Source organism: Micromys minutus, assembly GCF_963924665.1.
Source record: "Micromys minutus genome assembly, chromosome: 4".
In the NCBI taxonomy this organism is placed as follows: domain Eukaryota; kingdom Metazoa; phylum Chordata; class Mammalia; order Rodentia; family Muridae; genus Micromys; species Micromys minutus.
Window position 1 is genome coordinate 37191454 of NC_137973.1, and position 143402 is coordinate 37334855.

The 143402-nt window shown below is 41.4% G+C and overlaps 4 protein-coding genes and 1 pseudogene across 12 annotated transcripts; all 5 read left to right on the forward strand.

The window, feature by feature from the left end:
• The first annotated feature begins 14715 nt into the window (after positions 1 to 14715).
• On the forward strand, positions 14716 to 22744 carry SIKE1 (suppressor of IKBKE 1). Of its 2 annotated transcripts, none has more exons than XM_080915480.1 (5): positions 14716 to 14931; positions 15113 to 15218; positions 16266 to 16408; positions 17487 to 17600; positions 19975 to 22744. In XM_080915480.1, the coding sequence occupies exons 1-5, from the start codon at positions 14773 to 14775 to the stop codon at positions 20074 to 20076; spliced, it is 624 nt and encodes a 207-aa protein (XP_080771606.1). In that variant the 5' UTR covers positions 14716 to 14772; the 3' UTR covers positions 20077 to 22744. The 2 variants fall into 2 exon arrangements, with proteins under 2 accessions (XP_080771606.1, XP_080771607.1); XM_080915481.1 differs by having other exon boundaries at positions 20957 to 22744.
• LOC308419706 (L-lactate dehydrogenase A chain-like) lies at positions 21747 to 22709 on the forward strand (annotated as a pseudogene). The gene has a single exon. The product of its transcript is annotated as an L-lactate dehydrogenase A chain-like (transcript).
• Positions 22745 to 42484: 19740 nt separating the features above from the next.
• On the forward strand, positions 42485 to 77990 carry CSDE1 (cold shock domain containing E1). Of its 3 annotated transcripts, XM_080915915.1 has the most exons (21): positions 42485 to 42560; positions 50164 to 50602; positions 56833 to 56976; positions 59300 to 59498; positions 60590 to 60699; positions 61096 to 61188; positions 61805 to 61902; positions 63958 to 64039; positions 64342 to 64470; positions 64587 to 64712; positions 65394 to 65606; positions 67482 to 67622; positions 67711 to 67875; positions 69560 to 69667; positions 70434 to 70609; positions 71218 to 71330; positions 72957 to 73076; positions 74573 to 74751; positions 75211 to 75374; positions 76192 to 76324; positions 76710 to 77990. In XM_080915915.1, the coding sequence occupies exons 3-21, from the start codon at positions 56842 to 56844 to the stop codon at positions 76755 to 76757; spliced, it is 2532 nt and encodes an 843-aa protein (XP_080772041.1). In that variant the 5' UTR covers positions 42485 to 42560; positions 50164 to 50602; positions 56833 to 56841; the 3' UTR covers positions 76758 to 77990. The 3 variants fall into 3 exon arrangements, with proteins under 3 accessions (XP_080772041.1, XP_080772042.1, XP_080772043.1); XM_080915916.1 differs by lacking the exon at positions 61096 to 61188; XM_080915917.1 differs by lacking the exon at positions 56833 to 56976.
• Positions 77991 to 78157: 167 nt separating this feature from the next.
• Positions 78158 to 88314, forward strand: NRAS (NRAS proto-oncogene, GTPase). 2 transcript variants are annotated; one of them, XM_080915268.1, is made up of 7 exons: positions 78158 to 78253; positions 78722 to 78849; positions 79956 to 80134; positions 83273 to 83432; positions 83847 to 83967; positions 84680 to 84721; positions 84802 to 88314. In XM_080915268.1, exons 2-5 carry the CDS (start codon positions 78739 to 78741, stop codon positions 83964 to 83966), a joined length of 570 nt encoding a protein of 189 aa, XP_080771394.1. In that variant the 5' UTR covers positions 78158 to 78253; positions 78722 to 78738; the 3' UTR covers position 83967; positions 84680 to 84721; positions 84802 to 88314. The 2 variants fall into 2 exon arrangements, with proteins under 2 accessions (XP_080771394.1, XP_080771395.1); XM_080915269.1 differs by lacking the exon at positions 84680 to 84721.
• Positions 88315 to 93288: 4974 nt separating this feature from the next.
• On the forward strand, positions 93289 to 119050 carry AMPD1 (adenosine monophosphate deaminase 1). Of its 4 annotated transcripts, XM_080915824.1 has the most exons (16): positions 93310 to 93387; positions 94688 to 94699; positions 98505 to 98685; positions 100254 to 100419; positions 104097 to 104262; positions 107801 to 108020; positions 109747 to 109876; positions 110920 to 111114; positions 111393 to 111524; positions 112268 to 112431; positions 114480 to 114606; positions 114790 to 114953; positions 116047 to 116167; positions 118057 to 118230; positions 118389 to 118499; positions 118878 to 119050. In XM_080915824.1, the coding sequence occupies exons 1-16, from the start codon at positions 93366 to 93368 to the stop codon at positions 119034 to 119036; spliced, it is 2244 nt and encodes a 747-aa protein (XP_080771950.1). In that variant the 5' UTR covers positions 93310 to 93365; the 3' UTR covers positions 119037 to 119050. The 4 variants fall into 4 exon arrangements, with proteins under 4 accessions (XP_080771951.1, XP_080771950.1, XP_080771952.1 ...); XM_080915825.1 differs by lacking the exon at positions 94688 to 94699 and having other exon boundaries at positions 93289 to 93387; XM_080915826.1 differs by lacking the exon at positions 118057 to 118230.
• The last annotated feature ends 24352 nt before the right edge of the window (positions 119051 to 143402 follow it).

Here is a 143402-nt window from a genome sequence, read left to right on the forward strand (position 1 = left end):
TGACACAGGTCTGAGGAGTTAATATATCCTTGAGGTAAAACTGCTGGCCTTGCCAACTGGAAGAAAATTGCTTCTGGTGGTCCTTATTGACAGGTACTGAGAAAAAGACATCTGGTAGATCAATGGCTGCATGCTGTGGACCAGAAGATGTGTTAATTTGCTCAAGTAAGGACACCACATCCAGTAAGGCAGTTGCAGTTGGAATAACTACCTGATTAAGTTGTCGATGGTCCACTATCATTCTTCACAGTCCACCTGTCTTCTGCACTGCACAGACATGAGAGAGTTAAAGGAGGTGTGCTGGGACCACTGCCCCTGCATCTTTCAAGTCCTTGATGATGGCACTAATTTCTGCAATTCCTCCAGGGATGTGATATCATTTTGATTCACTATTGTCTTTGACAGATGCAACTCTAGAGGCTTCCATTAATCTTTCCAACCAAAATAGCCCTCATGCCACAGGTCAGGAAAGCAATGTGAAAATCCTGCCAACTTCTAAGAATATCTATCCCAATTATACATTCTGGGATGTGGATAACCAATCATGGTATTTCCAAGCGTGAAATAGATAAGAAGCCTATTGCATTTCTACCTGATCACTATAAGCAGAAATTTTCTCAAACAAAAGAAGGAAAAGCCACATTGTATCATGAGTTCAGGAATGAGTTCAGGGGCCCAGTGGACCTACTGTGAGTCAGACATCAGCCAGAAATCCATTAATCACCTGACTTCCCTAAAGTGCTACTTTAACTAGAGGGTCACAAAGTTTCTCAGGATCTCCCGGAATAAGCAGCAATTCATAACCAGTATCCTGGAAACAGACCCTGGAAAGTCTGTCCTTGTTCCAGTGAACAGTTACCCTTGTAAAAGGCCATCGGTCCCTCTGAGGAAGAACTGGAGAAAAGCTGGCTAACAGCACAAATCTAAGGTTTCTTCTTCAGGGAAACATGGCCGCCCTTTCATTCAAGGGCAGGTTCTAAGACTGACTCAAGTCTGGAAAATGATTCATTGGCTGAGACTGCCTTTTGCCATGATGCAATGTAGCTCTTCCTTCTTTTGTTTGGAAAAAAAATAATAAATTTCCACTTATAGTGGAAATGAAATAGGCTTCTTACCTATTTCCCATTTGGAAATGCCATGATTGGTTAGCCAGCACCAAAAGTCCACACAAGTCATGCCATTACAAAATTCACCCGCCTATGTTGACCATTATGTTAGGTCATCATGAACATTGTTTTGTCTGCGCTGCCCGTTATGATAAACATGATCACCTTGCCTCTGGCGAATCAATGCCACCACCTGGCCCCTGCTACCTCTGGTTCCAATTTAACCCCATTCCATTTAATTGATCCAACTGATCAGCAACATCTCCAACCCTAAAGTTCAGTGCAAAGAAAAAGGCAACAACAAAACTCTTCCAGTGTGCTGGTTTCCCTCTCACCATTTTGCTTCCTGTAGAATTCGTGACGGGCATGTCTTTTGGGCCTTCCCATTGTGGAGGATTAGGTTTTACACAGGGTACCCACTCTACCATTGCAATTTCCCTGAGCCTTTTCAGTAGACCATCTTTTGACAAATGCTTCAGCCAATATTCAACTTCTGACACCTTTTTTAACTCTGTGAGCTACCATATTAAACCTAGAATCTCCACTCGGAGGGCCCATGTCAATAAACTCAGCCTGACCTAGTTTTATGTCCCTTCCACCTTTATCCCACACCCTTAAAATCCATTCCCACGCATATTCCCCAGACTTCTACTTGAATAAGCTAGAAAACTCAATAAGTTCCTTAGTGGTGTGGCACACTTCCTGATGGACTTACGCTTTCTGCCTCCCCTGGAGGGGCCTGCTTTGACTTCAGTAGGTTAACAGGTCTAGAGGCAACTAACTATTGGCGAGCCTTGAGAAACACCAGGTATTGTCTTGCCTGGTATTTTCTTCAGAGAAAGTCATCACTGGTTTAGCAGATAGTGAAGGGTTAATTTCCTCAGTGAAAAATGAAAAAAAGACATTGTTTCCCAGGACAGGAAATGACTGGAGAGATTCCAGTGGCTAAAGGCGCCAGTGAATTAGAAGGTGTTGGGGAATTACAAAGTCTATTCTAGGGAAATGTCAACCAAAACTATAATGAAGTACTACTTTATACCCAGTAGGATGTGCATAAAAGAAGAAAGAAGTGTGAAGGACATGTAGAGAAATTGAAAGGCTCAGTATTGCTGATACAAGTGTAAGGTGACTGCAGTTTGGTGGCATCTCAAACAACTAAACAATTGACCAAGCAGTTCCACTCCTTATGTTTCTAATACAACCAAAAATTCTTAAAACAGATACTACATGTCCTTGACAACACTATTCAAAAGATGGAAACCATACAAATGCCCATCAAGAAACAAATGAGTAGGGGCTGGGAGATGGCTCAGTGGTTAAGAACCCTGACTGCTCTTCCAAAGATACTGAGTTCAAATCCCAGTAACCACATGGTGGTCTCAACCATCTGTAATGATATCTGATGTCCTCTTCTGGTGTGTCTGAAGACAGCTACAGTGTACTTATATATAGTAAATAAATGAGTCTTTAAAAAAAGAAATGAGTAAATGATTTATAATATGTATATTTGATGGAATATTACTCAGTCATAAAGATAAAAGAAGTATTTTCACTTGATACAGCAAGGAAAGCCCTCAAAAATACTATGTTGAGTGAAAGAACCTAGCCACAAAAGGTCCTAAGTCATGTCTTATGGTTTCGTTTCTATGAAATATCTAGAATCAGGAAATCTACCTTAAGATTACCAAGAGATGGGGTTGGAGAGACTGGGAGAAAACATCTCAGTGGGTATGGGCTTTCCTTTGTGGGTAATAAATGTGTTTTAGAACCTGATAGAGGTGGTATTTATACAATATTATAAGTGTGGTGGTTTCCAGTGTATTCTCTAAAAATCATTAATTTTGAGGTTGAAGAGATTACTCAACAGCTAAGAGTGCCAGCTGCTCCTCTAGACAATCCAGGTTCAATTCCCAGCACTTACACAGCAGCTCATGACCATTTGTCATTTGTGACTCTAGTTCCAGTGACTTTCTGATCCCCCACAGGCTCCAGGCACACAAATGCATGAACAAAAAAAAAAAAACAGGGAACTCTCTCAGACAAGAGGCAAATGCTCATTTACATAATAAAAATAAGAACATTTTAAAAATAGTTAATTCTATATTTTATGAATCTTAGTGGAATTTATTTTTATGAGCCAGGCTCATATTAACAGTTCATATTAAGCCACCAGAAAGGACATCTCTAACAGTACTGGTCTATCTTTTGTTCAGCTCAAATGAGTTCCATTTTGTTTTGAAGCTGTTTCATTGAATTTAAAAACAAAACTAAATACATCTTCCAATCCTAAGCAGTGTTAAAGATAAGTGATTGGGTTGGTTTTTTTTCTAAGCATTTTAAGACATATTTGAGGTTTTTAATAGCAAAAGGAAACTATATTAAATGCAGCTGGATCATTTCTACATAATTGGCTTTTCAGTCTTAATCTGGCTCTGAACTGTTTACTCTACTTTGGTAATTAACCGCTATCAACCACATTAATGAAACAGAAACCACCAATCATTAATAAAAAGCTTGTCACACAGAATTTAAACAAAGAACAAGATTTGGACAAGCAAGAGCCTGCTCCTTCTTCTAATTACATGAGTATTTTAGTTATTTTGTTGTTGTTTTCTGGAGACCTGCAATGTGTCCTTTGGCACAGCAGTCCATCATGTATCTGAATTCTTTTATACAAGAATAGTAACTTAACAGACGCTGTTCTAATCCAGTATGTGAAATGCTGAGTTTCCAGCTACTTATCTACATGTATAAATAACAAAAATGGGCTTTCCTACTTAATCAAGCCACGCTGAAGATCTTGTTTTCCAGCTAGCTGTTTTCCAACCCAAGTGAAAGGAAGTGGAAAGACATATTTCTTAGTCTAAGATGTATTTCTAGAATTAAAGAACAAAACAAAACAGAAAGACACATTTCTCATGAGACAGCATGGCAAAATTATAGCTTTTATACTGGAAAACAAAACTAGATTTCCAATTACACATTTCGTTTGCTCAGATTCAGTGAGAATGCCACCAAGTTTTAAGTAATTAGTAAGAAGATAAGCTTCGTTGCTGTGATAATTCCTTCCTAAAGTTTAATATTTATAAGGTTAAGGACATTGTTTTAAAAAAATAAAGGAAAATATTGTAATGAAGCTCAAAACATGTGGGATAATAAGGAGCTACAAGCACACAGGGCAGAGTCAGGACCAAGACCAGGCCAGCATGACCACTGAACCACGTTTTTAGTACAGTCTTGCATTTGACTGGCTAATGGGGCCAATCTGTAACTACAGAGTAAGAAAAAGTCATGAGATGGCTCAACAGGGAAAGACATTTGCTGCCAAGCCTGACGCCCCGAGTTTGAGCCCCAGAATCCACACGGTGGAAGAGAGAACCAACTCTAGCAAGTTATTCTCTGTCCTCCACAACTCACACCATGGTGTGCGGATGTGTGCACACATGCGTGTGTGCACTCAAATGATAAATGTTCCTTTTTAAAAAGAAGAACGAGGTAAGCTCCAAGACATGGTAGGAGAGCAAATCCATGCTTTTTCGTTCATTATTACTCCATCAGTCTCTGGTCTCTATCTTCTTCATGACTGAGCTTCCACTGACGACTCAAGGTGAGCTCAGTGTCGCGAATGAGGAATGATCCGCTACTGTGGCAGCTGTACTGCCTCCGGCACCCAGGAAGCAACATCCAGTTAAGGAGTTCCTGACCAGACCTTCCGCTTGGAACGCAAGGTCTATTTACTCTAGTTTTATAGGAGCACAGCTGAACGCTATCAGTTGATCCGTTCATGCCTCTGTGGATGTTTTATCTCACTTGCATGTGATTGCCTCAATTTACATTTGCCTAAACTAATCAATTATGTATACATTAAAAAAGAGACACAGTCTTTATTTTCCTGGCACTTGCTACAGCAATTTATGGATAAACAAGATTCAATAAATACTTAATGAAACCAAATCACGTCTTCTGAAATATTTTTCTCTTCTTTAATTTTTCATTTATTTATCATTCTCGTTTGAGTGTGAGTGTGTGCATGCCATAGCGCAAGCCTCTAGGTCAGGTGATCACTTTGGGGAATCCATTTTCTCCCTTCATTATGAAGTGCAGGAATCAAACCAGGCCATCTCACCAGCCTCTTCCTCTTGACTTCCTGCTGTTTCCACTGCATTAATATAATAGACTTTTCAAAATAATCTATAGCAAATGTCAAGGCCATTTCTACCTGTTCTACCTGTTGATGACTAAGTAGTCCAAATGTGCTTGACCAAATGCAACTGGGGGAAGGGAAGGGCTTATGTATCCCAGTCCACACTGAGAAAAGCCAAGGCAGGGACTGAAATAGGACAGGAACCAGGAGGCAGGAACTGAAGCAGAGACCATGGAAGAGTGCTGTTCACTGGATTGATTTTTTTTTTACAATCCAGGACCACCTGCCCAGGGCTGACACTGTTCTGTGTGGCCTGGACCTTCCCATATAAACCACCAGTCAAAAATCTGCCCCCACTTACCTGCCTATACCTGCCTACAGTCCAATTTGATGAAGGTGATTTCTCAGTTTAGCTTCCCTCTTCCCAGATGACTCTAGCTTGTGTCAAGTTGACAAAAAAAAAAGAAGAAGAAAGAAAGAAAGAAAGAAAGAAAGAAAGAAAGAAAGAAAGAAAGAAAAAGAACTGGGCTGGAGAAATGGCTCAGCAGTTAAGAGCACTGACTGGTCTTCCAAAGGTAATGAGTCCCAGCAACCACATGGTAGTTCACAACCATCTGTAATGGGATCTGATGCCCTCTTCTGGTGTGTCTGAAGATAGCTACAGTGTACTCACACACATAAAATAAATAAATCTTAAAAAAAAAAAAAACTAACCCGCACATAATGGTTAGTAATGGTTTACTTTGCTCAATTTATGTTAAGGGGTATATTGCTGTTGTTATGGGGGAGGGGTGGCTTTTGGGTTTTTTGTTGCGTGTATAACCCTTTTGCCTGTTTGTATTTTGTATACCACATATCTGCCTATTGATTGTTGAAGTTAGAAGAGGGCATCAGATCCCAGGAGCTAATAGTTGTGAGCTGCCATGTTAGTCCTGAGAAATTGAACCAAGGCCCTCTGTATGAGCAACCCCTGCTCTTGATCTTGGAACCATTATTACACCCCTTTTATAATAATAATAATAATAATAATAATAATAAGGAAAAATTAAATTTCATGATCTCAATTTCAAGGACAGTAAAACTTCTAATGTAACAGTATAATTTTTCCATCTAAAGAATTAAGAAAATAAATTTTGCCTTGATACCTATTCTTATCAGGGCTGAAGTAATGGTTCAGCATTAAGAATGCCAGCTGCTCTTACAGAGTTCACTTCCCAATATCCACAAGGCAACTAACAACCATCTGAGACTCCAGTTCCAGGGGATCCAACACTCCCTTCTGACTCCCACGGGTGCTAGGCATGCACATAGTGCACACACATACATGAAGGCAAAACATACATTTTAAAAGTAAAAATATAAGAGCACGTTGTAAGAGACCTCACCTTTCCAAAAAAAAAAAAAAAAAAAAAAAACGTACCAAAGAGAATTGGGGACCCTGACATTTTACTTAGAAATCCCACCTTTGCTTTCAGACTGCCAGATACTTAGTATCCTTTGTGGACCGCCATTAGACGCTGCCATTTCATTGACTCCCTAGTCAAGCCTGTGTTTGGCATAATGCTGCAGACAGCATGTGGTTCGGGCAGCTCTCTCTTTCCTTTGTGTCTCTGCAGAGCTGGGAGCTGCCCTTGGGAGCGCTGACAGTTGGCTTTGTGTGATGGGCAGGGATGGATCAGATTAGGCTCTAAATGCAAGAGCGAAAGTAATCACATTTTGGATGCAGTGTTTATAACTACCAAGCGCTTTTATTTATGCTAATGCCAGAGTCTGAATGGGCATTTCCAAATTATCTAGGGAGGAGAATGATTGCCTTCACTGTTCCTTTTTTTAACTAGAGCAACGGATCCTCTCTTAGGAGCTCTTCTGGTTCCTCACAATGAGTGTGCATCGCTCTGACAAGATGCAGCCACGCTGCTGATAGTTATTAAAAGCGTTAACGCATTAACCTTTAGCAACCTCATTTTTCACTTGGTACATACATTTAAGTGTTTTTATCAGGCTGAAGCTAAACACTAAAAATTCAAGTTAAAAAATGATCCATTTTCTTCAATCTAATAGGAAAGCATATGATAAAAAGCAAAGGCAGCGGGAGAATGAGGCGGCATAAATAATTGTTTTAGGGTCAATTAACATAAATTTATTCCCTTGTGACTGTGGAAACAAAAAATGCAGAGGGGAGCTGACTCAGAAAAGCCATGACAATTATTTAATCTTCGGAATTCAAGATAAAAGAATTGTGGATATCAGGAAGTTCTTTCTTATATAGTGAATATGAACACTAAATTAAAGACTTTTCAGACCATAATATTTAAAATAAAAAGCTCCTATAAAAATGTAACTGAGTAGACCTTGCAGCTATTCATAGAATTTCTGGACAGTAGGTTCTCAATAACTCAAATTAATGCCTGTCGTAAAGCCCTTTCCACTTTATAATAAAGGAAGAAGTTTATGGGTTACTAAAGGAATGCAAAGATAAATAAAACATAATTCCTTTTGGGGTGAAAAAAGACATATACATATAATACTACACAGGACAGAGTGTGATAATCAATGGATAAACAAAGACTCGAGGACAGAGCAAAAGAAGAAATAACTTGTCTTTCCCACAACAAACATTTACAGTTGACATTATTCTTTGTTGCTTTTTAGTATCTGAACCCTTGGCTATTTTCATAAAATTTCCCCACACACTATTCTTATGCAGTATGCCCCTACGTTCACTATAGAATTTTAAGGATCCTTCCTTGTAGCTAAAATGCAGGCCTATGGCTTAAGTTCAGCTGATCAGACATCAGCACCACCCCCAGCCCTGTCCAGAGATGACTGCCCAGATTGTAGTACTGGCTGCAACTGCAGATCCAACATGGAGTGAGTCCTGAGTGTGTGCTTGAACACTGTCTGAGCATGTAAGCAATACATACCCTTTAAGTGAATGATTCTCCATTCAAACCAACCATAGGCAACCAACAGCAATTAACAACAGCAGCTGGGTTTTTTTTTTTTCTCCCTTAGTAGTTCTACCTGTTGACCCAGCCCAAGATGTTACCCAGCCTCTACCACACATAATGGAGTCATAAGAATTGCCTCCAAGTAGACTCACCTCCAGAATCTCATTAAAGAGCATTCAAATTCAAGCTAAAGATATTTGCTTAGAAGGTCCAGAGAATACAACCCACACTTCTCTCTCTCTCTCTCTCTTTTTTTTTTTTTTTTTTTTAATTTGGGGGTACTGGGTTAAGGAAAATTTTCTTTATGCACCTCTGACTGTCCTGAAACTCACTCTATAGACCAGGCTGGCCTCGAACTCAGGGATCTGTCTGCCTCTGCCTCTTGAGTACTGGGATTAAAGGTGTGTGCCTCCACCTATTTGGCTACAACCCATTCTTTAACAATACTGAGTATAGACTGCTTTCCAGGCACTCTGCGGGTGTCAGGAAACGACAACGACTGTTTCTACTTTTGTTGGGACTACTGTCTTACATGGGAAATTAATCTCATAACCAACCCAGGAAAAATATAATTATAAATGAAATAAGAACTCTGAAAAACACGGTTTATGACAGCGTGGAATGAAGGAACCAACCAAACTTAAGTTTTAGTTTTGTTCCCTGTTACTATGACAGAGAGAGGGTTTGTCTTAGCCACAGAAAGAACTGGGCAGAGCAAAGAATAATAATGATAAAATGGCATAACAATCAATTTTTTATTATACAGTCTTTGCAGATATCTAAATAGCTACCATGGTGGAGTGCACCTTTAATCTCAGCTCTCAGAAGGCACAGGTGAGTGGACCCCTGGGACTGTGAAGCTTCATCTACACAATGAATTCCAGGACATCCAAGGTTACACAGTGAGATCCTATCTTTAAAAAAAAAAAAAAAAAGAATATACAATTTAAATCTCTTTCAATCTTTTCGTCTCTGTTTTTTTTTTTTTTTTTTCCTATTGTTTTATTGGTTTGGGACATTAGTTGGTAGTTTTGTAGTTGGTTGACCAGTTAGTTACATTTATTGTGAGCTGAGGTCTTGATATAATCTAGACCACGTGACCCAGACTGGCCATAAGCATCTGATCCTCCTACCTTGGCCTGCCAAGTACTTGATTCCCAAGTACAGACGTGGCATATTCTACCACGTCTGGCTTCTTTCTTTTAAATGTTATGACTTAGACTAGAGGTGTAGCTGAGTGACAGAGCATGTGCCTAGGACCTGTGGGGTTCTAGGCTCAATTCCCAACACACAGAAATAGAAAGAATAAAAATTAGTTATTGGCTATGAAAAAAACTTACCATTATTACATTTTGAAAAATGGTGTTTTGGGGGCTAGAGATATGCCTCAGTGGTGAAGAGCACTGACTGCTCTTCCAGAGGTCCTGAGTTCAATTCCCAGCAACCACATGGTGGCTCACAACCACCTATAATGAATGGAATCTGATGCCCTCTTCTGGTGTGTCTGAAGACAGCAACAGTGTACTCATATACAATAAATAAATAAATATTTTTAAAAGAAAGAAAAATAGAGTTTTAAAATACAATCTATGCTTCTTTTTGTTGTGTTTTTATTTTTCAAGACAGGGTTTCTCTATATAGCTAGGGTTGTCCTGGACTCACTTTGTAAACTAGGCTGGCCTCGAACTCATAGAGATCTGCTTGCCTTTGCCTCCTCAGTGCTGAAATCAAAGGTGTCCACCACCATGCCTGGATATTGGTGTTCATTTGATAAAACTCTGTGAAGACTAAAGTAATACCTTTAGCTGTTTACACATTCCTGAAACACAAAAAGCAGCCAATGGATATCTGGTATTGCTGTGATGGTGGTAAGGATGTTTGTGATGTTTGTAAGATACTTTGGGGGATGGAACGATGCCTCAACAGCCAGGTAGTGGTGGTGGGTAGTGTATGCCTTTAATCCTAACATTCTCGAGTCAGAGGCAGGTGCATATTGTACTTTGAGGCTAGCCTGGTCTACAGAGTGAGTTCCAGAACATCCAGGGCTACACAGAGAAACCCTGTTCTTGAAAAACAAACAAAAAAGCCTCAGCAGTTAAAACCACTAGCTGCCTTTGCAGGGGACGCAGATTTAGTTCCTAGCACCATTGAGTAGCTCAGAGCTGTCAGTGACTCCAGTTTCAAGGGGATCTGATGACCTCTTCTGACTTTGCTCTGACCTTACTGCATGCACAAGGTGCACTTCCATGCATACAACTGAGACATTCAAACACATACCATTTTAAAATCGAAACTAAATATGTAAAGGCACTTAGGTGCATTGGGTGGATATACTCAATTTAAGTTTTGATACTGCTTTTTTGTTTGTAATTGTATGAATTTTTCACATGCAGGGTGGGGTGTAGGGGGAGGACACACATACACACATGCAATAATGTTTGTGTTGGGGTTAGAGAACAGCTTGCAGCTCCAAGTTCTCTTCAATCACATTGGTCTCAGGACTGGATTTAGGTTGTCAGGCTCAGCAGCAAGAGCCTTTACCCTCTGAGTCTTCTCGACAGCCCTTTTATTCTACTTAATAAAGACGGTACATTAAGTCAAACTCACCAGAAAAATCCCACTTTTGCTTTAAAAAAAAATGCCTAATGATACCCAAAATGCTGACATTGTGCGGGAGTCACTTGACCTTCTTTAACCTTTACCAAGAATACTGACAATCCTGAAGTCTTGCAGCAACAATGGCAAAGGTCCAGAGAGGAATTCACCTACACAGCCCCTGATGAGCCACGTGGGATTAGCAAAGCTGACATCATAACCCTGCCAGTGCGCCCCACATGTACAGAGACTACTCACTGTTTTAAAGGCCAGTTATTAATTTAGAGAAAGGGGGCAGGGAGGGGTAAGGGAGGAAGAAAGGGAGGGTAAGTAGAGGGAGGGGAAGAGAGACAGAACAACTGTTAGTTAACTCAGGTGCCTGTGTGCAAACACCTCCATCTGACCCAGGGCACTCATCTTAGTCTTTAGAATTTTTTATTAGTAGGGGTTTGGGGACAGAGGACAATTTATGAGTGCATCCTGGCAAGCACCTTTACCCACTAGCCCTCTTGCTGATCCCAAACAGTTTTATAAAGAAAAAAAGTAAGCAAATAAACTTGTCCAACTTAGTTATCTAATTTATTAAAAGTTAAATTTGTTCTGCTCATTGAAATTGCTGTTTATCCTGGGGCTTTTAGTTTGTTTGTTTTGTTTTGTTTCGTTTTGAGACAGGGTTTTTCTCTGTAGCTTTGGTTATCCTGGAACTCACTCTATAAGACCCTGACCCTTGGTCAGTGGTATTTACTTCAAGACGCTCCAGAGTGAGACACCGAGACGCAGGTCATTGAAATAGCACGAAGTTTATTTTCCAGCACGTCAGGGTCGACCCTCAATCAGTCCCTCATGGTGAGTGACTGGAAGGTGACCCCAAATGGCTATAACAAGCAGTTTTTATACTTTTTAGCGGTACAGGTTACAGCAAAGTTACAGTTCAAACTTATTGGCTAAGCATATTGACCTTTAAATCTATTGGCTAGCAAGCATCTGTCTGTACATTCTGAGAATTTTCTACTAAAGAATGTTCCTGTGGGTGGAAAACAGAACCTGGCCTAACCTTGACCAGAGGGAGTGGGTTTAGGCTGGCAAATGTCCCTAGGGTCCTTCAACTCTACAGACCAGGCTGACCTCAAATAAGAGATCCAACTGCCTCTGTCTCCTGAGTGCTGGGATCAAAGGTGTGCATTACTGCCCCTAGCTGCTGTATATACTGTATACAGAATTAAAAGTCTAGTGAATCAATGGCTTTTGTCCCCTTTTATTGCCACAAGTCCACCCCCCCCTTTTATATTCCTATTTATGGTCATCCCAAGTCAACAAAGACTGGTAAAAGATAATCGAGAGTTCTATGCACGAGAGAGTTATAGTTCTTGGGTGTGTTGTATTGCACGAGGGAGCTGCCATCTCAGTTGTTCATCATTATATTCCTGGCTATCGCATCCCAACATCCACTGCCACACTGCAAAGTATACCCTTCAGTAGTTTTGCATATAGTACCAGACTTCCGAAGTCCTCACAATCTAACCTTAAAGCATTTCAGCATCCCAAAACATAGCTTCATTTTAAGACCTGTAGTATGAGTCCCCGAACCCCTGCTCTCCCCGTTGTGTGTGTGTGTGTGTGTGTGTGTGTGTGTGTATGTGCTCAAGTGCACATGCACCAAGCCCTTAAGGCAAGACCAAGAGCCCAACAGCTACAATCCAATATATAAATATAATGCCAGTCTTACGAACAGGAACAGACCATAAGTAAGAGGTGTGGCCAAAGTTAATCAGAAGGAATTAAGAGTTAAAAAGTACCAGAAGTTTGGAGAGATGGCTCAGTAGTTAAGAGCACTGGCTGCTCTTCCAAAGGCCCTGAGTTCAATTCCCAGCAACCACCCGGTGGCTCACAACCATCTGTAATGGGATCTGATGCCCTCTTCTGGTGTGTCCGAAGAGAGTAAAGTGTACTTACATACATAAAATAAATAAATCTTTTAAAGAAAATGTACCAGAAAGACAAGGGGAAGAAACAAAGTGAGATGTGTTAGAGACAAATCAACTAGGCTGCCCACAGTTGGGCATCTCATCCGTGCCAGAAGGCACCAAAGCCCCGCCCTTTTCACCTTCATTCCTGCACTGCTGGCACTAAAGACCTGTCCCCACCCCCGCCCTTTCTAATTGAAAGACCCCCGCTTAGCAACAGTAAATGCCATGTCTGTAAGGCTGTGCACACACGGGGCAGGCTAGGTCAGGGTCCCAGGTGGCCAAGCAAGATACCGGTGGGCGGCCAGCTTGCAATAGACAAAGAAAGGGAGACACTCAGACAAGCCCAGCTTTCAGATAAACTGCAGCCCCCCGCTGGTACCAAGAGTTGTGTCCTTGGAGCCATATTTCTGCCACAGTCCCTGCCAAACAAGATGTCTGCGGTTGACCACCTGGACCGGGGTAAAGACACAATATTTTGCCATACATGCTGAGACAAGGACGAAAAACAGCACCCTGTCCCAGAGGAGGGGCCAAGGCCACCCTTTCCGAAGAACTTGAGGTTTGTCCCCAGTTCACCCTAGTTTCATTTAAATTAACCAATTAAAACCCTGTTACTATGCTTCTGTACCTTGCTTCTGCCCCCCAAGCCCTATAAAAAGGGGACTGCCCCTTTGTCCGGCGCACAAGTCCTCTAAGAGACTGTGTGCCCACAGGTACCTGTGTAAATAAACCTCTTGCTACTTGCATCCGAAGTGAGTGGTCTCGCTGCTCCTTGGGAGGGGTCTCTTCAGACGGAAGATACCCTCCGGGGGTCTTTCACTAATGTCCTAACCTACGTCCACATGCCTAGTTCAAGTGTCCCCCAACTTCTCCAGAACTGAGATCTTTATCCCTTACTGTCCAGCTCTCAGAATCTGAGCCCTCATCCTGTGTGACTTTCAAGGAAGCTGTATTTCCTCAAGTATTTCTAAGAGTTCTGGGAAATGCTTCCCCACAAAACGTTTACAAATATATCCTGATCTTTGTCTTAAGCTTAGTCCAGGCTATTATTTTGTTTTTCCAAAAGTTCTTTTCCTTCCACATGAAAATTATTTCATCTTCCCAGAGGTGACCTCTTAACACAGTTTTATAAGTGTGAGAGTTTTACAATAGGCACTTCGCCAAATTATGAAAAGTACAGCTTACACCACGTGCTTCTAAATTTTACATCTGAACACGAGATAAAAAAGAGACTGTAGGACAGGGGAAGTGATTCTTTAAAACACAACATTACTACTATTCTACTGTGCTAGAATCTTCTGGACAAAAATGTTTTACGGAAGAATTCCGTCAGCTACCTTACTCGTTAAACACAGTCAGCCATAGTGCTGGAGAATACCAGAATACCTCCCAAATCCAAAGGCTTTCAACACTGCATCAAGGAAAGATTTCCCTTTGTGGGTGTGCTTGTGCACATAACTTTGTTGTATACCCAAGTACAGTCGTGGAAGTCAAAGGACGACCTCAAGTGTCATTCCCAGACACTGTTCACCTTTTAAAGGAAGAAGAGAGGAAAGGAAGGAAGGAAAAGAGGGGGTGAGGAGAAAGAAGGAAAGAAGAAATGGAAGGAAGTGGGGAGGACACAGAGGAAGGAAGGAGCGAGGGAATCGAGTGAGGGTGTATTTTACTGGAGGAAGGTATTTTTTTAAACAATTTGTTAAAATCCTATTACTAAATAACAAACAACATCAATCAAAACTAGAAGAAAAGTTGAACTGAGACTGGAACAGAAGTAACGTCGTGAAAACCCAGGATGTGGCATCAATCCGACCTCTGCAGCTCCACCCTAGAAAGGCTGTGAGGGAGGCTGAAGGTAACTAAGAATCCACCACTGCGCAGGCGCCGACCGAGCTGCCAAGACGCCTTTAAAGCGTACCCGGAAGTGACGCAGGTCGCCCTGAGCCGAGGCCGGGGAAAGGTCTGAGCGAATCGCCGAGGCTAGCGGGCCGGGCGCGCCTCTTCGGCCCACTATGAGCTGCACGATCGAGAAGATCTTGACAGACGCCAAGACGCTGCTGGAGCGGCTGCGCGAACACGATGCGGCGGCCGAGTCGCTGGTGGACCAGTCGGCCGCGCTGCACCGGCGGGTGGCGGCGATGCGGGAGGCGGGTGCCGTGTTACCCGAGCAGGTCGGCGGGGGGTGGCCTTGGGTGGCCGCTGCTGGCGGGTGGGTGGGGTTGCGCGGCCTGATTTATCTTGGTCCGGAGGGTAGGGCGGATGTGAGAACTTCCGGTGCTGTGGGTGCGACCGCTGCCTCCTCCGCAGCACCTGCCTATATTTGCATTGCCTTCGGTCTGTCTCTCTGTCCAGTATCAAGAGGATGCTTCCGACGCGAAGGACATGTCTAAATATAAACCTCACATCCTGCTGTCTCAAGAGAATACCCAGATTAGAGACTTGCAACAGGAAAACAGAGGTTAGTCAAGCTGTGTTTGTGTGTGTGTGTGTGTGTGTGTGTGTGTGTGTGTGTGTGTGTCTCGGTCTGTCTAGGGTTTTGTTTTTTTTTTTTTTTTGGGGGGGGGGGTTTCTGGTAATACTTTGGACGTTATTATACATGGGCCTGAACAGTTCACAAGAGTGCACATCTTATACATATATTTAGGTCAGTGCTTAAAAGGTCATCTGGTAACAGTAAACTCTGTTAGATTGCTCTTTTAAAAGTCTTCTTGGTTAATGACCTTGAAAGAATGTTTAGTGGAGTTGAATTGTTAGATGGCTGGAGAGTGGGCACATATCAAATGGAGGCTTAGATAACTAAAGTTGATGGTCTTTAAATGTAATATTTCGATATTAATTAGAGTGAGCATTAAAGTTAAGATTCAGGTTTCTTTAATGTTCCTGTGCAAGATGGAAGGCTAAAACTTTATCCCCCAAATATATATTCTTAGGGTTGTTTAATGACAATCGTGGTAATTGTCTTACAGAGACCTTTTACATCTGCCATTCCACTATATTTCCCTGTCCAAGTATTTACACAATGCAGTTAAGAAACAGCTTCATATGCACCAGGAAAATGACCCAGCAGGCATTGGTACCAGCCAGAAGGCCTGAATTGCCAAGCCAGAGGACCCAAGTCCATTCCAAGGACCCATGGGGTTTAAGGAGAGAACTGACTTCTGGAAGTCCTTCTCTGACCCCATATGTGCACTGTGGTGTTTGCACAAATCAACAAAATGTACTTTTTTTAAGTGAGTTCATTTTGCTTCTGAGAAGTAAATTAGAAAGCTGAATTCAAATCTATACCTTGTGATTACACATTTCATTTTGTATCCACAAGACTCTACTACCTAAAAGTTGTTTTTCAGGTACACTGTTCACTTCTGTAGGCTTGAATACTGATTTCCAACGTTGGATTCCCAATGTCCCATGGAGTGTTTGAGAGCTCCAGCTGTTAGGAGTTTTGCCTTGAGACCTGTCATAGACATCATTGCCAAAATGTGTTTGTTTGTTTTGTTTTTGTTAGAGCTGTGGGTTTCCTTGGAGGAGCACCAGGATGCATTGGAACTCATCATGAGCAAGTACAGGAAACAGATGTTACAGTTAATGGTTGCTAAAAAAGCTGTGGATGCCGAACCAGTTTTAAAAGCTCACCAGTCTCACTCCGCAGTAAGAAACACTGATAAATAAATTGTAAATAAACTAAACTGGAATTGTCGTGAGGTTGTTTCCTTTGTTTGCAGAAAACCATGTTCCTCTTTCTGCATATTTTCATAATCACTCTGTATTTGGCTGTGGCTTTGTGAAGATAGGAATAAGAGAAGGGGACAAGGGGCCACCCGCATCCTTTTTAGTGGTAAAGTTGTCTCTCTCACCAAGGAGCTCTTCAACTTGACACAAAGATGTAGAGTAGGCCAGCCTGGGCTACATATCAAGCCTGATGCCAGCTAGTGCTGAAAGCACTTAGTGGCTGCTTAGTTGATTATTGCACATTTTAACAAGCTGTAAGTTTTGAAGTTACAAGGGCATGAGTTCCATTTTATTCATATCTGCCACATAGCAAGCAGCCACTAACTTCATTAAATTACTCACCCTGTCTTTGTTTTATAGTCTTCCTACACTTTGATCCCTTACTGTTTAGTTGGGAGAAGCCAGCAATTACCTTGCAGCTTGTAGGGTGCTTCCTTGTCCTATTTTAGCTTGTACTATGTTTTAATCTATGGTAATTAATTAGAAGCAACTATTTACTACAGTGAAAGATGTACTACATTTCATTTTCTATAGACATTTTAGGAAATGGAATGTTTAAAATATTTGGATGTTTTAATATCTAAATATTTGAGTATCTGTTTTATTACATTTTTGACTGGTTGGGTGTTTCGTTTGTTTGGGGTTTTGTTTTGTTTTGAGGCTAGGTCTCATTTAACCCAGGTTGGCCTCTTAACTCCTAACTCTCCTTCCTGGGCCTCCCAAGGGTTAGGATTACATTACATGTGTACACATCACACCTTGGCACCTGGATATCAAGCATTCTTTTGAAACTTGGAAGTTATTTGAAATGCTACAGATTTATATTTTTATAGCTCAAAGTATAGTGTGATTACAGAGTAACCTGTAGCATGTGCTAAGGGAATCACTCCCCACTGATTTTTATTCCTCAAGGTTTTTAGTAGACATAAAATCTATACTGTGCATGCAGTCCGTGGTCTTTGTAACTAGAAACTCTTTCTTCATCCGATTTTCCCAGGAAATTGAAAGTCAGATTGACAGAATCTGTGAAATGGGAGCAGTGATGCGAAGAGCTGTTCAGGTGGACGATAACCAGTTCTGTAAGATTCAGGAAAAACTAGCTCAGCTGGAGGTAAGGCGGTTCATGTTGGAAGGTTACCTTTTTTTATTTCTTTTGTTAAGTTCGGTGGTGGTGGCAGCTTTTATAGGGCGTCACTGCAGTATATTAATGTTCTCCTTTTTACGAAAATGGCTCAAAAAAGAAGAGAGGGAGGAAGGGGTTCATCTTAGAATGGGGTCTGGACTCGCTGAGAGCTCAAAACTGTCCTACCTGAGCCTCCTGTGTTACCTCGGTTGGCAATGTTGATGTTCTCTGTGTCCTAATGATATAAAATTTCAGTTTCTCCTTTATACCCTTTTCAGGAAAATAAATAAATAAACAGCTGTCAATGGAAATGCCAGTTGTGGGGCTGGGGACAGAGCTCAGTTGCTTTATCTAGTAAATATATGAGTATACTTAAAAAGCAGAGAGAAGAGGAAGAGCGGATCATGCATAAGCTGACTTCTCTCCACAGTAGAACCTCAAATAAATAAAATCTAAACTTGATCAATAAATAGTAGTACAGAAGTTGGGCAGTGGTGGCACATGCCCTTTATCCCAGCACACTGGAGGTAGAGACAGACAGATCTCTTAAGGAGTGAGTTCCAGGACAACCAGGGCTACACAGAGAAACCCTGTCTCAAAAGAACAAAAAGGAAGGAAGATAAATCAGAACAGGCAAACTTTTAGAATTATAGAAGTAAATGCCAAAAAAAATACATAAGAAGTGTGGTCGGAAGGATGCTCAGCAGTTTAGAGCACTGGCCAGAGGACCCAGGTTGAATTCTCAGCATCCACATGGTGACTTACAACTCTCTAACTGCTGGTACAGCAAGTAGCACACAGGTGTTCATGTAGACAGCCCTACACATTGTATATCACAAAAGACTGGTGTGGGTACAGCTTTGACAGCCCTACACATAGTACATCACAAAAGACTGGTGTGGGTACAGCTTTGAGTGGATCCCCAGCACTTTATAAACTAGATGTAATGACGCATGCCTACAGCCACAGAACCTAAGAGTTTGAGATGGGATTGAGAGTTTTGAAGCCAGTCTGAAATACTTGGTGAGTTTGAGAGCAGCCTCTGTTTTATAAAGAAAAAACAATCTAAAGGTCTAGAAAGATGGCTCAGCAATTAAGAGTACTGGCTGCCCTTGGGAAGACCTGAGCTTAGTTTTCAACACTCAAATGGCCACTCACAGTCTTCCCTAACTCCAGGTCTAGGTCATCTGGCACTGCTTTCTAACCTGAAAGAATACCAGTCATGCATGTACCATACACATACATGCAAACACATGCATAAAATAATGCAAGTAAATGCTGGTCTATGATGGCTCATATATTTAATTCCAGTACTTGAGAGGCAGAGGATCTCTGAATTTGAGGCCAGCCTGGTCTACAGAGTGAGTTCCACAACAGCCAGAACTACACAGAGAAACCCTGTCTCAAAAAAACAAACACACAAACAAAAATAGATGGGTGGGTGGGTGGGTGAATGGATAACAAGACTGTTGGTTTTTTAATGTAATTACCTGTGTATGCATGTAAAAATATGAAGAGAATACACTTCAGTAGGTGGTTTGAAGATGTGACTGGTTATTTCAGGTCCTATATGGGCCCTTTAAGAAATTCTAAACAGAAAAGATACGGTTCTTGCCCATATCTAATGAAGGAAAGACATAGTACAGAATGGTCAGTGCTGGAAGACTGATCATAGTACAGAAGGTGGCTCACAGCCATCTGTAACTCCAGTTCTAGGGGATCTGATGCTCTCTTCTGGGCTCTGACATTCCAGGGTACCAGGATGCACGTGATGCACAGACATCCATGCAAGTAAAACATTCATAAACATAAGATACTGAAATAAGTCTAAAATGAAAAAATGTAATCCTTTAAAGTCCAGGTGTACCGGTGCATAACTCTAGTCTCTGGAGACAAAGACAGGCAGACATGTTTAAGACCAGCATGATCTTCATATCACTTTCTAGACCAGCAAACTTCACTCAGTAAGACTCTGATATTTTTCCTCTGTGATAGGATGCTAAGGTGTAGCTCTTCACAGCTGATGGCTTCTGGTGGGGTGGGGATGGGGAAGGACTCAGTTTTCTTTAAGAGACAGCCCACTGGGAGATGAACATGCTCCAGTGAATATATGGGCAACACAAATTGGACTTGGTTTTTTTTTTTTTTTTTTTTTTTTGGGTGGGCAGGGTGGGAGGACAGTCATGGTGAAAGGTGAACCAGAGAGAACTGGGAAATGAATGGGATTGGGATACAGTATGTGAAATTATCCAAATAATCAATAAAAACATTAGGTAAAAAATTTTTTTCTCTTTCTGGCCCAAAACAATATGTTCTGACCCAGCTTAACAGTTAAAATACAAGAAATATCTTTTCTCCCCAGCTTGAAAATAAGGAACTTCGAGGATTATTGTCCATCAGCAGTGAGTCTCTTCGGGCTGGAAAAGAAAGCTCTGTGGCCCCTGCTGCACAGGCTGCCAAGTAACTGGACTTCTGAGCACTGGCTGCAGCGTGCCCAGGAGAGGAGTGATTTCCTCTCCTCCCGAGAAGCGCCCGGACAAGAGTCTTACCGCAGACTTGATTTAGTGTTGGTTAGAAGTATGGGGTGGCAGTTTAGAACTGCCACTTGATATTCATTGTCCACTAAATAGTTTGGGGTGTGTTAGTAAAACTAGAAGTCTCCCATTGCTGTGTCAGAGAAACGTGTCACTCTGGGACCGGAATCTCTATATATTGTTGCCTGCAGTTCAATGTTGTTTCTCACAGCTTGGAAATGCTGAACACTTTTATTACAAACCATAATTTTCTTTTATATAGGATTATAAGAATCCCTTCTAAGAATTTTTAAAAGATTTATCTTTTTAAAAATACATACTTGGTGTAAACCTGGAATTTTTTTTTCTTCCACTTGTAAAAGTAATATGATTTCACAGAAACAGATTGGCAGGCTCTCTGAGTGACATTACTCGTCTGTGGGGTTTGGATCCTCTCTGGTGCTAGGAGTCGGCACTTTGTGGTCAGGTGTCTTTGCTCTTAATTTGAGAGAATCTATTACTAGTCCCCAAGAAATATGCTTGAAAACAAGTAAACTGGGTTTGGGTTGTTCCTCCTCCTCAAAGATTCATCATTCAGAGAGTGCCTAGGAACTGGAACCTGCCCCATCATGTACAGGGAGCTATTAGATATACATGACTGTACATGTACATTTGATTTAAATGCCAAAAATAGCTTTTATTTATTTGATCAAGTAGTTTTCCATTCTGTCTGCCTGGGGAACCTTCAGCTTAGGTAGTTGCCTCCTATGAAGAACATGTGTATATGTGTATGTGATGTATGTATATTAGGTTTCCCCATCTCCTTCCTAGGCACTTCAGTTGTCACCTGGCTGTGCCGCACAGAGCAACCCAGTGGGCTCACACTGGCAGTAGTACTTCGCTGATGTACATCACTGGATTTTCATTCGGAAGCATTTTTGCTACTCGCACGAAGTTACCACATTCCTGATGCCGTGCAGGCAATCATAACATCCTGAGACTAATAGATTCCTGTCAACTCCTTTCCCTGTCTTGATTTACTCATACTTCAGATTTGTAAATAATCCCTTTTACACTACCTGTTTGCCTAGATAGACTGTGATTTTCATTTCCCGTGTTAACTTTCACTCCAGATGCTCCCCTTGAAGTACACTAAGTGCCCCATGCGTACTCCACAAGCCCATCAGGAGTGGGTGTCCTCTACCGAGCCTGCTGTCACAGCAGGTCTCATGGACAGTGACAGCACTATCAGTCTTCCTTCAGCAGTGAGCACGGTGTCCCTTTATCTGCCTTATGGTCCTCTAGCACTCACTGCAAAGTTCTCTCCGCCTAGCTTCCAGAGGAACTTCTTCCTCCTTCCTGAGGATAGAGTGAGCTGTCAGGGCCCTGTGTGACATAAATTCTGCCTGGTATTAATGCTATGAGGGTAATACAGAGCTAGCACATTGAATGGAGAAAGAATGCTCCACACTTGGTGTGAAGATGTTAATATCTCTGATAGTTTATGGAAGCATTTAGTGTATAAAATGTTTAGTATGAAATTTATCTTTACTAATAAAAGCCACTTTTGAGAAAATTTGCTAATTTTACTGAGAAATGAATCTAACAAAGTTTAGATGGGATGCAGGAGCCACTGTCGCTGAGCCTAGACCACACTGCTGCTGCTCGCCCATCACCTGCACTAGTGGTCTCAAAAGATTTAAAGTCTAAGATGGCAGCCCTCAAGGACCGGCTGATTGTCAATCTAATTAAGAAGAACAGGTGCCCTAGAACAAGATTACAGTTGTTGGGGTTGGTGCTGTTAGCATGGCTTCTGCCATCAGTATCTTAATGGAGGACTTGGCAGATGAGCTTGCCCCTGTTGGTGTCATGGAAGACAAGCTGAAGGGAGGGATGATGGATCTCTAGTGTAGCAGCCTTTTCCTTAAAACACCAAAAACTGTCTCCAGCAAAGACTATAGTGTGACTGCAAACTCCAGACTGGTCATTGTCACAGTGGGGGCCGTCAGCAAGAGGGAGAGAGCCAACTCAATTTGGTCCAACGAAACGTGAACGTCTTCAAGTTCATTATTCCCAACATTGTGAAGTATAGTCTACACTGCAAGCTGCTTACTGTCTCGGATCCAGTGGATATCTTGACCCATGTGGCTTGGAAAATCAGTGGCTTTCCCAAAGCAGAGTTATTGGAAGTGGTTGCAGTCTGGATTCAGCTCGTTTCCCGTTACCTGATGGGATAAAGACTGGGAGTTCACACTGAGCTGTCACAGGTGGGTCCTGGGAGAGCACAGAGACTCCAGTGTGCCTGTGTGGAGTGGTGTGGACCTTGCCAGCATCTCCCTGAAGTCTCTGAACCCAGGACTGGGCACTGATGCAGATAAGGAACAGTGGAAGGATATTCAGAAGCAGGGGGTTGATGGTGCATATGAGGTGATCAAACTGAAAGGTTACACATCCTGGGCCATGTATCCTGGGACAAAATGGAATCTCAGATGTTATGAAGGTGACATTTAGTCCTGAGTAAGTGGCCCGCCTGAAGAAGAGTGCAGATACCCTCTGGGGAATCCAGAAGGAGCTGCAGCTCTAAAGTCTTCCCAGTGTCCAAGCCCTTCACTGTCCAGCCTGCATCAGGGTTTCCATGGAGACCACACACTTCTCATCTCAGTGGTTAGTTGTTGAGGTGGTCTGGGAACAATCTCAGTTCCCACAGCTCTGTCCTGCTGCTAAGTGGCACTTGTGTAGTGGTAATGTGGATAGTGTGACACACTGTCTCCAAGACACACTGGCAACTGTGTGCAGGCTTCGATTAGCCTGTAAGCCCGCTGCATTGCTGCGCTGGGCACCCTCACCAAACATGCCTAGGCCAGTGAGTTCCCAGTTAGTCATAACCTGGCTCCGGTGAATAAGTCCATTATGCATATCTTGTGCATAAATGTTCTACAGGATATTTTATGTATTCTGTGTCTGTAATATATAATTGCAGTATTATGTGAAATGTAAGATCTGAATATGGATGATGGAACCAACCACTCAAGTGTCATACCAATGAAAATACCAAATAAACTTTGAACAGTGAGAAAAAAGTTTATCTGGGTGATGCACACATGTAATCTCAGTACTTGAAAGGCAGGGGCAGGCAGATCTCTTTTTTAAGGCCATGCTGGTTTACAGAGTGAGTTCCAGGAGACAACACAGACCCTGTCTTGGAGAAAAGCAAAAAGAAGTATAGTTTTTTTTTTTTTCACATATTCACATACATAGCAACCTTGCCAAGTGATCATGACAGATGTCAAAAGCAGTTTGCAGCTAGCACAATACATCCAGCAATATAAATCTGCAAAAGTCACATTAACAACCTATTCATTGCAGAAGTACTGTATGCAGAGTTTACCACTGAAGTCTTTATTTCCATGTTCCTTAAAATGTGGCTCACTCGCCTATTGAAATAGAAATGTGTGGATGGAGTCTGGAATTTATATTTTAATAATCATCCCAGAAAGTGACAGTACTAGTTTAAGAATGTATCTGTTAGGGCTAGTGGGATGGCTCAGCAGTGCCTACCATGAAACAGGATGGCCTGAGTTCAATTCCCCAGAACCCACATGGTGGAAGGAGAGAACCAACTCCTGCAGATCACCTCCCGACCTCCAACACACAAACAGATAAGTTACGTGTGATGTTCTGTGCAAAGTATTTCCCTAGGAGTTATGTGAGTTAAAGAAAAAACAAACTTTAAAAAGAATGGTAAAGGAACTCAAGCATCTCGGAGGAGTGGGGATATAGCAGAGCTGTTACCCTATGTGCTGCCTGCCTGATACTCCACAGCAGATAAACTGGGTGTGGTGGCATGTGCCTGTGATCCCAGAACTTGGAGCAGAAGCAGGAAAAGAGAAATCCAAGGTCATCCTTAGCTAAATAGTAAATTCAAAACCAGCCTGGGCTACAAGAGACCTTGTCTCAAAAAAACAACAAAATGTTGTGCTGATAATTGTGTGGTGCGATATGTCTGGTGTAAGTGTAGGACACAGCACAGAAAGGGCTGTTTAAATTTGAGAATCCAAAAGTTGACCAGGATAGGGCTGGTGGCAGGAGGAGACCTAGAAAACAGCTGCAGAAGCAAAGTCTAGGTTCTGCAATGGTTGCTACCTTGTACGGAAGGTTTTTCTGTGTCAGGAGCGGACACAGCATTTCCACTTCAGTTCCTTACAGTTCCACACATACTAGAAGGTTCTAATTTGTCCAAAGCGGAACCAATAATTCACTTGTGAAATACCACAAATTCTGTTTTGTTCAGTCAATTAATGAGAATGTGTGGTTTGTTGCATGTTTCCTAGGATCTTGTGCCTGTGAATGATCCTCAGTATGGAGGGAAAGGGGTGCATTTCTGCACAGGATTCCATCTTCCCACGTTGGCTTTGGTCTTTGATGCTTTGTTACAGATCACTGCAGTATCAGATGTGGAACCCATGTGGAAAACAGGGAGAAAATAGAGAATTGCCTGCCCTGCAGAATCATGAGAAAAGCAAACGTTTCCAGGAATTCTAAATGGAGTTCCTCCATTTTTGTCTCACTTATAAAATAGACATGTCTAATTGCAAAGGAAGCTAGGTACACAGCCATGCCAAATAAATTCAGTATTCTCTTAGCAAAGAGAAATAATACCAGGAAAACAGTAAGGCCTGATTGTTACAGTAAGCCATTTTCCCTTAAATATACTTTTTTAACAATTAAAATTATTAGTTTGCAGGGATGTCTGGTTGAGTCACCAAGAAAATGAGCCGTAGTGACATTGTTATTTCTTTACTGACTTCTCAGCGTCCTACCCTTCCCTGGGTAGTTTCCCTGCCTAATGTGGCAGAGACTCCCTCTCTCCTAAAGAATCTGGAAGTACCGGTTACATGTTTTCCAGCCACCTTTGCAGAGAGAGAAGATTCAGCTGCCTTGAATTTCAAGTTAGTGGTACGGCAGAGCAGGGAACCACACAGGAACGTCTGAACCTGGGGACCAGCAACACTAGTGGCTACATTCAGCTCTAGAGAAGGCAGCAAAACAGGTCTGAGTGCTAGCACAAAGCTGCGGAAGTTTCAGTGTATGCAGTGGAGACAGGAGTCTTCACTGCAAACATCCTTATAGCATTAGACACAAACCTCTAAGTCTCATTTCCTGGCTGCCCAAGAGATCTTGAGAAATACTTTTAATAAAATGAATAAAATCATTGTTCAAATTACCCTGAATTGCCTATATCCAAGAAATCTGACCAGGAACAAATTTTTAAACAATGATGCACATATAAATGTTATCAGTACTTTATTTTTGCACTTAAATTTTATGTCATACTGGACATTTATAAAAGAATGAGATGGCAATGCAGATACATTATCATGCATTTATTACCTAATTTAAGAACGAAGTCATTACCAGTGCTGGAACAAATGCTCGCCTGTCATACACAATGGTTCAGTCCCCAGGCATCACAAAAGCAAAGCCAGAATATTACCACTGCTATGTGGGCCACTTAGCCCACTTTAATCTCAGCACTCTGGCTGCAGTTAGCAGCAAGGAGTTCAGAGGCCAGCGTGGTCTACAGAACAGTTAGGGTCATATAGCAAGGTCCTGTCTCAAAAAACAAAACAAAACAGAAACACAATATGATTTTTAAACCAATGCTCTTAAACAACAACAACAAAAAGCTGGGAGGTGGTGGTTATGCATGCTTTAATCCCAGCCTTAGAGAGGCAGAGGCTGGCAGATCTCTGTGAGTTCAGGGGTAGCCTGGTCTACAGTGAATGAGGGCAGTGGTGTTTGGTTTTTAACCCTGCTTTTATTTACCCTACGGGCCCAAGTGAAGAGTTCACACTTCTCAAGAAAAGTACTTCCTAAGTGGTTGTTACCTGAGGATGCTGTGAATAAAACTTTCCTGCCTTCACAGTCGCTCCTCTCTGTTTACAAAAAAAAAAAAAAAAAAAAAAAAAAAAAATCTTTTGTGTGGTCAGGCCTGGTGTAGTGAGAGCCTGTCTCAAGAAAAACTGTTTTGAATGTATGTGTATAGATTCATGTGTGTGAGGGCAGCAGGCACTTGTGTGCCATGGTGCATGTATAGAGGTTGGAGGGGTCTTTGTCTTCTACCTTGTGAGCTGCAAAGTCTCTAGTTTTCGCCTCTGTACACCAGGATAGCTACCTCCGGTCTCCACCCCCCAGCTCACCATCGGAGAGCTGGGTCCCAGCTGTGTAGATACCTCATCTGGCTTTATCATGCAGGTTCTGGGGATTCAAAATCAAGTCCTCCCACTTCTGTGGCAAGCACTTGACCCACTGCCGGCTCCTCTCTAAGAGGCTTTCTGGGACTTTGTGAGAGCCCAGTCTAGAGGGACTCCCAGGAGCTGGGGCTTTCCCCCTAACTCCAGTAACAACTCATTGTAGCTCCTCAATACAATTGAGAGACTCAGGAAAAACAAGAATTATGAAGCTGCTAGCCATACAGCAGAGCATACTAGTTTATAATTAAGAAGGTGCTAACGTTCAAAATGCATAGATCTCTACGTAGACTGGTAACAATCACTTATTTTCATTATCAGTTATGCACTTTCTGTTGTATGTGCTATGCTCTTATAGGAGCAGCACTGTGAGTTTGTCTGCACCAGTGTCCCATAAAGGCATGACTAATGCACCTCCCTACAAATTCACTACCCTGTGACATCACTAAGCAATAGAAATTGTTCTGCTCCATTATAACACAGAACCACCTTCCTATGTGTGGCATAACATAGATCAAAGGTATAGGATTACCGGATATAATCCCTATCTCATCCAGAGGAAATATCAAACAAAACAAAACTGGGAGACATTGACAGAATAGATGACTGATGTTCATCAAGGGACTAAAACCAGAGGGTGGGTGATACCAGTCAGCGGTTAAGCGAATACGCTGCCCTTGCAGAGTACTCAAGTGTGACTCCCAACAAACACATCAGGCAGCTCACAGTTAACTGTAATTCTAGATCTAAGGGATCTAACACCTCTGGCCTCCATGAACACCCACACTCATGTGTAGTGCACATATAAAGACATCCCCATACACACACGTAGAAATAAAATCCATCCAAAATAAATAAATAAAGGCAAAACTGCAAGAGGTTGAAGAACTACCACAGACCAAGGACTGTGGATAAAAGCAATGGACAGTCCTAAACGTGCTCCTGAGAAAGAAAATGGCCCATTCCTGAAAAGACTGGGGAAAACCCAGGCTGACTTTGTAGTAGATTTGTATTGTTATGTCAAGGTTTATTACCCAATTTTGGAAAATGTCCTTTTGTTATATAAAGGTACATAGGAGAATCTGGGTGACGTGTTTCTGGGAACTTCCTATTATAACTAAATCTAAAAGTACTTCAGAACAAATCCATCTCTGATGTCGGATAAGGCTTAGCATAGTTCCCAGGGATTACTTGCTTATAGTGTTTAGTTTTTTAAATGCACATTCAAGCATTCCTTCCATTTATTATTATTTTTATAGTAATAAAAACTTTTTATTGGCTTTTTCTTATTAATGCATCTAAATTGATAATATATCCATGATATTACTACATTGTTTTTCACCTGACTACTCTCCTAATCTACTGGTCTTGAAAAAAATAAATTTTTAACTTTTGTATTGCTTCTTTGTGAATTTCACAGCTTATAACACAACCCCACTCATCTCCCTGACCCTTTATATCCATCCTCTGCCCTGCAACCCCCCAACAGAAAATAAAATAAGATTTAAAAAAAAATCTTGTGGAAGCTGTGGGTGTGTCAGTATGTCCCACAGCATACCCTTTTGTCCACATATCTTTACTTGTAAATGTTCTTTGCAGTGAGTCATTGGTATGGTTTGAGGCCTCTGGCTTCTGCTACACCAGCAATACTGCATCTTCACAGATACTTGGATATCCCATTTTTGCCCTGTGTCTTGGAAATCCTGAAGCTTTGGATCTGCAAGACCTGCTCCTTCCCATGGGTCCAGCAAATGATAGATGGGATAGATGTTGGGGTGGGCCAACTCAAAGCCCTAGACCTGGGCCTGGGAGGTAACTGACTTGATCACATGTGCTCACACTACTAGGGCAAACTTGCAGCCAGAAACCAGGGCTATATCTACTATGTTGCCCAAGTGAAGTGCAGGGCAACCAGTGAGGGGTGGAGACAGCTTTCCCACTCTTATGACCTTGGATCCAGCTCATCCTCCTACCAGAAGGAAAGAACAGTGGAGGGACATATCGCACGTCCATGCCATCCTGCAGCAGATGAGGAAGGGGCCAGCTCTCCCAAGCTCACTCAAACCCCTATGACCAGGGTCAGCTCTACTGTGTTGCCCAAGCAAGGGGTGAAGCTACCTTATTACAGTGCTTTAGGCAGCAGGCCAGAACAGGGACATCTATATGACCTTTGGTGGTAACAAGGGCCTGGGATATCAACACAGACCCCAGATTCCATAGGACCATGTGTTGTGAAAGGATAACGATCCGAGTCACGGCACCAATGTTAGGGGAAGGATGAAGAGAGTGGGGGGGGCATATGGCCCATGGAGGTGCGGCGAGGCCTGAGGGCAAGGGAGATGCCTCTGAGGGGTCCATGTTGGGAATCCCTTCCCTGAGGGACCAGCCACACAACAGTATAGTACGGAATAGAGTTTATTCAGGTCATGGAGAGTTAAGAGGGTGGTAGAGGCAGAGAGAGAGAAGTAGAGGAGTAGAGGCCGGCCATGAGCACGTGGGAGAGAGGGGGGAAGGGAAATGGGAGAGCAAGGCTGCAAGAGCACAAGGGCAGGAGAGGCCAAGAGAGAGAGAGGAGGGGTCAAGCAGCTCCTTTTATAGTGTCAGGTCACTGGGGCGGAGCATACCTGGCCACTGCTGGGTAATTGAGGGGTGGGGTATACCTGGCTGTTGCTAGGTAACTGAGGGGTGGGGTTTACAGAATCCCAACACCATGGACCCAGACATGGCCCCCAGTAGTAGCCTAGACCGAGATATTCTCATGGTCTCAATGGCAGGCCACTCGGATCAGCATGTCCCCTCTCAACAACTCAGCCCTCAAATATTCACATGGTCTCAGGTGGTAGTTCTAACCACAAATATCCACTTGGCCTTTGGTGGTAACTCTGGCCCCAGACATCGTGTAGTAGAACCAATTTAAGTTTATCCTGACTAGCTTACAAATAAATGAGACTCTGACTATGGTTATTCGATTTGGCTTTGACAATTCCTGGGGGTTACCCCAACCTACTTTTCTAACTGCTGGTCTGGCAGCCTCACCAGTAGTGTTCCCCAAATCCTTGCTGTTTCTCTTGGCCATGTGTTCACGGTCCATCTCTTCTCATGGAACTGTCTCTCTTTCCTCTTGCTTCTCCACCTCCAACCAGGGTAATTTAAAACCCACTTACCTCTAATCCCTTTAGTAGTTGTCTGTAGCCAATTTCATTTAACCAACAATTTTAAATTAAAGAGCAATGTTTGCACAACAAAAGCTTGTAAACAAGAGAAGTCACTCCTAGGCCTAGACCTTAGATACAAAATTTAGCATTGCATTACAATACATAGCAACAGACCAAACCACAACCATTCCGCCTTTTTTGTCCTTTTCTCTTACAATAATAAACAACAGGCTAGAGAGATGTCTCAACCTTTTAAGGTTAGGCTCACAACCAAAATAAACAACATACAGTGTAAGACCCAAATTGAGTCTCATGTATTTGAGATGAGAGATGGGGGATCGATGCAAAAGCAAGAGGTTTATTAGTCCAGTGCATTGGAGTGGCCTACATCCAGAGGAGAGGTGACCCCAAAAGGCTGTTACAAGCAGTTTTTATACTTTTTAGGGGTACAGGTTACATCAGCAAGGTTATACTTTAAATTCATTGGCTAAGCATATTGGCCTTTGAATCTATTGACTAGCAAGCATGTGACAGGCCATGGGACTAGAGGGTCAGGTGATATCAGTCAGTATATTCTTCGGTTTTTCAAGAATGTTCCTGCTCCTCCCAAGAACTTTGGGTGGAGAATGGAACTTGACCTAGCCTTGACCTGAGGCGGTGGGTGTAAGGCTGACAAAAGCCCTTAGGGTCCTTCAACAGTAGGAAAAAATATGAAAATTATTAGATAAGAATTACATTCAAAAAGTCCAGTCAGTATTTGGCAACTCAGAAGAAAGTATCCTATTGTCTATCCTGTCCTTGTGAGTTCAGAGTTCTGTGTCTAAATCAATATCTATCTGAACTTGAATTATCATCCTAAAAATACCTTCTTACACCTAGAATATCTTCTTAAATATTACACAACATAAGTTTATAGTAAGAATATAACTATCTAGTCTTTGACCCTATCAGAGACACAAGAAGGAATAATTATTATCTGAGTATGCAGGAAGTGCAGGGACACAATTTCCAAAAATTATATAGAAATGACAGAGGCAGTTGTCCCCCATGTTCTTGATGACATTGGAGCTTCTATCTTCACCTTCTGGCCCAGAATATCTGACAAACCTCATGTCGACTATCCTGCATCCATTTGTCCTTCCTGGACAGCATTCTGTCTGCAGATAAAGTTAGGGCTTTGTGTGTGTGTGTGTATGTGTGTCTGTCTGTGTATCTGTGTGTGTATGTATCTGTATCTGTGTGTGTCTGTCTCTGTGTGTGTCTGTCTGTCTGTCTGTGTGTGTGTGTATCTGTGTGTGTGCACACGCACACATGTATACTGTGGCTAGCTTGCCACATTTGAAACAACTCCATATAATGGTCTTTCAATGCTCATCATCTTCTTCTAAGTTGAATGGGGCACTGCCAGGAGCTGACATGTCTCAATATCATAAAATATCTTAAATTAATAAAATTATGTTTAAATGCTAAATTGTGAGTCTCTGAGATGTTTGAAGATATTGATCTATTCATATTATATCTGAACAAGCAAAAGTTGCCAGTCTCCAGCTATCTATTATCTCTTCAACCCAAGATATATATTTCTATAATAACCCAGACTAGAATCTAACATGATCATGAGTTTGATTGACTATTAACTTGTATTACTTAATTATCTTAAACAGTTTTTAATAACAGCTATTTAAAGGACTGGGACTAAACCTTGTATTTTTAAACAAGTTGCATAGGCACAATGCCTAAATAAGAGTTAAAATATACATAATTATGCTGTAACAAAATCTTAAATTTTGTATCAATATAACAAAGATTTATACCAATGAAAACCTTAAACCTGTATCAATATACAAATTCTGTACCTGTATAACAAAATATAACCTCAGTTCTGCGTCAAAGTATAAAGATCTCTACAAAGTAAGATTATGGCTATAAGATAGTTTTTGGTTTAAGAGTAGATTCAAGCTCTTGCTCTTGTTCTCTTTTGCAGCCTTGCTCTCCTCCCATCCCTCCTCTTCTTCCCCTTCCCTTCCCCCCTCTCTCCCCACGTGCTCATGGTGGCGGCCTCTATTTCTCTCTCTCTCTCTCTCTCTCTCTCTCTCTGCCTCTACTACCCTTAACTCTCCCATGTGGCTGGTCCCTCAGGGGGAAGGGATTCCCAACATGGGCGTCCCAGAGGCATCTCCCTTATCCCCAGGACTCCCCGAACCTCCATGGGCCATATTCCCCCCACTATCTTCATCCTTTTCCTAACATTGGTGTTGAAATCCAGGATGTCATCTTTTCACAACATTGGCAGTTTTAACAACAAACACCACAAAGTTCAATAATAGATACTTTGGAGATTTTCCTAACAAAAGAGACTCAGGAGGCAGAAGCAGGCAGATCTCTGTGAGTTCGAGGCCAGCCAGAGCTACACAACAAAACCCTGTCTTGAAAAGCAAAAACAAACAAAACTACATTTTAGCTAGGCATGGTATCTCATGGCTTTAGACTCTGCATTCATTCCAGAAGCAGAGGTGGGTGGAACTCTGTGAGTTCAAGTCCAGTCTGGTCTACATAGTTCCAGGCTATGCAGGGCTACTTAGTGAGACCCTGTCTCAAAAATAAGTAAATACATAAACTATGTCCTTATTGTCCCTAGGACATCTGTATATAAGGTTCTGTGAAACCTTATATTTTGAAAAAAGAAGACAAAACAACACACAAAGGTTTCCTTCTCACTTCACAATGAAATGTTTTACTAGTGACTAAAATGCTAGCATCCTGCTTACAGGAAGGTCTCCCTATTGATCCAGAAACTCTGGAGCTGGAGAAAAGGCTCCAATCAAAGCCTGACAAATTGATTTCAACCCCTAACATCCACACTCACACACATGTGCACAGAAAATAAATAAGATGTCATTTTAAGGTGCTGAAGAGATGGCTTAGCGGTTAAGATCACTGACTGCTCCTCCAAAGGTCCTGAGTTCAATTCCCAGCAACTACATGGTGGCTCACAACCATCTGTAATGGGATCTTATACCTTCTTCTAGTGTGTCTGAAGACAGCTCTAGTGTACTTATATATAATAAATAAATAAATCTTTAAAAAAGAGTAGATTCAATAATCTACCACTATTTGTCTAATTTTTTATAATATTTCTATATCCCCCTTTCTTCTTTTCAACACCCTTCCCTTTAGTTTCTTCCCTGTCCAAGACTAAAACCATTTGTAAGTCAACCTTTAAAATGGCAACGTATGTATAATTTATAAAATGATCAAAACCATCAACCCAAATTTAAGGGACTGGGATGACAGTACCCAGAGTGGCCAGAAGAGGGTGTTGGATCCTATGGAACTGGAGTTACAGGCAGTTGTGAGCCTCCAGGTGCTAGGAATTGAATCTGGCCCAGCTTTATGTCTAAATATATTTAGATGACTTGCTTAATAAATAATGTACTTTAAACTGTGGCTGGGTTTGCCACAATTGGCTGTAGTCCTAGGTACTTAGGATGCTTATTCAGGACAGTCATGGAGCTCACAAGATCAAGGTCACCCTGGGCCACATAGTAAAGCTTTGCCTCAAAGCTAAGAAGCAAGGGGCTAGATGGATGATTAAGAGTGCATACTACTCTTGTAGAGAACCCGGTTTCCATTCCTAGCCCCTTTACTGTCTTAACAGTGTCCCATTGCTGTGAAGAGACACCGTGACCAAGGCAACTCTTACACAAGAAAGCATTTAACTGGGCTTTGCTTACATTTCAGAGGTTTAGTCCATTGCCATCATGGCAGGAAGCACGGCAGGGCACAGGCAGATGTAGTGCTGGAGAAGGAGCCAAGAGTTCTGTCTCTAGATCTGACAAGCAGCACCACTCTTTAATGACCAAGACCAGGCATTTAAATATGTGGGCCTATGGGGACTATTCCTATTCAAACCGACTGGGGTGGGGGAAGAGAGTCAGCTTAAAACTCAATATAACTTCAATTCCAGTGGATCTCTTCTGGCTCCCACGGGCACCTGCAAACATGTAGTTTATATAAACTTATAGAAGCACATAAACACATAAATAGACAAATAAATAAACAATCCTTTAAAAAAAATAAGAAAGAAAGGTTTGGGGAGATGGCTCAATAGTTAAGAGCATTTTTTGCTCTTCAGAGAACTCAGATTCAGTTTCTAGCACCCTTATGGTGGCTCACAACTCCAGTTTCAGATTAAAGGCACACTCTAATCTCAGCACTAAGGCAGAAGCAGGCAGATCTCTGATAGTTCGAGGTCACTCATACAAACAATATATGTATGTATAAACTCCAGACTGGCAAGGTAGTGCACACCTGTAAGACCAGCACTCAGGAGGCTGATGAAATAAGATCAGGAGTTTGAGGCCAACCTGGGATACATAACAAAACAAAACAAAATAACCTAGATAATTAAAGTATCACGTCATAACAAAAACTGGCAACATATTTCTTTCTTTCTCTTTCTTTCTTTCTATTTATTTATTTATTTATTTATTTATTTATCTTTGGTTTTCTTGAGACAGGATTTCTCTTTGTAGCCCTGGTTGTCACTCTGTAGACCGGAGCTGGCCTGGAACTCAGAGAACTACCTCCCTCTACTTCTTAGGTACTGGGATGAAAGGTGTGTGCCACCATCCGCTGGTGGAAAATGATGACATGCTTACTTATTTATCATCCGTAAATAAACAATCAACACAACCTTAGACCCATTAAAACATGTTAATTATCCTGCTCATATGTATTATTGACTAATTATGAACATCACTGGTGTGATTGTTACAGATACAGTGATCAATCACACTGAGAACTTTGTGCCAGAGTTCGAAAAAAATGGGCAATAAACAAATTAAAAAATATCTTAATTTTGGATAGCAATACATTCACTGATGAGTGAATAATGTGAGAGGGGTGGTCGAAGCTGGAACCAGTGGCGACTGAGCTGAATCCTGAATGACACCAACAGGCCAGATAGGTGTTGACAGAGCAACTTTTCCCAGGCCAGGCAACAACAAAGTCGTGGGTTTTGAATCATCTTGCAGTGTTGGAAGGGCCAAGTGTTGGTAGAACCAAATCACAATGGGTCTAGAGAATGAGATGGGGCATAGATCATGTAGAACCTTAGACCACTGTGAAAGACTTTGCACTGTATTCTAAGTACAGCTGATCTTTGTCAGGAGCTAAGTACGACAAGCTAAATTAAAATGAGGTTAGGGCTGGGTGTTATGCTGCATGCCTTTAACCCCAGCACTCTGGAGGCAGAGGCAGACACGCACACACATGCACATACAGTCACACACCGGACAGACAGGTAAATGTGTTTTGCTCCGTACTTCTCTCAGGTTCCCTGGCTCTGAGCAATCATCTCAGTGACGGCTTAAAACTGCTAAGTTTTATACATTACCATAACCCTTCTTCTAAGTCTGATGCTGGGTTTGTTTGATTGTTTGTTTTCTGTTCTTTCTCCTACACTCTTACTTATAATTTTTGTTCTTTGAGACAGATCTCATTTTGTAGCCCTGGGTATCTTTGCTGCCTAAGCTGGCCTTGAAGGTCAGATTCTTCCTGCACTGGCTTCTCAAATGTTAGTGTAACAGGCTAATATTTTCATAATAGTGTTATGTTATTATTAATATGATTTGTAATTGATAGGTTAAGAAATAAAAATATTTGGATTGTAGTGTTCTAGGACAAGATCATAATTATTACATCAATTTTATTTTTGCTTTGTTTTGTCTCACAACGCAGCCTAAGCTGGCCTGTAAGTCAGGCTAACTTTGAACTCACAGAGATCTGAATGCCTCTGCCTCTTCAATGCTGGGATTAACAGCAGACCTGACCACACTCTGAAGTTTTGGTTTTGCTTATTTTGAAACAGAGTCTCCATGGCTTGCCTAGTCTCAGACTCATTATGAAGGTTAGAATGACCTTAAATTCCTGATCCTTCTGCTTCAACCTCCCTTAATGGTAGGATTACACATTACCACCACCCTCAGTCTCAATTGGTTGAGTGTAAATTTTGCTCTAGTGTGTATGTTCCTGCTCTGATACCCGAGGTGTGGATCTTTTCCCCATCCTCTATATCTATAGTTTCACACACAAAAAAGTCACTTTTTAACTTTCCCATATAAGAACAGTATAATGTAAGAAAAAAACAACCTTAAATGTTGAGTAAATTTAAACTTATGTAAAATAAATAAATAAATAAATAATACAAATAAATAAATTAATGAAAAATAAAAGGGCTCCCCAGTGGCCCAATTTTTTAATGGAATATTGACCCCCCCAAAAAACCCAAAACACCTGTGTGCCGGTACTCAAAACCTCCAAAACCCAGTGTGATACTGTTCACCTTTAATCACAGTGCCTCAAAGCAGAAGCAGGTGGATTTTGTAAATTTAAGGGAAGACTGTTCTAAGTCAGCCAAAGCTACACATATACTCCTGTCTGAAAACAGACAGACAGACAAACAAGAAACTATCTATAGGGCTGAATAAATGGCTCAGCCGTTCAAAGCACTTGCTGGACTCAGGTTTTACCTAAATGAGTCTGTAACTACAGTTTCAGGGACTATGACACACTGTCTAGCCCTCTTTTGGCAGCAAGCATGCACTTTGTTTGAAACCATACATATAGGCAAAACACCAATACATAAAATGCTTGTTTTTTCTAATTGGGGGGGGGGGAAGGGAGAAAATCTTCCATATATGTAAGGGATTTTGTTGGGAATGTATTTGGTTTTTACAAAGCTAATTTCGAATTCCAAAGCTAAAATGCATATTGATATTACAAAGATGAAAAAGCATAGGGCCTTAATAAGTTTCACTGCCTGTGTAAGTTTCTGAGAACATAAAAATAAGACTGACAAATGAGCAAAAGTAATTAATCCATTGATTAAGTAATTAAGAGTTGATCCTTAAATCTCCCCAAATCCGTGAGTACTCCATTGTATAAATGATTTTCCAAGTTTCATTTTTAACTAAGAGTATTCTAAAAATAATAAAAAGGTTGTTACCTTTTTCAATTTTGATTTGGCTTCAAAATTCACCTTTTAAAAAGTATTTATCTGGCACATGCCTTTAATCCAAGTACTCTGGAAGCAGAGGTAGGTGGATCTCTGAGTTCAAGGCCAACCTGGTTTACAGAGCTAGTTCCAGGACATTCAGGACTACACAAAGAAAACCTGTATCAAAAAATAAATGAACAGGGACTGGAGAGATGGCTCAGAGGTTAAGAGCACTGGCTGCTCTTCCATAGGTCCTGAGTTCAGTTCCCAGTAATCATATGTTGACTCATAATTATCTATAATGAGATCTAGTACCCTCTTCTGGCTTGCAGGCATACGTGCAGGTAGAGCTGTATACACAATAAATAATCCACTCCTAAAAAACAAAACAAAATAATGTTGGCCAGGGAGTGATAGCTACCCAACCAACACTTGGGGGGGCAGAGGCAAGCTGTTGTACTCGCTAACACTGAGCTAAATCCCCAACCCCAGTACCTTCTTCTTAAAATAAAAGATACTGCTAGCTTTGAGTCTTAATTGTAGAAAGAATAAATAATCTATTTTTCAAATCATATTTAGTAGGTCTTCCAACACAATATAGGCCAGATTAGACCAGGTTAAAAAAAAAGATATAGGTAAAACTGGCAGATGCTGCTTCCAGGAGGGCTCACTGGTCCCAAAGAATGGGGTCAGGAAAACTGAGCACCCGCCTCCACAAGGGGGTTTGGTTTTATAGCTCTTAGCTGAGATGTGATGATGTGTCAGCTAGGAGCTGGGATTGTGCCCATATATGGTCAAAAACTGAACCTCTGGTTGCCTGAAATGCAGATGGGGAAAGGTGAGACTTGTTAGCCAGGAGCCAGATTGACGGAAGGAGAGCAGGTATGGTTTCCCAGCTTGTTCAAGAGGTGAGCAAGGGTTCCAACCAAATAATAATATTATTCTGTTATACCACCCTCCCCCTTTGGTTTTGTCTTACTCTGTAGAAGCCAAGGCTGTTCTGGAACTTAATATGTCGCCCAGGCTGTGTGCTTGGGTCTAGTGTAACTGGCATGCCTGAGCCTCTCTAGATTTGTATCATGATCTTGTGGCACAGATTCCACCCCACAGAGACACATACTTTGAGATAAGGTATTGTTCTTAACTTAGTTCTAGCCTTGAACTCATATTCCTCCTGCCTCAGAAGCTAAAACCTATGCCTCTAGGTTCAGATGTACTTATATTTGTGTTAAATATGATCTGATAAAGGAATTGGGCATGCCCAGAATAAGGTGAAATGACCATTTAAGGCTTAAAGGTTCCTGTAATTCTGGAAATCACATTGTTCTCTGCATGAATTATACCAATAGAACACAGTGACACTATTAAGTTTTACTTTTCCTTTTGCTGAGATATTTCTGAATGTGTGCTCCTAGACCTAATTCTACTTTTAGTCCAGTTTCACATGATCTTGCTTCTAGTACAAGAACCCAAGGCAGTTCTTTGGTAACAAAAGATAAGAATTCCTAAACTCAATATGTGGCCAGGGAAAGGAGAAAATACCCGTATTCAAGAAATAGGCAAATTAATTTTTTAAAAAGCTGTTTTGAAATGTTTACATTTTATACATCTCTAGGAGGACATTGGGTTTTAGTTTTTAGTGTTTAGTTCTTAGTTTTTAGTGGGGAGGAGGCATTGGGAGGGGAGGGAGAGACAGAGAAGGGGAGAGTCTCTTATATACCTTTAGGCTGTCTTGAAATGGTTATGTAGCCTTGAACTCTGAGCCTCCTATTTCTAGAGTGCTGGAATTGTAAGAATTAACCAATTTCTAATGCCTTCTCTACTGTCCAGTGAATAGCTGTCCAGTGCGAGTCATTCAAGCCTTTCAAATTTGTCTAGGCCAGGCACTGTCAGGAACCAGAGATACAAAATGAATGTCCTGTCCTGAAGTCACTAGCTAGTATAAACTAATAATAGAGTGAGCTACAAATGAGTGTCTGTGCTTAGGAAGGTAAGACATCAAAGAGGGCACTAAAGAGATGTGTATGACTGGGCAACGGGAGAGGCAGAAAGGAAGTTCCCAACACAAAGAGAATACCACTTCCTCTTATAATTCAAGATGGCTTTCTCAGAGCTGGAGATTATCTATTCTAATATTGTACATCTGCCCTTCATTGCACTTACACATTTATATTTGCTTTGTGATTATTTAATGACATTAAGCTGAGAGTTCCCTGAGACTAGGGTCATATTCATTTTTTTTTTTTCCTTTCTGTCTTTATCTTTGTGTGGACCTGGGATCACTAAACTATATCATCAACCCTTCTCCCTTGCTCTCTTTTTGTTTTGCACACACACACACACACATAAAATCAGAGTCATTTATTGAGAAAAAGTATGCTTCTATTAAAGAAAGCTGTTAATTCAAGCAATCTCTTGATTGTAAGACAAAAGCAAAGGGGGAGGGTGGTATAACAAATGTTTAATTTTGTTTTGTAGAAAGGTTCTCTCTACATAGCCCTGGCTGTTCTGAAGCTCATTATGTGGACTCCACCTGCCACTGGCTGCTGAGTACTGAGATTAAAGAGGTGTATTACTGTGCTGGGCTCTTGTCTGTCTGTCTGCCTGTCTTTTTATTTTGAGGCAAGTTCTCACTAAGTTGTCCATACTGGTCTCACACTTTCCCATACTTCTACCTCAGCCTCCCAAGTAGCTAGGATTACAAGCATATGCCACAGAACCTAGCATCCAGTTTTCTTTATTAAGGCAAACATTCCCAAAGTTGAATAACATATAAGAAAATTTAATTTTTTTCTTTTTCCACTGAAGATTCGATAATTTTAGTCTATATAAATTATGGTGCATAAATAGGAAAACAAAGTTTATTTGATGCGTAGGCTATAGTAGCCACATAAAAAAAGAACAGTTGATGCTTGCATACTATCTTTACTGCTCCTCCCATGTAAATATTACATACTATCTAACAATATACAAAGGAAGAGTGCATTGGAGCATCAGGGAGGGAGTGGTGGCAACATATGCCATGAATAACACAAGAGAACTGAATGGTAGTAATCAAAGGTTATGTTTTAGGACAGACTTGGTGGAGCAGGCCTGTGATCCCAGCACTGAAGCTGAGGCAGGAGGTTTATGACACACTCCACACAAGTCTGGGCTACTCTTAGAGACCCTGTCAAAAGAAGAAGGAAAAAATGAAGAGTGAGGGTAGAAAGGAGGAAAAATGTTATTACACAGATAAAGATTCCCGAATCCAAGGCCTCAGAATCTGTCCAGACCAAGTGTCAATCTTCAATCTCTTTGTCCTCTGGAAAGATCTTTCTTGGATTGATAAAGGGAAACTAGGAAGAGAGAAGTGAGATGGGAAGGATGGGATATCTCTTTAATCTTAGGATTTAGGCGACAAAGCCAGGCAGATCTCTGTGGTTTCTAAACCAGCACAGTCTAATGGGAAGTTCCAGCTTCAACAAGGCCACACCTTGTAGTAGTGCAACTCCCTAGGAGTTTATGGGAGAACCACTTTCTTCCAAACTAAAGCACTCTAGTCCCAGCCCCCAAAGGCTGGCAGCCATAAGATGATGCAGAAATTCATTCAGTCCAATTTCAAAAGCCCCCATAGCCAGCCAGGAGTGCTGGTACATGAAAACAGGTGAATCTCTGTGAGTTGAAGATCAGCTTTGTCTGCAGAGTTCCAGGACAGCCAAGGCTATTACACAGAGAAACCCTGTCTCAAAAAACAAAAGTCCCCATAGTCTTTAACAGTCATAAATTTGTTTAAAGTCTCTTCTGAGATTCGTGCAATCGCTTAACTGTAATCCACAAGGCAAGACTGAAAACCAGCTTACAAACTCCAAATTTCATCTCCATGTCTAACGTCGAATGCCTCTCTTTCTCTCTCTCTCTCTCTTTTTTTCAGGAATATCCAAACATTTAATCATGGTATTAGCATAAGTGGACAGATTGGCTGTAAGGATATCTAAAGCCGTTGGTATAACTGGTTTTCTTATCATTCAGATTTCAGAATGGGAAAATCTTCCCTAGGCAGTGTCATTTAAAGTCTTTTGAGTACATTTAGTAAGAATCTTTTTTTTAATTAAACAATTTTATTTTTAAAAAAACAGATAAATGTACAGATTTTAAAAGCATTTTTGCATAAAACTATATAAATATATTTGTCAGTACTTGATTTTTTTAAAGGTTTGATAGTATACATTGAAATCTTACTAGTTATAATGACCACAAAATACATATAAAACAAAACATAATATGGAAATAGTCAATGTTTTCTTGGTGTGTAAAGATTAAACATAATGATTTTTCAATACCACGGATTGCCACAAGGCTGCATTCTTAGCTCTTGAATTATTAATGGTTTAAGGACTAGGTGTACCACATTCTGAGAGGGTACTATACACTTTTTTTTTTCTAAGAAGAGGTGAGGCTTCCACAATTTGGCCTTTCTTTTTTTGAGCCTTGTATGGTCCTCGAGTTGTTTCTTGGGTATTCAGAGCTTTCTCAGGCTAGTATCCAATTATCAGTGACTGCATATTATGTGTGTGTTCTTTTGTGATCGAAGGCCTCTTCAGATCTCCTTTCAGCTTTGTTGACTGCAACACACTTCTCTCAGCAGATATCCATGGGTCTGGCATTCCCAACATTGGGGACACACACACTGTACATGTAATTTCCCCCCCTTAGAGCCCTACCTATGTCTACAGAGGTCTGCAATTTCTCTGAATAATCAACTCAAAGTATTCATAAGGAGTACTTTTTGGCAGACTGTAGTGGCACGCCTCTTTAATCCCAGGACTGGAGAAACAGAGAAAGGGGAATCTCATGAGTTCTAGGCTAGTTAGATCTACATAGCAAGTTCTGGGTGAGCCAGAACTGTACAGTGAGTCCCTGTCTCCCCCACAAGGAAAGTACATTTGGATGAGAATGTTCTATTCTCCCACAAAAGCAGGAAGTGGATGGGAGTGTTCTCAGGAGGCTAGCTTTTACCCAAAATGGTTAAGAGGGCCACTGAAGTTGGGCATGGTAGTCCACAATTTTAATTCCAGAAGGCAAAAGCAGGCAGATTTCTCTGAGTTCTAGACCAGCATGTGCTATAAAGTGAGTTCCAGGACAACCAGGGCTATGCAGACACTGTCTCAAATAAACAAACAAAAATTAAAAGCCAACAAGATACTCAGTGAACCCGAGTAAAGTAATTGTCTTACTAGATTATTGGCAGAGCACCCTATTAAAGTTTGCAGTGGTCAGATTTAACCATCATACTCCTCTACCACAATCGGACGAATCATCCTTTTACCCTGATTCCAGCCTTTTAAATACTTATTCAGACTGACACACTAAAGTATCTTCTGGTGACTAAAAAAGACAGTTACAGTGGTTTGGAGAATTTTAGATTTTGTTAATCATACGGCCTCGTTTATTTTTGTCTGTCGAAAGCAACATTTCTGGAAGACAAAAGGTCTCATATAAGATTTACAAATTACTTTGTTATAAACTTTTCTCTAAACCATTGAAATCCATTCTAATGTCGGAAACAGAAGACTGCCCCGTGACTAAAGAGAAACTGCAGTTTGACTCCTGGATTATTGCTGAGGAAAGTGAAATCCTTTTTTTCCACGACTTTCCCGGATCTGCCTTCAGCACTGTGCCTACTTAAGGTTTACTTAAGCCTCGTTACCGAAAGCATTCAGGCTCCCGAAGACCGGAGACACCTAAAGTCACTCTCCGCTCCGCCCCCAGCGTCGCAGAAGAGTCAGTAAACGCCGAGATTGCTTCTGGCGGTACTCAGGGGCGAGAGTATAAAAGAACACAGTCACCATCTTGCGTGTGGTTAAGCGCAGGTCAGTGGTTGGCTTCACTCAGCCCTAGCGCGCAAGCGTCCTAAGAGCACGCCCCCCCCCACCTTCCCGTGCACGCGCTCCGAGCCTGCAACTCTCGCGAGAGAAGCGAGATTTATTCCTACGTACCGGGCCGTGCTGCTTATGGCGGCGCTGGAGAGGGGGCGCTGAGCTGTTGGGGTGAGTACGACCTCAGTGTTAAATTGGGGTTAGCAACAAGCCAGGCTAAAGACAGGTGAGGAGACCCAGATTAACAGAAGGGACTTTTAAGTGTCAGGGTGGGCACTCCTAGAATTCCGGATGGAGGAGAGCTCAAGTGTGAGTTCCTACTCCAGGTTTCCTTTTTCGTCCCGGATTCAACCGTCTCGACTTCAGGGCAGGCCGCGGAGCCTTAGTGAGGAGTTGGGGCCAGGAGGTGCGTGTAGTGGGGATGTTGGTGTTGGTGTTGGTGACTGAAGTTGGGGGAGGGAGCGAAAATGGAGGCTCCGACCGCAGCCAAGATGGAGGCAGAGGGTGCGGAGCTCGGGCGCGAAGGCTGCCGGGAGCTGTAGTCTGTCCTCTTCCCCCTCTGCGGCTTGGCGGGGGTAAAGGGAACTACAAGTCCCGGCGGGAGGGGTGAGGGGGTGGTGGCGCGGTCCTTTGTGTGCAGCTGGAAGAGACCCGGGGAGAAGGGCCTATTCTTTTTTCGGGACCTTGTCTTTCTTGGCCGTCACTGGCTTTGGGAATATGACTACGTCTACCAGAGCGCAGTGCGGCAGTGGCGCCTTCTTTGTGTGTGGGTTGAGACCCTGTTCTATCTAGGGAAAGTGCTTAGGGACACCTCTTTTCTCTCAGCCATATCAGACCTAGCGCGGCGGAATTGACACCTTTTTACTCACAATCACTTACAGCTGGGTCTCCACACCTAACTGCCCTTGACATTTGAAAGGGGAGTCGGGCCCGGTTCTGGGCACGTGTCTCCCACTCTTCTGTCTGGAGTAAATGGCTTGCGTTAGGAGAGTTCCGTGATGTCCTCCCTACTTGGTGCAAGCACTGGCCTACATTGTGCAATGAATGGCTTGGCTTTGTCATGTATCTAGTCTTAGAGCCTCAGTAGGAGAGCAAATGGGAAGATTTTACCATCGAATGTTTCAACAATACGAAATCTTAGTGCTACAATTCTTTTGCTTTAAAGAGTTAACCTTAGAAACATCTTTGTGGCTGGTCTCCAGCTTGACTCAGGGGTGAGCAGGGAGTACTTCTTAACACTTTCCACTGCAGAAAACAATCTGAACGTCATTGGGTCACTTAGTTTCCTTGTTCTGCAACTAAAATGAGCAAAAAGATAGTTCTGTTTAAGCATTTGAAGGGGACAGCAGAAAGGGATAAGGATGCTGCTTAAAGGTCGTAGTTGAGTTTGGCCAGTTAAATTATGTTAGGCTGCTGTGAGCTTGGAATTTACAAAATTGCCAAGTTGTTTTTCTTTTGTTTATTAAGAATGGCTATGGCCTTATATGTATGTAGCCTAGGTTAGCCTTGAGCTGGTGAGCCTCTGGAATGCTTGCTTGTTCTAACCTACTTTTAAAAAAAGTAAGTACCAAATTATAGGGCATTAATTCAAGCTATCAAAAGGCTCAATCTGCCTTTTCCTTTTTTTTTAAATTTATTTTTATTTTTTTATTTTTTGGAGATAGGGTCTCACTGTTGTAGCCTTGTCTGGTCTTCAAACTGACTCTGGACCAGGCTGGCCTTGAAGTTACAGAGATCTGCTTGACCCTGCCTCTCAAGTGCAGGACTAAAGGCATGTACTACCACCATGCCTGTGGATCATTTTCATTTTGAGGTACTAGAAGGCAAACTAAATTGACAGGAAAAATATAATCATTAATGTGGATAAGAAGCAGATTATGTACATAAGTAGCCAAACAGCCAAGAGTATAAGTTATAAAATTTAGGCGGTAGTTGCCCATGCCTTTTGTCCCATCACTGCAAACCTAGCACTCCTGAGGCAGAGGCAGGCAGATCTTCAAGTTCAGGGCCACATTGAGAAACCTTGTATCAAACAACAAGAAAACCTTGGATGTAATGTTTATGTTTGTTTCTTTCTTTCTTTTTTTTTTTTTTTTTTTTTTTTTTACTCTAAGACAAAAATTTTTAAAGACGATAGTAGTTTAATTTTGCAGCTGCTCTGGATGCTTACCATCATAATGAGTATTTATAGCAGCTGAGTTGAAACGCAGAGCATTTGAAGCACAGAAGATAGGTTTTCTTTTTTCATAAAAATAAGTCCTGACTTAAGTGTAACCTTTAAAGGAATGATTGAAAATTGTGAACTGTTTTCTTTCACCGCCCCCACCTTCTTGGTAGCCCCTCAGTCTTTTTTTTTTTTTTTTTTTTTTTTTTTTATGAAGCATACAGTTTAGTGGCATTAAATACATCCCTATGAGGGCTATGCTTTTTTTCAACAAGGTGGGCAATATGTGGAAGTTCCCTTTGGGTATTTTTTTTGTTTGTTTTGAGTAGTAAAATATTAAGACTGTTGCAAAATCAAGTTGAAATGTTGACATTTTGTAAAACACAAAGAATTGTTGTCTTTTGAAGCTTTTTTTTTTTTCTGAAAACAGGGAGAACCATTTTGAGTTCTTTTGTCCAAACTTTGTATCAGCAGTTGGGAGGCTTAACCAGGAGGATCTTGAGTTGGAATCCATTCTGGACTACATAGAAAGACCTTGTTTCACAACACAAAACAAATTAAGAATTTTATACAGTGGTTACAGCTATAAAGCTTAGTGGCAATAATTTTTGTGGTGAAATTGCTGTGACATGTGGTGGTTTTGGTTTTTGAGGTGGGTGTGTGTGTATGTGTTTTTGTTTTTTAATATATAAAGTTTTTTCAAAATAGTTTTTCTCTGTAATCCTGGCTGTCCTGGAACTAGCTCTGTAGACCAGGTTGGCCTTATTAACCTCAAGAGATCTTCCTGCGTGGCCTAACTTCTGTTTTGTTTTTAAGTCTCTTTTACCCAAACAGGATTTAGAAATTCCTTTATCTTCCATTAGACGTTTTCCATTTGAATGTGGTAATACATAATTTAAAACAAAACAATACAAAACTTTAGAAATATTTAATATTTCTAAATAAAAGAAATATCTTTTAATGCTAAGGTACAGCATTAATATAAAGTTGAAAATAAATGTGTCTACTGTTTTCAAACATTGCACCGCTAAACTACCATTGGTTTAAAGCTACAGAAAATATATTGCATTTCTGTTTCTCCAACTTGTAACTACATGCTCCAGTAAGCAAGCAAGTCTTTGGTGTATATTACCTTTATTAGTTGAATTTTTTGCCCAGTAAACTTACTATTGCTTTAAAAGACATGTTTTTCCTTCTCAGCAGATCCTTATTCTGCAGTGCTTTAGCCACTAAGCTAGGTGTGGCTATTAAACATTTAAAATGTAACTCGAGAACTGAGCATGGTGGTTCATGTCTTTGATCCCAGCAGCTGGGAGACAGAGGCAGGTGAATCTCTGAGTTTGAGGCCAGCCTGGTCTACAGAGGGAGTTGTGGGACTATACAGAGCAACCCTGTCCAAGTGGTTGGGGTGGGGATGGGGGAATAAGTTGAACTGAAATCTATTGTAATTATAAAATAACACTAATTTCAAGGAATGTCAGAACCTTGATTTATTTGGTCAATTACCTGTGTACATTAACATTCTGAGTAATTAAATTTGTTAAGTTCAATTTGTTTTGACATTAGTGTAATTTCTAGACCCCTTACCCCCTTGGGTTTTTTTTTTTTTTTTTTTTTTTTTTTTTTTGAGACAGGGTTTTTCTGTATAGCCGTGGGTGTCCTGGAACTGTTTCTGTAGACCAGGCTGCCATCAAACTCATAGCATTCTGCCTGTCTTTGCCTTCTGAATACTGAGATTAAAGGCATGAACCACTATAACCAGCAGGAAAGTTTAAATTAGTAGGTGTACAAATGTATGTGCTGAGGATATCGCATAAGAGTGAATATTGTGATCAAAGTTCTGGGTTCAGTCCCCAGCCCAGCTTAAAACTGAATATAGAGGCAAACCTGGAAATCCCAACTCTCAGGAGGGAGGGTAGAGACTGTTAAAAGTTCAAGGTTATGTTGAACTACACAATATCTCAAAAAATAAGACCTAGCATAGTGTCGGTTTTTGTTGGAAAATAATTTCTTTAGCTTCCCACCCTAACTTGTATTCAATAGCAGTTGCATGCTAGATACATAATTTTAAATGTCCCCAGTATCCAGGTCTCTAACACCCAACCCAGTTGTTACTACTAAATATATGCAAAAGGATGGTTGCATCAGTTTTTTTAGTTCCCCTTAATAAATTATGACTTGTGTTTTTACTTCATTCATTTATTTTATTTAGTTTTCCAAGACAGAGTTTCTGTCCTTGAATCTGATCTGTAGACAAGACTGGCCATGAACTCAGATTTGTCAACCTGGCAGTTTACATTGTTAGTTACCTAAGTTTTTCTTGGGGTGGGGAGTGCTTGTTTGGTGGTTGGTTTGACAGGGTTTCTCTGTGTAGCCTTGGCTGTCCTTGAACTCTAGGTCAGGCTGGCCTCAGATTTGTCAACGTCTCCCAAGCCTTAAGATTAAAGGAGTGCACCACCACAGCCCATATTATCTAAGGTTTATCGTTAATCTTAGTTCCAAAAGAGGTGTAGCTCAGTGGTAGAGCTTTTGCCTAGCATGAATGAGAGAAAGGGTTCAGTTCTCAGCACCACAAAACACACGAAAGAGGAAGAAAAGTCAAAGCAAACATGGCTTGTGTGCTTCACTTATGGTGCATGTGGTGTATTTGAACCTAATGCATCAGAAATTTGAACTTTGAAGGCAAGAGTTTTATTCATAATCACTATTGGAAATTTTGTAAGTATGCTGTCCAGTGAAATTCTGGTAGAGGAGATTCTGACCAGTTTGGTTGGGTCTTTGTTTTTTTTTTTTTTTTCTTTAAAAAGAAAGTACTTTTTGCTTTAACTCCTAAAATAATAGTTGATAATTAGTAATAACTCTTTCCCTGTGAAAAAGTGGGGGAATAGTTGAGACTCTTCTAATTGTTTCTCTCTCTCTTTTAAGATTTATTATGTATACAGCATTCTACCTGCTGTATGCCACGGCATGCCAAGAGAGCATCAGACCTTATTATAGATGGTTATAAGACACCATGTAGTTGCTGGGACCTGAACTCAGGACCTCTGGAGGAAAAGCCAGAGCTCTTAACCTCTGAGCCATCTCTCCAGTCCAATTGTTCTCTACTTTTAAAGTGTCTGGCTTTAGAAAGAATAAAGGATATTTGTTTTCAGACAGTTAAAAGTCAGTACCACTTATAAATATTATTATTTGGAGTTGCTAGCCAATTTTGTATAAATGCTTGATCAATACCTAAAAGTTTTTTAGACTTGATTTGATTGAAAACCATTCAGTTACCTATAAAATCTCAGAAAAATACTAATTTTTATATTCAATTGTGCTTAATGTATATTGCTTGGCCTCATTAGTATTCAAGATTGGCTCTGCAATACTCTCAGATTGTAAATTGTAGGAGTGTTTACTTATGATATGCCACCCCAGTTCAAATTTAAAGACATTGTTTTTCTTCCTTTTTAAAAGACAAATTTTCTGTGTATTCCTGTCGTCCTAGAACTTAATTTGTAGACTAGACTAGCCTCCAACTCACAGAGAATCCTCTTTTTCCTGAGTGTTGGGATTAAAACCCATCATTTTTAGCACTTTAAATTTACATTACTTTATGGTTTTATTTTATTGGAGGTGGTTTGAGACAGGGTTTCTCTGCGTAGCCCTGAGTGTCCTGGAACTTGGTATATAGACCATGCTGGCCTTGAACCTGTCTCTGCCTCTCCAGGGCTAGCATCAAAGACATGCTTTTTCCTGCCCAGGCTTTGTTTTTTAAAACATGGTTTTACTCTGTAGTTCTGGCATGTCCTACCATGTCAGAAGACAACTTTGGCTTTTTTTTTTTTTTTTTTTTTTTTGGATGTCTACCTTTATAGGGATCCCAGGGATTGAACTCAGGTTTTCAAGCTTGTGCACCAAATAATTACCTTTATTCAACAAGTCATTTTACCAGCTTAGCACCATTCTTGTTTGTGATGTTTTTCAAATGGAAATATTTATCTCTCGATTGCCTATCATTTTTCTTTCCATAAAAAACAGTTGCCAATGTAATATGCACCTGTAGCCTTAGCACCTTGGGAGGTGAGATTGTGGAAAGATTCTTTGGGGCCAAGAATTCAAGGTCAGTATAGGAAAAACCTCATCTAAATATACATCATTTTTACATTTATTTACTTATTTACTTATTTTTGTACTTGAATTTATCAGTGTACAAGTACACAATTGTGTAGATGTCAGAGGATGGCTTGCCAAGTCAGCTCTCTTCCACCCGGTGGGTTCTGGGAATCTTGGTGGAAAAGTCTTTTTACATGCTGGAACATCTCAATAGCTTGTAACAATTTTTTTAAAAAAATATTAATTTTTATTTATGAGTACACTGTAGCTATCTTCAGACACACCAGAAGAGAGCACCAGATATAGGTGTTGTGAGCCACCATGTGGTTGAACTCAGAACTTCTGGAAGAGCAGTCATTGATCTTAACCACTGAGGCATCTCTCCATCCCAAATTGTAACAATTTTTATTGTGTGTATTATGTGTGGGCACATAAATGTGAAATGGTGCTTGTGCCCTGGTAGTTTGTCAGAAGACAGATTGCAAGAGTTCCTTCTCTCATAATCTGGTTCCACTGCAGCTGTCCCAGTATACCTCTTTCTTCCCACTGTTAGCCACCCTCTCTTCTACCCAGGCTGACCTAGTCAGTTTCTCTGAAATACACCACACTTGTTATTGTCCACTCATGGCAGAAATCTTTACTTGAAGCAAGACTTTAAAAAAAAGAAAGAAAGAAAGAAAATCCACAAGAGCCCATGCCTTTAATTTCAGCACTCGGGGCAGAGGCAGGTTGATCGCTGAATTTGACACCAGCCTGGCCTACAAAATTTCAAGACAGCTAGGACTACAACACACCAGGAAAATACTGTGAGGGCCAACAAGGTGGCACAGTGGGTAAAGGAATTGAGTTCAGTCCTAGGAACCTAAGGTGACTCCCAAAAAAAACCATCTTGACATCCATGTTTTCGTGCTACACATCTAACATTCACAATAAGTCTTTTAAGGGGAAATCACATAATACTACAATGTTCCTATTTTCAAAGAACTTAGAATTTCTTAGTTCAGGCTTGTCTTAGGTGATCTTTATGCCTAGGATATTTATTTGTTTTTACTCTTAATTTTACAGGTTCTGTTCAAATTCCCTCTCAGTTGTCTGTGTTGTATTGTTTTGCTGCTAGTACGATGGTGAAAGGAGTGTGCCTAACTAGTGTATTGTGTGACATGGAGCACCTGGGTGGTTAGCCTGGCAGCTGAAGTTTGTGTTCTTCACTCTACTTGTTTCCAGTGTAGCTTTTCTGATCTAGATTATAAACTCCAATGAGGAGTTACTTTTGTTTTCTAGAAAGCCTAACATACTGTTAGATGTCTGTAAGATACTTGTGCTAGCTGGATATCACAACTTTGGAGGTGATGGGGAGATTAGCAGGACTTTGGGATAATGTGGGGTCTTTGCAGAGGATGTACCAAGAGTGAGCACTTTCAAATACCTGCATCACTAGACAGTGATTCTAAGCCTCCCACCCTCTGCCCCTCATTCTTTAATAGATAACTTTGTCTTTGTTTCTGCCTCCAGTATGAAGTGTAACGGAACAGACTTTACCACCTGAAACTGCTGCTTCAAGTTCAGATCAGGCAAGGAACAGACCCGCAACAACCAATAACACCAAAGAAGAATACACAAGTTGAAGACACAACACTTGATCTGAAACAAGAAGTTTGTGCCTACTCAACAGCTTTGAAAGAGCACTTCCCAACGCTGCTAGTAGTCTTTGTTTTCTTCAGTGCTGTACTGTGAGATTGCCCGGTGCAGCAGCAGTTGTATTCTTTATTAGCTTGGTAGATCATTTCCTCTCGCTCTCTTTTTTTTTTCTTTCTTTTCTCTCTTTTTTTTTTTTTTTTTTTTTTTTTTTTCTTTTTTTTTTTTAATACTAGCAACTTTCATCCTTTGGAACTTGTGCTGAAAAAAGTCAGCAAATACTACTGAAAGTGCAATATTTCATTATCACTGCGAGGTAGGTTTAAATTTTCATTAAAAATATATAAGCTGGAAATGATAGTATATGAATGGATGGTTTACATGCTTACTGTATTGCTTGTTAGGCATTGCTAGTGCCAGAAGAGTTTAGTAGTGAATAAAGTGTTCATAAATGTAAATTTAGAGTATTTAATTACAAAATATTACTGTTAAAAATAGACTAAAAGAAGGTTTTTGGTGCTAAGAGTATAAGGAACAGGAGGAATCTGGACAAAGCAATATTTTGTCAGGAGGAAAGGGTCTTCTACAAGAGTACAGAAGTAATGGTTCTCGTATTTTTCTAGGAGGCCTGAGAACATAGGACTGTAGTGAGCAGTTAAGTTACACACAGGTAAAAACTGTAGAGAATACAGTTTTTGTGGGGTGTGTTGAGTAACTGGACAGAGAAGCTTTTTGGAGCTAAGTTCTGAAAGTTACAAAATATTAGCTCTGTCCTATATGTATGAGAGCCATTGGATAACCATCCAATGGTAATTAGAAGTTGTTAGGACTTTTTCAAAGGGAAGATTGCTTGATTCATTGAAGATGAGAAAATCTGCTGAAAAAGTAGACAATTAAAAAAGGTTGTATAGATGGAGAAGCAGGCAGAAAAGGGGTTCTAATAGGTAAAAGGATCTTGTAACAGCTTTACTGTGAAGCTAAGCCTAAGAAAACAGCCTTAGTTCATCCAATTGTTCAAACTAGGAAGAACATTTGTCATTCACCAAAATAAGTTTGTGCCAGAGCCTGTTGAAATGGGGACCTGTTTGTTTGAAATCAGATGAAAAAGACTAGTATGGTATATTGGTTACTTGAGGGAATTAGAGTAATGAAGAGCGATTTTTTTTTCTTTATAGTTTCTAGGCTTTTAAAAATGTAAAGCCTTTGAATTGAGAATGGAATCAGAATCATTGGGTTATAGGTAATAAAGGAAATACTATGAAGAGAACATTAAAGAAGAGCAACACAAACACATAGGAAAGGAACATAAAGGAAGATGATTTCAAAAGGTTGACAACCATTTTTTAAAATGTTGCAGATGAAATTGAATGGAAATGGAAACAGTTTGTCTTATTCATTTCAAGAAGCACACAGATCTGTTGGAGAGGAGCACTTTCTTTTATTTTCTGTGTATGAGTGTGTGCCTGAGTGTCTATTTGTGCACACAATGTGCTGGCAGGATCCTTCAGAGGCTAGAAGAGGCATTGTGGATCCCCTGGAACAGATGATAGTGAAGTACCATGAGTGCTGGGAACTGAACCTTAGCAAGACCAGCAAGTGCTCTTAGCCACCCATATTGTTTCTTCTTTTTTGTTTTGTTGTGAGATTTTTTGGGGGGGGGTGGATTTTTTGTTGTTGTTTGTCCGTTTTGTTTGTTTGCGACAAAGGTTTCTCTATTTATAGTTGGCTGTTCTGAAACTTTGTTTCTAGACCAGGCTAGCCTCAAACTCAGAGATCACCTGCCTTTGCCTACCAAGTGCTAGAATGAAAGGTTTGTGCCATCACTTCTTGGCTCCCATTCTGTTTTTCTTTCTTTTTCTTTCTGTCTTTCTTTTTCTTTCTTTCTTTTTAAGATTTATTTATTTTCTGTATAAGTACACTGTAGCTGTCTTCAGACACTAGATGAAATCATTACAGATGGTTATGAGCCACCATGTGGTTGCTGGGAATTGAACTCAGGACTTCTGGAAGAGTAGTCAGTGCTCTTAACCTCGAAGCCATCATCTCTTTTGCCCCTATATAGTGATAAGTTTATATCCAGAACCAATTTTAAGATAATTGTTCTAGCATATCTTTTGTCTTTTTCTTCCTTGTCTGATTTTAAAGAATAAGTTTAGGCTATTGTTTCTTCTTTTGGGCTAGATGCCTACCACAAACTGAAGTTGCTTATAAGCTAGAGGAAGAGACCAGGGAATATATGTACTTCTAGTACCAATTTCTTGGTGGGCTGAGAGGCAAGACATGAGCCCACAGCTTGAAGATAGTATGGATAACAGCAAGACTGTAATTTAAGGATGCTAGATTGTTGTGTGAAAGACCATTTTATTTCATGGACATGAATTACGGAGATGGATATAGAGTAGAAATTTCATTTGCTATAGCTTGATCTAATCTTTGTATTCTGCATATTGCTGTATGAACAGTTTTCAATACATGAGATGAGTGAACCCTTGTACTCCTCACTACCTGAAAAGTGTGTTGTATGTACACCATTGCAAACCATACAATTGAAGTAGAAGATCTTGGCTATAAGGCCAGTGTTCTCGTGTTCTGATTGTAAAGTTGTAGAATGCTTAAATGGTAATGTAATAGAATCCCTGAGTGGTGTTTGTTTTAATGTTTAGGTTAGCATACAAAGAAGCAATGGTTTTCATTATTTTCATTTGTATATATGGTTATTTGGAAACTCTAGTTTTAAAGTGGATTATATGTAAAATTTATGAAAGTAGTACATAGATGAGAAGGAGTAAAGAAACAGAAGGCTTGGGAAGAGATTTGGGGACATGTGAAAGTTCACATGTATTAGTTTTGAGTCGTTTACTTAAAACAGTCTAAAGATAACCAAAAGAAAAATATAGGAAATTCTAGGGGGGTTGTTTTTCTGAAGGTAATTTTTATTTTTTAGTTTGTAGTAATAATATCGAGAGAAAACTGTTTAAGCTTTTAATGGATGACAGGGTAACTTGCTAACTACAAGGGACTCGTGTTCTGAAACTAAAGGCACTGTTTCCAGAGTCAGCACAGCGGTGCAGCTTATCCGTCACAAAAAATCCAGGAACCAGTGAATTTAAGACTTGTTTTTAGGAAGGTCTCCAGGTGTATGTTCCAGATTCTGTTGTGCCCTGTTTTTCTTAAAGCTCTAATAATAAGCAATTATGCTAGCTAGGTACTTAATCTAAGTTTTTTTATGTGAAGGACACCTTGAACTATCCCAACATCCTAATATGGGTATGAATATAGAACAATAAAAGACTATAAGCTTGATCTCTGCAAATTTAAACAGGTTAACCAACAAAGAGCACTTAAGGGAGATGAAGTGATGGCTTAGAGGCTAAGGCTGCTCCAAAGCAACTTCCAGGGGACCTTTGATTCCTAGCATCCATTTAGGTGCTCATAGATCTAGTGGCTCTTGTGACTCTACAGGAAACCAAACATTTGTGGCATACCCACACATAAAAGGACTTTTCTAATGACTTAAAATGTTAGGTTATAGTGTTTTCTTGGTTGGGTTTTTGTTGTTGCAACTTCTTTAAGACTAGGTCTTAATCCAGGCTGTTCTCTTACTAGGGAAGGATGTTCTTGAGTTTATCCTCTTGCTTCTGCCTCCCAAGTCCTTGGATTACAGACACGAATTGTTTATAGGGTTTTTGTTGTTTTGTTGTAGGGGTGGGTAATGAGGGTTGGAATATTTCCCTAATGTGCTTTGTTAATAAATTGAATAAAGGATGTGTGCTTAAATTACAGTTACTAAAACTTTACTGAACAGGGAAATAATCAGTTCTGCTTTAATCAAATACTATACAAACTGTGAAATACACTTTAGTAATAGTTACTGCAATCTACACTGAAAACAATAGTATGAACAACTACTGAATTTGGGAAGCTGAGTGGAGAGCCAATGTGGAGGTGTACATCTGTATTCCTAGCGTTTAGGAGATTGAGGCAGGAAGGTTCCGTAGTTCAAGATCATCCTCCACGGCTTATTTCAAAGCCTGCCTGGAGTCAACATGGAGCTACATAAAACTTTGTCTTCAAAAAAACAGCTGAAAGGAATAGTGGAAGTTATTACACAGTTCAGGCAAACAGACTTACTATTTTTAGAACTAAGGAAATTAACCTATGGAAGGGAATTGTTACATTGAGGCATTTTTTTCAGATGTTAATGGCACAAAATTAAAATGACTAGATTTTTTTTTTTTTAAGACTTATATATACGACTACACAGTAATTATCTTCACACACACACCAGAGGAGGGCATCAGGTCCCATTACAGATGGTTGTGAGCCATCTATCTCTCCAGCCCCCTAGAACTTTTTTTAAGAGGGAATTTGGAAATCACATAAACTCTGACTTTACATTTGAGAAAATAATCTCTGGAAATCTAAATGTAACTACCAGAGATACTAATCTATGGACAGAGCCTAGATCGCTAATATATTGTGTGTGTCAGTCCTGGTTGACTGAATAATAAGCCAGCATGGGTTAAGAGTGTGAGCCATGCCAAGCATGATAGCACATGTCTTTAATCTCATCACTCTGAATGAAGACAGGCAGATTGGTGGGAAAGGGGTATTCTTTCTACAGAGTGCTAGTGTGTATTGGGAATAGAAGTTTGGAAATGAGTGGTGGTGGTTGGTTGGGGTTACAGCTTTCTGGGTCTGTCTTTTCCTTGTAAAATTCAAAAAAAAAAAAAAAAAAAATAGGAGTTTGACATTCCTGATCTAAGTCATTAGCCAGAATAATGGTCCTCAAATTAATTTGGTTATATTTCATGTCAGTGAGAAGCCTTGAAACTACATTATGGGTTATATAATTACACTATGGTTGCCTTTGAAAGAGTGCTAACCAATGGCAGAAAATAAAAGTAAACAGTACTATGGAAACAGGTTACCTGTTAGTATAGGTTCCCGTTCTCTATATTAGTATGGTGTGTATACGGGGATTTTGTTTGATTGAATCTCTTTTGTTTCTAAGTTTTTTGGTAATCAGGTCTTCTAAGGTTTTTGTTTTGTTTTGTTTTTTTTAATTAACTCTTTCCTTTCTAAGTACTGGAATTACAAGTAAGTTAGTGATTACAAGGGTGTACTACCATGCTTAGTTAAAGTATTTGTTTTGTTTCGGAAAGCATTCTCAACTTTCCTTTCTAATGTTGTGACCCTTTCTTTAATGTAGTACCTCCTGTTGAGGTGACCTCCAACCAGTCACCAGAAGAGGGCATCAGATCCCATTAAAGATGGTTGTGAACCTGGTTTCTGGGAATTGAACTCAGGGCCCCTGGAAGAGCAGTCAGTGCTCTTTACCACTGAGCCATCTCACTAGCCCATGAAACTATTTTCATTGTTACTTCATAGCTATAATTTTGCTGCTGTTGATCATAATGTAAATATCTGTTTTGGGGTGGTCCTAGACCCCTGTGAAAGAGTCATTTTTGAAGACTCCCACAAGGAGTCACAACCCACTGGTGTGTTGGGTGGATTGTTTTTGTTGTGCTATTTTCTTCTCTTTTGTAAAACAGATTTTACTATAGTCCTTGCTGGCCTCCAACTCAGCAATACTCCCGATTTAGCCTCTCAAATGCTAGGATTATACACATGAGCTATCATGCTTGACCTTTATTTTTTCTTTAATTTTTAATCGTCTCAGGGACATTATATATGTGGTGTGTTTTACTGCTTCTAATAAGTCTGGAATACACATTAGACTATTATTAAATAGTTGTGTCTTTAATAGTAAGGTTGAATAGTTAGTCCTGGGAATAAACATGTTGACTTGCTTGTGCTTTCCTTGCCTTTCATATACATTTCTTTCTGCAGACAGTGCCTCTGCTATGGAGTTGAATTAGATACCCAAATGTGTAGGGCCATTCATTTGGGTATATTTACATTATAGTAGGCTGAGAACAAATAAATAAGAAATAGGACTTCACTGTCAGTAAATTTTGTATTTTAAAGTTAGATAAGCAGCGTATCTGATACATCAGCTTAGTGAGATGAGCTATATTCATACATCTTATATTCATATCATACAATAATTTATAGAAACTTATTTTTATCTTAGGCAAAATCGTAAGTGCAGTATTCTGTTTTTCCATTGGATTATAATTGAGAATGGATTCTGTTTAAACTGTTTGGAAATTGAAAAGAAATTTGGATCAATGATCTGCTAAAGTCCTTTTTTTTTGTTGTTTTTTTTTTTGTTGTTGTTATTTTTGTTTGTTTGTTTTTTGAAACAGGGTTTCTCTGTGTAGTCCTGGCTGTCCCTGGAACTTTCTCTATAGACCAGGCTGGCCTCTAACACAGGGATCTGCCTGTCTCTGTCTCCTCCTGCCCCTCTTCCATTTCTGCCTCTCCACCAAGCTGGGATTAAAAGTGTGTGCCAGCATTGTCTGGCAGCCATTAGTGTCCTTATGACATTTTAAAGGCTGCTGACTGTTTAATGTATCTGACAGAACCTTTCAGTGTGACACTTATTCATATACTTGTAAACATTATGCTATGTTGCCACAGCTGCTTGACATGGAGAATATGCTTACCTTGTCATCAGATCCTCAACCTCCTGCAGCCCCTCCTTCACTTTCTTTACCTTTATCTTCATCATCTACCTCATCCTGGACAAAAAAACAAAAGAGGACCCCCACATATCAGAGATCTGTAAGTCAGGAAAGGAGTGATCTGGTTTGTCTTTCATTTTGTTAAGTAAGCATGGCTTGTGAGGACCACGTAGTCTGGTTGAAGTGCCTGTAGGCTCAATTTATAGCTTCCTAATAATTCCTTTGACCTTGGCCTGAAAGATAACTTTAGGACCATGCTGCTCTAAGAATATCTTAAAGAATGAAGAAGCATTGCTTGCCTTAGATCTTGTTGGAAGTGGAGAATTTCAGAGCCTTACCTTCACTAAATCTGATTCTGCTTTAGTTGGAGAATTTAAAGCTCATTGTGTGGAGGTGTAGACCTTGTTTGAGTCCTCTACCAGTGGATTTTGGCAAGTGGTTGTTTTCTTCTTGGTAAAATGGGCAAAATTATATTATTTTTGTGAGAATTAGGTTAATATATTTCAGAATAGTGACTAATACAAAGGAATTAAAACCTAATTACTAACAGGTGTGCATTGATTTGCATATTTTGAACATCCCAGGTATTATTGTATCATTTTAACTATCTATTTTTTTTCCTTTGATACAGGGTTTCTCTTTGTAGCCCTGCCTCTTAAGGAATTCACTCTGTAGAGTAGGGTGGCCTGGATCTCTTTCAGCTATCCACCTGCCCCTGCCTCCTGAATGCTGGGATTAAAGACTTGTTCCACCACCACCTTGCTTAACCATCAATCTTTCAAGAATTTTGGTCCTTGGGGCTCTGGTTAAGAGTGCTGGCTGCCCTTCCAGAGGACCCAGGTTTGATTCTCAGTACCCAGCAGGTCACAACTGTGACTCTGGTTCCAGCAGACCCAGTGATTGATTCTGCCCCCTTTGGACAGTAAACAATATGTGGTGCACAGACATACATGTAGACAAAATGCTTATCATTCACATTAAATAAAAAAGAATATTGGTCATTAAAGATATATCTTTTTAATAATTGCCCAACATTTCATGGAACTGAAAATGTGGGACTTTTTAAAAGTTAATGTAAAGACTTAGAGATGGTGCTGTGGTAAATTACTTCTTAGCCTTTTTTGGATGCTTATTCATTTTATGCTTTTTAATTTTTCTTAAGATTCTTTTATATATATATATATGTGTGTGTGTGTGTGTGTGTGTGTGTATATATGTATATATATATATACACACACACATATGTATGTATGTATGTATGTGAGTATATCGTAGCTGTCTTCAGACACACCAGAAGAGGGCATCAGATCCCATTACAGATGGTTGTGAGCCACCATGTGGTTGCTGGGAATTGAACTCAGGACCTCTGGAAGAGCAGTCAGTGCTCTTAACCACTGAGCCATCTCTTCATTCACTTATGCTTCCTTTTAACTTATCGAATAATTCATTTTAATGATTTATGAAATACCCAGGGTAAAATAGTATTTGACCTAAACAGATTGCATTGTATTATATTTTATTTTAGTAACTGCTTTGTCATTGAAGGCTTTTTTTTTTTTTTTTTTGCTTTATTAGACCTTAGAATTGATCATAGAAACAGATGACATTAGAGATAATCAGTGTATTTTTTTGGGGGGGGGGTTTTTTTTGTTTTTTTTTTTTTGTTTTTTTTTTTAGCAAGGAAAGGTCTTGAATGTCCTTAGAAATTAACTAAACAACCTTTTCTGGCTGGGCTTTTTTGTATTAGAGGTTTTTTTTGTTTTTTTTTTTTTTTGTTTTGTTTTGACTCATAATTTTCAGTTTTTCCCTAAGGACTTGTGTTGTGCCATAATTTTAAATTTTGAATTAAATATTGAATAAAATATCTATTGTTAATCTCTACTAATTTTATGAATTTAATCTGCATGGTTTACCAAATAGTATTAAGGTATTTTCTTAATCTGGTAATTCTAGGTTACCAGTTTTTATATTAACAACTTTTGTTCTAAAATTGTTTCAGTAATTTAAAGTTAATGTTAACATTCACTGATGTGTGGTACTTTAAGAGGTTAACACAGAAGGGTAAAGGAACTCTCTGTAAAACCCAGAGAGGAAAACTACACCTCCTCTTTTGGATCCTGTCTGGAGTCACAAATGAAGGAAAAAAAAAACCAACTTTCACTAATGTGTTTTACCTAGTGTTAGTATTGTTTGGGTTTTTTTTGGGGGGTTATAAATGAAAATTCTTCATAAGTTATTTAATAATTTTCTATATCAATTAAATAAGTATTTCAGTAAAAGTCTATAGACTTTTTATCTATTTTCTTTGTCTTTCTATAGCAAATATATATTTATGAAGATGTATATAATCAGATTTAGTATGCTGTGGAAATTACAGATAGATCTGTATATATTGAGGATTTTTGTTTTCTTTTTTAAAACAGATGAGCTTTGATCCAAACCTTCTCCACAACAATGGACACAATGGGTACCCCAATGGTACTTCAGCAGCACTTCGTGAAACTGGGGTTATTGAAAAACTGTTGACCTCCTATGGATTTATTCAGTGTTCAGAACGGCAAGCTAGACTTTTCTTCCACTGTTCACAATATAATGGCAACCTCCAGGACTTAAAAGTAGGAGGTAATCTGTCAACTCACCTTTGAACTCCCTATTGTGTGCCTGTTTGTTCCTGATAATACTTTTCAGTCTATTATAAGCCAGAAAATACAAACATTTTAGCTTTGCTTACTACTGAAATATGTGTACTAATTTTTACTGTGGCAATGTTATTTTGAGGTCTGAAAAACTTAACTGGTAAAAAGATATATTTGAGTATTTTTTTACATTAGATACTTAGAAGATTTAAAGAAATGAAGTTATAAGATTTCTCATAAACTAAAACAACAAAAAATCCCAAGAGGCTAAAAAGATGCCACAGCAGTTATGAATACTTGATACTGGTGTGTAGAACCTAGGTTCAGTTCCTAGCACCTTCACTTCAGCTTATACTCAACTGCAGGGGATCCAATGGCCTCTTCTGGCCTTTGTGGGCACCAGACACCAAATGTTGTAGTCTACATACATACATACATGCATACATACATATACACACACACATACATGCATGCATACATACATACATACATACATACAGGCAAAACTCTCATACACATTAAAAAAAATCTTGAGAATGAACTTAGAACTGTGGCTAACATGAGTATTTAGTGTGTATCAGATGCTAGAAGTGTGTGCTGGTTAGCATCATTCTGTTTAATACTCTCAGCAGTTTTGTTAGAAAGAATTCTCATTTTATAGATAAGAAAGCCAAAGTGCAGAGAAGTTAAAGTAAGACATTTCCAATCTTGTATTATCTTCTCATTTATAATGTGTGTAATTCCCATGAAAACTAGCATTTGATATAACTACTTCAGTCTAAGACAATCTAAGTCTGAAATGCTTGTGTGTGTGTCCGTCAATTGGAAGGCTCAATAAAATACACATTGTACTTGATTCCCCAGAGTTTGTCTTTACCTAGGTCTGAAGTGAGGCTCAAGAATTTGCATGGTCTCCTAAGCTCCCAGGTAACGTTGATACTTCTGGCCTAGGAACCATTCTTTGAGAACCACTGGTTTATGGCAACTCAAATGTTTCCCACCTTAAAGTAGAGCTCAAATTCAAGATGCCATTTTTCAAGCATTGGTCCAACAAACATAACACATTCTTTATTTTAGATGATGTTGAATTTGAAGTATCATCTGACCGGAGGACTGGGAAACCTATTGCTATTAAATTGGTGAAGATAAAACCAGAAATACATCCAGAAGAACGAATGAATGGACAAGTTAGTGACTTTGATACTTTGTATTTCCTTAGGGCACCATATTTGCATATTTTTCACATTAGAAAAGGAAGATTGTCCCCTGCCTCCTCAGTTTGCACGAAGAGAGCTCTAGTATATAAAGATAATTTAAGATTAGATTAGAAGCACTGGCATTTCTTGACCTGAACTAAAGACATGATCAAGACTCAACTTGGGTTTTACACATAACCCTGAGTCTTTACTTACAGTCAGTTTGAATACTGTAAGTTTGAAACTTGGCAGCATGACATCCTCTTGTGGATCATATTAAAATGCATCCCTGTGTATAGTATAGAGGATATTAGAACTCAGTTTATATTGCACAGTGCTGCTCCTGAAATGATTAGCAATGGAAATTTTTTTTTTTTTGACTGGTAGGTTGTGTGCGCTGTTCCTCACAACTTAGAGAGTAAATCTCCAGCTGCCCCGGGTCAGAGTCCAACAGGGAGTGTATGCTACGAACGTAATGGGGTAAACTTGTGTATTTTTCTTAAACCTTTGCCTGATCCATCATGTGATCTATAAACGTACTTTAAAATTCAAAGTAGAAAAACGTAAGCTAGTTGCTAAAATCATTTTTAAATTTGGTTTTATGAGGCTTCAAGTGCAGCATAATAAAATTATTTTTAAAGAAAAATCCATAGGACTTCCAAGTGTGTTAGCTTGCCCAAGTGTGACCTTAGTTAGAATATTAAGGTAAAATACTCCTTTAAATCACTTTTTGGTGGGTTGTGGGGAAGGGGATTTATTTCTGGTTCCTTTTAAGCACTAACTCCAGTTTTGTTTTGTTTTTTTTAATTTGGAATGCCTTATGTAAAGATTGTCTTTTTGAAATGTAACATCAGTCTCTGGGCAAATGCTTCCACGTGTGTAAGTTTTTTGAACTTGGATTGCTGCTCAGCTGTGGACTCAAAGAAGTCATCAGCACCATGGAGGGGGAAGTGTGTTTATGAATAAGACAACTTGTCATACTGCACATAACTAAGAACTTTGGCTTTAAAATGCCAGTGTAAGAAGTATTTGAGTAAGTGACATTGTACAGTGAATGTGCATCCTGTTGAGATAATAATAGCTGGTTAATTCACAGGAAGTATTTTATCTGACTTACACCTCTGAAGATGTGGAAGGGAATGTTCAGCTGGAAACTGGAGATAAAATTAACTTTGTAATCGATAACAATAAACAGTAAGTTCTCATCAATGTTTTCCTAACCTAAATGATTCTTTTTTTTGGTTACATTAAAAAATTTGAAGTGAGAGTCAGGTGTGGTGTTCTGTTCTGATAGTCCCAACACTTCAGAGGTAGAGACAGGATCAGGAGTTGTAGACCAGGTTGGGCTACACTGGGTCTTGTTTCAAATACCAAAAATAACCACCAAAATACCACCTAACTGGTAAATCTGGATACTTTTTATGATCCTTGAAGATTTTGTCCAGCAGCTTGAGACCTTAAAGGTCTGTAAATATTCTATAGTCAAGTATCAGAATATAAAGGTGATTAAAACATGGTCATTTTCAGGGAACTACCTATTTAGTGAAGATTTTCAAGGACAAATACATAACGATTAATTTTGAGAGAACAGTGAAAAGTCAGATAAGAAATGAGAACAATATGGTCAGAAGTATCAGATATTTTGGGAGAAATGGTTAGAAGTTTGAGTTAGCTGTGTTGATGGGGCTGCAGGAACATGAGATGGGCTTTATTACACAGTCCTTGTAAGACTTGGAGTACGGTTATAGTTGTGTAAGTGCTAAAGATAGCAAGCTCTTGAACAGTAGGAATGTTGTAGACTAGGATGATGCAGTACTATGGAAGATAAAGTGTTTATATGGATCAGCCAAGAATCTGGACATGGAATTAACATTGGGAGGATCAGAATCCAGATACTGTTTTTTTGGCCTGGCTTAAGGGGAAGATAATATACTAAGAAGGGACAATTGAACAGTGTATGAATCAAAGTTATTGGACTACTGGAAAATAAAGTTGGGTTATGAGTTTATATATTAATTTTAGATCAAAGGTCTTAATTGAATATGAAGTAGAAAGCCAGGGAATAGATAAAGTAAGTTTCAGGAGGGAGCCACTCTATTTCACCTTTAATAATTTCTTGGCCAAAGATTTGTACTAAATAACTTTTTACCCAGTACTTGTCTTGTTTTTTTTTTTTTTTTTTTTTTTTTTTTTTGAGGCAGGGTCATTATGTAGAACAGGATGGACCACCTGTTCACATAACATACTTACATAGTGAGTTTGTGCATATTTGCACCCTCATATATAGTGCCTCAGGAAGCCAGGAAGGGGTATTATATTCTCTTGAATTGGAGTTTGTTAAAAACTACACTCAACATGGGTGCTAGTTATTGAGCCCATATTCTCTGCAAGAGCAGCAACTACTCTTAACTAAGTTTCTTCATCACTTACACTTAGTCCTCAAAAGAGCATTACTTCATTTGTCTGAATTTGACAGCTACTCTTCTTAACTCATTGACTGCAGCAATAATTTTGTGTGTTGTACAGTTTATACTACGCTTGAAATAAACTTGAGTTTATATTAATACTGTTTTGTTCAAAGATTGAGGCACTGTATAGCAACGTGTTTTCAGTTCTCTAATAAGGTGAAAGCATGGCAAAATCTGTCTCTTGGAGGGCAGGAATAAGGGCAGTCTTGCCTGGCATGTGCCTTTAATTCCAGCATTCAGGCAGCAGAGGCAGATGGATCTCTGAGTTTGAGGCCAGCCTGGTCTACAGAGTTACAGGACAGCCATAGAAAAGCCCTGCCTCAAAAAAAAAAAAAGATAAATTAAGGATGGGTACTAAGTTTAGTACTTCCTAATAACATCTTTTATTTTTACTATCAGTACCTTAGTTTATAACATGTAATACCCTGCTGTGAAACCAGAGCTCCACCTTCTTTAGAAGGTATCTACTATGATCCTTATTTTAGGTTTTCTGTTAGAATTCTGAAGTAGGATAGCATATCAAGTTAAAGTTTGTTTTGTTAATTTTAAAAAGTCAGAAATTGTGAAGGAAACAAAAACAAATCCATTTATGAATTTTAAGTTGGAAAGACGAAGAGTTTGAACATAGTTTTTATCCATAGAGGGACAGGTATCATAAACTTGACATTTGTTCTTAATAGTGACAGAAGTTTTAGGACCTAGAAAACTACTTTGTGTTTTTAGACTCAGTAGTATCTAAGGTTAAATGAAGGATTTAACCTTCATTTTCATTTCTTCCTAGCACTGGTGCTGTAAGTGCTCGAAACATTATGCTGTTGAAAAAGAAACAAGCTCGCTATCAAGGAGTAGTTTGTGCCATGAAGGTAATTGTTAATAAACTTGAAATGTTTGGGTTTGCTGTTTGGTTTTTGAACTGCTTTTAAGCTTTGTACTATAAACCCAAACCACTTGGTTCTCCTGTCTTCTGCTTTAAGACTACTTTCTCATTAACTTAAACTATGTTTCATAAAACTTCCTAGTTCTTTAGGTTAAGTCTTACTTAAGTTGTACTCTTCGGCGTATAGTATAATTTTAAAATAAACTTACTGATTTTTCAAGTTGTAATCATACATTTGTATATTGATTGGTAATTAATGATCTTGTATTTGGGGGCTTTTTGCTTTAGGAGGCGTTTGGCTTTATTGAAAGAGGTGATGTTGTAAAAGAGATATTCTTTCACTATAGTGAATTTAAAGGTGACCTAGAAACCCTGCAGCCTGGAGATGACGTGGAATTCACAATCAAGGACAGAAATGTAAGATCGGTCATTCACTAACTTAATCATTGCCCTTTTAAGATTAATAGTGAATTATATGTTTAAGAAATAGTTAAAATTATGTGACCCCTGCCCATTCCAACCTCTTGATTTAGGGTAAAGAAGTTGCAACAGATGTCAGACTATTGCCTCAAGGAACAGTCATTTTTGAAGATATCAGCATTGAACATTTTGAAGGAACTGTAACCAAAGTTATCCCAAAAGTACCCAGTAAAAACCAGGTTAGTTGTCTTTATCAGCAGTGTCTTCTTTCGACCAATCAGTAGTACAGTGTTATGTGTGCCATACCAAAATTGTAGTCTGTTTTGATTGATACAATTGTGTGTAGTGGAGTGTCTTTTAATAGATACTTTAAAATAAAAAAGCAAAATGCTGAGGGTGTGGTTTAAGGGAAGAGGGCTGGCCTAGCATGCACAAGGCCCCCAGTGCTGCAGAAAGAAAAGAGAAACTAATGAATAGTATGTTGATGGGTTTGCTTTTGCTTATTTGGTATTCACTGAGTGATTAAGAACAAAAAAAGTTTTACCTAAACCGGGGAAGATCCTACTGTATTGGACTTTGTTTGCTACTTCTCCATTCCCCTTTCTTACCATTTGTGAATTTGTGGGTAGGTAAGGTGAAAGGCATTATTGCTGTATAAATGTGAGAGCCAAAGAGGTAAAAAAAATGTTTTTCTTTAGCATTTCTTGGTATCACAGTGCAGTATTAACAATAGTGTTTGATTTATGGTTGTCATGGGGCCTTAGACGATGAAGCTTTTATATTGGACTTATATTGTCAGCACTTTTTTCCCTTCAGGGCACTATATTATAAATAAGCCATTTACTGTGTGTTCTTCTTGTTTGACTTAGAGCTAAAAGGATGAGAAATCTCCAGCTAAAATCGTTTTTCCTTCTCATCAGAATGACCCATTGCCAGGGCGAATCAAAGTTGACTTTGTGATTCCTAAAGAACTTCCCTTTGGAGACAAAGACACAAAATCCAAAGTGACCCTGCTGGAAGGTGACCATGTTAGGTTTAATATCTCAACAGACCGACGTGACAAATTAGAACGAGCAACCAACATAGAGGTTCTATCAAATACATTTCAGTTCACTAATGAAGCCAGAGAAATGGTAAGTGTTTTTTAGCCTTGCTGGATTTTTTATCTAACATTTAGGGACTCTGATTTACACTGTTAGCTGGAAACTTATTAGGCTGACAACTAGTGAATAAAGGTGTTTGTTCCCAAGCCTGGTAGCCTGTGTTGAAAAGTCACTTTATTAAGTGGCTAAGAATCCTACATATCTGAATTAGTTTGGGCTTAGCATCTCTTTCATTCTCTTAGCTATCTTGGAAATACATATAAATGAATTTTAAATTAGAAATCCAGGGACTGGAGAGATGGCTCAGTGGTTAAAGGCACTGACTGCTCTTCCAAAGGTTCTGAGTTCACCAACCACATGGTGGCTCACAGCCATCTGTAATGGGATCTGAAGCCCTCTTCTGGTGTGTCTGAAGACAGATACAGTACTCATACACAAAATAAGTAAATCTTTAAAAAAAATTGAAATCCAGATAAGATGACTGCTAATGAAATGTGGTAATAAATAAGATATCAAAAGGTATATTAAGATTTCCTTTGTAATGTTTAGTAAACAGGTTAAACAGCACTAAGTCAATCTCACCTATTTTATAAATAGTTTTGTGGTTTTTTTTTTTTTTTTTTTTTTTTTTTTGACTATATGTCTGAATGGTGTGTGCCTGATTTGCTACCTAAATATGTCTTATAAACATTTTGTGGACTGACTTTTCTCAGGTATGGTAGGTATTTAGTGTTGTTTGAAATCATAACATCTATAGCATGTCTCAGTGTTGACAGTAAAAACAGATATATTTTTACAAGTTGTTTGTTTTGTGAGACAGGGTTTCTCCTAGCTCTTTTTGTAGATCAGGTGGGCCTTGAACTCAAAGAACTTGCCTGCTTCTGCCTCCTGAGTGCTAGGATTAAAGGTGTACACTGCCACATCCCTGGCCCTCCTATTCCTCCTTCAATTCTTCCTTCATTTGTTTTATGTATATGAGAATTTTGCTTTCATGTATGTATGTATAATGTATGTACCTGGAACTCACATGAGTACCTGGTACTCACAGAGACCAAATTTAGGCATCATATTCCCTGGAACTAGAGTTATAGGTAGTTATAAGCTGCCATGTGAGTGTGTGGGATCACGCATGGGTTCTCTAAAAAAATAAAATCAACAACAAAAACCCTCTTTTCAAACAGAGTCTCATTTTTATTTTTAATGGTATAAAGTATATATCCTGTTTACCATCAGGAGTTTGACAAAGATTAAATTTCAAAATATTCAGGTCCTATCCAAAACTAATAGTGTCTGTCCATCTCTGCAGTAAATAAGCAATTGCATTTCATTAATAAATGGATAAAAATTCATGTGTCTTGTGTGTGCTGGGAAATATTGATACAGTGGTCTCGCTTAGTCTACATTTTTATAGGATAAAAGGAAACAGGAAGAAACAATATAATGCACTATTATTTTTAAACATCTTAAAGGCTTCCTGTGACTTTGAAGTCATAAGATAGCAGTAAAATATTGCTTTTATCATTTATTTATGTTGTATATCAGTAAATATTTGAAATTCTTATGTTACTGTCATTTAGCTTATGTGTTTGTGGTTCAATTCATAACACTTAATTTTTACAGTGTATATTTGCCAAGGAGTGGGACCTGGAAATTCTTAATTACTGGGGTTAAAATAATTTTTTGAAGGCTGATTGGGCTTCAGACTGTAGGTGAGCAGACCAAATTTGACTTAGGGTTTATTGAAACTAATTTGTATATAAGTGAAGAAAAAAGAATCCTAAAATGGGGATACTGTATTCAGACTTTTTAAAAAGAATTCTTAGTAAAATCAACTTGATATTATTTCTGAACTTTTTTTGACAAATGACAATAGCCAGTTAAAAATGTTATTTGGGTTTCATTCAGGGTGTGATTGCTGCCATGAGAGATGGTTTTGGTTTCATCAAGTGTGTGGATCGTGATGCTCGTATGTTCTTCCACTTCAGTGAAATTCTAGATGGGAACCAGCTCCACATTGCAGATGAAGTAGAGTTTACTGTGGTTCCTGTGAGTAGCTGTTGGGGAAAGTGTTGAGGGTTGGTATTCTTCTGACTCCTTTGTAATTTTAATTTTGTTGATTTTGTTTTATTTGTAGGATATGCTCTCTGCCCAAAGAAATCATGCTATTAGGATTAAAAAACTTCCCAAGGGCACGGTTTCATTCCATTCCCATTCAGATCATCGTTTTCTGGGCACAGTAGAAAAAGAAGCCACCTTTTCCAATCCTAAAACTACAAGCCCAAATAAAGGCAAAGACAAGGCAAGTGTTAGGCAATCATGATGGTTTGTATTTCTTTTATCTTTGTTTACAGATTGCATTATAGTTCATATCATGAAATATTGTCTCTGTTTTAAAAATTCTGTACACGTTATCCATGATGGTACCGGGCTGTGACTCTAGCACCTGTGAGGAGGAGGAAGGAAGACCAGGAGTTTAGTCATTCTCAGCTGTGTAGAGTATTTGGACAAGCTTTGTTTTTTTCAGTGTCTGTAATATTAACATTTCATCTTGACTTTTTGCAAGGATATTTTAGCCAGTGTCCTCGCTTCTTCCAGAAAAGAATATCTCCAGGAATTGCCAAGTGAACCTTGGGAAGCAAAACTGGCTCATTTGAGAACCACTTATCAAAAGCTCATACCCTTAAGGAGATTAAAGCTTTCTAAATGTAGAGCATTGCATTCACATATTTGTACTTCACCGTTGCCTGTCCAAAAGTCTTAAATTCTGCTCCTACAGATAATAGAGACAGAATGATTACTTTAAGGTACAAAGATTTCTGTAGTACCAAAGGCATTGGGGTTGTTACTAAGCAATAGAATGTTTGCCATAGAGGCCTGGATTAAACACCCACTAACCTTCCTCCTTCCAAATACATAAAGCAGGTTTGAGGGGATTCTCTGGCAAATAGCCGGGAAGGTCTTGGAATGATTCTCTTAAGGTGTTGGCATTTAATATGAAGCAATAGAAAGAGCATTTCTGACAGAAAAGAAGTCTAGATGAGGGAAGGGGAGCAAGGAAGATTACTTTAGAAAATAGCAAGTCACTGGTTTGAAGAAGGTAGACTTTGGTTTTGGTTGAGGGAGAACATTGATAGTTGGTTCTCTTTAGTTCAATAATGAACTTAGCATACTTCCAAGACTTTCAGTTGGATAATGGCATCAGGTATGTACTTGAACAAAATTTTATCAGTATAGCTCTAAACAGAGTAGACAACTTTAAGGTACATGAGAGGCTTATTGTGTTTTAAAACAAAGCTTTTTAAATTACTACCAAGGGACAATTGTGGTTTTGTACAGTCTTCTAAGTAACTAGGAAGATAGTTTCACTAGTACAAATTTCCTGTCTGGTAAATTACTTGTGTTTACTAAAATAATGTATAATCATAGTAAATTAAGAAGACAAGTGAACTGGTTTTGATGAAATATTGGTATAGTGTAACCTTTCTAGTGCTTTGGTTTGTGCTAGTATTTCTTTTTCTTTTTAATTGGGGATTGAACCCAGGGCTTTGGACTTGGTAGGCAAGAGCTCTATCAGCCTGATTTGTGCTAGTTTTTAAACCAAATTAATTTCTTATATGTAATTTCTTACACTGGGACAGTAGATATTTTCAGCTGCTACTTTAAGAATATTAGAGTTTTCCTCATGAGAACACTTCCTGCTCCGCAGAATTTTTTCTTGGCTGGAAATAATGCATACTCAGCTTAATTTTCTGATAAAACTGAAATGCTCAGTGATAGTGGACTGAGGCAGCTCAGAGTGAAGGCAGGCATGCCTTTTCTTCCTGCATTCCATCTTGTATTAGAGAGTCCTGGGATAAATTTCTGTGGCTCTGACCGTTCTTTGTGTTAAGGATTCCTAAGTACTGTCGTTATATATCTTTCTTTTTTCTTATCATCTGTTAGTGTTCTTGAGGATGTGTGATTATGTTTTGTATTTTCTTTAGGAGGCAGAAGATGGCATTATTGCTTATGATGACTGTGGGGTGAAACTTACTATTGCTTTTCAAGCCAAGGATGTGGAAGGATCTACTTCTCCTCAAATAGGAGATAAGGCAAGATAGTTCTACTTATTTGAAGAAAGGTTAAAGGTTGTCATCTTAATTATAATTGCTAAAGAATAGTTTAAGTTTTGCTAAGTTGGCTGAAGCATCTTTTTACTTGAAAGATTAAGTCTATAAAACAAGGTCTTGTGAGCTTCTAAAACATACTGAATGATAGGCTTTTTTTTAGTTTGAGTTAGGGCTGGAGAGATGACTCATCGGATGGGAGCGCTGCCTGCTCTTCCAGAGGTCCTGAGTTCAAATCCCAGCAACCACATGGTAGCTCAGAACCATCTGTAATGGGATCTGATGTCCTCTTCTGGTGTGTCTGAAGAGAGTGTCACAGTGTACTCACATACATAAAATCTATTTTAAAAATGTTTGAGTTATTTTTAGATATGAGTGTGATGGATACACCTGTAATTCTAAGTCAGTAGGTGAATGCCGCAACTCTTAGATACAAACATATCCACAAGAAAGCTAAAAATGCTTACTAAAATAAAACCGGTATAAAATTACACCAAAAATTTACATTGCTGTGCTTTTTTATACAGCCTTCCTTTAGAGAGATTAAAACTACAAAGAGTACATTGACAGGCAAAATTTAATTATTTATGAATTGAGTCAGCAAGTGTTTTTCTGTAAACTTGTCTATCAAAATAATTACAAAATAGATTTGAAGTAAAAAGCTTGGTCTTAGGGATGTTTTGGGTAAGGTTCTTAAAGAGCTTGTGGAAGTGACAATGGTACGCTAACTATCATCCTTGTTGTTTTGTAGGTTGAATTTAGTATTAGTGACAAACAGAGGCCTGGACAGCAGATTGCAACTTGTGTGAGACTTTTAGGTCGTAATTCTAATTCCAAAAGGCTCTTGGGTTATGTGGCAACTCTGAAAGATAATTTTGGATTTATTGAAACAGCTAATCATGATAAGGAGATATTTTTCCATTATAGGTAAGGAATCCCTTTTGGGCAGCAAAATATTGCTATCATACTGCTTTGTATTAAAGTGTCAATTTAATATAGGTTGATACTTTTTGGTAATTACACTTTTTAAGACCTAGCTTTTCTATTTGTAGTTAGGGCAAGTTGCATACAGAAGTTAGTCATCTGCCATAAACATTGAAATGTATTTACCTGCCTTTCCATATTTCTTTTTCAGTAAAAGAATACTGTTTCTGTAAATATTGGTACTAGAGCAATATAATTTGATACATACAATTATAGCATGTAGTATAAAATGTGGGTTCATTGAACCAGATATTATGATTTCAATCTAGGTTTTTCCACTTAAATATGTTATTATCATCAAATGAATTCTCTTTTTTTTTTTTTTTTTTTGGTTTCTTTACCTTCAAGCTAGAAATAGTGGTACCTCAGTTAATAGGTTTTTGATTTTTTTTTTCCATTATGTTTAAGGATTTAATGAATCAGTACCTTATAGTAGTATCTCAGTATAAGCAGACCTCCCATGGATGTTTCAGGAGAAAAGGCTACATGCTACTGTTAATGTTAGTGGTGGTGGCTTATTTTAATATCACTTCATTATTCTTTCCCTTTAGTGAGTTCTCTGGTGATGTTGATAGCCTGGAACTGGGAGACATGGTTGAATACAGCTTGTCCAAAGGCAAAGGCAATAAAGTCAGTGCTGAGAAAGTAAACAAAACTCATTCAGGTAATGAATTGTGCTTCCTATTCATCCTCTGTATTGATTAGAAGATAGTGGATAGGGTGGGAGAGAAGGATAAGGCCACATTCTATAACATTTGCTCTTGGGTACCCAGATCAGCAGTATACCTACACTGTTTGTCAGTGACCCATGTTGTTGATACTGCCACATTCTAGCAAGTGTTCTTGATTTAAGTAACATTTCAGAGAAAACATTTTGAAACCATTTATAGGGTGGGACAATTTAGTAATAAAAGGAGTCACTGTATAAGACTGTGGCTGTCTTGAAACTTGCTGTGTCCATCAAGCTGATCTCAAACTCAAAGAAAATACTGGTTCTGCCTCCCAAGAGTATATGCCCCCATGCCTAGCTTGCATCTGATTTGGGGGTGTGGTGGGGCAGGAATTATGCATTTTCAATAATTAAAGTACCCTCTTTATTTAATCTAAGAAATATATTATACATTATATATATAAATATTTTTGGAGTTAGGGAATTAGGCATTTTTCTGGTAGACTATTTTGTAGAATCGTAGATCTAAAATTTAAAAAAAAAGAAGACAACTTTAGCTTTCGAGCTTCTGTCTTTTGGGAAATAGGCTTCTGTGTTGGGGGTGGAGCTCAGGGTCTAGCAAGTACAGGTCTCTGGCATCTCCTGCTTTTATTCAGCCTGCAACTAGGTTTTGGCTTTCTTCATCTAAATTGAGACCTAGAGATAGGTCAACTAAGACCATTCATTTAGATTCTACAAATACCTAAGTATACAGTGGTTTTGATACACTAGAGATAAAGTTGTGAAGAAACCAGGCAAGTCCTGGTCATTTATGCTTACTTTTTGTGGGATTCAAAATACAAATTAAAACAAAATATCTATTTGTTGGGGCAGGTTTTTTCCTGTACAGCCCTGGCTATCTGGTACTCACAGAGATCCACCTGGCTCTGCTTTCTGAGTGCTGTAATTAAAGTCGTATACTACCATACCAGGCTCAGAAGACATGTTTAAATATGAGTATTTGTTATACCAAACAAACTGAGTTATTTACCAAACTCAGGCGATTTTAAATGGCATTTTAGAAGCATTTATGTTCAAGAAACATTTATATCTAACTTTATATACAAATATTTATTTTACATTCAAGAAATAGAACTGGTTTTAGAACTGATTCCTATCTCACTTTAAGAATATTAGGCAGCCAACCAGTTGAGCTTTGTGCATACCTGTACTCTCAGCATTAAGAAATCTGGGGAGGATCTTCAGTTCCAAACCACCCCGAGCTGCATAGTAAGATCATTTTGTGTGTATATGTGTATAAGGAGAAGAGGGAAAAATGGGATGGAGAGGTTAGTCACTGGTTAGAAGCTATACACATGATGTTCTTCCAACGGATCTAAATTGCTAGCCCCTACCTCAGGCAGCTCAATCTCCTGTTAACCAGCTTAAAGTATCTTAGGTACTGAAGTCATTGCAGAAACACATAGCAAACATAATTAGAAATAAAAATTAAATCCTTTGAAAGTCTGTCTTAAAAAGCATTCACCTTGAGTAAACATTGGGTTTGTATTTCTTACTTTGACTTATGAGATAAGAGTTTGAAATTGCTAAGTGAGAATTATATGTTCATTTGTCTTGTAGTGAATGGCATTACTGAGGAAGCTAATCCCACCATTTACTCTGGTAAAGTCATTCGTCCTCTGAGAGGTGTTGATCCAACACAGATTGAGTACCAAGGAATGATAGAGATTGTGGAGGAGGGTAAGCAAAGCCCTGACTCATTGGAATCTGCCATGCCTTCTGATGAGCACGTGATGCAGTTTTGATATATCATGGGGCTCACTGCATGTGCTCAGGTTTCTTAGGAATCTGAAAAGAAAGGGGACTTCTTTTGTTCCCATGTTTAGACTTTATTTTTATACTTGAAGATGAAGTTACCCTAGATTAAACTGAGCAAATGATTACTAGGCTGCATGTTTAATGTTGAATAATGATACATTTTTTAAAATGCAAATTCAGTGGTCATTTATGTTAGTAACCATTCAATTTTATGAATACTTAGTTCCTTTCCTAAAGTGTTCTTGCTGTTCATGAGCACCTAGGTGGCCTCCAGATTTTGGCTCTCCCCATTATTTTACTTCTGTAATATTCTCCCCATCTTCAAACAATCAAGAGTTTTGGTACTTGTTTTGTTTTGTTTTGTTTCCAATAGCCACCACCCAGAAAGGCCAACTTATTTGATGTGTACTTATCAAATAAGTGTAATAGAAATAGTAGGGAATGCTGGATAATTAAAACTGGTTTAACGGTAGAATGGTTGGAAACAGTCCACTCAAATGATACAATTTGTCTCAAAAAAATTCTTGTCTCATCTATAAGTGTAAAGTAGGGGAGAGCAGTTTGTTTGTTTTTTAAAAAGTATTATTTATGACTTGAGGGTCTTAGAAATTGTTTTACATAAAAGCCCACTGTTACTTTTCTTCTCAGTTCCTAATCTTTCAAGTGGGAATTATCATTATGAGCCACGTATGCTCTCATTCGCAGAGCACTTGCTCAAAACAAAGAGTGTGTAGGCCACTGCCCACCCTCCCCATCTACTTTTCTTCAAGACTGTGTAGGTTAGTCCAAAGTGAGGAAAGCCATTGTTGGATTGGACGTACAGCTAGTTTTCCTGCTTTGTTGCAGGCACATCTTTTTTAGTTGAGACCACTATCTCTTTAACAAGTTGGTTTGCTGGGATTATTTCAGACATTTTTTTTGGCCCTGCATGTTTTAGGTGCTGGAGAAAAAAAAGTTACCTCTGATTTTGAGGTAGTTTTTCCACCTTTGAAGCTTGCTAATTCATTGGCTCTGTCTGAATGCTGAGTCAGTGAGTAAGCTTAGTACCTATCTCTTGCATTGGTCTCTGGTCACTTTTTACTGTTACAGTGAAGGGGGGGGGTGGAGCAGATGAGAAGAGAGCCCTGAATTCTTAAGGAGCCTTATCTGCATCTGATTGCCTGTGTCTTGCTAGATTGCCACCTGCTTAGGGGGTTGGTTGTTTGTTTTGGGGGTTTTTTGATTTTTTGGTTTGGTTTTGTTTTTGGCTGGTTGGTTTATAATGCATTTTAGAAGTTAGTGGGTTTGTCTTTGTTTTGTTGTTTGTTTTCATGTTAATCTTTAACTTTTAAGTTTAATAAGGTAACAAAATGTATTTTGTGTGTGTGTGTGTATTTAGATTTTTTTTTTTTTTTTTTTTTTTACCATTTTGCTTACAGGGGATATGAAAGGTGAAGTGTATCCTTTTGGCATAGTTGGGATGGCCAACAAAGGGGATTGCCTACAGAAAGGGGAGAGTGTCAAATTCCAGTTGTGTGTACTTGGCCAGAATGCACAAACAATGGCCTACAACATCACACCCCTTCGTAGAGCTACTGTGGAGTGTGTGAAAGATCAGGTAACTAAGTGCTATGTCTCTGGACTGCTCTATCCTGATAGTCAGCAAGGGAGAGTCATCAGCCTTGGTTTTTTTTTTTTTTGAAAACATGGTTTCTGTGTTGTTTTGGCTGACCTGGAACTCAACTTCCATGCCTGACTCAGTCTTTTGGACTTTGTTGATTTGGGACAAAGACAAGGGATAAAGTGACAACATTAGCAAGGAGAAAATGTGTGATTATTAATAATTACTGTCACTTGATGGGGATTGTCTCTTAGTTGTACTTCAAATGAATGGCAGTTGTTTCAAAGGTGTGACTTTCCTGATGAATTCTGTCATATACCAGCTCATCACTAGTAATGCTGTTTTATAAGTCCTTCTAATTAGGGTTAGCATTATCTTTCAAAATGAAGTGTTCTTCCTTTCTGTGGTATGTCTTCTCCATTGTAAATTTTGTTTGTGTGTCTTTTCTTTTTCCAGTTTGGCTTTATTAACTATGAAGTAGGAGATAGCAAGAAGCTCTTTTTCCATGTGAAAGAAGTTCAGGATGGCATTGAGCTACAGGCAGGAGATGAGGTGGAATTCTCAGTGATCCTTAATCAGCGCACTGGGAAATGCAGTGCCTGTAATGTTTGGCGAGTCTGGTGAGTTTATATTTGTTTATTATGGTTGGTAATAACTGTTCTGAGTTCATTCCCTCATTTGTGTATTTTGTACTTTCTTTTCCACTCTCGTCTGATTGGGTTTATTAGGAACTACTTTGCACTTCTATCTCTAGTTTTGTCTTTTTCTGCTAGTCATTGCTTTGTTTGAGGCAGGTCTCAGTTTTATATCCACGACTTAACCTTGAGCTTGCTGCTGTGTACCACCATATCCATTTTTCTACCTCTAGTATTATTGTCTGACTTTGACTCTCATAAACCTGACACCTGAGAAGCACTTGGGTGCTGTGATGTGTTAACACTGTGTGTGCTGTATCTTAAATATTAAACAGTTATATGATCCTTGTTCTTAAGAAATTAGCTTTTTGGCTCTTTTTGTCAATTCACTTTAGACTTTGTCCTGAATGTCTAATTTTTATACCTTAGTCATTCTGACTTATACCATTAGGTTTTAATCTCAACATTGTTCTCTTAAAGATAGGAATCTAGATCTATTTGGCACTTTTTTTTCCCCAAGGTTTTTCTTTTTTTGTTGTTGTTGTTGTTTTTTTAAACATCTGTTACTTTGTTTTGTGTATCTGTGAAGTGGAATTAGTCTGTCAATAAGTCTAGGATTCTTTGCAACTCTTATCCAGTTAAAACTCTGAGCTGGGAAGTATATATAAACTTGTCTGTCTTGTCTTGCTAGCTAAGATGAAACGAGTCCCCCTTATTAAAAGTGAGTCATTAGGGTAGGGAACCTACAACTGCTTGCTTTCTTTTCAGCAATTGTTGGTTCTTTTCACTTTCACTCTTACAGTGAAGGCCCCAAAGCTGTTGCAGCTCCTCGACCTGATCGTTTGGTCAATCGCTTAAAGAACATCACCCTGGATGATGCCAGTGCTCCACGTCTAATGGTTCTTCGTCAGCCAAGGGGACCAGATAACTCAATGGTATGATTCTATTTGGGATGTGGGGGGGGGGGGTCAACTAATCTTATTTCAACTTAAAGAACTTAGTGAAGCAAAGGTTGCTTATCACTAGTGTTTGGGCTCCCTAATAGAGTCAATGCTTTCTGTAAGAGGCACCTTTTCTTTCCTTTTTGAGGTAGAGTCTCAAGTAGATCAGAGTAGCCTTGAACTCCTGCTTTGTCCATGATAGGATAACTGGTGTGTACTATTACACCAAGAAGCAGATTTCTTGATATATTTTCTTTCTGTTCAATAAGTTTCTTGCTCTTAAGAAGGAATTGGAAGTGTATATAATAATAGTTTATTTAGAATTGTATGTTGTTATTGTCAATACACTCAAATCATTAACTGTTATATTTCTTCACAGGGATTTGGTGCAGAAAGAAAGATCCGTCAAGCTGGTGTCATTGACTAACCACATCCACAAAGCACATTAATCCACTATGGTCAAGTTGGGGGGATTCTGGTGAAGGGTTCTAAATATCTTCCTCTTCATCCCTCCCAAAATCTGGAATACTTATTCTATCGAGCTATTACACCAGTTTTAACACCTTCCTCGTGTTATGTTTAAAGAAAAAATAAATAAATTTAAGAAACCATTTTAAAATTATGCACAGTTGCAGCCTGGAAAACTTAAGGTGGCGCCTTATAGTGTCAATTTAGGAGCTTTATTTGGTGCATTTAACGCAACTGGTAATTGCAAATTCCACTTGGCCTGTGTAACTGAACAATACAGACTGTTCCTTTGTTCACCCTATGAAATTCTGCACTCTAGTCAGTATATACTCTACCTTCATAACTTAACACTCAGCTGCATTCTTTTCCTTTTTCTTCCCTGTTCATTATGCTTTCATTCTGAGGACCATATGAAGGTAGAATATATTACCTTTAAAAATTGCAAAAAATTTATATAGCAAACGATTTTCTTAAGTTGATGGCCAAATGTTAAAATGTTATTTTCATATCATTTATAATCTTGTCACAATCCACTTAACGAAGTTTGATTACATTTCGGTGAAAATTATCTTCCAAAGTAGGTTTTTTTTTCCCTTCGGGATAGGGGGTAAATAACTTTACTACAATTAGTATGTATGGTGCAGAATTTCATGCAAATGAAGTGTGCCAGCAGTGTGATAATTTAAACATATTTAAACAAAAGACGAATGCACAAAATTGCTGCTGCTTAGATCACTGCAGCTTCTAGGACCCAGTTTCTTTTACTGATTTAAAAACAAAATGAAAAAAAATAATAAAAAAAGTTGTGCCTGAAATGAATCCTGTTTTTTTTATAATTAGCCCCCTGGTTCCAGTGCCCTGTTAAATACAGGCACTTGATCCTTGGTGTAGCTTCTGTTCAACTTTGTATCACGGGAATGGATTGGCCTGATTTCTTGGCCTTCCTCTAGAATTGGCCCCAAACAGGGTCCCTGGCAAGTGGAGTGAAGGCTTTTTGTCTAAAGATGACAAGGGTCAGCTCAGGGGTTGTGGGGGAGGGCGCTTTCATCTTCCCCGTTGTCACTTGAGGTTTTGAACTCTGGGTAAAGAGGCCGTTTATCTTTGTAAACACAAACATTTTTGCTTTCTCCGGTTTTATGTTAATGGCGAAAGAATGGAAGCGAATAAAGTTTTACTGATTTTTGAGACACTAGCACCTAGCCCTTTCATTATTGAATGGCAGGCGGGGTGGGGTGGGGCGGGGTGCGGCCTGCCGCAAGACTGCAAGACTCCTTGTCCGTCGCCCACGTGGCTGGGGCGGGGACTTGGGCGCCGCGGGCGCCTTCTGATTACGTAGCGGGTGGAGCCGGAAGTGCCGCTCCCGGGTGGGGGCTGTTCATGGCGGTTTCGGGGTCTCTAACAGCTCTTCGGTTTGAAGTCCAAAAGCCGCCGGAGGCGGGGTCTGCGGAGTTTGAGGTAAGGCTCTGGCCTGCCTGGTGTCGGACTTCTCTGTGTGGACGCCTGGCAGGGCGGGGAGACGCGAAGACTTGGCGAGTTGGAAACAAAGGCCTGGGTGGAGGACTCTGGCTGGCTCTGGCGGTCGTAGGGTGATTTTTCGGAGCCGGAAGGGGAGTTTTTGGAAGTCTGTCTTCCAGGCAGACCCCCAGAACTTGGATTTGCAGGAACGGGGGAGGGGGGTCCTTTACGGTAAATTGAGGGCGGGGCAGAGTCGATTGAAAAACAAGACTCGGGTATTTATTGCAAGAATCCGTAGCCCACACTCACCTGCAAGTAGTGTTATGTTTCTGAATCACTTTGAAAACTTACTGGAAGGCCACGTGTGTCTATCTGACGGGTGTATCTTAGAAACATAAGAGTTTAATAAACTCATAGAAGCCCTTGACTTGGCTTGCCAGTTTAATCATAATTGCTGCTTCCCTACAGGTTTTTGCTGGTGTGAAATGACTGAGTACAAACTGGTAGTGGTTGGAGCAGGTGGTGTTGGGAAAAGTGCTTTGACAATCCAGCTAATCCAGAATCACTTTGTGGATGAATATGATCCCACCATAGAGGTGAGGCCTCCACTGTCTGGTCTTTTTCCTCACTTTTGGCTTTCTCTTACCCATAACTGCTCTTTAAAAATAAGAAAAGAGAAAGCGAGAATGTATTTCAAAACAGTACATTTTTAAAGAGTTGTAGAAACAAGTTCATGCTTACTGAAGATTTCCTTTTAAAAGTGCACAGTGTTTATTGTTTCTTTATGTCACAGTTCTTTAATAGTTTGTAGGTGATCATACAGTGGAGATTGAGAACTCAGAGCTCTGGATAGTCTTCATTTTAATTTTTGATGTGGTCCAGATTGAGTTGGGGTAGAAACAAGTTGAGATCTTGAGTCATTGTGTCTATGATTTTTTTTCTCTGCAATTTAGTTATGGAATATTGAGGGAAATCACCTAGATCTTCACATATTTCTATAATGTTAAATATCCATCACCTTCCTGGGATTAATGTATAAACCCAGTTGGTAAGCATCCAAGAGGCTGAGGGAGGAGGTTCCAATTTCAAGGCTTGCCTAAACTACATATTGAGATTCTATTTATAAAATACCAAATAAATTTTTTTCACGTGTAAACCTTTTCTACCACACAGGAGTGTTTAACAAATTCAGATGTCTACACAGGTTACATTTTAATATATTTATGGAACAGAATTTAAGCACATTTCCAGTACTACAGATAAGGCCTTCTAAATGTGAATTATTATATAATAAAAGTAGAATTGTGGCTTAAATCCATATTCAATGTTTCTGGCTTTGTTATTTTTATTAATGATTTTTGTTTCTCTGTTTTATGTCTTAACATAGCTTAGTCTGGTTTTGGGTTTTGTTTTTGAAACGGTCTCACTGTGCTAACCTGGCTGACCTGACACTTGCTCTGATCAGGCTGGCCATGAACTCACAGATACTAATCCACCTGCCCCTATGTCATGTGTGCATGTGTGTATGATTATGTGTGTGAATTTGCTGTTTATGCTACCTTATTAGCAGACTAAGGGTAAGTCACATAGTTAGGCTTATTTGTCCTGGGTAATTACTTTTCTCTGGTTTTAAATAAAGATTGAGCCTGTCCTTGGCCCCTACCACCACCTCCTCCTCCTCCTCACCCTTTCCTATTCCCAGGATTCTTACCGAAAACAAGTGGTGATTGACGGTGAGACCTGTCTGTTGGACATACTGGACACAGCTGGACAAGAGGAGTACAGTGCCATGAGAGACCAATACATGAGGACAGGCGAAGGGTTCCTCTGTGTATTTGCCATCAATAATAGCAAATCGTTTGCAGATATTAACCTCTACAGGTACTGGGAATGATCTCTGAAACAAAACCTTTGTATGTGCTCTGAAGCTATGTCAGTATATGGACTTAGGAAACATACAACTTTTTAAAACTTTGGTTACACTGTTTATTTGTGGAGGCTAGGACAAGTGTAACAGCATGTGCTGTGGGAGGACAGCCAGTGAAAGCTCTCTCCTTAGGGCCTGGGGACCTTGGCATAGCAGCAGGCACCTTTGCCCATGAATTGTCTTTAAACCCTCAGTATTAAAAAGAAAGAAAGGAGAATCTGATTTTTACTAAAAGACATTTTCTGTGTGGTATACTGGTCCTGCACTACTTGTGGAAATGAAGTGTACTACTGAGTAACGGTAAGGATGGTAGCAAGGCCAGAGAGCACAAAGGTGGCTTTTCAGAGAACTGGAAACTTTGAAAGCTATGTGAGCCCTTAAAATTTTAGTATGACATTCTTACTCATTTTACATTTTTGTAAATGTATCCCACGCTGATCTTGGATTTACAATCCTCCTGCCTCAGCCTCCCAAGTGCTAACATATAGGCATATACCAACACACCCAGCCAGTAATCTTACTTTACAGAGTAATAGAGTTCAGAGGTGATTTGTTGGATTTTCAGAGTTGTGGGGGTGTTTTGTTTTATTTTTATTTTTTGTAAGGTTTGGTTTGATTTTAAAGACAGGATTTCTCTGTGTGAACTGGAACTCACTCCTTTGACCAGACTGGCCTTGAACTCCCAGAGCTCCACCTGCCTCTGCCTCTCCAGTTCTGGGATTAAAGGCTGCGCCACCACTGTCCATCCGTATCTTTCTGTAGTAACAGAGGTAGACCCCCCCAAGACACTAGGTCTCTCTCTTAAAGCAGCATTCTCCTTTAGGCCCTGTTAGTGTTGAAACTTGGCTCTGGTATTAATTAGCTAAGTAGCTTTAGGACAAAATACTAAATCTGTGTATCTCAGTTTTATAAGAATACCTCAAGGCTCAGTAGCACTGGCTACTCTTTCAGATTACCCAGGTTCAATTGCTAGCACCTACATAGGGCCCAGGACCATCTGTGACTCCAGTCCTAGGGTATCTGGCATCCTCCTGGACTGCTTGAGCATCAGGCACGTGTGTGCATACATACATACAGCGAAATCACTAATACCCAGAAATAAAAATAAATCTTTCAAAAAAGAATACCTCTCTCATAAAGTTGCCAAGAGTAAACTAATACATATTCAGAACAGCATTTGACCCATAGTATATACTTTGTAAGTCTGCCTACACCCCAAGTCCTGGCTTACTTTCCTTTTTTTTTTTTTAATTAAATTTTAATTTTTTTAGAGTTTGGTGTTCTTTGTGGGGTGTAATGAATCCTTAAAACCACGTTACCCTTGGATCCCAAGAGGAAACGTCTCTGAGCTCGCACTTCTGTAAATCATCCTGTGAGGATGTGGAGTGGGGCAGTGGGATGGCTCAGTTGATAAGGCTTGCAGCAAGCCTGAACCTTCACGTCTACACTAGGGCATGTGTGTGTAGCAAAAACTGTGAGCTTATTCTCTGTCAACACAAAACTCCAGCAACCTTCATCAGGCACACTCTAGACATGATGTCTGTCTTGTCAGTTTGTCTATGCTGAAAACAAATCACTTCCTCAGACATACATTGATACTGAAAAGAAATTGAGTCTGTTCCTCACATTATAATGTAAGGAACAGTAGTTACCCAGCATCAGCATGCTCCGGGTGTTTAGGCTAGTTTATAATATTCCTTAACATAGGCAACCACCCTGGACATGCTGGTACCTGGGAAGCTGAAGGAAGAGGATTGAGAGTTCAGAGCTACCCTTGTCTAGGTATTGAGCTAGATAGAGTAAGATCCTGGGTTTTTTTGGGTTTTGTTGGCTTGGGTGGTGGTGGGGTTTTTTTTTGTTTTGTTTTGTTTTGTTTTGTTTTGTTTTTTTTGTTTTGGGGGCAGGGGGCAAAGGATTTTAAGATTATATCAAAATAGTTCTGTAGATAGCTAACAGGATACAGTTGAGGTATGTGACTGAAATCTATGGGTAAAGTCTGAAATAGTACTTTGCAGAACTATAGCCATGAACAGATGTGATTATTTGACATTTACATAAAACTGAAACAACCAAGTACTCAGACGAATGACTACCAGGTACCAGTTTGTTTGTTTTTTTTTTAATTATCACAAAAATTTCTTTGTCACAAGAACCTGAGGCAATGCTTTTAGATGTTCTGGGTGCTGTATTGTATGTGAACTTAAAACTATCTTTGCCAGGGGTGGTAGCATGCACCTTTAATCTGGCACTCAGGAGGCAGATCTGTAATCTCAAGGACAGCCAGTACTACTGGGAAACCTTATCTTTTTATTAGAAAGCTGTTTTTTGATACTTCTGGATCTATGCACATGCCTGCATGCATACACATTCATTAAGAGCAATTCTAGAATTTTCTTAGTGTTACATATTATGAGCTTCCGGCTATGATTTTGTTTGAGGAAAGTTTTAGAGCACCACCCATCTTTAAAAAATGAAATAATTCTCTTCCATTAAATATTGTTGTTGCAAAGGGAGCTTCAAAAAGTTATGTGGGGACCAGCAAGATGGTTCAGTAGGTAAAGGTGCTTGCTACCAAGCCTGACAACCTGAGTTTAATTCCCTGGGACCCATATAGTAAAAGGAGAAAACCAATTCTCTCCCCGACCCCCCAGTTTTCATCTGATCTCTACATGCATGCCATAGAACATGCACACACACAAATAAAATACAAGTTAAATATTTTTTAAGTCATTTAGAATCCGTGAGCTCTACTTTCTGTACTTCTAAAATTAATCTAAAGTACCATTTGTAGTTTCCAATTAAACCTAGAGTCAAGCTCCTTGGAAAATATAGAAGCCTAACAAAGACATGTGTCAGTATGTAAGAGCCAGCTGCTTCTAGGAAGTGAACTGGTATACACAGCTTCATAGGGGTTCTACCTCAAGCCTAAACTATCACTCTTGACTTACAGGTCTAGAGTTGTATGAGTGTTCAGGTGTGTAAGCTGAGTATTAGTAGCTAAAAGGACTTTGTAATTTTACCAATTCCTCTTGCCCTACCACTTTATTCTTTCCAGAAAGCTTCCTTTTCTTATGACCTGTGCTTTGTTCTAGGGAGCAAATTAAGCGGGTGAAAGACTCTGATGATGTACCCATGGTGCTGGTAGGGAACAAGTGTGACTTGCCAACAAGGACAGTTGACACAAAGCAAGCCCATGAACTGGCCAAGAGTTACGGAATTCCATTCATTGAAACCTCAGCCAAGACCCGACAGGTATGCTAGAGATTTGCGTGTGTTTGTTTAAAACCGAGATGTTTAATTGGTCAAATGTGATAGAGATGTAGTCTGCTCTTTAGAATGGGTTTTGGATAGTGCTTTCTCTATGGTTGATCTATTTTTTTCCATCTACCCCCAAGCCCACAAAAAGAACACTACTGTACTATGTCTGCTTTAACAGGCTCAACTCTTCTAAGATTAAACATACTTGTAAGCATGAATTCTTTGTTCCATCAGCACTTGCCACTATTGAGGGGTTAACTTTACTGGAGGCAATCCTCGTAGTTGCTGACTCACCCAACTTACTGGCTATTGATTACTTTCAAATCCACACAGAGAGGTGGAAATGAGAACTTACAATTTGGACTGTACCGTTGTTTGTTTGGTTTTTTTCCTTTACCCTTTTAATAGGGAGTGGAGGATGCCTTTTACACACTGGTAAGGGAGATACGCCAGTACCGAATGAAAAAGCTCAACAGCAGTGATGATGGCACTCAAGGCTGTATGGGGCTGCCCTGTGTGGTGATGTAAGGTGAGTGCATGCTCTTGCATCATAACTGCATCTCCTACTTAGCATTAGGTAGTTGAGAACAGTGTTTGCACTACTGACTTTTGCGATTTAAATGGGAGTTTTCATATATTTTCATCTAGAAAATAACTTTCCTAGGAGCTGGAGACATAGTTCAGCAGCTAGGAGTACTTACTGCTCTTTTAGAGGATGTGAGTCATACGCCAGCATCCATGTTAGATGGCTCATCGCTGTGACTCCAGCTCCAAGGGATCCACAGGCACCTTACATGTCACCAGACACACACACACATACAAGCAAAGGCAAATACTAAAAATAAAACAATTTGGGATTGGAGAGATGGCTTAGCAGTTAAGAGCACTGACTGCTCTTCCAGAGGTCCTGAGTTCAAATCCCAGCAACCACATGGTGACTCACAACCATCTGTAATGAGATCTGATGCCCTCTTCTTGTGTGTCTGAAGAGAGTGACAGTGTACTCACATACATAAAATAAATCTTTAAAATAAAATAATTCCCCTTTATGGCACCCTTTCAGGAAGTATTAAGATCCAATTTCAGCATTTATTCTACAGACAGCTTCCTATTTTTAGTATTTGGAATTTGAGACCTATATGCCTATATGTGCCGTGTTTGTGGAGTGGGCTCATACTGAAGATACTGTACTGAAGATTGACCACATATAGAAACTAAATGACACTGTTCTTTTGCTCTAGACCCTTTGAAAGTTTTGTCATCAGAAAAGAGCCACTTTCAAGGTAGGACAAGTTTGAAATGTCCTCATTGACACTGAGTTTCTTGCCTGTGTTTCTCTTACCTTCTTCTGTCTCTGTTTCAGCTGCACTGATGCCCTGGTTCTGACATCCCTGGAGGAGACGTGTTCCTGCTGCTCTCTGCATCTCAGAGAGGCTCCTGCTTCCTGCTTCCCCAACTCAGTTACCGAGCACAGCAATCTAACCTGAGACCTCTTCATCATAACTACCTCCTCGCTCGTCTGTCCAACCAGAGAAATGGACCTGTTTCTCCCCCATAGTTCTCTGCCCTGGGTTTCCCCTAGAAACAAACACACCTGCCAGCTGGCTTTGTCCTCTGAAAAGCAGTTTACATTGATGCAGAGAAACAAACTATAGACATGCAGTTCTGTGGTCAGCAGTTTCTTAAGCTCTAAGGTAACAGATGCTGGTGATTCCCCCTGCCCCCACCTGTTGAATTTGGCCTTGTTAGTTTTGGGGGAAATGTCATAAATTTCTATCTTCCTAAGAATATGATTGTTTGTTGCTGATAGATTGATTTGTAATGTGATCTGCCATATTCTATAAACTGGCATCTGCTTTGTATTCATGAATGCAGACATGAGTACTAACATGAGTGCATCCTACTCTTCTCAACTGCATGCAATCAGATCCAACGTTCACAGCAAAGTGCCTTTTCCTAAAGTGCTCCGTAGGCTTCCATTATAGTCTGTAATTGAAATTGATGTTTCAAGAACCACTGTATAGGAAGGTGACTGTGAGCCATCTACCTTTGAGGGAAAGGTGTATTTACCTGATATCAGATGCTTTGTACATGTACATGAAGATAGTTTTCCTGTTTGGGGTTCTCCCAGGAGAAAGATTAACTGAAACAGTTATGAGTAATTTCATTTAATTCTAGCTAATCTTTTTTTGGGGTGGGGATTTACCACCTATAAATATTTGTAGTTTCTTCTAGCTTACTGATAATCTAATAGTCAATGAGCTTCCAGTATAATAAATTGGTTCATACCAGGAAGCCCTCCATCTATAGTTAGTCAGATACTGTAAAAATTGGCATGTAATACTTTATAGCTGTGATTAATGATTCTTCAAACCTTAACTATAGTTATTAGCAGGCTGGTTATATCTTTGCTGCAGTTTCTTCATGGAATATATATATGTGGAGAGAGGTGGTTTCTTTATGGAATATATATATACATGTGTGTGTGTATATGGAGAGAGAGTAGCCCTCAGTTCCTGTCTCACCATTCCTCTCTCTTAGCCTAGAGCAGTTTGAGCATCCTATAGGAGCTTGAATAATTATCTCAGTTGAATAAACCATGGTGCTAATGGACCAGGTCATGGTTTCAAAACTTGAACAAGCCAGTTAGCATCACAGAGAAAACAGTCCATCCGTACTTGCTCCCTACCTATTACTCCTGCTTATAGACTTTTGCCTGATGCCTGCTGTTAGTGCTATACAGATAAAAGTTAGTGTGGTTCTGTACCAGGACTGGAAATACCTGGTGAGTTGTGTGGAGTGAGCCTGGATATCTTTACATTTTCAGACCCTAATTTTTAGCCACCTGGAAACTGAAGCCAGAGTTCATACCTCCATCTCTCCTCCCATTAGATAAATGTTTTTCATATAGCTTTTTAAAAGTATTTAAAAACACGTCTATAAGTTAGGCTGCAACTAACAAAAGCTGATGTGTTTGTTCAAAGATGTACCTTTGCCACTTGAAAAAAGAATTTTAAATGCCATTCACTGTTGTCATGCAGAGGTTTGGTACTCGTGGTAATGCTGCAATAATCCATTGGTGGGCTTTGTCATAGTGATACTTAAGATATAACTCAGCTCAGTAATTCTAATGAAAGCATAAAATTGGATTCCTTGATTGAAAAAAGCAAACCTAATTCCAAAATGGCCATTTTTTCTTCTGATCTTGTAACACCTGAAAGTCAGATCCTTAGAATTTTTTTTGTTTATAAGAGGACCTTGCTACGTGGTCCTGGCTGGCCTCAAACTCACAGCACTCCTGGATCAGTCTCCCAGAAGCTGGTATTACAGGCACATTCCGCCACACACCTGGCTAGTCTAATTTCTAATGAATTTTCATTGTTAAGCAAATTCCTCATCACCCTGAAACTAATCAGAAGAGGGAAGAAACATGTGCTGTGCTCCTCAGTGCTAATGCTGGGATCATTCCTAAGCAAACTGCTGCCTTTCAAACAGAGTATTCATCTTCCTGAAGCTGCTTGAGGCCAACCTGGTCTTTTTCTGTTTTACGTGTTTGGTGACTGGTGATGGATCCCCAAAAAGTTTATTTAACTCTAGTTAAGGAGAAAGTTACTCCCCTTGGCTCTTTTGACCATATCCAGTGTGTGTGTGTGTGTGTGTGTGTGTGTGTGTGTGTGTGTGTGTGTGTGCGTGTGTGTGCGCGCGCGCGCATATATGTATGTACTTCTGTAGTTGGTCTCCAGTTTCAGATGCCCTTATTAGCATATATTCCCACAGGGTGTGCGTTTTGGCACAACAGTGACAAACTTAAAAGCCAAGTAAGTCCAGTTGGTGTGGTATCAAAGTGTTTTTAGAGTGTAATTAGTGAAGATCTTGTTTACCTCAAAGTCAAAAAGCCTCTCTTCCTGAATTTAAGTGCCTGGCTGATGTCACAAATTAACATGTTTCTGTAAAGCAGTTAGTTGAAGCTTTGTTCACACATTGGAGAGTATGAAAATGAAGTGTTCTAAGAGCTCTGATACCAAATCTGTGTAAAACCTGTTAGATGCTGTTTGTTCCAGGACTTAGAATGTGTGAGTTGGAAACTCAGCACTTCTATTAGTTGCATAGGAGCGCCATGTATGCAGTGGAGGTGGCTGTGTTTTAGCTGGCCACCTTAGAATCGGCCTTTACAGTGCTGTGAACTTCATCATGACTTGAAGATAGACAAAAAAAACTCTCTAAAGACAAATGTTTGTTTTCCTCATTACAGAATGTATGAGCTTAGTTTTATCTTCTTTTGTACTTAGTCATAAACTCTGAAGCTGGCAGCTACAGCCAAGGATCAGAAGGTGCGTTCCACTGGGTACAGTTAGCTCTGCTAATTATGAGAAGCAGAGTTAATCATGGGAAACATTTTGCCTGGGTGGTTTCTATTTAAAAGAGAGATGATAATTCTTAAACATTAGCTTTTATTTTGCTATTGCTTTAAGCTGTCTAATGTGCCACAAATTTATTTTAAGGTATTTGTGTTTATAAGAATCGTTTTAAGAGTGTTCTCATGAGATTAGTTGTAGATATTTTTACAAATACAACTGGTTTTTAAAAATAGGAGTGTTTCCCTAAGCAAGCGTTTGAACTCTGGAGAGAAGGGGAGTGATGGAAATTGTCTGGCTTTGTCTTTCTGCACTGTCGAATATAGGTCAACACCAACTGTGCAACCCTGCTGTCTAAAAGAGAGCTGTTGGCCTCTGTGGCCCTCAGGAAGGGGCTAATATTTTAAGTTGACTGTTGTATTGTAAATTAATCCATTCTAATTTTTAAAGACTTGATTGACTGTGTTCCTTGTTAAATAATTTTTAAAAATAAAAAACTGGAAGTTCTTTGCTTAACTGTATTTTCCCCACTGTCTTAGGGTTTCTGTTGCTGTAAAGAGACACCATGACTACAGCAACTTTTACAAAGAAAACATTTAATTGGGGCTGGCTTACAGTTTCAGAGGTTTAGTCAGTCATTGTCACAGTGGGAAGCATGACAGCAGGCAGACAGCAGGACACTGCCCCACTAGGGGTAACTTGAGCATGGGAGACCTCAAAGCCTGTCCCACAGCGCTACACTCCTCTAACAGCCTTCCTCTATGGACCAAGCATTCAAACACATGAGTCTACAGGGCCATTCCTATACCAACCACCACACCCACCAAGGTCTGTTACAGGAAATTATATTTCAGATATTAAAGTTCTGTTTGCTTATGGGATAGATTAAAGGTGCCATGATGTGAAGAGAGAGGGCTCTTCAGTGTCCTCCCTCTATATGGAATGGCTGGACAGTAAAAAAAAAAAAAAAAAAAAAAAAAAAAAAAAGGTTCTGTTTGGACAATGCTAGAGAGACAACAGCTTTCTCTTGCTTGCTTTCAATATAAGTGGTCTCCTTGGCCTCTCTGAGGCTTCTCTTTCTGTGGTTTTTGTTGCTCAGGGCCTATTGTGTTGAAGAAAGCATTTCTTTCTGAGTAGCATCATGAAGTTTGGCAGTGTCCTGTGTCACCCTGCCAGAGCATGAGCCCTCTCTTATACCAACCACACAGCCACACTGTTCATTACCTGTTTTGGGGTTCCTAGGGTTCAGCTCTGTAGCTCTTGTGTAGATTCACCTCTCATGACGAGCAATTCTCAAGGTCATCAAAATCCCAGTGTGTGGTTTAGAGAGTTACTTGATACCCATAAATGGACTGTATCAGTAGCACAGTTTACCTAGAGGCTCAATATGGTAGAGCAATGTAGTTGTGTTACTATGTTCATTATGTGAGCTGTTAAGCTCTTACTGTGCCCACTTTATAGATTGAATTTTATCATACATGCACATGTATATCTGTCCAGGAAGAGACTGCACAAACAGATTAGTTTGTGTGTTGTTCCTTGCAATGGTATGCATCCAGGGGGAGACTCAGGAAGTAGCCTTCATGGAAAAATAAGAGACCAATACATAAGTCAAGGTTTGCTTTGGGTGATTATTCAAAACTATTTGTCATATCCTCATTTATGAATAAGACTGTTGGGCCAGTTGAGGTGGTACACATTTACAGTCATAGCACTGGATAAGTAGAGGCAAGAGGAGAAAACCAAATTTAAGTGACAGAATACTTCTAAGTAGAACCACTCAGGATGTTTTAGACTGACATGACGCCTACCTGAAGAAGCTAGGGTTCAGCTCTGTAGCTCTTGTGTAGATTCACCTCTCATGACAAGCAATTCTCAAGGTCGTCAAAATCCCAGTGTGTGGTTTCGAGAGTTACTTGATACCCATAAATTCATGAAAAGGGGCCAAGATGCCCTGAGTGCTCATTTTGCAAAACTGTCTAAGTAGGCTTCGTAATGCTTTTAAAGGAACCAGGCAATCACATGTCTGCCAAGTGAAAACCAAATTGAAGAATATACCAAAATAGATATACCAAACAAGTGTACTCTTTAGTGTCAAAATGAGCTGAAGATGACCTTTATCCTTGCTTGGACACACGGAATACTCCACGTACCATCATTTTAATCCATCTGGGAATGGGAACTGGTTAGATGGTGGGATCCAGTATTCGCTTTATCAAGTACACATTCCAGTTGCCATACTGTGTAGGAAACTTTGTGGGTCAAAGTGATACCAGTAGCTTCCAAAGAAGGCAGAGTCAGCTATATGTCTTCCTGGGCAGATGTGGTCAGAAACTTGGCAGCTGTCTGTTAGAAAGATTACATATGGAAGTTTGGGGTCTTCCTCTGTTTAGGGAAAGGGTTCTTCCAGAATGACTTTTGTGACCAGATTGGTGGTATTAGCATTTTCTGTAGGAGTTAGAGATGTATAGATTATGATATTTAAATCAGAAAAGCCTTGCCACATTATTTTAAACATCTTGGTGTGTGTGAGAGAGAGATCAGTTTGGTAGTTTGGTATATATAAAATAAACAGCCAAGACCAAACATGCCTGATCTTGATGGATTTTTTTAAATCCATAGTAGATAGAATTTAAAGACATCTTGAAAGATAGGTCAAAAGATCTTGTAAATTTATGCTTAATTTTCCTTTTATAATTTGAAAAGGTTAACATTTAAGCTTAAAGTTCAAAACTGAAACCCTAGTGTGGCATATGAACTGATATTAGTAAAACCTGTGTTCCTCTCAGACAGAGAACAGTATTGGGCCCTGCTGGAACAGTTCCAGGGTCCTCTGGAGCCTGCTTTTAAACACTGAGCCATCTCTCCAGCAGTGAGTGAGTGTGTGTGTGTGTGTGTGTGTGTGTGCGCGCGCGCGCACTTGTATGTCAGTGCCCATAGAAGCCAAAAGAAGGTAAGAAGGATCCCTGGGGGGTGGGGGGGATGGAGAGATGGCTCAGTGGTTCAGAGCACTGACTACTGCTCTTCCAAAGGTTCTGAGTTCAAATCCTGGCAACCACATGGTGGCTCATAACATCTGTAATGAGATCCGATGCCCTCTTCTGGTGTGTCTGAAGACAGCTACAGTGTACTTATAATAAATAAATCTTTTAAAAAAGAAGGATCCCTGGGAGTTGTTATTACGGGTGTTGTGAGCCACTCAGGTGCAGGAAACCAACCTCTGGTCCCCTGGAAGAGCAGCAAGTACTAAGCCATCTCCCTGGCCTGTTCCTAAGCTAGTTTGGAAGAAGATGGTTGGATGACAGCTTCTAGCTGCCTTATCGTCTTATCTGTACCTCTGAAACTGTTCCTTCTGTCCCCAACAATCAGTGCTAAACAGTGGGTGCAAAGGGGGCCCAAGTCTGCTGTCTGTGGGCCTCTTCCAACAGTAAATCTTCTGAAGGTTCTCCCGTCTACTGGATCTCTCTTTATCTGTTCTAGGCACTGCCCCCAGTACATCTCTTGTCTGTCTAATCTTATCTGAGCATCTCACCAAGTTACCAGACGTTCCTAGAACTAGTTCTGAAACCAGACAGACTTTGAGTTACACCTGTCTCTCTCCCTCTTACACCACTCCCCGCCCCCCCCAGAAAGGATCTCATTTCATAGCCCTAGCTGGTCTAGTATTCACATTATAGCCCAGGATAACCTTAAATTTGTGGCACTAGATGACAAGAGTGTACCAACAAGCCTGACCTCCAAACACAATGTCTTAAAAGCTGTTTTCAAGCTCTAGGAGCAGATTTCAAAGGAGAACAAGCTGTTGTTACTGTCATTCTGAAAGACAGTGGAACCAGATATGACAGCACATAGATAGCTCTGGAGACTGAAGAAGGAGGATGAGAATTGGAGGCTATACTGAGCTTCATTGAGAACTTGTCTATAAATAGGATCCTGTGTCTGGAACAATAACAGACAGACAAAAAGGGTGCTGGGGCTCCAGTTCAGTGGTAGAACATTTGTATAGTAGGTATTGATGCTCTGGGTTTGAGAGACAGAACAGAGACAGAGAGATACACATTCATATTGAGTGTGTACCCAAGGAGACAGAGAGAGTCAGATCTTGAACTAGAGTTGCAGCTATCTGTTGTGGGTGCTGGGAACCAAACTGAGGTCCTCTGCAAGCACTCTTAACTGCTGAGCCATCTCTCCAGCCCCAGTTACTTTCGAGAGAGGAGCAGGAGATCTTCTGAGAGTGCATTATGGCATTCATGGAAAATTACACAATATCTAAACATACTAGTAACAATTCTGGGAGCCAGTGAATGGCTCAGCAGGAAGTCTGATGGCCTGAGTTCCAACTCTGGAACTCACATTGTAGAAGGAGAGAACTGACTCCCAAAAGTTGTACTCTTGATTTCCCTATAGCACAAATAACTTCAATTTACTTATTTCGAGATTTTTGATGAACCTATATGTTTGCATGTGCTCTCCATATGTTTGACTACCCTTAGAGGCCAGAAGATATCATGCAGTTCCCTAGGGCTGGAGTTACAGAAAATTGTTAGCTGTTATATGGGTGCTAAAAATTGAACTCAGGGGTCTTGCAAGAAAATGGTCTGAACCTCGAAGCCAACCCTAGCCTCCATTTTTCATTAAGCACCAGGAGCTTCTTGACCTACATTACAGAATTAGCCCACATCATTTCTCACCATTAGAAATCAGCGTCTTTTGTTTTCTTCTTGGCATTTATTATAACCTGATATTTTACAAATTTTGTTTGGTATTGAGCCGGGGTTTCATGTACCCCAGGCTAGTCTTAACTTGCTATGTAGCTGAAGGTAAACCTGAATTCATGGTCTTCCTGCTTCTGCTTCTTGAGTGTATTTTAAGTGTTTTATTGGGTCTTGTCTGTAAGAATTTAAATAGGAGCTTTTTCTTTCTTGCTTGCTGTTTGCTGCTGCCCAGGTCAGTCACAGCTTTCAAACAATGAGGCCACACAACTAGTAAAAGTGTGTAAGTGTATAAGAGAGTTGTGTGTGGGTGTGTATGGGAGTGTGTGAGTATGGTGTCTGTGACAGAGTATGTGGGTGTTTAAGTGTGAGTGGGGGGGTGTAAGTGCATGTGAGAGTATATATGGGTAAGTGTGCTCTGAGGACTTAATCAACATACCAGGACATTTACCAACTACAGAAAGCCCTCCTGGTGTTAAGATGCTCCTTTTCAGAAACCCATGATACTGTGCAGTAACTTGGGTGAAAAATAGAAGCAGGGTCACATCAAGTTTAAAAAAAAAAAAAAAAAGAGCCAGCATGTTTCATGGTGAGTGTTGAAATTGGATTTCTGGCCACTGTAGTTACCTTTTCTAAAATCCCAAGATAAAGACTGGAGGCTTCACCTGTTCTTCTCCCTCCTCTCCTAAAGCTATAAATAGGTCTGAAGCTCATCTCCCCTTTTAGCAGGGAAGGGTCAGATTACAGGGGGCAAAACCAAATAATAAAATGAGTGTCCTGGTATTTCAGAGTCAGTCTGCCATCCCCAGTCTCTCTCCTTCCTCTGCTGTGCTATCCTAGAATCAAGGATCCCAGCCACAATGCCTCTGTTCAAACTTACAGGTAGGTGTGCAGAAAAGATTTGGAGAACTCTGGGATCTTTTTGTCCGGATGCAACCATTCCTTTAATTACTGTGTCAGCTTCAGCAACCCTCTATTTAGGGTTCATAACAGCTTCAGATGTACACGTCAGAGAAAGGCAAAGCATTTTCAAGTAGTTGCTTTCTTTCTAGTAGTGGGAGGAGGGTTCTTTTCTCAAGCTATACCTTTGAATCCCTTAGAAAACTGACTTCAAGGCACAGAGAAGGGTTGTCAGCCCTGTAGTAAATATCATGACCATAGAAGAGACATTAGTTAGCCCAGACTGTTCCAGTGCTTTTCAATCCACACTTGCACTCAGAGAATTAAAAGAAAAAAAAAGAAATCAATTGTATGTATGTTTCATTATAAAATGCCAGACATGCGAAATAAAAAAATAATTACACCAAAGGTTAAAGTAATAAACACTCACTTAGGAAAACTAGATAGTCACATAGTCTTGTTGTTCAGGGATCCACTCAACATTTCCCAGCTCAGCTTCTCAGCCTGTGGTTTATGGGAGAGTAAAGATGCTTTTAAGGATACAGTTGCATTTGTGTTAAACCTGTAATTGTGCAGCCTTTGGGCAGGATAACTTTTAGCTTAACATACTGTGACTATTATGTATTTATTCCAAATTATCCATAAAACCATTTGAAATGGATGGTTGATATTCAAGTTTTCTTATCTCCTGGGCTTTTTTAAACCATATTTTATATGCATAAATGTCCTCTTGACCTTATTTGCAGGTAAAACTTTCTCTTGTATAAAGAGTATTCCCATGGGATTGGGTCTCCGAAATGGTGGATCACTGGGTGCTACCCCCTTGTTCCATGCTAACAAATAAGCTGGTTTTGTTTGCCCAGTTCCAGTGATGTTTGGGTGTCCTACTCCTCAACAGATTAACCCTTTGTTTCCTTTTAAGTTTCCATTCTACAAAAAGTACCTTTAGTGGCTCATTTGTGGAGAGTGGGCTTCATATTAACACATACAAGGCCCCAGGTTCAACCCCTAGCATAACAGCCCAGCAAAAAAGTACTTTTTAAAGAATATTAATATGTGCTTAAAGGCATGCTGGTAAGGATGGGAATGAAAGCATACAGTGCCTTTATCCCCATGATGCGCTCGGGCAGTGTATAGTAGACTAGAAGGTGAGTTAGAGCAGCAGTTGGTAGTTTCCCATCTGTGGCAGCCTACACTCTCTTTCCCAGACCCTGGGTTCATGGTCACAACAGATGCTCAGAGTTGTTCATATGTTGTGTCTTGTTTGTTTCACTTCTCACAGGTCAAGGAAAACGTGAGTATTTTGGACTGTTTTTCTTGCAAGTACCTGTAAAAGAAGTGACAGTGTCCCTTGATTTTTACAAAGGGGCTTATTTCTCAGCAGCATTTATAAACGGAACTACTGAAAGTCAGTAATCACTAACAACCTTCATGGCTCTCCTGGATTTCCAAAACACAAAAACTAAAAACAAAACACTCACTATTTTCCACATAAAGGAAATATGATCCTAGGCATGCTGGTGAAGGCTTGTAATCTCACTGGCTGAGGCAGGGGGATGGAGAGTTCAAGGTGAGCCTGGCCCACATAATGAGAATGTGTCTTAAAGTACAACCATAAAATGCACAGGCAGATAAGGCCACCTCCCAAGTTACTTGTTCGCTATGCTGAAATAAAGCATGCAGATTCATCAAAAGGGTGTACTAAACTTGGCTTTAGATGATCCTCAACTCTAGTATCAGAAAAAAGATTTTGTAGTAAGGTTTTGTTTTGTTGCCAGATAAAACACGATTTTAGATAAAATTAGCTTTGGTTGTGTGTTCTTCCTGCTCTCCAAGTCTAACGTCCTTTTGCTGACTGATGTGGTTCTGTCGCCAAGTTTCTCTGTAAGATGAGATGTGGGAGGTGGGAGCCTGCAAGCTGGCCTACCCCACACATGAACAAGCTGCTGGGAAATAGGCCTGGCTTTCCGGGCTATGGAAGCAAGCATGATCTTTTCTCAGGAGCCGTGTACTCTCTGCATCGTAATCCCAAGTGTTATGGAGTGCCCCGTGCAGGCCATAAATATTCCATGTTTGATCTTTATAGAAGCAACCAAGGTGAACTTTTTATTAACATCCTCCTTTTAAGATAATGAACCATGAGGCTCTTGGTGACTGGGATTTGCCCAAGGCTACCCAGATGCCGAGGGCACCCTTTCTCATCTTAATCCAGTGGCCTATTTTGCGTTTTACCTGTCCCTTTTCTATCTGTCCTCAGATAGATGTCTCTGAGACACTGCCCCTCAGCTGTCCCATGATCTCAAAGAACATGCTAAGAAGGGGTCAGTAATTATCCACACATGTTGGAGATTGTTTGTCCCTCCTGAATTTGGGTTGTCATCACATCTTATCTACTTACTTTTAAATACTTCACTTTTCCTGCCTGAAGTCACCACCATGCCCTGAAGTAGGGGTAAAGGCAGAGCTCTTGAATTAGCGATCAAATTTCAGCTGCGCTTGCATAGAGTCAAAACAGCTGTCTAATTCTGCTGAACCAAAATATCAACCATATCATTTTGGGTCATGTAAGCTACTTGAGAATATAACTTTTAGCCATCGATAGTCGTTTAGAGAAATGCAACCTTAGTAAAAACTATACTTTTAAAAAATGTATGAGGCGGCTGGAGAGATGATTCAGTGGTTAAGAACACTGACTGCTCTTCCAGAGGTCCTGAGTTCAAATCCCAGCAACCACATGGTGGCTCACAACCATCTGTAATGAGATCTGATGCCCTCTTCTGGTGTGTCTGAAGACAGCTACGGTGTACTCATAAATAAAATAAGTATTTTTAAACAATGTATGAGTCAGATAGATATAAGCAGTCCCAGATGACAAATGGTTGTTCTGGAAGACTCAGGATGTCACCAGATGGGGTTTGGTCTCTGGCATCAGTCCTATGCTATCCCTTCCTAAGGTCGGCACTGCCACAGGCACATTATGACAAACCACTGACATCCTCATTCTTGTCATCGTAACCAATGTCCTATCTCCATCTGCCCTTCATGGTGCATGAAGCGTCTTACTTCCTCCCACCACTGTCTCTGAGGTGCCCGTGATGCTCTGGGAGGAACGATGCTATTTCTAGGGGTCAGCTGGTGGTGGGCTGGGGAGGCTTCAGCTATCACATCTACTTAGTGCTCTGTTTGCTTCACTGTGAGCTGCTGGGCTTGCCAACGAACGACTAACGGCGTCCAAGCATGCTTCTCACTTCTCAGTCTCTGGAGGTGTTGGAGTGTGACAAGGCAAAGGAGTGTTTGAGGTTCAAGTAACACCATCTTCCCTGTGAACTCTGCCATCACTAGCCAGGATTTTAATCTAGTCACCTGAAAGTGTTGGTGACATCATGAGTCACTTGCTATCATTTCTAATGGATGCTTCATCCCATACTATCATAACTACATATCATCCTTAATGGCCCAGAGCTAACCAACTGGGAGCTTGCCCAGCACTGCCAAATTACCTCATGCAGTTTAATCTAATGCTTTGTTTTTCTTGAGGGGTTTCCACATACATTACGTCACAACAACCTCGAGAGTGAGGTGGGGTGGTGTTAGTGCCCCCACTTAACTCGCAAGGAAACTGAAGCAGAGCAGGGTGAGGGAGCTGATAATGCAGGGCTTGAACTCATTCTTCACCACGTGTGATTGACAACAATCACCTTTTGGAGGCCTGCATAGACCCTGACCCCAGAGGCCGTTCTCACTGGGTAGTTATCCCTGCCAACTCCGCGGCATGTTTCTGTCAGTGTTGCTCCAGTAGCCTAGCTCTTTGCTGCTCTCATTACTGCCCACCAGCTGTTTTCTGCAAGTACCAAGTCTCCTAGTGTTGCAGGAGTGAGTTGGGAGATGGCCAGTGAGCTGGGCACCAAGAGAAGACAATGGAACGCAACAGAAGAATGGATACTTTTTTTGGCCGTCACTATGCCCTATGATGAAACCAGGCCTTACTTTCTGAAGGTTTGAGGATTATTCGTTGCCAGGCTGGTGGAGCTCATCCTTGTTTCTTTGTTTTAAAAATGGGAAAACTTTGTCTGGGTGGTGGTGCATGCCTTTAATTCTAGCACTTGGGAGACAGAGGCAGGTGGATCTCTGAGCTCAAGGTCAGCCTGGTCTACAGAGTGAGTTCCAGGACAGCCAGGGCAACACAGAGAAACTTTATCTTGAAAAAAGAAAGGAAAGCAAAACAAGCAAACAAACAAAAAGAATGGGAAAAGGGGCTGAGTCCAGTGCCGGGAACCCACCCACGAGGTGGGAGGAGAAAGCTGACACCCAAAGTGTGCTGTCTCTGTCTGCACCCCCCCCCCGTGTGTGTGTGTGTGTGTGTGTGTGTCCCTTTCTGTCTCTCTATCTCTGCCTCTGTTTTGTCTCTGTCACATACACACCCACAAACACAGAGAGACAGACAGAATGAGAAAACATAAGGTGCAACAGTAGGTTGGCTTTCTAAGGATCACTGTGTCAAAGGCCACGCCCACAAAGAAAGGACTCCCACCACATACTACCAAGTTTTGGCACCTCCCTTTTACCACATAACAACATATCACAGACATCAGCTTGAAAAATCAAAGAACAAACCAACCAACCAACAAACAACATGAAAGTTAGCTGCCAGGATCATCTGTCCTTTCTACGGTGTCTTCAGAACTACCAAGAAGACCCAGCTGACCCAATGGAAAGGACTGTGTTGTGTATTAACTATGAAACCAAGCTTAGGAGGTTGGGGATTTAGCTCAGTGGTAGAGCACTTACCTAGCAAGTGCAAGGCCCTGGGTTTGGTCCTCAGCTCTGAAAAAAAAAAAAACAAAAACAAAATAACAAAACCAAGCTTAGCCCTGCACAAACAAGTAATGTTACATTAATGTCCTGAAGGAGTCTAACTGCATTTCTAGGGTTCTCCAGAAGTGTGCTCTATACACAACCCTGCAGAAGTGTGAGAACTGGCCTGGAGCTCTGACTGGAGATCAGGGAAACCATGAAGCCAACACACATTGTCCTAATCCTTGTGTCCTGGGTGGCTTTTGGACAAGGGTGTCAACTAATATGTGAAAAACCTCTTCTAGAAATCGATGATGCAATGCGTAGCTTTGCTGAAAAAGTGTTTGCCTCTGAAGTCAAAGATGAGGGAGGTCGGCACGAGATCTCCCCCTTCGACGTGGATGAGATCTGCCCCATTTCCCTTCATGAGATGCAGGCCCACATATTCCACATGGAGAACCTGTCCATGTCTATGGACGGCAGGAGGTAAGCACGGAACCTTGGGACAAAGTGGTGGCTCCCGGTCTGTCTGAGTGCGGGCTACACAGAAAGGAAGAACTTTGCCGGCGTTCTGAGTTTTTCCTCCTCCTCTTGTGCTAGGTTAGGGTGAGAACTAGTGACAAAAAAAAAGAAAGCAGTCCCTTCCTGCCCTCTCTAAATAAAGCCTTTCTATCACCCAAGAAGGGAACTGGAGCCTCCAAAGTGGGCTGACAGCTGCAGTGAGCACGCTCAACATAGACATAGTTGGCCCGGGAACTGGAACTCAAAGGCCTTGTCTTCAGGCATGTCCCCTAGTCAACAGCAGGGTTGCTCTCTGACAGGAATTCCTCTCTGGCAAGTATGAGGGCACTTTGACCTTGGAGGGATACATCTTCATCTCTGCCCATACTGCACCTGTATGAACGTTACCCTTCCCCCAGGAGTTATCAGAGGTCTTTTATGAAAAAACTATCCCCTTGATTTCACTTCCTATAGCTCTTTGGTCCCCAACCTGCTGCTCTCCTCTTGCTGCCTTTTTCTTGGTTTTATACCTTTAAAGCAAATTGGTTCCTTTGGGATCCTCTATAGTATCTCAGGGCAAGTCTCTCCTCAAAGTAGAAACTCAAAAAAAAAAAAAAGCAAGCCCAAAAATCTGTCCACATAAGAAAACAGTATCAGCTGGGAGTGGTGTCGCATGTCTTTAATCTCAGGACTCAGGAGGATAAGGAAAGCAGATCTCTGTGAGTTCAAGACTATCCTGGTCTACAAAGTGAGTTCCAGGATAGCCTGGACTACACAGAGAAACCAAAAACCCAACCAAAATAGCAACAACAAACAAAATCCAACATGAAAGAAAGAAAACAGTATCAATCAAGTTTTTAATACTGTGCAAGATATTTGAGATGTATTACATCTCACAGAAATCCTATAAGGTAGCTAGCTGCCTTAGCTTGTCATCATTGTAAGAAAACACCCAAACGCATGGACTTAGAGGGGGGAATTTGAGCTTTATTTGAGCCTGTGGTGACCAGGGACATCACAGAAGGGCTCATGATGGAGCAATGCTGGTTGCTTTATGGCACAAAGAGGGAGGAGGGAGGCTCAGGGTCTCAGTATCCCCTTCAAGAGCATGCCCCTGATAAGGACCTCATTTCAGATGTGAACACTAACAGAACTCCCTAAGTTGGTACTGTACTACCAGGGAATGGAAGTTCATAGAATTCAAGGAGCATAAATACAATGACACCAGGTACAGCTGCCTTCACCCACATCCACTGTAACAGCTGCATAGCAGGCTGTATTCACAACAGACCATTGTGGAAGAAGGCTGTTATGTTGAAGGCCTTCTGATATATTCCCTCGGGTCCCCTGTTAAAAGAAGCCATCGAATTTGCTGGTGCTTTCCTCTCTCACTATGGTAGCCTCTTGATTCTGACAACCAGTCCATATTTTAATTTTTTACTTTTTTGACCTCAAAATGAACGAGTATAGTGAAAAAAATTTATCTATTTCAATGGGATTCCTGAGGAGGATCAAGCTAATATTTTTTTTTTATTTGCTAATTTCAAACCCAGAAAAAGGCGCTTCCAAGGACGGAAGACTGTAAATTTGTCCATCCCACAAAGTGAAACATCTTCTACCAAACTGTCCCACATTGAAGAATTTATTTCTTCATCCCCGACCTACGAGAGTGTGCCTGACTTCCAGAGGGTGCAGATCACTGGTGACTATGCCTCTGGGGTGAGTCATGCTTGCCACGCAGATGCTCCCTTCCTGTGAAGGGCATGTTGCTGGCCTCCCTTGCCTCGCTTCCTCTGCATCTCAGTCCTAATGCTGAAAGTCACATTTCTGTATGCGCCGTCAACCCACAGTGTCCCTGTTACCTGGTTTACTAACATTGACAATACAAAGAAGATTCACAGTAGATAACCCAGACTACAGTGGACAGGCAGGGCAACAGGACAAAAGCAAGCAGAGAAGAAGAACGCTTAGTTCTAGCTGACTGCACCTTAAAGGAGAGACGGAGGTGGGGGGTGCACTGCAGGTTAGCTGAGCTTGCCAAGGAGGCTGGAGACCGGAGTTCCAGCCCCAGCTTCCACATGGTGGAGGGAGAGAACCAACTCCTGCAGTTGTCCTCTGATCTCCATATGTGCGCCATGGCACATTCAAAACAAACAGGAAGACCTAGTGGAGGGGGGGCTGGAGAGGTTGCTCAGTGGTTAGAGCACTGACTGCTCTTCCAGAGAACCTGGGTTCAATTCCCAGCAGCCACATGGTGGCTACAACTGTCTAGGATTTTAGTTCTAAGGAATGCAATACCTTTTTTTGCCCCTCACACCATGGTCATGATTGTGGTCACACACACACACACACACACACACACACACACACACACACACGCATGCAAAACATTCACACACATAATAAAAAAAGAAAAAAGAAAAAGAAAATTCCAACGAGGTTGTTGTCTTTAGACCATATAAGGTCTCTGGGTTTGTTGCAGAAGCTTACACAGCAGGTGTTCCTTGGAGTGGATTCTAGTATGTCACAGGGATGCTGAACTCATGTTACTAACAATGTGCCCTGCTTGTTCTATCCCAACAGCTGGCCAGTTAATAAATCTCTGCCTCAGGGGCTTGCAGGATCAGCATCATATTGGTGAAACTGCTACTGAGGGATCAGTCTCTGCTCCAAATGTGGATTTGGTGCCAGTGCTGGGCCCCTGTCTCATGTAACTGACCCAGGCAGTTGTGAGACACTCACAAGGCTCAGGGTGCTGAAATGCAAGCCATTCTTGTTTGTTTATTTTCTTCAGTATGGCAGCCAGGGTGTTGAGCAAATGACAGGCGCAGACAGTAAAGACCTGACATGAAATTCATGATGAAACGGTTCAAAGCTTAAAACTTAGGAGACACACTTGGCATCCATGTGCTTGGCAGACACAGGAACCGAAATAGAAGAGAAGATGTACGGAAGTCAGGGAAGACATGTTCTGGGGTCTTGTGGCTTCACTTAGCAGCTGAATAAGGCTAAGCTGCTGAGCCGTGTTCCACTTGGCTGAGCTCTGTAGCCAACAGGGGCATCCTCAAAATGGAAGCATGGAGATTCGGAGGAGCTTCTCAGGACTAAAGTCTCAAGGCCTATGTAGCCTGATAAATAGTCAATACAATGCAATTGGCTCTTATCAATAAGGGCCTTATTACTAGGCCTTATTATGTCTAGGCCTTAAATGCTAAGGTGCTGAGGGCTGGAGACATGCAGGTGAGTAGGAGCCCACCCTAACCTATGAGGAGCGATAGAACATCGTCTTTGGAAGCTGACCCTCAGACCTAGGCTTGCTCTGGGTTCTTTAGGCTAATGCAAGCATCTGTCTTTCAAAATAGACTGAGCGTGAGCTGTCTGGTGGTGACCTATGCCACCCTGCTGATTGCCAGGGTTCGTTCTCGGACCTGGCTGGCCGGGTGTCTCCTTCCTCACCAGCTCCCATATCTGTGTCATTCCCTGAGTGCACAGTCAGCGGAAGAGGACCTGCCACAGAGGAGGACCCCACTCCAGTCAAGGGTGCACCAACCAGCAGCTGCACTCCCCTGATAGAACTCCAAATGAGCTCTCAAAATAGATTCACCCGTCAGAATCCGTCATCTGTGTGTCCAGCCTTTGAGATCACACTTATGTTGTCCCCAGAGAGAAGGTCTTTGGGGCTCTGATAATACAGTGAACTGGAGGTAAGGCGAGGAGTCTCCAGCAGCTCAAACCAAGTTTTATTCTAGAAGCCTTCTCTTTTCAGACAGAGATAAAATTCTCTAAGACTATCTAAAAGAAGATGTGCATAATGACGCATGCCTGTACTCCTAGGAAAGATGAGACAGAAATTTGAGGCCAGCCTGGGCTACATAGTGAGTTCAAGACACTGTCTCAATTTATTTTTAAAGCTAGGCATGTTGTCTCAGACCTGTAACCCCAGCACCAGGGTGGTAGAGGTAGGGAGAGTTTAGGGTCATTCTTGGCAACATTGTAAGTTGGAGATCTGTCTGGCTACATGAGACCTTGTCTCTAAGGCAAGGAGATAAGAAGTCGGAGGTCAAGCCTCAGCTATAAAGTGATGCCTGATTTGATGGCTGAGATACTTTGTTCAAAAGTTTACATTTTATTTGTTTTGTTTTGAGACAAGACCTTGTCCTGGAATGCCTGTGTAGATCAGGCTGGCCTTGAACTTACAGCCTCAGCCTCCCAAGTGCTGGAATTATAGGTGTGTGTCACCACATCCAGTTTCAGAAGTATGTATTTCAGTGTGCAAATGTCACATGAAACGAAGAACACATATGCAGTGGTCGAATGAATTCTTTTTAAACATGGAATCACGGGACTTGGTATATATACACAGTGTACTGAGTACCAAATGAGTGTACTTAAAATGAGTACTCAAAGTCCACATAAAGTGAAAGCAGGAAGGATCTGAGTTCAAATCCCCAGGACCCATGTAAAAAGCTGGCCATAGCCACACTTGCCTGTAGCCCCAGTACTATGGGCAGCAGAGACAGGAGGGTCCCTGGGTCCTATTACCTGCCCCCTTCTCTCCAGGTTCTGTGAGAAACCCTCTCTCAAGGGAACAAGACACTTGGTGTCCCTCTGGGTCACACACACAAAATTAATTGTGACATCACGACATATTCAGAATAGATGCAAATAAAAAATCATGGGAGGCGAAATTCTGCATTTTCTTATGAACTGAACACCTAGATTTAAAAGTGTGTGTGTGTGTGTGTGTGTGTGTGTGAGAGAGAGAGAGAGAGAGAGAGAGAGAGAGAGAGAGAGAGAGAGAGAGAGGGAGAGAGGGAGAGAGAGAGAGAGAACCAGAAATTGGAAAAGGGGGAAGAGGTCCGAAGGAAGGGAGAGATAGAGAGTGTTCCATGGGGAAGCAGGGTAGTCTAGCTGGTAAGGGAGCAGCAGAGGAGGAAGGAAGGGGTGGGGTAGGGCTTAGGGCTAGGAAGTGGCTAAGAACAAAGTATATTGACACATGTGACGGTGTCCAGAGAGAGCAGTACTTTCCGTGACAACCTAGAAACAAACAGTAATGATAAGAAGTTCTCGTAATCACATTCATCTTTAGATGATCTAAACAGGGTACCCGGAGACTCAGTGATAAAGTGGTTTGCCTGGATTTGGGTTCTAGCACCAAAAAAACCTCCTCAGAAACAAACGCAAAATTCACAGGAAAGATTTCTACCTCCGGTAAGGTATGGTACAAAGTTAAAAGAGGTAGGGAAAGTCCAGGAGTCTCTCCTGCAGAGAGTCCCGGTGTCCCGGACAGGCAGGGCAGCTCAAGGCCACAGCACACCGGAAAGCCGCCAGAACTGTGAGAGATCAGCCAGCTTCTTTCCAGTCTCACGGGCTCAACTCTGACATTTCCTCTGCAGGTAACCGTTGAAGACTTCGAGGTGGTTTGTAAAGGTCTCTATCGGGCATTGTGTATACGGGAGAAATACATGCAGAAGTCATTCCAGAGGTTCCCCAAGACCCCCTCCAAGTACCTGAGGAACATCGATGGCGAAGCCTTAGTAGCAAATGAGAGCTTCTATCCAGGTATCTTATTCTCTTATGAATGTAAGGAGAATAGCTCTAGGCTTATCTACTAAATACCATTTTGTTTTGTTTTTGTTTTTCAAGACAAGGTTTCTCTGTGTAGTTCTGCTTTGTACACCAGGCTGGTCTCAGCTCAGAGATTCATCTGCCTCTGCCTCCCAAGTGAGTGCTTGAACTAAAGTCGTGGGCCACCAATGCCTGGCTCTAAATATAAATTTTAATGTATATTTTTAGATTATCAGCGACACAGCCTTAAAGTATCTCGTTACCACTAGCCCTAACCTGCGGCCTGTATTAGTCACATGATCTGGCCCTTATAACACCTCTCTTCAGGATCTCCGAAACCCCAAGTCAGACCTCTGTATCCTCCAGCCTCAGTGGTTATGAAGATGTCCTAATTACTTGGCTCCAGTCAGCCTCATCCTCACTTCTCTGCTGGTTAGTAAAGCACAGTTCCAAGCACATTACTTTCCTGATTAAAAAACAAAACAAAACTTTCCATGTGGGGCCGGAGAGATGGTTCAGCGGTTAAGAGCACTGACTGCTCTTCCAGAGGTCCTGAGTTCAAGTCTCAGCAACCACATGGTGGCTCACAACCATCTGTAATGGGATTTGATGCCCTCTTCTGGTGTGTCTGAAGACAGCTTCAGTGTACTCATATACATAAAATAAATAAATATGTATATTTTTTAATTTTCCATGTTCCCCTACATAGCCAGTCAGAACCATCTGCCTCTATCCAAAGGGCATTTCAGCCACTCAGGTTCTTATTTGCTCAATGAATCTATTTCTAAACTGAACACTTCTATCCCCCGCCCCACGCCCTAGTCTTTGTTATGGATGGGAGGAGTGTTTGTGACAGGATCTCCCTGTAGCTGAGGATGTCCTTGAACTCTGACCCTCCTCTCCTACCTTCTCAAATTCAGGCATTACAGGCTAGCATAACATCTCCAGCTTTAGTCAGAAGCCTTTCCAGGTCGAGCTTGAGCACTTTCCCGCAGCTGTTCTGTTGCTAGGCTTCTCCCCATCTCTACCTCGCTCAGTCACCCTAACTTCCAGCTCTAGAGTCAACCTAAGTCTTCAGAGTGCAGACCAGCACCATCATGTCTTTCTCCCTTTTCTTCCTCCTCCCCCTCTTCCTTCTTCCCCTTCTCTTCCTGCTCCCCCTTTTCCTTCCCTTTCTCCTCCTCTTCTTTTGGAGGGGAATGGCTTTTAAAGACAGGATTTCACGATGTAACTCTGACTGTCCTGGAACTTGTTCTCTAGAGCAGACTGATCTTGAATTCACAGAGATCCACCTGTCTCTGCCTCCCTAGTCTGGGACTAAAGGTGTGCATCAAAAGTGTCTGGCAAGAGGCTGGTTTTGTTTTTAAGTAACATTCTGGAGTTTTGGCACACACACACACACACACACACACACACACACACACGCACACACACACATACATCAGTAAACTGCACTAAGCAGAAAGTCTGTGTTGACCAATTTCAGGAAACTAAAAGTATTTATTACCATATCTGGTGACACCTGCCTGGAATCCCAACACTGGAAGGTAAAAACCAAAACTCAAGCTAATTCCTTCACTACAGAACAAATTGGAGATCAGCTTGTGCTGGAAGAGCCACTCTATAAAGTCTGCCCTCAGGCTGGAGAGATGGCTCAGTGGTTAAGAGCACTGACTGCTCTTCCAGAGGTCCTGGGTTCAATTCCCAGCAACCACATGGTGGCTCACAACCATCTGTAATGGGATTCAATGTCCTCTTCTGGTGGGTCTTAAGACAGCTACAGTGTACTCACATACAATAATAAATAAATAAATAAATAAATAAATAAATAAATACATAAATAAATCTTTTTTAAAAGTCTACCTTTCACCCCCATCTCCTTAACTGTCTTAGTCAGGATTTCTTTCTTTCTTTCTTTCTTTCTTTCTTTCTTTCTTTCTTTCTCTCTTTCTTTTTCTTCCTTTTTTAAGATTTATTTATTTATTATGTATGGGTACACCATAGCTGTCTTCAGTTACACCAGAAGAGGGCATCAGATTCCATTACAGGTGGTTGTGAGTCACCATGTGGTTTCTGGGATTTGAACTCAGGACCCCTGGAAGAGCAGTCAGTGCTCTTAACCACTGAGCCATCTCTCCAGCCCCCTTAGTCAGGATTTCTATTCCTGCACAAAACATCATGAACAAGAAGCAAGTCCATGACCAAGAAGCAAATCATGGAGAAAAGGGTTTATTCAGCTTGTATTTCTCACATTGCTGTTCATCACCAAAGGAAGTCAGGACTAGAACCCAAGCAGGTCAGGAAGCAGGAGCTGATGCAGAGGCCATGGAGGGATGTTACTTACTGGCTGGCTTCCCCTGGCTTGCTCAGCCTGCTTTATTATAGAACCCAGGTCTACCAGCCCAGGGATGGCACCACCCACAATGGGCTGGGCCCTCCCCCCTTGATCACTAGTTGAGAAAATGTCTTACCCCTGGATCTCATGGAGGCATTTCCTCAAGGGAGGCTTCTTCCTCTGTGATAACTCCAGCTTGTGTCAAGTTGACAGACAAAACCAGCCAGTACACTAACTAACTAAACAAGCAAACAAACAAAGACATAAATGAATAAATAGAAATAAGAAATGGTGACCTACATCTTTGATCCCAGGAGGCAGAAGCAAGTGGGTCTCTATAAGATCGAGGGCAGCCTGGTCTACATAGCAAGTGAGAGGCCAGCCAAGGCTTCATAATGAGGCCTTGTCTCAAAAACAAATTAAAAATAAAGTATTTCTAAGTAGTGTATTAATTATATAAATACTACTAAATAACTTGAAAATCATTTTTTAAAGATTTGTTTATTTTGTTTATATACACTGTAGCCACACCAGAAGACAGTATCAGATCCCATGAAATATGGTTGCTGGGAATTGAACTCAGGACCTCTGGAAGAGCAGTCAGTGCTCTTAACCACTGAGCCATCTCTCCAGCCCCTTGAAAATCATTCGTATGATAAATAAAAAATATTTTTATAGTTTTTTTTGTTCATTTGTTTTTCAAGACAGGGTTTCTCTGCATAGCCCTGCCTGTTCTGGAGCTCCCTCTATAGACCAGGCTGGCCTGGACCTCAAGAGACAGCCTGCCACTGCCTTCCAAGTGCTGGGATCAAAGGAGCCAGCAAAGTCCGGCTCCTAGTTATTATTATACTAACAATTTAAGTCACTTTGGGAAAATAAGCTTTGTTTAAAGGACGAACTAAGCTAGATGTGATGGTGCATGACTAGCCCCAGCATATGTGAGGCAGGAGGATTCTCTGAGTATGCATTTTAGGCCAGTCCAGTTTACATAGCAAGCAAGTTTCAGGACAGCCAGGGCTACACAGTGAGACCCTGTCTTTAGAAAGAAAAGACAAGTTAAGTAATGTTGGGTAGTTATAACTGATGAAGTATAAGACGACAAACTAATGTGATTTGCAATATTTCTTATTTGGGTTATTTTTTACGTGGCCATCCATCCTATGTGCTGATATATTACTCTGTGTTTTATTGAAAAAGTATTTACCCCTCCTCCGAAGAAGGGAGAAGACCCCTTTTGCACAGAGGACCTTCCTGCAAACCTGGGCTATCACCTCAAGATGAAGGGTGGTGTGATTTACATCTACCCTGATGAAGCAGCAGCCAGCAGAGATGAGCCCAAGCCTTACCCTTACCCGAATCTGGATGACTTCCTGGATGACATGAATTTTTTGCTTGCTCTAATTGCACAAGGGCCGGTGTAAGTGTTTACTGAGATCTAAACATTAGCAATCAGTGTTCCTGATGATCCTGAGAATGCTTACCTCATGTTCACCATGTTCAATACTGCCTTCAACTCCTTTATTCCTTGCAAGGATATCTATCTATCTATCTATCTGTCTATCTATCTATCTATCTATCTGTCTGTCTGTCTGTCTGTCTGTCTATCTATCTATCTATCTATCTATCTATCTATCTATCTATCTATCTATCTATCTATATATCTACCTACCTACCTACCTACCTACCTACCTACCTACCTACCTATCTACCTACCTACCTACCTACCTACCTACCTACCTATCTATCTACCTACCTACCTACCTACCTACCTACCTACCTACCTATCTATCTATCTATCTACCTACCTACCTACCTACCTACCTACCTATCTACCTACCTACCTACCTACCTACCTACCTACCTATCTATCTACCTACCTACCTACCTACCTACCTACCTACCTACCTACCTACCTATCTACCTACCTACCTACCTACCTACCTACCTACCTACCTATCTATCTATCTATCTATCTACCTACCTACCTACCTACCTACCTACCTACCTACCTACTTACCTACCTACCTACTTACCTACCTACCTACCTACCTACCTATCTATCTACCTACCTATCTACCTATCTATCTATCTATCTATCTATCTATCTATCTATCTGTCATCTATCTATCATCTGTTTTCTAATCTATCACCTATTTATCTAATCTATCAATCATTTATCATCTGTTTGTTTATTTGAGGTGTCTCAAGTGGGCCAGGCTAACATCAAACTTGATATGTAGTCCTGACTGACCTTGAACTTCTATCCTACTGCCTCTACTCCCAAGAGCTAGGACTGCAGGTTTGCACTACCATTTGTAGTTTATGCAGTGCTAGGGATAAAACACATTAGTGTTAGGCAAGCATTCTATCAGCTGAGCCCTACTCTTTTTTTCCCCTTGATTTTATTTTAATTTTTATCTTATCATCATTATCGTTATTACTGGGGGCAGGTAGGGTTTCTCTGTGTAGCTCTGGCTGTCCTGGAACTCACTCTGTAGACCAGGCTGGCCTTGAACTTATAGAGCCTCCTAAGTGCTGACATCACAGGTGTGTACCATCATCACTGCCTGGCTTATTTTAGCTTATTAATTATGTATGTGCAAGCGTCTTTGTGTGAGTTTGTGCATGTGAGTGCAGATCCTATAGAGGCCAGAGGGATCAGAACCCCTGACCCGCTGGTAACAGGTGGAGTTGTGAGATACTACATAGGTGCTAGGAAGCAAACTCCAGTCTTCTTAACTCAGAGCCACCCCCCCAGGATTCCACCCTCCCCTGAAATACCTTCCTTACGGTTCAGGAGCTGAAGCATCTGAAAGCTGAGGGAGCCAGTAGCTAGCTCGATGTCACACAGTGCGAAATCAGGATGTGCCCAAGTCTACAGACTCCACAGCCAGGGCACTTACCAGTGACCTGCACGGTCCTCATAGAATTTTAAACATCATCCCCAGTCTTCCCTCTTTACTATATCCATCTGCGATGGAAAGCTGGATGCTTTTCAGTAGGGTTAACTATGAAAGAAAACAATGTTCCTGCAACCCTTTCCTCTTATGGGTGAGAAGAGTCCTGGAGGTTTGAAATTGTCGACCGTTTTTCCTCACATATCCAGAGCGATGTTTGGAATCCTGTGTGTTTTCTTTTCACAGTAAGACTTACACTCACCGCCGTCTGAAGTTCCTCTCCTCCAAGTTCCAGGTCCATCAGATGCTGAATGAGATGGATGAGCTGAAGGAGCTGAAGAACAACCCCCACCGGGACTTTTATAACTGCAGGAAGGTAAGTGTGGGCTCAGAGCTGCTCAGAAGGAAACACAGTGTGGAGGTCTCGAGGACCAGATGCCATTTGCTGAGGAACCTACAGCTTTCTGCAGGTTACATGGTTTTACTGAAGGTAGGTAAATTATATCTAGCAGATTTGAACTGCCATGCTATTGTTTGCTCAAGAGACAAAGAAAGAAAAAGGGAAAGAGAAAGGAGAGGGGAGGGGAGGGAGAGGAGAGAGGATATAGGAAAATTACCATTAAGATTTGAAAGCCAGGGGACTGGAGAGATGGCTCAGTGATTAAGAGCACCGGTTGCTCTTCCAAAGGACCTAAGTTCGATTCCCAGTACCCACATGGCAGCTTACAACTGTCTGTCTCTTCAATGCCAAGGGTTCTGATGATCTCACACCAATGCACATAAAATAAAGTTAAATAAATTATAAAAAGGAAAAAAGAAGAGGAAGCCACTAGAAAGAAGTTAAATGGCAGAGAGATTGCCCAACTTGAGGTGTGCAAGGCCCTGGGTTTGGGGCCCAGAACTGCAAAACTATGACTGTCACCCATAAAATAGAAACCCCAAACTTTGAAGAGTTACTCCTTCAAGTTTGGGAGAGCTTCCTTCTCACCACCACCCAGCTGTTTTTTGAAGCAAGGTCTCATGTAGCTCAAACTTGATATTTATTTGAACATGACCTTAAGCTCCCGATCCTCCTGCCTCCTCCTCCTCTCCAGGGCTGGATTTGGCTGGGATTACAGGCATATGCCAGTGTGCCCAACAAACATCATAATTTCAATCTTAACTTCTTTGGGTGCAAAAAGCCGTGCTAGCATATTGGCTGTGCTGATGTTTTAGAGCCACAAACCGGCTCACATTCTTGCCCAGGTGCATAGAGCATACAACTGGGTCTTTACCATTGGGCCACCTCTACTGACTATCAGTTCTCACCGTTATCTGTCTCTCCATCCTTCCACAGTGGGGTCTGCAGGCCTTGTGGCCACTGATGGCGCTATACAGAATGCTGACCGCTGCACTTTCTTTCTCTGAATGTGTGCACAGGTGGACACCCACATCCACGCAGCTGCCTGCATGAACCAGAAGCACTTGCTGCGCTTCATTAAGAAGTCTTACCATATCGATGCCGACAGAGTGGTCTACAGCACCAAAGAGAAGAACCTGACCCTGAAGGAACTTTTTGCTAAATTAAATATGCATCCGTATGACCTGACTGTCGACTCTCTGGATGTTCATGCTGTAGGTTGGGAAGATGCTCGTTTGACTCGCTCTGATGACAGAGAACCCCAAATGTCCCAGGCCATCCCTCCCTTAGCACAACCTTCTTAGCTACCTTGGCTACTGTGACGACTGAAAGCACCCCTGATGAGCTTTGAGTTATCAGTCACACTGGACTTCGTTCTTGAAGCCTTCTCTTTCCCTGACATTAGTCTCCTGTTCGATTAGAGTCATTCCTGGGGACTCTGCTTCCAGGAAGCTCTGATAATCAAAACTTCTGCTCTTGTTTCCTCGCCCAGGGACGGCAGACGTTCCAACGTTTTGATAAGTTCAATGACAAATACAATCCTGTGGGCGCGAGTGAGCTTCGGGACCTCTACCTAAAAACAGACAACTGCATTAATGGGGAGTATTTTGCCACTATCATCAAGGTGAGGAGAAAAAGTACTTCATGAATACGGTTCATGAATAGGGGAGGAGAGAAGGGAAGACAGAAAAGAAGGAAGGGAGGGAGAGAGGGGAGGGAAGGGAGGGCAGAATCTTTGGGGAAATGTCTTTGTTTCCAGCGTAGAGAAGCTAAGGTGTGGTTTAGGGGCTAAGAACCTGGCCTGAGGTTTGGGCAAACCTAGGAGCATCCCTTGTAGTATGTGTTTCAAGAAGCAAGTGTAGACTGTGAAGCCAGGGGTGGTGTCCTAGGGAGTGGGGGTGGAGTAAGGGAGTTGGGAGAGTGGGGGTCATGGGGATGGGGGGATAGAGCATGGGAGTGGGGGGCATGGGGTGGGGAATGGAACATGGGGGTGGGGGGCATGGGGTGGGGGATGGAGCATGGGGGTGGGGGTGGGGGGCATGGGGTGGGGGATGGAGCATGGGGGTAGGGGTAGGGGGCATGGGTGTTGGGGTGGGGTGTATACACAGATGCACTTGTCTTGCTGGTCCCATGGATGGATATCTTGTTATTCTTTGTCGGACTCTTGCCCCTGGTCTCTGTCACTGCATAAGCGTCTTTTGACCTTGCTTAATCCTGGGCTCTCTGTTCCCTTAGCTCTTTGCTACTTTTTCTTCCTTCCTTTCACATTTCCATGTCTCCTCTTCCTAAATCTCACTGATTTAGACCTCTGGGGTGGGGAGGACTTGTGGGAATTTCTGGCCTTGGACCTCTTTCTTGGATTTGCAGGAGGTGGGTGCAGACCTGGTGGAAGCCAAGTATCAGCATGCGGAGCCCCGCTTGTCCATCTACGGTCGCAGTCCAGATGAGTGGAGCAAACTCTCCTCTTGGTTTGTCTGCAACCGGATCTACTGCCCCAACATGACATGGATGATCCAAGTCCCCCGGATCTAGTATGTATTCGGCCCTTCCCCATGGATGGGAGGGCTCCGGAACCCATTGTCCTTTTCCTCTCACCTGCCTCTCATTCCCACCTGAGCCAGAAAGTTAGAGCTCATTTAGATAAAAGTCAGCTAACTGGGAATTTTCTCTCTCTCTTTCTTTCTCTTTCCCTCCCTCCCTCCTTCCCTCTTTGTCTGTCTGTCTTTCTATGTAGTCCAGGATGGTCTCAAACTTGAAATCCTTCTGCCTCTACCATCCGAGTGCAGGAGTTATAGGTGTGCATCACCATCCCAAGTTCAGTTTGGTTTTTCAAACTAAAATAAGGACTAGTATATACTTCCACAGGGGAACATACTTCCTAAGTAACAGCAGAGCTAGAGTAAGGACCGTGTACATACTATGCCAGTCTTCTCTGCTAGAGTAACAACTGTGTACACTACACACTGGTCTCTGTGTTTGGTTCATTCTTTGCCAAGTTTGTCTGCACTACATTGGCATATAACTTTTTTTCTTTTTCTTTTTCTTTTTTGTAATACAGCATCTCTCTACATAGTCCTGGTTGCTTGGAACTGTCTATGTAAATCAAGCTGGCTTTCAATTTGAAGAGATCTACCTGCCTCTGCCTCCTACGTGCTGGGAGGAAAGGCCTGAATCACCATACCTGGCTCTTTATTTTTAGTTTTGAGACAGGGTCTAACTGTATAGCCCAGGCTAGAATTGAACACGCAATCCACCTGTTTCTCTCTCCTGAATACTGGGATTACAGAATTGTGCCTCCAAGTCAGAATCAAAGTATAGTTGTCTTGTATCTGAACCTTTACCACCATTGGCTGATTCACCTACAAGAACCCAAGTTCTTTATAATCCGAGTATTTATCTGTAGTGCTGCTGAAGAAGTCTACTCTCTTCCATGTCATAGGCAGTCACCCCCAACCTGCAGGGATGGCTTCCCTCCTAAGCGAGCAGTATCATTGGTCTTTTATCTAACTTACATGCGTACATACTCTAGTAATCCCACTATGTGCCCTCACTGGGACTGGGGAGATGGCTCAGCTGGTAATGTGTTTGCTCCACACTCATGAATCTCTGAGTTCAGTTCTCTCAAAACACCTAAACATGGCATCTCATGTATTGAGTTGTTACCAGGTTTAATGTAGCTACTATTTTTTGGCTATTTAGAATTTTTTTTTGGTGGGCTGGAGAGACAGTTCAGAGGTTAAGGAGCACTGACTGCTCTTGCAAAGGTTCTGAGTTCAGGTCCCAACAACCACACAGTGGCTCACAACCATCTGTAATAAGATCTGATGCCCTCTTCTGGTGTGTCTGAAGACAACCACAGTGTGCTCATATACCCAAAATACATTTTTTTAAAAGTTGGCATCTATACAGTGGTGTAATTTATTATTACCATAGATGAAGTATGTATATGTATGTGTATGAGACAGACAGACAGACAGACAGACTCCCTTTGAGTGTTGGAATTACCAAATTCCAAGCATGTGCCCCCACTTCTGTCTAGTTTGTGGGTTCAGAATGTTGAACCCTAAGGCAAGCAGCTAAGCTGCATCTCCAGAGCTGCTCTTCTTTTTAGTGCCTGCATTTGTGTCTGTGTGAGGGTGTCAGGTCCCCTGGGACTGGAGTGACAGCATGAGCCGTGTGTGTGCTGGGAACTGAACCCGGTTCCTCTGGAAGAACAGCCACTTGTCTTTAACCACTTAGCCATTCCTCTAGCCCCAAGAGGTACTCGGGATAGCCATTCCCGTTTGCTGTCTTGTGACCACACACGTACCACTGAGATCGCTATGACACAATTACTCTAGTCCCCATAGCTGGGCTTGGTTGTAAAGGCTGAGTTTCATGCCACGGAGGTGTTTGTAGAAGAGCAGGAGCATGTGGTATAGCGTCTCCCAGGATCAGTTCAACCCCAGCTCATGTGTCTGCACAGAGGATATCTGGGAGTGGGTGTAGGAGGATCACACCAGGTCCTTTTCTGTCCCAGGACATTTGGTTCTCTGGCTCCTGCACAGTTCTACTATGCTCCTCTCCCTCTTGCCTTTAGTGATGTGTTCCGATCCAAGAATTTCCTGCCACACTTTGGAAAGATGCTGGAGAATATTTTCCTTCCGGTGTTTGAGGCCACCGTCAACCCCCAAGCTCACCCAGACCTCAGTGTCTTCCTCAAGCACGTAAGCATGAGCCTTCAGCGCTTACCTCCTCCTCACAAGCCAGCTGGTCTCGCTGGCCTCGCTGACTTCCTGCTTACTGGTCTCGTCAAGTGGGCCTCCCTTGGGTGCTGTCTGAGGAGTTTCTCTGAATGCGGAGCCTCTGTGCTCGGCCTGAACCCACAGCATGGCTCACTTTTCTGACAGATCACTGGCTTTGACAGTGTGGATGATGAATCCAAACACAGTGGTCACATGTTTTCCTCCAAGAGTCCCAAACCTGAGGAGTGGACAATGGAGAACAACCCGTCTTATACTTACTATGCCTACTACATGTACGCAAACATCACGGTGCTCAACAGCCTGAGAAAGTAAGTATGGGAGAAATGGGACCGGAGCACTGTCCTTTGGAACATCTGCTTGTGACTGTGTTTCATTGTCAGTATGTGTAGTGTGTGTTGCCACAGATGTGCCATGGAGCACACGGGAGGTCACAGGACAGCTTTCAGGAATTGGTTGTCCTCTTCCAGGTTACTGAGGCAGGGCCCCTCCCTCTTGTTTCGACCATGCTAGGCACTAGGTGGTTGTGAGTTTCCTGCCAGCTTTCGCCCCAGCCCCATATCACCTCAGGAGTGCTGGGATCTCAGATGCATGCCACCGCATCTTGTTTGTTTTTACATGTATGAATGTTTTACCTTCATGTATCTCTGTATCTGTACGTCATGTATGTGCCTGGTACCCAAGGAGGCACATACAAAGACGGAAGATGTGCATGCATGGGGTAATGGGCTCCTTGTCCCATCATATCCTCTGCTGCCTCCTTCACACACACACTCATGCATACACACTCACACTCTCACACACACTCACATACACACACTCATACACACTCACACTCAAACACACTCACACACACTCATACACACACACTCTCTCTTTCACACACACACTCACACATATACTTATACACACTCACACACACTCATACACACACACACACACTCACACACATATACCTATACACACACTCACACATACACACTCACACACACTCATACATACATACTCACACTCTCACACACACATACACACACTCACACATACACACTCACACACACTCATACATACATACTCACACTCTCACACATACTCACATACACACACTCATACACACTCATACACACACACTCATACACACACACTCAAACACACTTACACACACTCATACACACACACTCTCTCCCTCTCACACACACATATACTTATACACACACTCACATACACACTCATACACACACACACTCACACACATATACTTATACACACACACACATATTTCAGAAGAATTACAATAGTCACAGTTATGTTTTGCTGAACATGTGGATGCTGTTCCCTTGCAAAGTCTTAACTCTGCCCATAGATCTTCTTGGAAATATCTCTGCTGTGAGCATTTTATTTTCACAGGGAACGAGGCATGAATACATTTCTGTTCCGCCCCCACTGTGGGGAGGCTGGGGCTCTCACTCACCTCATGACAGCCTTTATGATAGCAGACAATATTTCTCACGGCCTCAATTTAAAGAAGGTGAGTTTGCGTGTTCTTTCTTTCTTCTTTCTTTCTTTTCTTTCTTTCTTTTTTCTTTTCTTTCTTTTTTCTTTTCTTTCTCTCTTTTCTTTCTTTCTTTTCTTTCTTTCTTTTCTTTCTTTCTTTTTTTCTTTTCTTTTTTTCTTTTCTTTCTTTCTTTCTTTCTTGCTTTTTTTTTTTTTTTTTTTGAGACTGGGTCTCATATAGCTCAGGTTGGCCTTGAAGTTGCTCTATAGCTGAAGATGGTCTTGATTTCTTGATTCTCCTGCCTCTCCTTTGGACTGATGGGATTTGGGATTATGGGTGAATATCACTGAGTCAAGCCTGGACTCTTTCTTTTCTTTCCTGTCTCTTTTTTCTTTCTTTCTCTTTTTTGTTTTTGTTGTTGGAGGCAGGGTTTATTTGTGTACAGCCCTGTAGAACTGTCTTTGTAGACCAGGCTAGCTTTCATCTGGCAGATCTACCTGCCTCTGCCTCCCAAGTGATGGGATTAAAAGGGAATCTTTACTTCCTTGGGGTTTTTTTTGGGGGGGGGGAGCTCAAGACAGAGCTTTTTTGTGTATCTCTGTAGACCAGGCTAGCCTTCAGCTCAGAGATCCATCTGCCTCTGTGTCCTAAGAGCTGGGAGTAAAGGTGTGTGTTAACCCTGCCTGACAAGGGGATCTTTTCTTAATAGTAATAATAATTCTATACTAGAGCCTATAACAAATGAATCATAATGTTCGTTTTCAGTATGAGATGCATTTTGAGCTCATCCGTGGATCAAAGATAAGCAGGAAGCACTCCAACCCCATCTTCCTAATTTCCCTAGCCAGCAGCTGGCAGGCACCTCATAACCTGAATGCTTCTTAACTCTTTAGGTTTGAAAAGTTCAGGTCAGCTATGGGAATAAGGTATCAGAAGTGGGAAGGATAGGGCAGACCTCAAGCCCCAGGCGGATTGGAAACTTGGGATGAAGTCTATGCTAGGTTAGTGGGAACGATCATAACTCTTTGGAGAGCCAGCCTGTGACTGAGAGAAGGACATTTTCCTGATCAGGGACTATGGAACCCTCTCAGTCCCACCAGCCACTGCTGTCTTTTCTCTAGGCTAACATTCAACTTTGCAAGGTTGAAAAGGGAACAGCTTCAACTGTGCTTCTCTGAGTCCTTAGGACTCTTATTGTGAAGTGGGGATCATCGAGCATGGTGCATCTTGAGGTAGCTTCTTCTATGAGAGTCGAAAGGGGTTCCTGAACTGCCCTCAGAGATGAATTACCACACATCTCTGGACTTCTATCTTAGAACTCTCACGGGCAGAGTCAGAGGCAGTTGGCTTCCCTTCGGCTACTTTTTGCCAGGTTTCTTGTTGTAACGTGTTTTAAAATGTCTCTTGTGATAGTCATAACTTTCATGTAGCCAAAAAGAAAAAGAAAAAGGACCAAAAGCAAGTTTCGGGGTGAATTCTGAGGTGTAATTACCTAGATCAGACCATTTAGCTTTCACAACCTAGTACTCAGATTTTAAAAAAGCTGATGTTCCCAATGCTTCAGAAAGCAATACCAGAACATTTAATTTTAACTAGTATTCATATTGAAAAACTACAGTCATTCCTAGGAGATATAAAGAGAGAGGCGGGTACCTTTGTTGAAAGCTAAAGCTTAAGGTTGACCATGCATTTGTTTGTCTTTTTGCTTTTCAAGACACAGTTTCTCTGTGTAACCCTGGCTGTCCAGAACTGAATTTGTAGACCAGGCTGGCCTCAGACTCACAGAGATCCACCTGCCTCTGCCTGGATTAAATTGTGTATTAAGGGTGTGGGTCACTGCCACCAGGCAACCTTGGGATTTTTAGGTTTTTTGCTGTCTATCCCTGTCCGTATCCTTATTGTGGTTCTTACTTTCTCTGCAGAGTCCTGTGTTACAGTACTTATTTTTCTTAGCCCAGATCCCCATTGCCATGTCTCCACTGAGTAACAACAGCCTGTTTCTCGAATATGCCAAAAACCCTTTCTTAGATTTCCTCCAGAAAGGCCTGATGATCTCACTATCGACCGATGACCCGATGCAGTTCCATTTCACCAAGGTAGGCACGGAAGCTTGAGCAGGGCGAGCAAGCGTGGTTCCTGGGCTGTCATTCGCCACCCAGGAACTGAAAGTCAAGGCGCGTCTTTATCCTCTTTCTGTAGGATGTGTATTGTTCCATTTACTAATGTGCCTCCTCCTTTACATAAATAACCACAGGAGCCCCTGATGGAAGAATACGCCATCGCTGCCCAAGTCTTCAAGCTGAGCACTTGTGACATGTGTGAGGTGGCAAGGAACAGTGTCCTGCAGTGTGGGATCTCTCATGAGGTAGGCTCACCAGCCTCCTGAGTGTTGGGTCTGCAGTCTAACCGCTGACTCCTTAGGGAAGTGGGGGAAACAGGGAAGTATTGCACGGACCACTTACAGCTGCTTGGATAGGGACTAGAGGACTATCCCGGGCTGGGAACAGCTCAGCAGTAGGGCACAAGCCTGTGAGGATCTAACTGGAGTCCCTAAAACTCCTCCTACCCAGCACTGGCCATGTTCCATGTTTGATTTCTCAGGAACGTGCACACAGAGGCACTAAATGAATGACCACCGTTTTTCCTTTTGTTTATGGGTAACATGAACATTATGGTGGAGGAGCAATCGCTGCCTATCCCACTGTAAAGAGACACAGAGCCCTCTCTTTCCTTTGTCTTACAGGAAAAAGCAAAGTTTCTGGGTAACAATTACCTTGAGGAAGGTCCTGTTGGAAATGACATTCGAAGGACAAATGTTGCTCAGATTCGCATGGCTTATCGTTATGAAACTTGGTGTTATGAGCTCAATTTAATTGCTGAGGGTCTTAAATCAACAGAATGAATAAAGTAAATAAACTGAATAACACTGTGAGTGGGTCTTCATTGAGAATTTGAATCCTATAGTACTTGTTATTGAGACTTTTTAATTTTAAGATTTATTTATTTTTATGTATGAGTGCTCTAGCTGCATATACACATGCTCACCAGAAGAGGGCATCAGATCATAGTACAGATGGTTGTGAGCCACCATATGGTTGCTGAGAATTGAACTCAGGACCTCTGAAAGAGCACACAGTGCTCTTAACTTCTGAGCCACCTCTCCAGCCCTACTCTTAAATAAGCCAAGTATTGTATTAAGTGCTCCATTGAAACTCCTTTATTCGGTTCCTGTCACACCTTTGTACAGTAGTTATAATTTCTATTTTGTGGACAATGAGAAAATGTATGGTAGATGATGTCCTAGGGAAATTCTTCATGTGGGGCAGCAGTGGCTTCATAAGTTTGTGTGACTCCAGTGTCTGCATAAGTTTCAGGCAGGGCAGTTACCAGAGGAAGCCAAGGCCATAAGCCACTGACTTAATGCTGAGAAGATGGGCTTTGGGACTCAGGGACTGGAACACAGTTAAAGCACCTGGAGCCATTTGAAAGTCCTTTGACAAAGCTGAAGTCAACAGTGGCTTTTTTAGGTAAGGTCAGATCAGTTATATGAAATCTTAGAAAATGAGGATTTGTGAGCAGTGCCGAGGAAAGAATTTTCCTAGCAGGGGATTCTAAGCTTGCTAGAACAGGAGACTTTCGTAACTGGATAGCAATATCCCTGCTAGGTATGCTGGTGCACGTTCCTCAGTCCCAACACTTTGGAGGCAGAGGCTGTGAGCTCAAACAGGCCAGGTCTACATAGTTCCAGGACAGGCAAAGCTACATAGTGAGTCCTTATCTATAGATAGGAAGATAGATGGGTTGATAGACAGATAGGTAGACTGATAGGTTAGAGGGAGGGGGAGGGGAGAACACCTCAGGTCAGGTGGCACTCCAGCTATCCCGATTATATTTGCTCACACACAGCTGTGTTGCCATCTAGTGGTTGGGTTGATAATTCACCCAGTTTATTAAAAAAGGAGTTATGGATTAAACATGAAGTTGGGTTTTTGTTTGACACCAAAAGCATAAGGAAAATTTTATTTCCCTTTCAAGTTTTTCATCTCTATGGCTGTAAGATGTGTGAAGAGAACACTCCTCAAAACATATCACAATGAAATTCGAGCAAATTCTTGGTTGTTTTCACTTTCTGCACAGGTAGCTTAGGTGTGTTCCCTTAGGACATGCTTGTAACTAGCTGTGGTGTAAGACTCCTCTTATGCCTTCTCGAAGTTAAAAGCTCCGTTTGATGACTATTTATCAAGAACCTGATTTTATTTCATGTTGGCTCCCTAGTCAACTGAAATAATACAAATTACTAAACCCAACTCTCAGACTTGAAGAACACCTGTGACCATCAGGTGTAACTCCGTTTTCCCCACGAGAGAGCAGCAGAATGACGGAATGCGAATTAATTTAGCGCTCATCTTGGAATTCAAATCTTCATTCTGCTAAAGAATCTTCTTGGAAGCAAAGTTCACATGTAAATCTTAAAACCACTGTTTTCTAGTCCCACATTTCATCTTGTACAACCACCTGTGATATTTTCCAAACAGACTGGATTAAATGCCGGCTTTGATGCCTCAGGCACCCCAGAAGCAGGGGGAGGAGGATGAGGAGTTCGAAAACTAACAAAGAACATACATGTGTACATATAAACATATACGAATTAGGTAAGGGATCAATGGAGTTCATAAAAACCAGCGTTTATAGTTTATTCCAAATTTACATTTATTTCCTCACTGGAGTGTTTTAAAGGAACTGTCAAAACTGTCCCTCACGGTAGAAAGTAATCCTTTTATTGTCTTTTCCTCTTGGCTTCACAAGGGATTGGGACATGCTGCCTTTTTCTTTTCTTTTTTTGGTCTTGGTTGAGTTGGCTGATGACAGTCATCCGCGGTGTGTAATCAAACACCTCTCTGTGGCACTCTTCTATTTTGGTACCTTTGTGTGAACAAGCCAGGGAAGTTTGGTTACCAGACCCAAGGTCGGATGGAGTGGGTTGGGTGGGGTGGAGTGGGGCGGGGCGCGGTGAGGTGGGGCAGTTAGATCGTGCTGGGAAATAGGTTCCACTCATCCCAGTCTCGCAGAGTGAAACTGGGCTACTCTTGCAGCAGGCACAGAGCCATGTGCATACCTGAACAAGATCGTGTGGTAGGGAGCGCTTAAGCGTGAGTCTCAACCGGGTGTGGCACAGAGTAGGCACCGGGACTAGGCATCAAAGGCATCCGGCTCGGGATTCCAAACCTGGGGCCAGGTGCGTTATTAGCATCTCTCTACTAGCTGACCTTCTCTGGAATGTTTGCTCCCTGAGCTGTTTTAGGGTTTTCTTAAAGAAGTTGCCGTTTGGCTCTGATTCAACTCGGCTCTGCCTTGCTGTGCGGGTCCGTCGCGTGTGGTCGCACAGACCGTAGATCCGGAGGTAGAGCTTTGGGTCCAGGCCTAGGCAGGGGATGCAGCGTGAAACCAGTGCGGTCCAGCGCACTCTGGGACCCCAGCGCTGGGGGCGGAGAGATCTCCTGGTGTAGGTTCCGAATTTGGAGGAGAGCCCGGGAGGGGCGGAGCCTACTGAGCGAGCGCGGGGGCGTGACTAGGCCTAAAGGGGCGTGTCTGAGCCTGGAGGGCGGGGACTGCGGACCTGCGGGGGCGGGACGGAGAGGTTGGCGCTGGATCCCCGAGGCCCCCGTTGTGAGTCTCAGATCTCTGCGCGAGGCGGCGTCGCGGCCCATGCAGGTAGGCGACGGGATGCCGCGGGGGACTGGGGCGATGGGACCTCCGCCGCTCAGCGGTTGGCGTCGCCCCATGGCCTCCCGTGCGTCAGTGGTCAGCCGAGAGCTGGGTACCTCGGGCCAGGGGAAGGCGGGTGTCAGCCAGCGAGCCGCGGGCGCGGTCGGGGGCGCAGGGCCGGGAAGCCGGGGCAGTCGCCGCGGGGAGGAAACTTATCAGGCGGGTCTTGAACTTGGACGTGCCGGACGGAGCACTTCAGACAAGCGTGTGTGCACGCGCTTTGCTTCGGAATTACGGGGCAAGCACGATAGTGGAAGTCGTCAAATAGTTTTTTAAGGTAAAAAATCCGACAGTGGAACTGGAGTACGACTGTGGAGTAACCAGGAGAGAAGATGATGATTAGATCATGAGTCAAAAGGCTCCGCTCTGGAGCTCAGACCCACAAACAAATCGTCACACCTCTGCCAGGGTTAACTCTTACCGGTTTGTGTCTCCGGATTGTAAAACTGGGACGTCCATGGGTGATCTCACGCTCTGAGAGGAATGACAGCGTTCTACAAATATCAGGCATTGTTGCACACACACACACACACATGCACCCAGGAGCATGTGTAGTCTGTAAAACTACTAAGTGCCTAGTACACAGTAGGCACCCTGTGAACCTTTATCCCAAAGCCACTGATTGGCCTGCATTATGTTAGATAAAGTTCCAACTTCTGTTTACTATGTAAATAAGTTTTCTAAGCGTCATTTCCACACAATCACCATTGTTTGAAGAGCACAGCTATTCTTAACTGAGTCATGACATTTTCTAAAATAGCATGCTGTCTGTATTCTGTTGTGGAATCGTTTACCATGAAGCTTGTACCAATCAGAAAATCTGTGACTTTGCCTTACTTAGATAAGCTGAAGATATCTGATAAAGTAAGCTGGGAGTTTTGTTTCAAAGCAAGACTTTCATTTGTTTTTGTAAATTGAGGGGCTGCTTATAAGAAGATCTGAGTTTTCTAAAACAAAGTCAATATGTGTCTGTGCCTTTGTACAGTTTTTATTATAGATGTTTGTGTCCTTGTGGGTGTGTGTATGAATTTTAGGGGGGGAGAGGAGCAATTTAAAAAGGAATAGCAGTCCGTAACCACGAGGTTTCTATTAGGGATAGTTAAGAGGGATCTGGAGTCATTTCAAAGGCGAAAACCAGGAACTGTAGTGATTGTGTCTCAAGACCTTTCATTAGCCTGTTGAATGTGGTAATAGACTTTTTTTAGATGCAGAAGTATGAGTGTTTTTGATTGAGAGCAGTAGGCAACTTCTTTCCTTATTTAAAATTAGGGCATATTTGTCACCAACATGCACAGGAGTCCTGGGTTCAATCCCAGTACATCATAATTGGGCACAGTGGTCCACAGCTGCCATCCCACCTAGCAAGAAGGTGCAAGAAGGGGTTCAGAAGCTCCAGGTTACTCCTCACTATGTAGTGAGTTTGAGGCCATTCTGGGATAACATGTGACTCCATAACAAAACAAAACAAAGTTTAAAATTTCTCATATTACAGGGTTTGAGAGATGCTTTGGGAAATGACATCGCTTCCTGACAAATCTGAAGACCTGAGTTCAATTCCCAGGACATGTAGAAGGAATCAACGAACTCACGTAGACTGTTCTCTGACCTCCAAATTGTGTCCCAACACGTTGCCCCTGCCCCAAATTAATAAGTGTAATATACGTATTTCTTATGTGTATATGTGTGGACATGTAGGGAGGTCAGAGGGCCATTTGTAAAACTTAATTTCTCCTTCTACGGGGAGGGTTCTGGGGATTGAACCCAGGCTCAGTGGCAAGCACCCCTACTGCTAAGCTAAGACATTAGTCCTTCTTTTCTGTCCTTGTAGGATGAAGCCAGGGTCTTGTGACAACTGTCAGTGAGCCACATCCCTGGCCCTAACTGGAAATCATGTTACTTTTAAATGATCTGTAGTGATCTTTATGTAGGCAATGATTTTAGAGACTGTACCACACGGAGTCCAGTGGACTACTACAGGGAAAACTACTAGTAAATAATCTTGTGCTACTTTCAGAGTTCTGTTTGTGGGGCTGGAGATGACCCTGTGGTTAAGAGCACTTGCTGCTCTTCCAGAGGACCTGGCTTAAGTCACCCAAACCTATGTCTAGTAGTTTACAGCTGGGTGTCACTCCAACTACATGGGGTCTGAATTTTGCCTTCCAGGGACAAAAATACAGGTAACTTATACTCACATATACATACATATACATAAAAACAAATCTTTAGCCCAGCATAAATGGTGTATGCCTTTACTCTCGTCACATCAGAGAGGCAGACACAAATGGATCTCTGTGAGTTCAAAGCCAGCCTGGTCTACATAGTGAGAGTTTCAGGTTAGTCAAGGCTATAGTGAGACCTTGTTTCAAAAAAAAAAAAAAATCTTATAGAAAAAAGAGTTATGGGTTGGAGAGATGGGTCTGCATTTAAGAGCACTGGCTACTTTTCCAGAGGACCTGGGTTCAATTCTCAACACCCACATGGTAGCTCACAACTGTAACTCCTGTTCCAGGGGATCCGACATCCTTACACAGACATAAATACAGCAAAAAAAAAAAAAAAAAAAAAAAAACCAGTGTACATAAAAATAAATTTTTTTTTTAAATAGAAAAACTTTAAATAATTTCAGCAATTCAGTTGGAGAGTAGTTGGGTTTTTTTTTTTTTTAACTTTTTTCTTTTTGTTTTTGTTTCAAGACAGGCTTTGTGTGTGTGTGTGTGTGTGTGTGTGTGTGTGTGTAGTCTTCGCTATCCTGGAACTAGCTCAGTAGACCAGGCTAGGGTGGAACTCACAGAGATCTGCCTGCCTCTGCCTTCCAAGTGCAACTGTTTTGAGACAGAATCTTACTATATAACCTAGGCTAGCTTTAAACTCATTATGTAGCTCAGGCTAAGCCTGAAACATGCAGTAACTCTGTGGATCTAAGTGCTAGGATTTCAGTGTTGCCACTGTCTATACTTGGCTAAAACTATTTAGAAACAAACTTTAATCGTGTACTGAATGATGAGTTCACTGAGAATTTATAATGTCTTACAGGTCTAATACTTTACACTCAACCTAGTTACTGAGCAAGTATCCGAAGGTATAGTTTAGAGCCTACACTGCAGGCATGCGTGGGAGGGATACACTCCTACCTAGGAGGGTATGTCGTCCTACTGAGTGGGCTAAGTAAGGACTGAAAAGCTATTTTGAAAGCTGACTAACAAGAGTATCAACTACTATTTGTGGGTCCTACTCAGTGCAGGCAGTGTCCTGAATTCATTCCTTTCACATATTGGTTTATTTAGCCCTCACAAAAGGCTCTACTGAGGGATGCGGTCATCAGTAGCTCCTCACTGCGAGCCACGGAGAGACTGAGTAACTTGCCTGCAAAAGTAGCAAGAGGTCAGGCTGTCAGGCTGCAGGAACACAACCCTCAACCAACCTCTGCACTGTATTGAGTTTCAAATTCAGTGAGACCCAGTGAAATCTAACAGGTATTTAAAAGACAGAATTTTTATGAACTAAAAACGAGACAGACACAGATACACAGGAGAGGGAGGGAGAGAGAGAGGGAGGGAGGGACAGACAGAAAAACTGGTATTACAAGATATAGAGGCATGTCCAAGCTACAGTTTAATTATACTTTGTATGTAAAACTTTTTTTTCTGATGAATGACATGGGATTCTTCTTGATTTTAAACTCCCAGCTACTTAGGGCATTATTTTGGCAATATAAGAGGTATCTGTTTTTCAGTGAGAAGTTTAAAATACCTGTTCTCAAACCGTGACTTAAATGTTAACTACAAGAAAAGAAAATGCACCAAGCATGGTGGAACATACCTATTGTTGTGTTTTCTATTAAAACAAACAAAAACAAGGAAGGACTATGAAGGATGGGTGATCTGGTGTGGGGGTAGGGGGTGCCTCTGCCGGCCCATGCTGAGGCATCCCTTCCCCCTGAGGTACCAGCTACAAGATGGTATAGTATAGAATAGAGTTTGTTTAGGGCATGGGGAGGGGGTAGTAGAGATAGAGGAAGGCGGGGAGTGGGGGGAGAAGAGAGGGGGAAGAGGGTAAGGGACAAGAACAACAGGAAAAGAGAAGAGATCCAGAGATGGAGGCAGGGGCGAGCAGCCCCCTTTATAGTGAGAAGGCACACCTGGCTATTGCCAGGTAACAGTGGAGCAGAGCCTACATGAAACGCCGATACCCATAGCTCCAGCACTTGGAAGACTAAGGCAGGAGGCTAAGACATTTTGTAGGCTCACATGGGCTAAGAAGAGAAATTTGTACCAAATCAATCAATCAGTCAGTCAATCAATCAGTCAGTCAATCAAGTCATTATGATTACAGAGGTCTAGACAGAATTTAATGGGAAACAATGATGAAAGCAGTTATTCTACATGTGTTAGGAAGGAGGGTTATATATAGAAAAGGTACCATATTTAAATTTGATTTTCAAGGTTTACTAGGAGTCTGCTGAGCAGGGGGAAGGTATGAGTGAGAATCAGGAATCTGTGACTATATGGTATGTGTGAGAACTGTGTCCTAGGTTGTTTGTTTGTTTCTTAAGATTTATTTATTATGTATAAGTACACTATCTTTAGACACACCAGAAGAGGGCATCACTTCTCATTACAGATAATGGTGGGATTTGAACTCAGTACCTCTGGAAGAACAGTTCGTGCTCTTAACCACTGAGCCATCTCTCCAGCCCTGTGTCCTAGTTTCAAAAGTTAGAGGTACAGGAATGGGTGGTTGGGCTAAAAATAATCTAGAAAAAGGAAATTACAGAGCACGGTTGTTACATTAGATTACTGCAATTGCTAGGTAAGCATGGGGTTCAGGTCTGATTGGAGTAAGGGAGTGAGTTCAGTTGGGGAAAATCTTTCACTGTAGACTATGGTGTTGAGGGTATTTTTTTTTTTTTTTTTTTTGTACTGTGAAGTAGCACATATTTTTAACAAATACTCAGTGTAAAGCTATGATTAAGGGGGGGGGGGGCAGGGAGTGAGTCTGTCTCCAGTTATTGGAGAGAAGCTGTGTATTGTAAGAACGTTGCAACTGAGTCTAGAGACAATGGAAACAGAGAGTTCCATTGGAAGTAATTTAGGGTTGCCCAGTGATGCTCTGTGTGGTGGCTGGATTAAATCAAGCCAGGCAGAAGGCAGGGAGGTAAGTTTGGAGGTTGGTAAGATAGATAAATAGGTGGATGGATGAGGCCAGGTTTGCTGTTTAAGGCACTGGGGTGGAGCAGTTGAGGAACATCAACTAGACAATACTCGGGGTTGGAGAGGTGGCTCAGTGGTTAAGAGCACTGCTCTTCTGGAGGTCCTGAGTTCATTTCCTAGTAACCACATGGTGGCTCACAACCATCTGTAATGGGACCTGATGTCCTCTTCTGGTGTGTCCGAAGGCAGCCACAGTGTACTCATACACATTAAATAAATAAATAAATAAATAAATAGGTGATAGATAAATAAGAAACAAGTCCAGGGAAGAGGAGAGAGCAGATGGAAACCAGGGGATTGAGAGTGCTCAAGAACCTATTAGCTGTGGAGGGCAAAAAGGGCAGTGGCCTCACCTCTAAGCTCAGACAGCTCAAAGAGCACAGTGCCTGGCTTTATTCTCCCTTGGTGGGATGATAATTGTCTCTGTTTGAAGTATCTATAGAGCATTGAGGTGCAGATGACAGGCAAGGCAGAGGCCTGGGAGAGTGTGGTTGGTGAAGTCTCAGAATTGACCAGTTCACAGCAGTAGGTGGACTCACTCAGGAAGAGACTTTCTCATCATAAAGCATTCAGATGAGTTTTAGTAGAACAACTTTCAGGCTGCATTTGTAGTCTGGTTGGTAACCCGCCTATATCACTTGCTCGAAGCCCTGTGAACCTCTGCAGTCTGTAAAACTAGGTGTGGTGACTCTTGTCCGAACTCAGCGAGCACTAAGGATGTGGAGGCAGGGGAATCAAATTTAAGGTCGTCCTGGCCTATATGGGGAGTTTGAAGTCAGCCTGAGCGTTACTCTCTAGCCCTTAGATAATTCTTTTAAAACGGGCCTTTTCAAATATTCTCAAAGAGAGGCCGGGAGTGTAGATCAGTTGGTGTTGCCTGCCTTGTATGTAAGAGGCTCACATAAGCTGAATGTGTTGACAAATGTTTGTATTTCTAGGTGAAGTAGGTGTAGGTGGGATGATCTTCGGCTAAACAGTGAGCTCACAGCTCACTGGACAACAGGAGACCCCGTCTCGCAGACAGACAGACAAGTACATGGGGGCTGGAGAGATGGTTCAGCAGGTAGGAACACTTGCTGAGCTTGCAGAGGGTCTGGCTTCAGTTCCCAGAACCAACATGACACAGCAGTCCAGGGACTCTGATGCTCTCTTCTGGCCTCCCATGGCACGGCACTCTTGTGGCACATTTGTATACATGTAGGCAAAAAGCTCAGACGTATAAAATGAAAAATAAAGTCTTTTTAAAAAAACAAACAAAAATTATTCAAATAAAAATAAGAGACTTAACTTACCACTCTCCCATTTCTTTAAGGACAGTTCTGAGGAAGAGCCATTATTGACTAACTTAGTTACATATCAGAAATATTTGAAACCTTGAAGGAAAATGTGGCTTTTTAAGGTCAGTCTTTTAGCATGAGCTTGCCTGATCCCTCTGATGAGGCACATGGGTCTATTGGTTCGAGGCCAGGCTGGTATACAAAGGGAGCTCCAGGCCAGCCAGCGATCAACAGTGAGACCCTGTCTCAAAAATAACTGAGTTCTCTCCTCTCACATTAGCAAGTAACTTGACAGTGTGTGTGGAGGGCATAGAATTCTGGTGTTCGTTCTTTATTTACTCTGAAGAACGGTGTCATGGCGTTCTGTATTAAGGCTGAAAACGTCCATTGCTGAAACGTGTTATTTTGGGGATTTTTAACCCTTACCTAGGTAAGTTATGAATAATGGTATCGATAACGTCAGCTGAGGATCCATCCCCTAATCTGTTAACCACAGCTCATTATTGAGCAGCTCTTAAAGACTATATCCTGAGACTGAGATAGGACGCTTAAGAAGTTTAAGGCTAGCCTGGGCTACTGTAGTCAGAACCTATCTCCAAACAAACGAACAGTAGCTAGGATTTGAATACCAGCTCTTGCTATTTAAAAGCCTTCTGCAGGGCGGCATGGCTGCTCCTTTGCAGAGGCCCACAGGCTCCTGCTCGGTTTTATTGTTTGTTTGATTGTTACTTTTGTTTTCACAGAGCCTGCTTGAGATACTCATCTCTCTTTTCACTCCCAGCAGACTACGTTGCTCATTATTTCAAAGCAAAGAAACAATAAAAACCCTCAGCTGCCTGGGCAGGGGTGATGCATACCTTTAATCCCAGCACTCAGGGAGGCAGGCAGATCTGAGTTCCAGGACAGCCAGGGCTACATAGAAAAACCCTGTCACTGAGAAAACAAAACAAAACATCCTCAACTAGAACGTCCTCGTTGTGTAGATCCTAGGCCTGCCAACTGGCCTGCGCTTCTCCACACTCCTGGTCCAGGGGAAGAGCTGCTCCTGGTGCCTGCTCACCCCTCTAGGTCCCACTGAAGACTCCTGCCCTCTCTTCCTTCTGGGCCTTCTGCTCTCTATCCTTGTTTCTTTCCTCTTCCTTCCTGACTTCTTCCCACCCAGGTTTAAATATAACTTACTTCTTTCCTGTCTGAAGAAGCAAAGCTCTCCTGCAGCCCGTGTTCCGTCCCAGCCATTAGCCGCCTTGGGCTGACTGTCTACAGTGGCTGCTCCTGTTCTTTATTGCCCCATCCACTCTGGACTTACTGTCACCGCTGTCAGCCTCCTTGCTGCTGAGTCTGCTCTTGCCCGGGTCCTGATGACCAACAGACACTCAAGTCTTGGTCTTTTCTGTCTTCTTGGCTTCCATAATTCTCTGCCCTCCTGGTTTTCTTCCTGTCCTTTTCTACTCTTATGATTGAGTTACCATCTATGATACGTGTACACTGACTCAGTGTCTGCGAACTGGCCTGGACAGGCAATGCTTCTGGACTTATGAGATTCTAAATTTAACACAGTGTGATGGCTCACAAAACTGATTAGAAACGAATCATAACTGTATAGCAGTGAAGAGTCGTGTAGTCTGGATGGATGAGTTGGGGCCGGGTGGCGTGCACATACAGTATCACTTGTAATGCTTTAGAGACTGGGGCAGGAGGATTACAGGTCCAAGGCCAGCCAGGGCTGTGTACTGGGGTCTCATCCTGATAAACAAATAAAAAAGAAAGAAATGAGGAAGTCTTAACTGGAAATCATGAGATGCCACCGTGTACCAGAGGGGCTAGAGCTCACTTCCAAGGGGTGGTGAGATGAGGAGAAACTAGATTCCTCTTTGCTGGTGAGAGTGTAATTTGGTCCAACCCCTTTGGAAAAGTACTTTCTAGATAATACTAAAACTAAAAGGGATTCTGTTGCAGTAAATATTAAAAAGTAAAAAACAGTTTATCTCTTTACCGGCCCTGAGGTCTCACCCCTCAGGCCTGACCACGTGCATCCTTCCCTTGGCGGTTTACTACCACCTGTTCTCTGCTTCTGTCCCGGGGTGTTTCTGTACCCCAAAATTCCCACATAAATACAACTCTACAACTCGATAGCTTTTCATACAGGTTTATATATTCAACTCTCAATCCACAAATCCTCTACACAACAAGATTGCATCAAATAGACAAAGATACAAACTGCCCTTCTATATGAGATATTAGACCTGTAAAATCCTTAATGTTCATAGCTTTTTTTTTTAAAGACTTATTTACTTATTGTATATGAGTTCACACTGTTTTCAGACACACCTGAAGAAGGTGTCAGATCCCATTACAGATGGTTGTGAGCCATCATATGGTTGCTGGGAATTGAACTCAGGACCTCTGGAAGAGCAGTCAGTGCTCTTAACTGCTGAGCCGTCTCTCCAGCCCCCTGGTCATAGCTTTTTAACACAAGTAAATCCCACCTGGCTCCAGCTGGTCCTCGGGAAGCTCCTTGTGGCCAGGATCTCTAACCTCCGTCCTCTCACCTCAGACCTCTCTTCTCTCCACCTACCTCGCCCCGCCCAGTCGCTGGCTTTCCTTTATTTTACTAATTAAAATGGGGAGGTTCAGTTGGAGTCAAGTGACTAGCCCGCCCTTCTTGAGGAAGTGGAATTAACATTAAAATACAAACAGCTTCAGGACAATCTACAGGATTCTGTATATTAAAGATACATATAAAATGCAGATAACAGCTTTTTATTTTGTGATGCCAGGAATCAAGCCAGCTAGGTAAGTTTTCTACTCTGACCACGTGGTTTTCCCACTGGCTTTTTTCCCCTCTTGTATTTGTGTATCCTTCTATATCTGCACACATTTCTCTAACTTGTCCTTTTTACTAGTTGTGTATTCAGTCAGGATGCTGTTTGCTTGCTAACCTTGTGTGGGCGAGAGGTTGGATCCACTTGGCAGTGTTCTGCGCCCCCCTCCACTGGCTCGAGCGCCCACATTTTGCATCTGTCAGCCAGTGGTGTACCCTCTCATTCGGTCCAGATCCAGCATTCCTTCTGGGAAAGCTACTGCTACTGCTGAGTGCCACCTCTTCTGTGCACAGGCGTTCCTTACCCTTCTCTGGTGTACTGTGGAAAGGGATGTGCCTTTCCCTGGTCCAGCTGATGCTTTTAGAGCCCCACCACCATTCAGGGAGAGTGCTTTAGTAACTTTATAATAACTGTGATCGTTTCTAAATGATATTGTGGATCTGAAGGTGTTTGATATATTACAAACCTAGTGATACAGTTCCCACAGGAAGCGGTGTTTCTAGTGTTTTAAATGGCAAGCAAGGGAGGTGACATTGGTTTCACGACTAGGTAAAAGCAGTTTTACTCTAGGTGCTTTGATTGGCAGTCATGCTAGTGTGCTTTCTGCTGCTGTGATAAACACTGTGGCCAAAAGCAACTCGGGGAAGACATTCCATGTCTACAGAATTTAAGACATGGACTTAAGCAGAGGCAGGCCCTTGGAGGAGTTCATCTCACTGGCTTGCCCTTCAAGGCTTGCTCAGCCTGCTCTCTAATACCACCCAGGACCACCTACCCAGGGTGGCACTGCTCACAGAGGCCTGGGTCCTCCCGAGGCAATCGTCAATCAAGAAAGCGCCTTACAGACATGCCCACAGGCGTCTAGGGGAGGAAATTACTCAGTTGAGGGCCACTCTTCCTAGACATGTTTAGATTTGTGACAAGTACACACACACACACACACACACACACACACACACACACACACACACACACACGGACCAAAAAGCATATAAAATATATAATTTGGGGAAGTGAGTTGAAACTGGGAATTCTGTCTTCCAGCTTTTAGCTTAGGACAAGACAGAAAGTTACATCTTACAATGTGTATAGATCTATGTTCTAAACTCTTGAGACTTGTCAACCTTTTATGTAGCTTTAAGATGAAAAATAAGAAAATATAATTATAAATATACACCAATTACAGCTACATAAAAATATACTCATAAAAAAAGGCCAGGAGGAAGCACCAAATTACACCAGTGATTATGTAGGCGGGAGTAGACCTGCAGCTGCCCCCCCCTTCAGTCCTACGTTTTCTAAAAATAATGTTAGAGTTACCTTATGACTCAATTTATTTACCTGTTTGTTTGTGTGGGCCTTCTCATGGCATGCATGTGATCCCAGAACACTCTGTGGGGGATTCTCTCCTTCCGCCTTGTGAGACCAGGGACTCTGATGCAGGGGGCCAGCCTTAGCAACAAGACCTCTTCCTGCTGAGACATCTCACCAGTCCGGAGATGTGACTCTTAAAACTTTAAATTGTGTCTTTTGAGTGTCTGGGTGAAAATTACATCTTTGAACACTTGGAAAGTATAGAAAGTTCTTCTGAAATAACCTTTGCTAAGTGGTCTTGTTTCAGTTTGGGACAGTTCTGGCTTCAGAGAAGATTTCTTCAGGGTGATTGGATAAAAAGATTAAGATTTGTTTACTGGCTTCAGAGAAGAGATTTCTTCAGGGTGATTAGATTAAAAGATTAAGATTTATTTAATCATCTTTTCTAATATTGAATTAATGTAATGAAATTTTAAAAGTTTTGTGTTACTAAAACTACTTTGTATATAATCTCCCACATTGTGGTAGTTTGTTAAACTTCCCCTGTTGGAACTTCATTTGATTTTCTTACCTGAGACAAGTTTTGTTTAGCCATTTGTTTTATTTTGAGATGGAGTCTCCCTATGTAGCCCTGGGTCACCTCAGACTGGAAATCCTCCTGCATCAGACACTTTGGTGCTGGGGTTGTAGGGATGCACCATGGCACTAGCTGGCCTGAAGCCATTGTTAGACTTTGTTTTGTTTATGTGCTCCGTGTGAATGAGAGTGCCAGAGGTCAGGAGAGATCGTGGGATCCCTGCAGCCAGTGAGACTGGGAACCTCTCAGTGCACGTGCTGGGAACCGGACGGGTCTTCCAGAAGAGCAGCAAGTGGCCTTAGCCACTAAGCCACCTCTCTAGCCACACTGGTTTTGAAATCTAGCTATGAACCAGCTGTTTTTATCTACTAGGAAGGTGTCAGATATCAGGTTCTCCTACTTACATATTGCTAATCCAACCGAACAATGTATTACCGCATCATTTATTCCTTGCCCCTAAAGGAGGTTATAAAGTGCAGTGCATTCTCTGGCAGCACAACCGAGGACCGGCCGTGCTCAGAAAACTCGACCTACACAGGATCTGATCAGCCGCAAAAACAAACGGCCACAATCCCCGAATTCTCAGCAAATAAGAGAAAACCCAGGATGAAGGGGCTGGAGAGATGGCTTAGCGGTTAAGAGCACCGCCTGCTGTTCCAGAGTCAGAAGTTCAATCCCAGCAACCATCTGTAATGGGATCTGATGTCTTTTCCTGGCATGCCGACGTTTATGGAGCCAGAGCACTCATATGCATAAAACAATAGATAAATAAATCTTTAAAGAGTTATACGGAAAGGAAGGAACCAGTCAGTCTAAGATGGAAAAAGGTGTGTTTGTATAGCAATACATTTAAGTGACAACAGTATAATGTACAGGTTATGTGTACCAAGCACTGTTCTAAGCATCTACTGTCATTACTGCTTTTCATCCTCACAGCTGCCTAGAGAGACAATGATTATTACCTATCATTGTTATTTTATTAAGGAAAACAAGTTTTTAAGTTTTAAATGCTAACTAAATTACTTTTGCAAAAGGGAGACTACTAGTGGTTTGCACAGTAGCTTATCATCCTGTGATGAGTTAGCGATTCATGATACCTTGACTATTAGAGTCCTGTGTAAATTAATCTGTCTCATCCTATGTATTGCTATTTCTAAAACCCGAAGAACTCCCTTTGCAGAGGATAAGTGCTGGGGAGTGCCCTCTCTTCCTGATGTAGGAATCTGATGGTGGTGGTTTCCCCAGCTCACAAGCCCTCTGTTTTCCCCGTGAATCTTATTTCCAGTCTGTGTTGGTTTTCTTCTTTAGCCAAGGAAGCTGAGACTGGCTAAATTGTTAAAAGTCTGGGCTCCTGTATTTAAGCACCATGTATGTTGGCTGTAGACATAACAATATGGGTTAATGTGACAGGATGCTATACAGCCTTTCCTGTCTCCTCTGAGCCTCTGCAGGGTTCCCCAAGGTCCAAACCCAAACAACAGGAGTCAACGACCCACATCTAAGAATGGCAGCACAGGGCTGATTCTGCATTTATCACCTCCGGATCCTTCTCAAGGGTGCGTCAACTGTGATGATCACAAGGAACAGCAGTAAAAAGAATACTGTTGGCCCAGAACCCTGGGGGTCAAGGGAAGGGAACCTCTAACCTCTAGGCAGTTAGATGAAGAGCCAGTTTGTTCCTGGGGGTTTGAAGGGTTTTCCTTTGGTTTCTGTTTTACAAATGCTGGAAGTTGAGCCCAGGGCATCTCACCTGTGCTGCTGAGTCATGTCCCCATCCTAGAGAACTCTATTATCTGGGTTTCGTTAGCTATGAAGCATGGCTGTGTTTTCCAGCTTCTGTGATATCTACACTGAGAGGAATGTCTTTCTAAATCCCATTAGTGATTGCTGTGGAATATACATGTTCCATCATAAAATTAGAGGCTGCTGATAGAGCTTCGGGGTAGAGTATTTTCCCAGCTTGTACAAGACCAGAGATTCAATATCCCCACTATAGCCAAAAAGTTTTTAAAATGTAAAAACGATAGATTCTCACAAAGAAATTAGTAGGCTTTGTAATTTATTGAGCAGTTACGCTATCCCAGACACTGCATGGTATTTTTTACCTTATATGTAAATTCACATTATACATTTTGAAGTATTTTTGCCTTTTGAGGAAAGGGGTGCTAAAACATGTCATGGCTGATCTCTTTGTACCTTGTTTCTCCATCAGCCACGGAGGTGTCCAGTGGTACCCAGAGCATCCTCTACCTAAGGAAGCAGAATTCAGTTTCCCAGCTGAGAACTCTGTAAGGCCCAGTTGTACCTCTGTACTAGCAGCAGCTGCAGACTACTTGGTGACTAGAGTGTGTGTGAATGAGGACACAGATGGCAGCAGCTAAAAGGCTTAGTTGTGTTAAGATCTTACCTGTGCCACATCTTGGAACATTTACATATATAATTTTAAACCAGAAACTAGGTGGCAAAATCTTTTACCCAATGAACCATCTCACTAGTCCCAGAAACTATCTTTAAAGATAGGAAAACCATGACCCTAAGGAAATACATATACATAAGCCAGTTTTAGGTGTATGTGTGTGTGTGTGTGTGTGTGTGTGTGTGTGTGTGTGAGAGAGAGAGAGAGAGAGAGAGAGAGAGACAGAGACAGAGACAGAAACAGAGACTCTCTGACGGGCTCACGGACCATGGGTATGTGCATGGGAGTGCCGTGTGCAGAGTCCAGAAGAGGGAGTGAGATCTCCTGGGGCTGGTCTCACAGGTGGTGGGTGCTAGGAACTAAAGATGCTCTTAATTGCAGAGCCATCTCTAGCCTGTATATGTAATATTATATATAAATATATGTGTATATATATTTTGAGATAGGGTCTCACTATGTAGCTCTCACTGTTCTGAAACTCACTTTGTAGTACAGGCTGGTCTTGAACTCACAGAGATCTGTCTGCCTGCCTATGCCTTCCTAGTGCTGGGATTAAAAGTGTGTGCCACCATGCTTAGCTCCAAAAGCTTTTTATGGACCAGCAAGATGGTCAGAGGATAAGGTACACACACACACACACACACACACACACACACACACACAAAGAGAACCAGAGAGGGAAGGAAGGGGGAGAAAAAACTCGAATAAAGGAATGATAGTCTTAAGAACTATTTAAGGAGGGGATGAAGGTGTGGCTTAGTAATTAAGACTGGCTAATCTAGGGAACCCAGGTTGATTCCTAGCACCCACTTGGTGGCTCACACCTGCCTATAATTCCAATTCCAGGGGATCTAATACTCCCTTCTGACCTTTGTGGGCAGCAGGCAGATGGTGCCCAGACTTACCTTTAGGCAAAACACACATACACATTTAAGAAATGAATTAAGGGAAAACACTGTCAATTCAGAAGTGTATATCCAGGAAAATTATTTTCCCAAAATGAAGGGTGAAAATAAGTTGTATTAAACAAATGAAAGTGGAGAAATTTTGTTACCAGCAGGTCTGAGCCACAGGTATCGCTAAGGGGTGCAGGAATCCACGGGTCTGAACTGCAGACACTGCCAAGGGGATGTAGGGATGCCATGGTTAATTAAATTTGCAGCTGAGAAAGCTGATGCTCAGAAAATAGAGCTGTTTCCCTGGCAACTGCAGAGTAGGTAGTGCCTGAGTTCTGCCCTTTCAGGTTCCTTCTTCTGTTGTGAGCGTAGTGGAAGCAAGTGGGATGAGCACATGAAGACTGGAACCCAGTGTCACCAGCTCTAGAGTCCTTCATCTGGGAGAGTCATTCTCCAGCATGGTGAGAAAATGTGGCAGACAGAGATCCAAATAAACCTCGTGACCAGGGCGGTGTCTTTGCCTGTAAAAGTGCCATCCACTGGAATACCTCTTCACCATGCTGCTTTTAAAGTAATTAATGGAGGGCTGCTTCTCTCTCTCTCTCTCTCTCTCTCTCTCTCTCTCTCTCTCTCTCTCTCTCTCTCTGAGGTAGACATTTTTTTCCCAGAGACTTTTTTTTTTTTAAATCTCTTATCTTTTTCCTGAAATGCCACCCTCAGGATGCCAACAACAACTCTTTTTCCACTTGGCTTTGTTTCTTCTAGTAGCTAAGTAGTTGGCAGCTATTTTTTTCAGATAAACAATTACTTTGGCTCTAAACATAAAACAAGTGTTATTAAAATAGCCATCTACACCTAATTCCCCACTTTTCCCATGAATCAAGAACCAAGAGCTTAGGTAATTGTGGTAACGAATGTGTGTGTTCTGACTGGAATTGGAGCCCTGTGCTAGAACTCGCTTGAAGCCATGGGTTCAACTCCAGCTGTATAGAAGAGGCATTATCCAAGTGTCTCTCTGTTCCTTGAAAGATATGAAGGTTCTGTAGAATTCTGAGTACAAGGAGTGACTGTAGTGAAGAATAGTTAACACACATTGTCTAGAACAGTCACTTCTTCCTGAGGGTCTGAATTCTTACAAGTGCGAAGCCATTTAAATTCACAAGTTTCTTTGCTTTCCAAGCAATGAAGTTCTGGAGGTTTTTCCAAAAGTCATCAGTTGGTCTTCAAAGTACTCAGGTGATCTCTGAGGCAGTTGGGTGGTCTCCAAAGCAGTCAGGTGGTCTCCAAGGCAGTCAGGTGATCTCCAAGGCAGTCAGGTGGTCTCCAAGGCAGTCAGGTGATCTCCAAGGCAGTCAGGTGGTCTCCAGGGTAATCAGGTGGTCTCCAAAGCAGTCAGGTGGTCTCCAAGGCAGTCAGGTGGTCTCCAAGGCAGTCAGGTGATCGCCAAGGCAGTCAGGTGGTCTCTAAGGCAGTCAGGTGATCTCCAAGGCAGTCAGGTGGTCTCCAGGGTAATCAGGTGGTCTCCAAAGCAGTCAGGTGGTCTCCAAGGCAGTCAGGTGGTCTCCAGGGTAATCAGGTGGTCTCCAAAGCAGTCAGGTGGTCTCCAGGGTAATCAGGTGATCTCCAAGGCAGTCAGGTGGTCTCCAAGGCAGTCAGGTGATCTCCAAGGCAGTCAGGTGGTCTCTAAGGCAGTCAGGTGATCTCCAAGGCAGTCAGGTGGTCTCCAAAGCAGTCAGGTGGTCTCCAAGGCAGTCAGGTGGTCTCCAAGGCAGTCATGTGGTCTCCAAGGCAGTCAGGTGGTCTCCAAGGCAGTCAGGTGATCTCCAAGGCAGCCAGGTGGTCTCTGGGGTAGTCAGTTGATCTTCAAGGCAGTCAGGTGGTCTCCAGGGTAATCAGGTGGTCTCCAAAGCAGTCAGGTGGTCTCCAAGGCAGCCAGGTGGTCTCTGGGGTAGTCAGGTGCTTGCCTTGGAAGGTAATCTAATGCGCTTTAGAGTGCCATTCATTGATTACAGCAACATGTCTGTTAGCTCTGTTGAATAATTTTTGCTTTATTTTTATGGGTTTAAAAAAATATAGTGGCTGTTATGCTTGGGGGCTGAACTTTTAACAGAGGGGAAACCATTTCCTTTACAATTGATACTGGGAGTGTTTTTCCTTAAGAATTTAGATGAAGGAAGTTTAGTCCTCTTGTAGCTTTGGCTGTGTCAAAGGAAAAAATGGTGAAATTGCTTTTGTTTTTAATAATAGCAGTAGAATAAAGGAAGGGTCTTGGGGTTTTAACATGGGTAGTTTATTCACTTCTCTGAACTTAATTTCTGTCTGACAACTTGTGTGCAGTGAATACAAAAGTAAGTTAAGTGACCCTGTTTAGTAATGAAACTACTGCACATATTTTTTTAATGGAAACAAGTCTTTATTAAGTAACTTTTTAAGTTAAGTAACTTTTAATATCAGAACAATAAAACTTCTATATTCTCTTTACAGCAAATATATAATATCAGTGCTTTGGCCGTATTAAGTTAAAGGCTCTTTATCATAAAATATATGGTTTTTAAACTTAGATTGAATTTATAATCCCTGTGACTTCCCTACATATACATAACAAAAGAGTTTAGTAAAATTAGCAAATACTAAACCACATTGATGATTTATCATTCTTAGTTTGTGGTTTTAGAAGCAGTGCACGCACCTAACATATGTCGATTCCTTGGTTTATTAGTTGCAGCGTGCGATGCAACAAAATACGAAGCTCATGCTTGGTGACGTTCGTCCATATCTACGAGACGGCAGCTAGAGATTAGGATTCAACACTGACAACCAACCATCCTACACGCAGTTAGCATCACATCATAATATGCCATCAAGGCGACTATTTTATACTGAAAAATCAAAATAAAAACCTTTATTTGTAAACTTTATACGGAATGTAACTCAAGTGGAAATAAAAATAAAAATTTTCTCTATTTACTATTAAACACACATAAGATTTCAGTTTTTGTTATACTGAGAAAAAAAGCTCCTTTGTATTAGAAAAATAACGCTTCAAAAAAAATAATTAGTAGAAAAACCCACCAGAATAATGTTTTGTCCTTTCAATACCAGCAAATCTGGGGACATACTGAGGATGACGTTACACATCCACAGGTGAAATGTACAAGTGAGTCTTAAAGAAATCTGTCCTGTGATTGGAGACAGGTTTGAAATGAAGGAAACTGATTGGACGTTGTCACAGCTGCTTTCATGAACCATGCCAAGGGTATTATCATCTCCCTCCCCACCCCCACATTACTAAATAAAAATATATTTACAATGTGCAAGAAAAATATGGATTGAACAAAACGTGTTTCACATTTTGAGTTACAGTCTAAATATTAATTAATAGCTTGATCAGACTAATAAATGGAATGTTCGCATTCTCAAGACTCCCCAAGGCCATCGAGAAATGGGAAAACCCAAGTGGCCATTTCCACACTCACTGAGAAAGACAATGGGTAGGAGTTCACAATCAAAAACAGTTGTATTCCTGATTCACTGACATACCAGCCTTGAGCACTCTGGGCGAGATGAGAGTCAGTATAGCAGAAGCTACTGCACATATAATAATGATGTTTGTGTGAGAGGTGTGTGTGTGTGTGTGTGTGTGTGTGAGAGAGAGAGAGAGAGAGTGAGAGAGAGAGGTGTGAGAGAGGTGGGGTGTGTGTGAGAGAGAGGGGTGTGTGTGTGAGAGAGAGAGGTATGTGTGTGTGTGAGAGAGGTGGGGTGTCTGTGAGAGAGAGGTGGGTGGGGTGAGAGAGAGTGGGGTGTGTGTGTGTGCTGGAGCATTGTGGTACATGTCTATAGTCTCTCAACTACCCAGCCAACTGAGGCCAAATTACTAAGCATAGGAATTTGGAGCCTGCCTAAATGTGACTCCCATCTCAAAAAAAATTAGTTTTTCTTATTCATATTAAAAGTAAAAATGTTTAGACATTTTGGAGAATACTACCTCTATTTTTCATATGGTTAAATACTCTTCTTTTTAAAGTATCAACAAGTTTTGGCAAACATGTTCATTTATATAACTCCCCATTCTATCAACATGTGTATTTTTGTCTTACAGTTTTCTGTGGTCAGAAACCACACTGACCTGCTTTCTCCCTGTGAATGGTTTAGGCTGTTATGAGCTCTGATTTAATTAGATTCATGCAGTATATATGATTTTTGTTTCTGCATAATTCTTAAAGATATATTGAGTTTAATAGTTTATCATCAACTTGATACAAGCCAGTCACTTGGGAAGAGATAATCTTAATTAAGGGATTGCCTCCATCAGATTGGCCTGTCGTCAAGTCTGAGGAGGCATTTCTTGACAAATGATTGATATGGGAGGCTCAGCCCACTGTGGGCTTGCCAGGTTGTTCTGGATTGTATATAGAAGCAGGGAGAGCAAACCATAGCCAGCAAGCAGCAGCGTTCCTCCACGGTCTCTGCTTCAGCCCTTCCTGGAGTCCCTGTGCTGACTTCTCTTCCCGATGGACTGTGAGCTGAAATATGAAATAAACCCTTTACCCCTCAGGTTGTTTTGGTCATGTGTTTATCACAGCGGTATTGAAAGCATACTGCGGCATATGTGCAGGTTGTCATGCAGAGTGAGAGTGTGCCTTTGTTTCTTTTTATTGCTGGATGCCTACTTTAATATATTACAGTTTGTTCAAGTGTCTAGCTTGAGGCTCTTATGAATGTTGCTCTGAGTATGTGAACGTCTTTGTGAGCACATGCATCCCTTTCATCTAAAGTCTGCTAGTGGAGTTGCTTGTGCATGTGGTGTAGAAACGCTGGTGTTTTCTAAGGTGCTTGTATGACATTCTGCCTGAGAGTTCCGGGTGCACAGTGCTTAGCCTGCTGATGGGTTATGTAATGGTGGCCGGTGCTGGTGTGAATCCTTTCATGTGCTTAGTGTGCTGATTGGCTACACTAGTCCACATCTTTACCCTTACCCACTTACACATGTGTTAGTGCGGTATGGACTCACTTGTGACTGAGGGTATGTTCAGGATTCAAGTTCTAGGGTGAGTGTGGGTGGGTGTGCACATGTGGGAGTAAGAATGTGTATGAGTGTGTGTGTGTGTGTGTGTGTGTGTGTGTGTGTGTATGTGTATATGAGAGAGAGGTGTGTGTATGTGTGTGTGTGTGAGAGAGAGAGAGAGAGAGAGAGAGAGAGAGAGAGGTGTGTGTGTGTGTGTGTGAGAGAGAGAGAGAGAGAGAGAGAGAGAGAGAGAGAGAGAGAGAGAGAGAGAGAGATTGAGTTTGTGTCTCTGTCTGAATATACATCTTTAGGTGAGCTAAGGGTTTTAATTTTTTCATAAAGTCTAATTTAAAGGTTTTTTTTTTCTTACAGTTCATGCCTTTAAAAACAAAACAAAATGAAAAACTGTGCTGAGCAAAGGTGTTATACAACTTTAATCCCAGAAGCAGGTGGATCTTTGTGAGCTCTGGAACAGCCTGGTCTATAGAGGGAGTTCCAGGATAGCCTGGTCTATAGAGGGAGTTCTAGGATAGCCTGGTCTATAGAGGGAGTCCCAGGATGGCCAGGTCTACACAGAAAAACCCTGATTTGAACAAACAACAACAAACATATAGGAAATCTTTTTTCAGCTTTTAGGAACAGTAGATCCACTACAATAAAGTACTTTAAAGGTTGTTGTTGTTTTGTTTTTAAGGAGTAGGGGGTTCTTTGTCAAAGTTTTTTTTCTTGTTTCTTTTCTCCTAGAGGTTATAGTTTTTACCCTCAATGCTTAGGTTGTGATGTCCGTCAAGTTAGTTCTGAAATGCTGTGGGTCACAGTCTGTTTACTGTGTGGATACCCAATTGTCCTAGTGGTGGTTCAAGGGTTTTCTTTCCCTGCTTTGTGAAAATCTAGGCAGACTCTGTGATGTGTACTGGTCCATTTGTCTCCTGTTACTAATGTGCATTATTGGATTACTGGAGCTTTTTAACTTTTTAAAATTATATTTGTATGGGCATTTTGCCAATGTGTATGTCTGTGTACCATGTGGGTGTCAGATGCCTACAGAGGCCATAAGAGGCGTTGGATCCCCTGAGACCGGAGTTACAGATGGTTGTGAGCTGCCATGTAGGTGCTCGGAATGGAACCACTGAGCCTTCTTTCTAGTTCATTACTGTAGCTTTGTAATGATGTCTCATAATCAGGGAGCTTTTGTCCACTGAGCGTATTCTTCTGTTTCAGCCCAATCCTTCAAGTTATTGCAGGTCCTTTATGTTCTGTTTAAAGTTGAAAATCAACTCGTCAATTCTGCAACAAAGTCTGCTTGATTCAGATTGGGATTGTTTCACATCTAGGGAGTCAGTTTTGAGAGAATTTGATGTCTTAACAAAATTGAATCTTCCAGTTCATTGGTGTATAATTTTTCTTTCTTTCTTAGCATTATTTTGTCCTTTTCTTCTTTTTAAAGATTTATTATTTTATGTATGAGTACACAGTAGCTGTGTTCAGACACATTAACAGAGGGCATCGGATCCCATTACAGGTGGCTGTGAGCCACCATGTGGTTGCTGGGATTTGAACTCAGGACCTCTGGAAGAGCAGTCAGTGCTCTTAACCACTGAGCCACCTCTCCAGCCCTATCTTGTCATTTTCATTCTTCATGGTTTTGTCCTTTCTCTTTCTCTTTTTCTTTTGCTCTTTTCTTTCCTTATACCTGTCCTCTTCTACATCTGGTCCCTTTCCCTTCCCTGATATGTATCCCAGGCTAGTCTCAAACACAAGAGCCTCCTGTTCCAGCCTTCTGAGTGCTGGTGCTACAGGTATGGGCCACCACCACTAGGTGATTCTTTAAATGTAGCCATGAACTAGCTGTTCATCCAAGGAGCTAGGCACTAGTCCCCATGACTCTTCACTTCCTTGTCCGACATTCTGAGACCCTAGCTGGATTATTTTTTTCTGCCTTTAATACTAATTCAGTGTGTGGTGTGTGCATGTGTATGCCTTGG

What these genes read in the sequence shown, in the direction of transcription:
- SIKE1 (XM_080915480.1), top strand. Translation starts at nt 14,773, where the DNA reads ATGAGCTGCACGATCGAGAAGATCTTGACAGACGCCAAGACGCTGCTG. An exon ending in GTGCCGTGTTACCCGAGCAG is followed by an intron (nt 14,932 to 15,112) that starts GTCGGCGGGGGG and finishes CTCTCTGTCCAG; the next exon opens with TATCAAGAGGATGCTTCCGA. An exon ending in CTTGCAACAGGAAAACAGAG is followed by an intron (nt 15,219 to 16,265) that starts GTTAGTCAAGCT and finishes TGTTTTTGTTAG; the next exon opens with AGCTGTGGGTTTCCTTGGAG.
- CSDE1 (XM_080915915.1), top strand. Translation starts at nt 56,842, where the DNA reads ATGGAGAATATGCTTACCTTGTCATCAGATCCTCAACCTCCTGCAGCC. An exon ending in TCACAATCAAGGACAGAAAT is followed by an intron (nt 64,471 to 64,586) that starts GTAAGATCGGTC and finishes CTCTTGATTTAG; the next exon opens with GGTAAAGAAGTTGCAACAGA. An exon ending in AAGTACCCAGTAAAAACCAG is followed by an intron (nt 64,713 to 65,393) that starts GTTAGTTGTCTT and finishes CCTTCTCATCAG; the next exon opens with AATGACCCATTGCCAGGGCG.
- NRAS (XM_080915268.1), top strand. Translation starts at nt 78,739, where the DNA reads ATGACTGAGTACAAACTGGTAGTGGTTGGAGCAGGTGGTGTTGGGAAA. An exon ending in AATATGATCCCACCATAGAG is followed by an intron (nt 78,850 to 79,955) that starts GTGAGGCCTCCA and finishes TCCTATTCCCAG; the next exon opens with GATTCTTACCGAAAACAAGT. An exon ending in CCTCAGCCAAGACCCGACAG is followed by an intron (nt 83,433 to 83,846) that starts GTATGCTAGAGA and finishes CCCTTTTAATAG; the next exon opens with GGAGTGGAGGATGCCTTTTA.
- AMPD1 (XM_080915824.1), top strand. Translation starts at nt 93,366, where the DNA reads ATGCCTCTGTTCAAACTTACAG. An exon ending in ATGTCTATGGACGGCAGGAG is followed by an intron (nt 98,686 to 100,253) that starts GTAAGCACGGAA and finishes TTTCAAACCCAG; the next exon opens with AAAAAGGCGCTTCCAAGGAC. An exon ending in TCAGTGTCTTCCTCAAGCAC is followed by an intron (nt 114,607 to 114,789) that starts GTAAGCATGAGC and finishes CTTTTCTGACAG; the next exon opens with ATCACTGGCTTTGACAGTGT.